At 36.2% G+C, this 139,766-nt stretch overlaps 4 protein-coding genes and 1 long non-coding RNA gene across 14 annotated transcripts; 3 read left to right on the forward strand and 2 right to left on the reverse strand.

The window, feature by feature from the left end:
* Window positions 1-24,373: 24,373 nt before the first annotated feature.
* Window positions 24,374-32,987, forward strand: LOC116266351 (metal transporter Nramp5-like). The gene is made up of 13 exons (XM_031647527.1): window positions 24,374-24,549; window positions 24,777-24,855; window positions 24,956-24,996; window positions 25,117-25,195; window positions 25,280-25,384; window positions 25,478-25,587; window positions 25,996-26,177; window positions 29,250-29,319; window positions 31,293-31,466; window positions 31,563-31,667; window positions 31,760-31,891; window positions 32,072-32,167; window positions 32,529-32,987. The coding sequence occupies exons 1-13, from the start codon at window positions 24,397-24,399 to the stop codon at window positions 32,862-32,864; spliced, it is 1,662 nt and encodes a 553-aa protein (XP_031503387.1). The 5' UTR covers window positions 24,374-24,396; the 3' UTR covers window positions 32,865-32,987.
* A 7,388-nt stretch (window positions 32,988-40,375) lies between these two features.
* On the forward strand, window positions 40,376-50,703 carry LOC116262631 (metal transporter Nramp5-like). 3 transcript variants are annotated; one of them, XM_031642119.2, is made up of 13 exons: window positions 40,376-40,551; window positions 40,775-40,853; window positions 41,000-41,040; window positions 41,161-41,239; window positions 41,312-41,416; window positions 41,510-41,619; window positions 42,150-42,331; window positions 45,422-45,491; window positions 48,576-48,749; window positions 48,845-48,949; window positions 49,042-49,173; window positions 49,703-49,810; window positions 50,178-50,703. In XM_031642119.2, exons 1-13 carry the CDS (start codon window positions 40,399-40,401, stop codon window positions 50,511-50,513), a joined length of 1,674 nt encoding a protein of 557 aa, XP_031497979.1. In that variant the 5' UTR covers window positions 40,376-40,398; the 3' UTR covers window positions 50,514-50,703. The 3 variants fall into 3 exon arrangements, with proteins under 3 accessions (XP_031497979.1, XP_031497984.1, XP_031497991.1); XM_031642124.2 differs by having other exon boundaries at window positions 49,715-49,810; XM_031642131.2 differs by lacking the exon at window positions 49,703-49,810.
* Window positions 50,704-73,088: 22,385 nt separating this feature from the next.
* LOC116249167 (uncharacterized) lies at window positions 73,089-76,781 on the reverse strand. The gene is made up of 4 exons (XR_004171102.2): window positions 76,544-76,781; window positions 75,686-76,002; window positions 75,540-75,592; window positions 73,089-74,218 (listed from the first exon to the last, which is right to left on the reverse strand). It is a non-coding gene; the product is annotated as an uncharacterized LOC116249167 (long non-coding RNA).
* Window positions 76,782-82,161: 5,380 nt separating this feature from the next.
* Window positions 82,162-88,641, forward strand: LOC116249410 (replication factor C subunit 2). Of its 2 annotated transcripts, none has more exons than XM_031622610.2 (12): window positions 82,162-82,294; window positions 82,523-82,601; window positions 82,723-82,802; window positions 83,529-83,651; window positions 83,728-83,797; window positions 83,876-83,949; window positions 84,026-84,146; window positions 84,242-84,304; window positions 85,078-85,137; window positions 87,702-87,827; window positions 87,913-87,996; window positions 88,312-88,641. In XM_031622610.2, exons 1-12 carry the CDS (start codon window positions 82,251-82,253, stop codon window positions 88,411-88,413), a joined length of 1,026 nt encoding a protein of 341 aa, XP_031478470.1. In that variant the 5' UTR covers window positions 82,162-82,250; the 3' UTR covers window positions 88,414-88,641. The 2 variants fall into 2 exon arrangements, with proteins under 2 accessions (XP_031478470.1, XP_031478471.1); XM_031622611.2 differs by having other exon boundaries at window positions 82,283-82,410.
* A 354-nt stretch (window positions 88,642-88,995) lies between these two features.
* LOC116260139 (uncharacterized) lies at window positions 88,996-102,473 on the reverse strand. 7 transcript variants are annotated; one of them, XM_031638279.2, is made up of 15 exons: window positions 102,126-102,473; window positions 101,316-101,470; window positions 100,601-100,692; window positions 100,090-100,203; window positions 99,101-99,431; window positions 96,958-97,137; window positions 95,452-95,532; window positions 94,568-94,786; window positions 93,338-93,480; window positions 92,347-92,513; window positions 91,956-92,176; window positions 91,741-91,833; window positions 90,063-90,348; window positions 89,689-89,865; window positions 88,996-89,420 (listed from the first exon to the last, which is right to left on the reverse strand). In XM_031638279.2, exons 1-13 carry the CDS (start codon window positions 102,340-102,342, stop codon window positions 90,163-90,165), a joined length of 2,199 nt encoding a protein of 732 aa, XP_031494139.1. In that variant the 5' UTR covers window positions 102,343-102,473; the 3' UTR covers window positions 88,996-89,420; window positions 89,689-89,865; window positions 90,063-90,162. The 7 variants fall into 7 exon arrangements, with proteins under 7 accessions (XP_031494139.1, XP_031494112.1, XP_031494120.1 ...); XM_031638252.2 differs by having other exon boundaries at window positions 89,689-89,936; XM_031638260.2 differs by having other exon boundaries at window positions 90,040-90,348.
* Between the last annotated feature and the right edge of the window lie 37,293 nt (window positions 102,474-139,766).

Genomic DNA, 139,766 nt, shown 5'->3' on the forward strand with positions numbered 1-139,766 from the left:
GGTTATTTTGCAATGACAATGGAGAATGATTATTTGGCTTTACTTGTCGGGCGGGTTATGGTCATATAACGAAGGCCGAACTTACTGCTATTCATTATGGTTTGAAATTACCTTGAAAAAGTGGCTTTCATAAAGTTATTGTTGAATCAGATTCCTTGTTAGTTGTGAATAAAGTTCTAAAAGAAGTGCAGCCTCGTGACCCTTTATTCTAGATAGTGAAGCAGTGTCAAGAATTGCTGAGAAGGGATTAAGAGTGTGTCTTATGTCATATGTATAAAGAAACTAACATGTGTTCAGATTTTTTTGCCTCATGGGCCTTTTAAGGATCCTTTGAAGTAACCATTCCTACCAATCAGCCTGGTCATTTGCATCGGTTGATTGATGAAGATCTGTTTGGTGTAGCTCAACCTCGTGCTATAGTTAGTTAATGCGGTTCTAAACCGCTCATATGTACCAAAAAAAAAAAAGATAGTGGGAAAACATAAAAAATCAAATCTCATTTCTTTTCAAAATACCAATAAATTGGTTCCATTATTGAAACCCAAATCGGGTTATCTTCACTTACTAGATACCTTACTTTTTTTTTTTAAAAAAAAAAAAGATTCTTCACAAATCATTCATGGGTGATGCCAACCCAATACCATGCAAATCTTCACATATTGCCATATTGATGAACATATATTATCCTTTTCTAGTGGTTCATAAATATCTTTCTTGGGTGATGTCAGTTTAATGAAAGTTTGGTAAGGTTTTCTCCCTTAATTTTTTAAGTAATAAAAGTTTGCCAATTGGGATGGAATCAAGTACTTAATTAACCTTCCAATTTTCCCTCAAATTCTTTTTAACATCGCAAAACTTATGTTAGCTTAAGTATGATCAATGCAACTAAACTAAGTAATGGAAACATACATTTTTACCCAAGAAAGTATCAAAATTGATATTTTGGTAGAGAGAGAGAGAAGCAAACTTTAATGTATAGTGGTTCAATGTTTAAAGCCTATGTCCTCTCTCTCATACATACACTCAATCGTGTGTATTATGATGTTCCACTACAATGTTTATGTGCATTGCATTACAACGATAAGCCCTCTGTTTGGCTTCACAAGTGTAGCATTTCTTTCTTTATTTTGTTTCTTTCTATTGTTACTATGCTTCTCTTCAAGTAAGCCATTGGTGGGATGGGTACAACATTTTGCCTTTTCAATATTACCTTTGTGGTCTGAGTTGCCTTCACTCGTCTGTCGCTTTTCATAACACTTGCCATGTGTATATCTTTATGTGTCTTACCATATGTCTCAACAGAAAGATGGTTTTACCTTTCAATCATGATTGTCGATATAAATAGAAGGGGAAACTAATTAAAGACATGGAGAAGTTCTATATGACGGTTTTCTCATAAAAAGAAAAAAATATAAAAAAGAAAACAGAGATGTGATCTGGATTTTAGAAACAAATCTAAGAATTACGTAAAAATGTTGCATAGGAAAAGTAAAATTTAACGTCCTACAAATGGTTGATTTAGAAACCATAAGAAGTTGTCAGTGCCTTTTGGGCAGATTCATATGACATTCATAGATGTCTCTGCTGCCAAATGACCCATGAATAGTCTTTCTTGGCATTTACAAACTACGAGGCATGCTCACCCATAGCTGGTGCTTTGAAATACTGGAGAAGTGATCACTTTGCTTGGCACAGAGTCCCTTAGTTTTCAGTCGTTGAAAACTGCAAAGAAGAATTGTCGACATGTGTGGACAAATTGTTTGCATACAAATTGTCACTGCAGCTATAATATATGCAAGAGAAAATGAACTATACTAAGTAAGTTAAGTAACTTTAGCAGTGAATCAATTTACAAGATCGCTAAGCAGAAAAATGCCTTTGTCAATGTAAAATAAGGAAAGGATTACACTGCGCTCAAAATTCGTTCCGTGCACATAAGCCACGTCAGAAATATGTTTTTGAGCTCCTTCACATTTTCTGTACGCTCCAACATGGTGAATTCACCTAAGCAAAGCAACAAAGCTTCAGGATGCACAAGAAAAGATGGCTCTCATGCATAGACCAACTGAAGAACTGCTGAAATGGTTTCCTCAATAGTGGCACAAACAGCAACAGCATTGCAGCTCTAGCGAAAATAAGTCTTCATCATGGTGGCACCACAACATGCAAGTCAAGTTTATACTACTTGAATGAGCATAGAAAAGTAAGTTCTGCATCAAAATTAGACTATATATATATATATATATATATATATATATATATATATATATATATATATATATATATATATATATATATATATATACACACACACACATCCACACATACATTTGGCCAACATCCATTGTTAGATGGGCTTATTTTTATTTGTGATGCTAAAAACTACCATAAAATGATACATATATAGCTAGAAACCATTGTCAATGATTTGACATTTTGGAATTTACTGTTCGTGAAAGATTTTAGTAACAAAAAATTTATTTTTTCCCATCCCGCGATGGACATCAATTCCTCCCATCTGGCAATGAATAGTTGTCAGATATTCAAAATTTTACAATTTTTTTGCTAAAACCAAATAAACCTTGCCACGGTTACATTCAATGCTATATGTGTTAGATGTTGCTAAATGGTTAAAATTTAAAAATTGATCGCCTACAAATAGTTGCTTAATTGCATTAACCCAAGTTTGTTCCTCATTTTAGGGTCAGCTTTTCTCAGAAATTTTAGTGAATCAGGTTTCACTTTCATTTTGTGAAAAGTAATAGGAACAAACTTGCAAAAAATGGCAACTACATTTTTCATTATTTTATTTCTTGCTACTTGATCACATTAAGTCAGAAATATTGCTGCTAGATTGTATGTTAGGTTCTTCAACCCAATTACGTTCCAATAATTTGGTGTTACTGATACAATTCTATTAAATCAGCGCCATGATTCATGCTTGTTAGATCGATATTTTCTTAAAGCTTAATTTATCCATAGTGTAGAAAAGTGGAAGCCAATCTAGAACTGGTGTTGATGAACTAATTGTTTGTGGTCCAATCAACCCATAAAGTTGTCCATCCACTAACTAGTCAGAACGTTAGCACTACCTTTTCGATATTTCTTGATCTCACTAATAATGTATTACTTCTTTTTTCATGTCGACATTTGTGTTGCTATCTCTCCGATGGGTGACCTCTCCCTTTTTCTCTCTCTCTCTCTCTCACACACACACATACACATATATGCATGACAACCAAAAATCTCTTTCTCTCTCACACACACACATACACATACACATATATGCATGACAACCAAAAAATTGCTGAAAATGCACCATGTAGAAATCATTGCTAAGAAACCATGAACAACTGCTATCACATAAGCAAGTGCTAAGGCTCCTATTGTAATTGTGTTTTAGTGACAAATTAATTTTTAGTCATCTTGCAACATCTGGTTTCTTTCTGTTAGGACTCGTCCCGATTAGGCCAGAATTTCCTAACCAAGACGCTCCTATTGCCAAGACCGACTTGAGTACTTCCTAAAAACCAAAAATCCTAAGTAAAATTAATACAAACAATCTACCCGGCCGGACAAACCCCGGCGCAAAAACCCTAGGACAAGGTACAAGAGGTTAAGTTCCCAAACCTAACTACGGAATAACCTACTACAGACCACTACAAGGGTTCCAGGCTAGTACAATCGCGAGCGATACAAGATTACTCTCAACTCACTCACAAACCATTCCAAACCATGCAAACCACTCTAACGGACAAACCACACCCAACAAAAACAAATGGGTAGGTCTGCTCCTTGCGACCGTGTCTCGGGCAATAGGGCCCTCGAGGTGCCACAGAGAGGAGCTTGGCCGAAGCCTTGGCTAAAACAGCAAATTAAACAAACTAGATGAAATCCTAATGCAAAAATAGAAATAACACCCTCCCCGAATCTACAAGGGCTGGAGAGAGTTACCGGCCAAGGCGCTGCCTTGACTGTGCCGAGAGACCACAGGGCAGAATGCCTAGGCCCCGGGTATTGCAGCTCACGGGGCGGCGTGAAGTGCGCGGCCTGGACAGCCTCCTGCTGTCGGGCGGACGTGGACAGAATGCGGCCGAGACAGCCGCCTGCTGTCGGGTGCGGACTGACTATACGCTGCCGAGAACAGCCGCCTGCTGTTAAGGCAGAGCCTGCGGACGAGCAGCCGAGACGGGGCCGGCTGTCGGGAGCGGACAGACAGGCAGAGCGTCAACGGGATGCGGCTTCTGTCTTCTGCAGTCGGACGGGCGGAGCGGCAGAGCGCTGGACGGGGCAGCCACCTGCTGCAGGGCGCCGAGCGGGGTTGCGCGACCTCCTGTCGCCTAAAGCGTCGGCTGGATGCCGCGGTGCTGATAGAGAAGGAGGCGACCGCCTGTCGCCTGTGTTGCGCCTGCGGGTTGCGGCGCGGCCGAGGGGGGCGAAAGCCTTGCGGCAGTGCCTACCTACCTGGCGCTTGAAGTGGCTCGGCCACGGGTGTCGGCAGATGATGCCGACGACGGCGCGGGTGGCCGAGGAGCTGGCCGACGACGGCTAGTGAGCGGCTAGCGTCTCCGGCTGTTCCTAGTCCCTAGCTAAGGTCGGGTTAGCTTGGATGGGCGGGGCTCTACGGGTAGGCTGGTTAGGTGAAGTGAGGTTAAGGGCTCGGGTAGGCTAGAGGAAGCATAGCTTAGGTGCGGAAGATAGGTTAACCTAGCTACTAGGTTGGCTAAGCCGAGAGATAGAAGAGGAAGCAAGGGAGGCTAAGATGAGACTCGGGTGTTGGGACTTAGCGAGCCGGCTGGAGAAGGAGAGAGATCACAAAGTGAGCTCGGGTGGGTCTGGTCAACGAGACACTCGAGGTAAGCTCGAGTCAACTAAGTTTAACCTAAGGTGGCTCGGGTTTGACCGAGTTACTACTGGGCAAGGTCAGGTTGGGTTTAGTCAACTTGGGTCAAGACCAAAAAGGGGTGACTAGGCTAGGTCTGGTCAAGGTCTAGCTGGGTTAGGTCTAAGTGGGTTTGGTCGAGTCGGTGTAGGGTTAGATGCGTGCCACTTGGCACGATGGACGGTTTCTTCCCTAAAGCTAAGGGGGATGAACCTAGACGAGATTACAAGAGAGGGGAGAGAGAGTTATGCGAGGTGGCTTAGTGGACTCTCGAAGAGGGGGAGATGGCGACACGTGGGCCGATCAAGGGTGGAGGTTGACTTCGGTTGGGCGAAGTGGAGAGTTGGCCAAAGGTTGTGCGAGTCCTAAGGTAACTTTTCCTAAAGATTAGGAAGAGGGAATGCGAGTTGGGGGAGTGGTGCGCCAAGTGGGGAAAAGGCAAGGGCGAGGTGGCAGGACACGAGGACTTCGTAAAAAGTAACCTCACGAGGTGGAGGGAAGGCTGGGTCGTGGTGCTTCAGATCACGACACGTGGCACGATGGACGGATAGGATTTCATGCGACTGGGTAATTGACTAAGGCAAAAAGCAAAAGGGCGAGGTGGCGTCAAGGGTCCTATAGTCAAGGGGGACGTGTTCCTAAAGCTACTCAACGTGGGACACTCCGAAAGTAACTGGTTTTCGGGCTGAGGGAGATGGCTCGGATGGAGGACACGTGGCAGGAGCAAGGGACGAGATTAGACTTACCTGGTTCAGCCGAAGTCGAGTGGGTTCGTACTTGGTGAAGTCGGTGGCGCGGTTTGAGTGACGCCTCCAAAATTGACCAAGGTGTCCTCGTCGTCTTCACTAGAGCTTTTGCCAGAGTAGGGGCAATTTCATCCTTTCACGCCTGGGATCACGAGCCAGCCGGAAAATGCAGGACTGACCGGAAAAATAGCAGAGTTCCGGCGAACGGCCGAACTCACTAACCCGCCGTCGGAATAGGCTCCCAATTGACAATATCGGAGCTCTTTCACCGGCGATTCTAATGAACTAAGCCAACTGTATATTCCACGGACGGAACTCAAGAAACAACAAATATCAACTTGCTGGACCGAGAGAACCAAGTGAAGCCGGCCGGAGTTCAGCAGAAATCCGACGAGGAGCCGAGACTTCTATTCAACCGTCCGATGATGCGAGGAATAGATTAACACGAAGCTTGGAGATTAGCGAATCCAGCAAGCCTTCGATTAATGATATATCCCGGGCAAATCTCACGATTGGGCAGAGTTGTCTCTGCTGTTCAGAAGTTTAGATGTGCAGGAACAGGCCACGAGTTCTGACATAAATCCATGGTCGTTTCTCCAAACCGAACAACTCTTAATTTGGCTAGGATAGAGCGCCAAAATCAATGCTTTCCCTAAGTGATTAGGACTTCGTCCAGAGAGTCTTCGCCTAAGAACTCTCGTTCTGCTCACGGGTAGGCCGAGAGAGAACAGAAACCTCAGAAGTATTCCCCCCTAGATCGGAATCCTAGAACGTAAGGAAAACACAAATTTAAGCTACTAACCTTTACGCCGTCGATACTGAATCCAAAAATGGATTCAATCTTCCCTGCTGCAAGGTCTGCCTCTCAACTTCACTGTGACGTGAGGAAGGTGCAGGACGCTGCTGATATGCTGTTTCGATGGGGAGGAAGCCGGGGACAAGGGAGGGACCTTCGCCGGTGAGGAAGAAGATCCGCCGCAAGCCTTCCAACTCGAGCGCTGGCTGGTTCACCGCCGGTGCTCCGAGATCTTCAAGGAGGAAGAAGACGCCACGGTAGAAGGGGGCGCGAGGGGATGAGAGGGCACACACTCGAACTCTCGGGCAGGAGTTGTGCTTTGAGAATAGTTTCAGAATTCCTCGAGATTGAGGAGGGAGAGTCAAGCCTCGCGAGGAGGAGAGAGAGCGCCTTGCGCAAAATGCCTTAATTTCCTTAATCTTTGATAGAATGTACATTGATCCAAAATTATTTATACTAATCCTATTTGAGCGAATCTACAATCCAGATCTCACTCTCTACCCAAGACCCAAATCCAAAATGCCAAGCACAACCCGCTAGGCTAGGTTCCTACCTCGAATCCTAATATTGACAAGCCTACAATTAACTTATTGACTCGATATTCATAAAGCAAATCGGGCCTAATGCCCACGCACAAAGAAAAAGGTTCGAGCCCCTGGATCTTTTGAACCCAGGGTGGGGACCTCGTGAGGGGACCCGCCCTCACTTCGGTTTGTTTGACTCAAGAGCTCGGTCAGGTTTGACCGAGCCGTTTACCTAAGACTTGGATCTTAGGACGTCTCAAGGGTCGCGTGAAGTGGACTCGTTTGGTTTGGACGCTTCTAGCTTGACGAGCCCTAGACTGGAATCTAAGCTACCCTGAGACTGAACCTGCTTGAGCACCGTTGATGACCTAGTTGCTCCTCCCACTCCTCCCGCTGCAACTATCTCTGGTGCTTCTTGACTCTTCCTGGGACTGGCCTTGATACATTGAAGAGAACGAGCTCCAATATCTGAAGCCTTGCGCTTCCTTCTGCTGGATTCGGCGGGCTCGGTCTCAACTGGGTCTGGACCGCTGGGTAGGTCCGTAACACTTTCTTTCTCTCCCTCTGAATATATATATATATATATATATATATATATATATATATATATATATGTGTGTGTGTGTGTGTGTGTGTGTGTCCTATCTACTAGGTCAAGGAAAAAAATCAGAGACGACAAATTGACAGCTCATATAAAAACTATCGTTAATGAAATTTAACTTTATGACCACAATATTAAGATTAACTTGACAAGAATACACTAAGTCAATCCTTTTCCAAGTTTCAGCCTGCTTTTCAATAAGAAAAAGATGACTGGCTTTTATAGCAATTTCATACAAATGGTTTGCATTAAAGCATGTTTTATTCTGAATTAGTATTCATGATCTTGTTTGCATGTACATATTTTTGTTTAAAGATCTTTTAGAAAGAACTTGAGTTCGCAAGATCTTAATTAAATTTCCAACATAATTATGTCGTCGGGATTCTCACATGCAACAGGACATAAAATCTTCTACTAATATGGTAATATACAATATAATTCATAATTGTGTTGTATAGTACTTTTTGGTTTCATAGCATCAAAATATTACTCCCACTCGAAGATTATTGCTTCCTTTGGGGTGAAGTTTGTTTCAAACCTTATTATGCATGAAGATATCATGACACTAACATAAGTTGTTAACTATCTAACATGCCTACTACAATATCGTCTCGTATCAGTTTTTCATCGATACGGACTCAATTGGACAACACACATTACCTTTTATCAGCATGGATCTGCTGTTATTTCTTTTTCGTAATAAAAAATGATGTAAAATATTTTAGTTCAATTAAAATAAAATGCATACCAGTTAGCACCTCATCAAATGAACCACACTTCTATCATTATATATTTTATTGGGTTCATGTCGACATTCCATTAGTCACCTATTCAATTAATAACCATATTATATAATTTAATTAAAAACCATATTGTATAATTTATTAACTTAACTTTCTAATTGTCTATATATATGTTGGTTGTGCAACTTCCTGTTGGCCGCGAGTTCCTGGTTTTTGCTGCAATTTAATGAGTTAACTCAGGACAAAGAAAACCAGGCTGATCCATAACACCGGCGACGTGGAGAGATTGAAGTTATATTGGCTCCAAAAGAGAAGAACATGAAAAATTATTTAGAAATGTGAAAGGCATTGTACAGTTTGCTGACTTGTTACGACGTAGGAATGACGTGAGATATGATCTTAGTCAGGTTTAGACTTCATACTTTTTCCAGTTAACCAATGAGGTGTGGCATGTTGTAACATTAAGGCTATTTGTTTTATTGCACAGTTGAGATCCGTGGTGATCTGAGATCAGTCAACTCCTATTGTTCCGTCTGGAGTGCCCACCCCTGGCCCCTCCACCCATTCGTTAAAACCGGCGGATTACTTGCAGCGATGATTTGCAGCCTAGGGGGCCCTTTGGTAATGTTACTGTCCTATTCAACTAATCCAAAAATTAATTGTAAATTTATTCAGCACTTTAAAAAGTATTATGCGAATCTGCCCCACTTTTTATGACAGATGCATGGAAAAGTAACATATCAAAGAGTCCTTAAAAGTATGCATTTGTTAACCAAGGGTCTGCAATCTTTAATTATTGAAGATGCCAAGGTCTACAATTCTATGTTTGACCGCTAATCCCATAGTTTTTAATTGCGACACATTGCTTTGATCTAATAATGCGCGTGCACATACGCGCATACATATATATATATATATAAATATAAATATAAAGACAGAAAAAGAGAGAGAGAAAGAAAGAAAGAGATTGAAATAAAAAAAAATGTTGCCAGATGACTAAATAATTGAAATACGTTAAGTCTTGAATAGTTTGGGATATTTTGTGGCAATGGTTTATAATGCTTTTTAATGGGAGATTTTAAATATTAAACTATGTGACCACATCTGGCGGCTGGTTGATTTCAATTTTTCTCACGTGTAACGTGTAGTGGATTCAAAACTGCTGCGCATGCCAAATTTTGTCAAATAGTTACGAATTTTTCCAGTCAAAGCAATATAAAGGATACTAGACCAAATTAATTAGGATGCATAGAAGGTGGTCAAGACTGGTTATCAAAAGTTGTGATGAGCGGAGATTGTGAAGGTTAGATCGAATTCAAGACAGGTGGATCGAGGAGTCCGAACCCATTGTGTTGTCCTTGTCACGCTTTCTGGTCAATGCTCACACTTGTCAAAAGGACATAAAGTGCGCCAATTTGATAAGATATTTTCAACTTTCCATTTGAAATATTATATACATATATATATATATATATATATATATATATATTTCTAAGAAGTTGATAAAAGCCTGACACTTAGATCAGGAATAAAAACCAGACCCATTGATTTTCTTATTCAAAAATTATTTTAATTACAATATAAACATCTTAGTATATTTCTAAAGACTATTTTGACATAAAACATGCTTTGGTTCAAGTTGATTTAATGAAAAATGTTAATATTTTTATTATCATGTCTTGAGGGCCGTTCAGTTTTTCTTAGCATAAAAACACCATTAATAAGGTTAGACTGTCAAAAAAAAAAACACTTTAAAAATCAATTTCAATGGGTGTAGCTTTCTAATTTTTGCCACTTACCAGACTACTTGGATAATGGATACAAACCAAACCCGTAAGTCTGTGTTAAAGTGTTTAAACAAACTATGAAACTTATGATGTGTTTATGAACACTAATTTAAGATGAATAATGTTTTTTTTCACATTATTTTTTATAAGAGGATGGATCATTTCTATTAACAAACTTTTGATGTTATAAGAGTGGTATCTTGTCAAATCAGTTTGACGATCATATTTATAAGGTCAGATTGCACTAAAAAAACCTCATGTCACACTTGATTGCTTGTCATGCTTAAATCGTGTTCTTCCTTGACTCAACAAAATCTTGGCCCGTCCCTAAACGAAATCCTGGCTCGCCTTTGTCCTTGAAACTTTCATATTAAATCGATCCTAAGTAAAAAATCAACCTCCCAATGTTGTGAATGATAACTAGAAATGAAAAGCCACTTAGATGGACATGACCTGTCTGATGAAGGTCATGGCCTCAGTAGCAAATTTTTCTGGTTGATGGGGAAGCTCTAGTCCATGGAGGTCGCATCCAACACACTAGAGTTGCTTAGTCGACGTATGCTTGTCCTCAACAGTTAGAGGTGGAGTTAGAAATTTTTCATGAACGAGATTGAATTAAAGTTTCTAAATTTTGACAAGAGCTGAAATACCATTTTTCAAAAATTTTATATAAGACAAGTGAAAATTTCTAAAACTTATATGTAAATTTTTTTATTGTTTTTTGAGGAGGGGCTAGAGCCCTTACAGCCCCCCCTTTGGCTCCACCCCAGCCACTACAAGATGCAAAGGAGAAAAGAGAGTGGGTTGGATAAAATGAAAAAGGAAAACTAGGTTTTATTACCCTGTCTGAGCCTTCAATGATGACAAGGATGTGTGTTATTAGATAGCACTTGACCAAACAGCACAAGACAGTTGATACCATTTATTTATATAAATTGGTAAAAACCAAACACTTAGACCATACATAAAAAACCAGATCCTTTAATATTTTGCTAAAAAATTATTTTAAATAAAATATAAACATCTTAACATATTTATAAAAATTATTTTGATATAAAACATGCTTTGAATCAAGTTAAATTTATGAAAAATGTTGATTTTTCTATTATCAAAATATTGATGCTATGAGAGCCTTTATAATTTATAAAACACTATTAAAACCCAAAAAATGATCAACTTAATATATGTTTTGGATCAATCTATCATTAAGATCATATTGGTACATAAGGTAAGATTAAAAAAAAAACACTTCAAATATGATATCTAAAATGTCTGGTTTTTGTCCCTAACCTATTGGTTTGTTATATATATGTATATATATGGTCAACTATACAACATGCCAAGTAAATATTGAAGAGCATAAAAAGCAGCAGGAAAGGAAGAGTGGACAAAAGATGACGAGGGAAAACCGCATCGCCAATCTTGAGGGAAAAGGCCAATGGGAAGACTTCCACTATGAAAAGATCGAAACAGCATAGTACAAGAACAGGGCCGGTTCACGTTATTTTCAATCTCTAATCCGACTATTTTGATGAGCACAAGCAGAAGGCAAATAAAAACAAAAAAGGAAATGAAGACACTTTAATATTGATCAAGATTTCTTTCTCTTCTTCCTCCATCAGGCTCTGCTTCTCTTTCTTCTATTCCTAACTCACCTCTCTTCTTCCTTCCAAGGGTGAAGCCAATTTTTTTTTTATGGGGCACCAATTATATAAAACTCATTCCGTTTTTGTTTTGAAGCATGTTGGGCCATGGGACAGTGACTACTCGGCCTTAGGGGTGAACACGAGCTTGAGTTCAGCCAGCTTGAGCTTGGCTGGACTAATGAAACCTCGAGCTCAAGCTCAGCTCGACCTTGAGAATAGCTCGATAGAAGCAGCTCGAGCTCGACTTGACAGTTACGCGTTGAGCTCGAGCTTGATTAAGGCTCGACAAACTCATTTGAATATATGGACTATTACTTTGCCATAGATTGAGTTTGACTCAATTGAGGCTTCACAAACTTGAATGAGCTTTTGTAAAAACATACATAATTATTTAATTTCAATATACTACCTTTTAATTAAAAAAATGAGTCACATACTTAAAAAATCGCTACACATCATTTTCGAGCCAAGTCGAGTTTTAACAGTTCGAGTTCAGTGAACTCGAACTCAACTCCATTATCTGAACGAGTTGACTCATAAACTTGAGCTTGACCCGTTAAGCAAATGATTCAGCTCGAACTCGTTCACGAGTCGATCTTTAACGAATTGAGCTCGACTCGTTGCTCACCCTTGCCCAGCCCTCATGGGGCTTCCCTATATAATTGAACCCAAAACCAACCATTGAATTAGTTATGCTTTCAGATTAGGCTCCATATGGAGCATAACGCCACAGACTTGCCACAGACTTCACGTATCTCCACCTCTGCTTCTCTCCTTTCTCCACCACGCTACTTACTTCTTAGGTGAAGTAGCAAAGGAGGTAGACAGCAGCGTGCGTTATGGCAAGCAGTGACCGAGCCATGTTGTGGCTGCTATGGGCAATGGCCCATACCAGCCTAGAGAATTTGCTTTATTTAAATGCAAATATTTCATCAATTTTTACTTTATATATATATATATATATATATAAGTGCTCCTTAGAGTTTGAAATTTGAAATATGATTGCCCTTAGCTAGAAAGGTCTTGCTCCCCCACTGATCACAAGTAGGGTGCCAACGAGACAAGTCAGCTCGGACTCGACCTGGCCCAAAAAAACTCGATCTATAGTTCGACTCAACTATAGAGTGTCTATAAGCTCGAGCTTTGACTTGCCTAACTCGTTTTTGTTGACTTGCCTCATTTATTTTAAATTGGTTTAACTCATTAACTTGTTTAAGTAATTCAACTATGATGAACCGGTTTACATAGTCGAGTTGAACTGAGTTTCAACGGGTTGAGTTCTTACACCTTCAACTTGAGTTACTTAATTCAAACTCTTATAATTGAGTGGAGTTCGAGCTAAGTTTTTTTGACCGAGTTCAAGTGAGCCTCTGGTTATGCAGCCCTCTTCAGAAAGCCTCTTTTCTCTCCCTCTCTCTACCGCTTCCATGGGGGTTTTCTCAAAACCCTCCGCGCCCGCCCCCTTCTAATAACTCAACCAAAAAAAAAAAAAGAACAAGGAAAATATGGGGGCATTGCGCTTTTGGGTGCTCTAATCACTCAGTAACGTACTCTTTGGCTTGCACCCTTACATCCATTATTCTTTGGATGAATCTTATGAAAAGATTGATCTACCGGGGAAGACTGACTCCACTATGCCAACCCTTTTTTTGATTCAAGCGATTGGGATTTTGCTAAATGAACTAACCATTGCAGACAATCCATTATTGGTCTTAAATAATTGGGTCTATTAAGTGCGAGAAATCGATTGAATAGTTATCTGAATGATTGCAGACAATGGATTGTTAATTCATTAATGAACTGATGTACTGAAGGAGAAAGATAGGGTTAATTGTCCAGTTAGGAGTGTCAAATGATCGCATTTGGATCAGATATCTGACTTATTGGTCAAAAGGTGAGATATATATGAAAAAGAATTAACATCTGATTAAGAAATCGGATCGGATTCAGATTTAGAAATTAAGATCTAATTGGGTTTAAATCTGGATTTAAATAAGTATTTGATCAGATATGTATACAACTTAATTTAAACAAAATGTCTCATTTCTTATTTTCATGTCGGTTACTAAAATATCATCATGTGTCTCGATTGGCTTGTGAATTAGAAGAACACGGATTCGGATAGGAAAACAAAAGTCATATTCAGATAACACTTGGATTGTGAATTTAAAAATCAGATCCAAGTTACAGATTACTTTTCTTTGTTTGTATTTGAATCCAAATTTGATTTCAAAGATAAATTGGACATGATAAAATATTCATCTAATTTGAACGAACCCAATCTATTGATATCCCTGTATCAAATCATATAAAAGACAAGGTTTGAACCAATTCCGATATGCACTCTATTTGTATCAGAAGACGACTTAGGTACCAATGAATGTCATCATTGACATCATGGTCATAATAATTTTCTTGTCTTGTCCCATGTGGATGATCATGGAGTCATATTTCTTTTCTAAGCTACTTAGTGGGACAGGTATCTATCTATTCTGAAAGTGTGTTGGCACGGAGGTATATGATTTGGCTGTCATGCTGTAGTCGTTGTCCAAATTTTCGGGCATGACAGCAAGCCATGCAAATAGGTTTATTGCTTGTCCGGAAGGGCTTTAGGGCTGGTTAAGATTGCCTGAAGGGGCGTAACATAGTTAGTCAAGCAGACAGTGGCTGAGTCAGGTGAAGCTGGCAGGGAACTTGACCCACTTCAATTCTTTTTTTAATTTACATGTAAATTAAAAATTTTTATTTATCCAATATAAAATTTTTGAAAAATTATATTTCTGCCCCTATTCAAATTTTGAAACTGTAAATCAGCCTCATTCATAAAAAAAATTCTAGCTTTGCCCATAGGCATGCATATAGAAAACACGTCATTTCTTCCATTCTTGTAGATGCCACATTCACGGACCAAAAGAGGGTAGGATAGCAACCCTAAAGTTGAAGGGTTTACCATACCCCACCTAGATCCCGATGCAGCACAGGACTTTAGAGGCAGGGGGAATGGGGAGAGCTTTAGATCTTTTCTGGGCCAGTAGGTTGTTAACCTCCAACCCATACAAAGGGCCCCAAAGATTACCGAAAAGTTAGGCTTACTTTTATTTTGCACCATAAATTGACCTTATTGTGAAATGCATAAATGGCCAAACCTCTTTCTTCATTCAGCACTAGTTCTCTCTACCCTTCCATTTTTTACACAAAGTCATCTTCTAATATTAAGAAAATTATCTGTCTTGAGATTCAATTAATAATAATAATAATTATTATTATTATTACTATTATTATTATTGTCCAAAACCATACACATCTTTTTGTTTTATCTAAAGCCATTCTAAAGAGCAGTTCAAAATTGGGATTCATATAACGTATAGTTTCCTCTCGCTCTTTTGACCTTAGATAACTTTAATTCATGTTTGCCACAGTCAAATCAGTGGTATAATTTAACCAGAAAAAGGATAAGAATGGCCTCAAGAACTTTAGTGGAAATTTTGAAGAACCTGAAAGCCCTTTTTTTCCTAAATAAACCTTCAAAAAGGACTGGAAAGACTAATAAGAACCCCAGAAAATTTATAAACTTTTAGCAAAAGAAAAACCTTAAAAGAACCATATGAAACTGTAAATGAGCCACCTATGGGAGACAACCAATTGGGGCAGAACTATGTGAAGATAATACACCAATGTCCTGCCCGTAGCATTTAAATTAACCAACATGCTAGCTGACTCCATCAATGTCATATCGGGAGAAGCATACTCATAAAAGTGATCAACCATAGTAGCATTAAGAACTTTGTTTTTCACTTCTATCTCAATATTAACTGAGGAAGATTTGATCTTCCCCTATAGAATACAAGTAGATACTTTCTCTTGGAAAGGGGGTGTGCCCTCTTTGTGGCATTCTTGATCAACGTATCACTGGTGTCAGTATCTGGTAGCATATGTTTATCTGAGAACCTTTCACAAGAAAAATCTCAGAACAATGCAGTGATTTTACCAACTATTCGAAAGTGTAAGTACTTCTACCGATAGTAAGAGAACAAATAAATAGTCTAGCCAATTCATATGTTAATTACTTTGTTTTCTTGTTTTGTAACGCAAGCTCTACAAATATATGCTATTGCTTGCTTGCTTCTGATCAACTCCTGCTATAACGGGTACATATGCAGGCCAACATCTTATGTAGGTTTAGCAAATTCTATAGGCTTTACTAATAATCTCTATTATATTTAGAAGATTAGTACTTTCAGCCGTTATTTCTTCATTAATTCATTGTTTATACTTGCTATATATGGTTTCAAGAATTATCTGTTTCAACTGTGTCAGCTATAATTTAAGATGGCAAATGTGACATGAAAATCTCATACCTTGGTATTGTTAATCCAGTTCTATTGATTAGCAAAACAGTAATTAATTATAAAATTAAAGTGCCATTACAGAAGCTATTTACATAAAAAATTAACAAAAAATATCAATCCTAACGTGAAGTTTGTTTTGGTTAATTTTCTGACGAACACACAATGAGTTTCTTTTTTAAGCTGGAAGCAAAAGCTAAATGCATTCAAGAAGATGTTAGAAACATTAGAGTATACTAAAACATTACCTGAAATTCATGTAGTATTTGGCTGCATCCGTATGTGTAAAGCACCAGCCCTACAAATTTGCTGGTTTATCATAACATTACATCCTCCATCATTAAAAATTTTTACATTCATCTTTACTGTGTTAAATCTTAGAGTTGAATGTGTTGTAAAATTAATCTTATGAACAATCCAACTGCAGATGATCAGTCTTTTGAGCTTCCATTTGCGCTCATACCACTTCTCAAGTTTAGCAGCAGCATGATAAAAGGTGGGTCTCAAAGGCCGAGACAAGGGGGGCAGGCGGAGGCCATGGCTCTCCCAAAGATTTTGAAAACAAAAAAACCTGTTATATTTGAATTTTTTTTTAAGTTAGCCTTTATAAAAGTTTTAAAAATTATCATTCGGCATATAAAACATTTGAAAATATACTCCTCCCCCTCCTCCAAGAAAAAATTTCTGGCCCTGCCCCTGGTGGGTCCCCATAAAAAATCCTTTTTTGTAAGTACGCTGGCATTTTTGTCTCTCTAATTCTCTGTGCTTTTATTCAAACTTATGTTAAAAACTATCCATATAGCTTTTATGTAACACGAACACTATTAACAACAACGGAGGAAGAAGAGAAAACAAAATTTTGGGTTTGTTAAAATCAAATCTTTGACATGTGGAAATGGAAGTTGAGAATCAAATATTTATATTCAAGAGTAGCCAGTGAATTTGGTAATTTCTCTAATTGCTTTTTGTGTTGAGATTGTCATTGTCAAATGGATATTTAGTATCCTTTTAATTGAAATCAACATATATTACCTCAGCACATGCTTTATTCATTCTTTTATTCACAATAACTAGCCCATGGTTGGGACTACTTCAATGGCATCATAGTGTTCCCTCTCATGGGAGTGCACGTTGCAGCTGTGGTGTACATTTTTTAATATTTGCTTAGGGAAACATCAGCTTCCAAGTAAAACCACCAAGGTCATACCTTTATGCCTCCAAGCTTTTCGTTTGATTTGGGGCTTGGGTGGGCCTATGGTACATTCTTAAACTCGAGAATTGTGCTTACCACCATTTACAGCCAAAGGAATAACACACCTGAGTGTGATACTGATCATGGGGTTCAAATCCTCAAACTTTTTGAGTGTACCCACTTTGCCCCTCAATTGCACTATGTCTCTTGAGGCTTCGCTGTGGTGTACTTGACTATAAGAAAGGGCATTGATTGATTCAATAGATGAAGTTGTGGGCATCCCTAATTCTCAACTTGGGCAAGCTTGGAGCACTATGAGCCCAGAATTAACAGAAGTATTTGTAGGACTGGATTATATATATATATATATATACAGAAGTATTTGTAGGACTGGATTATATATATATATATATATATATATATATACACACACAAAATAGTTCATATGAATTAGGGTCTTCACCTATCCTAGCAAAACTTTCTAAAAAATTGTATACATACATGCAAAAATAATATAATCAAGCACAAGATTGTTCATGATAGCAGGTATTCGCCCAATTGGGTTTCATCCAATTCATTAATAGACTCATCACTATCTTGCAGATCTTGATCATCAAATCTCATATATCTTCAAGTTAATTGGGAATCAATCAGAGTTTATTCTTAACATTGCAAAGAATTAATATCACTTTTCTTTTTCCGCCGTAGATCAAACTTAACTAAAGAAAATGCTGGAGAGAGGGATTTTGTACTTAAAAAGATACCAACAAACTATAAGATGGACTAACAAAGGACTCTTCAAGCTATACATTGGCAATAATACTAGAGAGAGAGAGAGAGAGAGAGAGAGAGAGAGGTTTGTTCTTAAAAAATATGCCAACAAAGTATAAGATAAACCAACAAAGGACTTTTCAATCTATACATTGACAATATGTAACCCATCCAAGAAAATCTTAAGTACTCAACACAAGCTAACTCCATTGGCTAAAGGGAAGGATCTCAAAGATCTCAATTTGGTTGAACAAGCAAACTAGCAGTCTAGGCATGCCCATCCCTCCAAGTGGTAAAACCTATGTTGGTTTTAATGTAAATAAGACATGATTTTAGATGGACATTTTGCAACATAAATTTAAGAGGAAAAGGTTGATGGTTTATCAAGCCTCTAGAAATTTTAGAGAGTTTGTTATTAAATTTAAATAAAATCTTAATTATCACTTCCTAAAGAACTATGTACTAGTCGCACATACTTGAATCTGATTTCTATGACCATGGCCATGAAGAAGGTTTTTATATAAGCATCTTTTATAAACATGTGAAATCTTTAACCAGAAATGAAAAGAGTGAAAATGTGAAAACAAAATCATACATCAACAATGATTGAGCATTATGAGAAATAAAAAGAGAAAAATTCACAGAAAATGACACCAGGATTGAGCATTATGACAAATAATAAGAGAAAAATTCACAGAAAGAAAATGACACCAGTGAATAACTGTGTTTGCATCCCAAAATTTCATTGGTTTTAGAGTGCTCCAAAAAAATGAGGTTTTGTTTTGAAATAAAAAAGAAAGGGACTTGCCCGTCAGTACGAGAATACCTGTGTTTGCATCCCAAAATTTCATTGGTTTAGGAGTGCTTCAGAAAAATGAGGTTTTGTTTTGAAATAGGAAAAAAATGGACTCACTCGTCGGTACGAGAATACATGTGTTTGCATCCAAAATTTCATTGGTTTTGGAATACTTCAGAAAAATAAGGTTTTCTTTTGAAATAGGAAAGAAAGGGACTCACCCATCGGTATGACGATCAACCGTTCTCAGTGTCTTTACTGGGGTAATCAACCTAAGGGCTATGTTTATCATTGATGCATTTTATTTTAACTTAAACATCTTTTGATTCTACATGCGGTGTATAAAAATATTGAATCAAACTTTTGAAAAGACTCTTGAGAGTTGCTTGAGAATGTGAAATATTTTGGGGAAAATTAAAATTGAAAAATGTCATTTGAAAAGCTTCAGAAATCATTTTGAAGTCATTTTAGTGATCTCTTGAGACTTTAAGTAGGTTTGAGATTTTGCTGCCTAGTTAGAGTTTCACTCATCTTGCTTAAGTTCTTTGTGATCATAAGTGATATTCAGTGAAGGTAAAAATATTGATGCATTCATCTTATATAATTGTAAGAATGTAAAACATTCCTACCACAACATTCATCTAAAGTCATTCCTACCACAACATACATCTAAGATTTTTGTTTTTATAATTATTATATATAAGAAAGAAATGTTTTTTTGAAAGAGGATTGAGATTGTAGACCATCAAGAATGATTCTAATATTGGGTCATTACTTTGTTTGTGGTCTTAATGAAGTTGGTAAATAAAAAAAATCATGAGAGGAGAATGTTAAAAAGAATACAAGAGATAAAACATTCTTATGAAAAGAAAAAAAAGAAATAGAAAAAGACATGTATATATGTGTACATACCATCACATATACACATATATGAATGCTTAAAGAAAAGATATATTGATTTGAAGAGAAAGAGAGGTTTTAGAGAAAGAAAACAAATTTATATACGTATATATGGGCATCTATAGAAAATTTTGTAAAGGAAGATATTTGTCTTGAAAAGAGGAATAAAATATTAGAAAGAGAGAAAATAGAGCACATGTACATACGCATTCATGCACATATGAAAATTTGTAAAATGAAAAATGAAAGCATAGAGAGGGAAAGATGGAGGGGATCATCATATGCGCATGAATGTATATAACATGTCTATACATACGTGTCTTCACAATATTAGAAATCAATGAATAACTTAAATTGCCAACATCAAGTTTAATGTGGGTCGGAGGGGAACTTGGACTCATGCAAGAGTCTAAGCTACGTCTCTAAGGCCGTATTAGAAGGTTTCTTTTGAAAATGTTTTGGAAAATATGATTTATATATAAACATAGAATGTTATTACTTAGTTTGCTACAAAGGATATATTTCTTCCACCGTTAGGTATGGAAAAAAAAACAAGCAAAATAACAAGGCACTCGTTAGGGTTTCTAATTAGGTAATTAGGAATGAAACTAGCATAAAATGTCATGCAAATGCATATTAACATGTACATTTTCGTGAGGGTTTTCCCCGAGTTGGACAAATCCCAACATCAAAAATTAATATGAAGACAAAAATAAAAAACCTCAAACCACACTCTCATTCCCACTATACATTCACATATAAATGGAAAACCAAACAACTATGTATAGATAATATATAGACAATATTCAAGGAAGGAAAGATAAAGAGAGAGAGAGAGAAAGAGAGATGGAAAGAGAAAGGTTCAACTACGAGGAGGGCATGATGTAACTATGAAATGATATATCATATCATTTTTCCATGCTCTCGATGCAATTGAGCATTGCCTCTTGATTTTAAAATAGAGATTCAGAGCTATCTCGTTTGAGCTTGGGGAAATGAGGATGATAAGAAAAAAAAAAAAAAGAAAGAGGTGAGATATTGATTACATACCTCTAGTGAGAATGATTTAGGGAGGATGAACACCTTATGTCCTAGACTTCTTTTAGTTGAAGCTCCAAAATGGTGAAGTCATGTCCTCTGAGAGAGTTGTGACTTGATGAAGCTTGCTCCCAAGTGTTGGAGAAGGAGAGAGGGAGTGAGAATGGAAGAGAGAGAGGGAAATGGAAAGAGAGTTCTAAAATTTTTATGTCCTCAAGTGAAGATTTGCTAAAACTTCTCTAAGGGCTAGCTCTTACACAAGAGGGGGAAAATGAGAGGTATTTATAGAGGATTTTGGAGCCAAAACCCAAAATTCAAATTGTTTGAAATTTTATAACATTTTCATCCGAATTTCAACTAATTTTGACTTATTTTCAATTTTTTGTAAAAGAAATAAGCTTCAAATTAATGGGATTGGTCATTAGGCCTGTAAAGAAAAAACACATTTTCTGATGTGGGTCGGGTTGTTGCCTTCTCAAAAAGACCAAAACCACCGTTTAGAGGACGTTTTTGTGTAAAAAGGAAGGGGGAAAGGGCATGCAACAGCGCTGGGCGTTGTCGCGCCCAATCGCGGCACGCGTGGTCGAGCACGATGCCGCGCGACCATGGCACGTGCGGTCGCTCGCGCCATTGCCCGACCGCGACACGCACGGTCGAGCTGGACGCCACGTGACTGCGACTGCGACACGCGCGGTCGCGCGCTTTGCCGTGGCAAGCGACGCGTGACCACGTGATTGCGACATCCATTCGTGCGTCCCACGTGTGAGCTTAAATTTTTTTCTTTTTAAATTAAATGTTGTTATATATAATATGTTTTTGATTTAAAAATAAAATTTTGCTAAAAAAATGGGCGCTCAACTCCATTTTGAGTTATTTTGAATTTTGTTTTAAATTAGATTTTAGATTTTAATTTTGAAACATTTTATTTGGATTTAATTAGAGGTTTTAGAGATTTTGGGCTTGAAAAAATTTGGGGTGATTGCCTGCTAGTTGTCTCATTCAAGTTCTTTGTTCTACCCGAGTCAACTTCTGACAGTTTGACTTCAGTTGTTGGGTATATGCTTAACTAACAATTAAAAATACAACACGTGTCTGGTGGAGCCGAAAATTTCTTGCTAAAGGACATTATTAATAAATTTTCAATTTTTATGGACCATTATTTCATAATGTAAATGAGAAATTTGGTTATGAGATGTCAATATAAAAAATAAGTGATTTCTGTGGGCTGCTTCTACCCCTGACACATACATATGATATCATCTTGTTGCAGTATGGTTTGCTAAAGTTAGGGGAATCAATTTGAGTTGAATCGAGGACTCCTTTTTTATTCTATATAGACTCTTGAATATAAAATTTGATATATTCGAGAAGATAGCGTCCAAAGCTGTGTTTGTGTCAAGGTTTAACTTTTTATTGCAATTCAACTTTTGCATCCCTTTCGTTGCATTTTATATAAGGGAAGAATCTAACGCCACTCAAATAAAGACTGGCAGCCTGTCAGCCATTGACGTGAGCCAGTTGCACTACACTCCTTAAGCATGTGATTTACTTGAGTTCTTTATTAAAAATGGTATGTGCAAACACATTATCGAAAAGAAACTTAAGATGATCTGTTCTTGGAGTACATGAAGCACATTCTTCCCTCCTCTCTTTTCAACTTTGGCTTATCTTTTAAAATTTTTGGCCCAAGGACACTTGGATCACTTTTGTTGACGAAAATATTGTTAAGATGATCAAGAAAATGAACTATAAAAATGCTCTATAGTTGATGCTCAGCATCAATATGATATCATCTTCATTAAGCAAGTGTTATCCTTTCCTATTGCATCATTCATGGAGTAATTAAGGTGGTAAGATAAACTTATTAATTACAGGAGCCCCAAGTAAGCATGAATAGGCTTCTCTTGTATTATATTGCTAGCATTTTTTTTTCTGCACTTTGAGGCGTCAGTGTTTTAAACTAAATTCGTTCTGGATCGGGAATTGTACTGGATCGGTGAATCCGCCGACTCATTAATTCAACCAGATCATTTGTGAATCGGCCAAAATATTAGAAAATTCATTTTCTAAAAGGAACAAAGTAATGTGTAAAAACTAAGTAAATAATGAAAAATCTTAAGATAATAATTTGAAAATGTTGTTGAAAGTGGACAGGTGGCACATTTGATTTGGTCAAAAATTAGACTTGAATCAGCCTTATCCCATTTTCTACAATGAGAGGGCTGGTATGGGCTATGACCACCTCTCAAGTGGCCCCCCTGTTTGCAACATAGAGAGTTAATGCTGCCTCTGCCATGTTTCAACTTACATATCAAGTGGCCCTACATAAAGAGTTAATGCCTTAAGGATTCAAAATGGGAACTAACAAAAAAATATTACCATATAAAGAATAAGTTAACTAAAATAATGAAAAAAAAACATTAAAATCATTTGAAGTAATGCAAATAAAACAGTATATAACACATCGCTTCCTTTACTCAGGGCATGAAACAAATAGATTTGCCGCTTGTTGTATTTCATTTTACGAATCTTTACCATAAGGGACGTGCAAAGGAATGAATTGAGGCATTTTTCTTTTCATTTCATGGCATTTTTCACTTTGTCAAGGGTAATTTCATCTTCCATGATTTTTTTTTGTTTCCCATTTTTTCCTTACAGGGAGGCTCTTTTATAGGCCGGTTCACTTTTTATAAACACTATGATCGAATGGATAAACACAAAACTTAAAATGGAAATTACATCTGTGCCCTTCAAAAATTTATACAAGTTGAGGTTTTATTTCAGTAAAACTTTAGGAGCACCAACATATATATATATATATATATATATATATATATATATATATAATTCTCATTCCAACAACACACTATTGGTCAAGAACAATTTAGCATACAGGCCATAGGTAAGAGTTGTATAGGATCAGCACCTGAATTTCATTCTTCTCTTGTTTTTCTCTTTGGGGAACAGAAAAGTTCCTCATGATAATAAAGAAAAAGCCTTTTGCGTTTTGGCCCTTTGTTAGTAGAGGTGTACAAAAGAGACCAGTCCAGCCAATGCTTGACTCGAACTTATCCGTGTAAGCAAAATGAGTCAATTTCGAACTTTAGTTAAACTCCAGTTATAGACGGGTTGAGTTTGGGCTACACGAGCTTCCCACATTTAAAATCAACTCGGTTCGTGTCTTTCCGATTTGTTAATCTTTAGGGGTGTTGGTATTTTTTGATGAATTTTGGTACCCTTTTTATGGTTTTCTTTTTCATTTAAAGAAAAAAAAAAATTGTATGAATGAAGGGATACGAGCTTAAGCTAGACGAACTCGACAAGTTCCACTAGATAAACCGAATCCGAGTTCGAAATGGATTTTCTCTTTGTACATTCCTGTCTTTGAGCCATATCCATTTCCCGTCATTCCTGTGTCTGCTCTGTGCTTAGTCACCTGGATGACAAAACCAGGGAATTGCCCATGAATTAACTTATGCCATAATCAGGGAGTGACATAGTTGAGACTTGAGAGAGGTGTTTTCCAGGTACAATATTTGTCTTCTTCCTTCAACCCTATAAATTATTGTAGCTAAATGGTATGTGCAGCAAAAGGTTAGCGGCAGAACAGGAGAAAAAATTCCCTTGGATGGCTGCTGACCAAGAGGGTAAGGAAGTGGTGGGGAGAGATCCTTCATGGAGAGGAAGCAATCGCATAGCTTCTTTGAATGATGTTGAAAACCAACCTGCTTTTTGCGCTTCATATCGTGATGATGAACATCAAGTCATGCATGAAACAGAGGTACCTTCATGACATCATCATCGTCATCGCCTTCATTTATGAGCACTCAATTAGTAGAGAATGGCAGCAGGGATAATCCACTTTAGTGATCATCTTTTCATTCTTATTGTAGTGATGGGAGTGTGCCCATTCAATACTGCATGCATTCCTTATTGTGAACAAGCATCTAACTATGATATATCCTGAGTTTACTGATTACAAGTCAACTTCTTCATGAATATAAGCAGAAGCCAGGATGGAAGAAATTCATGGCATACATAGGACCAGGCTTTCTTGTTTCCATGGCATACATTGACCCTGGCAACAGTACCTTCTCTCCCTCTTTCACTCTGTCTGATATATATACATTAATAGACGGACATGCGGTTGATCCTTATACTTTTTCCTTTCATATGAAAATGAACAGTGGAAACCGATTTACAGGCAGGATCTAACCATAAATACGGGGTATGTTCAACCATGCTTCCTTTTTCTTCTCCCTATCTATATTGCTGTCATATTGTGGCTGAGACATTCCCAGCTTTAACTCTTGTGTTGTCTGGTTAATACTGAAAAAACCTATTGCAGCTCTTATGGATAGTCCTTATTGGGATGATCTTTGCTTTCATTATTCAGTCACTCTCTGCAAGGTTGGGAGTTACCACAGGTACTTTCTTCTCTCATTCCGTCTGAAATAGTGAAGAAGAATTAAAAAGTTAGTTTCCTCGTCTTATTTGTATTTTCTGTAAAGGGAAGCATCTATCCGAGCACTGCAAGACTGAATATCCCAAGTTCGTGAATTACTGCTTATGGTTGCTTGCTGAAATTGCTGTTATTGCTGCTGATATACCAGAAGGTACATAACAATTAAAAGACGAACTAAGTTATAGTCTGTGTGGATATTAATCTGCAGATGTCATATTTATATGCTTGCTTTTATCATTACCAGTTGTTGGAACGGCATTCGCTCTCAACATATTGTTTCACATACCAGTGTGGACAGGAGTCCTCATCACGGGCTTGAGCACTATGCTTCTTCTCGGCCTGCAAAAATACGGGGTAAAGTGAATATTCTGCCTCATCCTTCTATCTATCAACCTGCTTACAAGAAGTTGGATGAGCTCTTTCTCTCTCTCTCTCTCCTCCGTTCTCTCTCTGTGTTTTGTTTTCTTGCCTCTTCTGTCGCCATATTTTTTAATGAGGATCATGGTGCTAGCTAGTTGTGATAAATTCCATCATAGTGTATGACGATTGGTATTGGTGGCTTCATATATTTTATGATCTTCAATGGCATTCAAACACCAACCACTTTGTTTTCTCATCAAAAACTGTTTGCCATCAGTTTTTAAATAAAATAATTCCAAACATGATCATCATCGCCTCCCTCTCTCTCTCTTTCTCCTTCTCTCCCTCTCTCTCTCTCTCTCTTTCTCTGTGAATTGATCTATTTGGAAACATGTTGTGCAGGTGAGGAAGCTGGAAGCGCTGATAACGTTTCTGGTGTTCATAATGGCAGCCTGCTACTTTGCGGAGTTGGCATACGTCAAGCCCAAGGCATCGGAAGTTCTTCAAGGGCTCTTCGTCCCTAAGTTGAAGGGAGAAGGTGCCACAGGCGATGCCATTGCTCTCTTGGGTGCTCTTATCATGCCGTAAGTACCTTTAGCTGCTCCTTTTTTTATATAGAAGATTCACGGAATGGCCAGCTGTAGGATCCACACACTCCCACAAACACGCATATATACGCATATATAAGAGAACTCTATGCTGCAGTGATTGGTGCATGGAACATATATACCAAAACCGAAGAAGGGAGAGTTGGGGTGTCTTGGGGATTTTTCAAAAAAGAAAAACTCTTTTTAGACTTTAACTCTTTCACTATGATGTTTTGTCCTTGCATGGAGATCCCCTTTTACTGGCCAAAGTATTCTCGTCATTACCCGCTTCTACGCATAAATCTGTTGCTAACTGTGCCACCAATTAAAATGCATCAAAAAACAATATTACTGATAGTAATGTACAACTAGTGGAGCCAACTCGAGCTTAACTCGAACTCACCCATATAAGCTCGACTCATTTAATAAAGGAATCGAACTTGAGCTTTAGTTAGAACTTGAATCGAACTTGAGCTTTAGTTAGAACTTGAGTCATAAACGAGTTGAACTTGAGTTACACGAGCTCGACTCGTTTAAAGTCTCCTCGACTCATGTCTTCCCTGTTTGTTAATTCTCATGGGCATACAAGTAATTTTTTATGAGTTTTAATGTCATGTTGTAGTTATCATTTTTATTTAAAAAAAATGTATACATGAATCAAGTGACATGAACTTAAATGAGTTGAGCTTGAGCTTACCTCAAGTTGCTTCAAGTTTCATCTCAAGATCAAGCTCTAGTTGAGCAATATGTGACTGTCGTTGTACATTTGTAATTGTTGCACCATAAACCATTCCTAATAGTCATGCAATGGTGGTTTTCTATTAATATTTTTTTTTTATTTTTAGTTATCTAGCAACATACAGCCAAAATCACCCAAGAGTTGACATTGAGTATCATTTTCACGTTGAACTTCTATGTCCATTATTTTACTTCAAGTTGATTACGATGTTTTGTTTTTTCCCTGGCTATTTCTTTTCACAAAAGTCCCTAGCTTATTGGTTATATTTCAAATTGGTTGATCATTTTTAGGGTTTTTTTGGATTCATCATTCACTTTTACTAGTCAAGGTCCATCCTTAGGGTTATGGTTGTTAAGGTAGCCAAGTCCAATATAACAAAGTGAGGATGATATAAAAGAAAAGGGAGGGATGATTTTATAAGGAAGTGAATTAGAGAAGAAATTATATGACTGTTTCTTATAAAACAGACTACACAGATGTTTACTTTATATTGGAAATCTTACAATAAAAGGAAAATCATGTTCTTCCGATGCATACATAAGATTTTATGGCAGAGTTTGAACAACTCCTACACTTTTCAGCTGGAAAAATCCTAAGCACTTATAGAAAAGGGTAATTTTTATATCCATTTATTAGGATTTTGAGGAACAAAATAACATATATATATATATATATATATATATATATATATATATATATATATATTATGTCATTGTTTTCTTAAAAAACGGCTATAAATACTAAAATGTTAGGTTTTGTAAAACGGCAATACACTGAAGGAGGGAAAGATAAATTTGGGAAAGTAGAAAAGGAAATGATGAATCTAGAGAATGGCTAATAAAATGAAGACTATTACCCAAAAAATCACTTTTTCTTTTTCCTTTCTCTTCTAAAGCAAACATAAGTTCCTATAACATTACTCCTTTGCTGGGTGAGCAGCACGAATATTTTCATCTTACTGCCCAACAAAAAGGCACAAACTCTCATTCTTTCCCCCATCCCATCAAGGTAAGAAGTATGCTTTGAGTGCCTCAGGATAAAATATTTCTCTATTCGCTTCAGGTTGCGCAGACATAACTGAAACTCATGAAAAGAACTATGCTTCATAATAAAGAGTTAACCGTGATTATGCACCAAACAGGTAAGACTAACTCCACCATGGCATGCCATCCCTTTTTGGTTTAAGCGAATACAGAATGGCCTTAAAGCTAGTGACAATATTATTGGGCTCAGTCATTATTAACAAGTGCCCATTATTGAACTCAAAAAATTCAGCCCATTCATGACCGAGAGAATTAAATAAATTCAATAGTTATTTGAGTTAATATTAATGTTTCATGAACATCATAGTGTCAACTCATTGACGAACTAATTCACACAACTGAATCGATTCAATGAAGAGAAAGATAGACTTAATTCTCCATATTGTCATAGCAGTGTGTATATATATATATATATATATATATATATATATTACGTATGTTTAGTCATATCAACGGTAAGTCAAGGTCGGACTAATTCGATACACACTTAGATCGGGGTACAACTTGTGTACCGAGGAATGTCATCATCGACATCATCATGAATATTATATATAATCTGATAATTAATTATCATGTCTTGTCCCATCAATGTGTAGATCATTACTTATTTCTAATATTTTAATACCTTGTAAGTGCTGGCTGGCATAGTGGAATAGGTCACGATGGTGTGAAGTAGGTAGATCTACAAGCCGTGTTACAAGAGTAAAACTTCTAGCTAATAGCTAATAAGTAATATGGTATTGTTACAAGAGAAAAACTTCTAGCTAATAGCTAATAAGTAATAAGGTATACCCATCGAGTTTTATTTCTCTTCGATAGTTGGCAAACTCGATGAGTTGACTCGAGAAGTAATCACCCCAATTGACTCAGGTTGTTCATATATAATTGGGTCGCGAACCGAAACCCTATGGAATTTTATTTCTTTCCTATAGTTGGCAAACTCCGTGAGTTGATTCAAGGAACAACCCACTTGACTCGGGTTGTCCAATACTGGGTGATGAAACAAGACTGGCTCATGAGCTCATCTATAGACTGAGATCTGAAAGAAATAGACCCGGATCGTCCGCTTGGCTCGGGATTGCCTGAGTCAAGCACAAATCGGTTCGTGATAACTCCCCAATTTGTTGATTTTTCTGTCTCGAGAGGGGTCGGGCATGGCTAAGACTACCTTTAAATTTGCTCAAGAAAACACATACCTGTATATATATATATATATATATATATATATATATATATATATATATATATATATATAGCACAGTGCATTGATCTTCTCATGAAATACAGGCACAATCTCTTTCTTCATTCAGCACTGGTTCTTTCAAGGAAGGTGCCAGAATCTGTGCATGGAATCCAAGTAAGGTTTTATAGTTCACTTTGTGGCCTTAATTTGTTGTATGATCTTATTTTTCAGATTCGCTTTTAAGACTATCCACACACACTCACTCTCTCTCTCCCCAAATCATCTTGTCTTTTCATTTGAATGCAAATCAGTACAAGATTTTAATTATGCTATTATTATTGTTAAAGTCAGTATTATTGTTGTTGATGTTGTTCAAATCCATTTCCACATCTGAATTCGTAGAAAGGCAAAAATCAACATTCATATACACGTTTTACAATTTTTTACTGGCACTTGAATTCAACGTTTGTTAACATTTAAGAATTGTTAAACATAGACAATTTGAAGGGAAGGATTGGTTTGTCAAATGGTAAAAGGAGCGAATGTTACCAGAAATTACAGGGTTATAAGTTGAAAATCATAATAAATGCATATATGATATCTTTGACTTATTATGCAGATATTAACCATCTAGAGGTGTGCATCCCATATATTCTATGCTCCCATAGGATTCACGTGATCAACAGGTTGTTTGCTTGTCATACCAATCAAAGATTGTTAGTCCTCAAACCCCACAAGTCATTGGATTTGTTTGTCTTTTGGGTGGAAAATGGGGGATTAGGAAACAGGGATATGTACATGCCCTTAGACATGACTGTTTGTGACTCCCGATAAGTAAGTTATGCGTAATGCACTAATTAGAGAGGCAAGGTGGGTGTTTGGACCCCAACGCCAGTCCCATATGAGGGGTATTCCAGTCTTTTGCACAAAACATTTCCCTCTTTCTATGGTGGCCTTTAATGAGAGGGCATTTTCTTCACATATAAGGGTATTTTGGTCATTTTGTGCACCAAATACATACTCCCGAGTTCGGGGGCCAAACATATAACCTTGTCTCCTAGTGGAGCTAAGTATAAGTCCAAGTTGCCAAGTACCTTATCATACAATTAAAACACAGTAATTTTCTGATGAAAGGTCTACTTGGGGAGGGCAAATCTGCGTTAGTTTTTGACATGTCGCACTATCTGCTTGAACTTGTTTTGATTACAAATGTCAATGTTTTGAGGCGGCTAACACCTTACATCATGCACATAATCTTTGCTTATAAAGCAGGACTTTCTAAAATTTTACCAACTATGCCAAAGTTGTTCATTGAATAGATAAATGTGTGTCGCTTGTGTATATTGAAATAACACTTGATTGCGTCAAACAATCGAAATATGTGATTTCACGTTGTTCTTTTCCAAGGACTTTAAGCGTCTATAGCTTCAAGGCTTTCCTTACATTATGTCAACATCCATGGAAGGGATTTCTCTTTCTTATGGGCAGTACTGTTCTATGCATATCTTTTTTACCAATATGCCATACGTGAATTGTGTTCAAGCTGAGCTAGGGCTGCTTGGACTCAAATCAAGTTGCATGAGTATGCTTGGCTATTCAAAGGAAGTTTTTTTGTGGGTAACAGAGATGTATCCTTTTGCCCATGCCAGGCTGAGGTTTTAGAAAAAGGTCACAGATTTTCAACAGAAGAACAAAGAAAAAGGCCTCAAGAACTTTATTAGAATGTTTGAAGAACCAGAAATGCTATTGTTCTATTAATGAGAAGACCTAAATAATCCTCTAAAAGGAGCTGGGAGGACTTAAAAATTGCAAAGAAAGCTCACAAGCTTTTAGAAATAGAAGAAAATCTTAAAAGGCCACAAGCAATGCATATTGGCCGCCATCTAGGGAAATACTCAAGAGAGAAACTTGTACATGAGAACTACAGCAGCAAGGTGAAACACCAATATACTGCATGTAGCAAATAAATTAACCAACATGGTACCTTATAAATTATATCAATGTCATATCAAGAAAAGTTGTATGTATACATAAACATGGTTCATTGTAGTAGCATTAACTGCTTCATCTTTTACTTCTACTACAATTCTATCTGTGGCAGATCAACGTATTTTCATCTTCTAATGTATTTTCATCCTCTTCTATAGAGTGCATGCAGATACTTTTTATTTGAAAGTGGGTTTGCCCTCTTTGTAGCCTTCATGATTAATGTGTCACTAGTAGCAGTATATGGTAGCATATGTTCATCTGAGAACCTTTCAGAAGAAAGTTCAAGACACTGCAGTGATCTTACCATCAACAATGCACATTTTCTGCTAAAGGTATGTCCATTTGCCAAGAACGCTAAGTTCTTCCAATAGTTTTTTTTTATTTTATTTTTTAATGACTGGATAATCTTTTCTTTTCTTGTTTGGTAGAATGTTCTTGGAAAATCAAGCTCTACAATATATGCTATTTCCTTGCTTGCTTCTGGCCAGAGTTCCACAATAACGGGTACATATGCAGGCCAATACATTATGCAGGTATAGAAAGAACGAGTTCGAAAGAGCATAACTTAAATCTGCTAACAAGAATTAGATAAGAGCTTATTGTAACTAATATAATTACTTTGCAGGGCTTCTTAGATATGAAAATGAAGAAGTGGTTACGGAATTTTATCACTCGATGCATTGCAATCACTCCAAGCTTGGTGGTCTCCATCATTAATGGATCTGCTGGTGCTGGGAAACTGATCATCATTGCTTCGGTAATAAGCAAATTCTATAACCTTTTAACTAATAATCTGCATATTGTTGAGAGCAATAGTACTTCCCATTACTTCCTCCTCAATTACATTTGTCGCCATCAAAAAATTGCCTTTTCATCTTTATTATTTAGTTCTTAAAGTGGGATGTGTTCTAATATTTTATGAATCAAACTACTGCAGATGATCCTGTCTTTTGAGCTCCCATTTGCTCTTATACCACTTCTCAAGTTTAGTAGCAGTGAGACAAAGATGGGTCCCCAAAAAAATTCCATCTATGTAAGTACCAATGCCTCAAAACTCATATTTGCACTTATTATAATAACCATTTAAATAAGAGCCATTTTGCATTAGGAACAAGGTCTGAACATTTCATAAATATACCTCAAAATTGGAGTAGATTCATGGAATGCTTGAAGAAGTGTCTTGTGAATCTACTCCAATTTTGAAGTGGTTTTATGGTACACTCACATGTTGTTCCTAATGCCAAATGACCCATTTATGTTTCACTACCACATGAATGACAACCAAAAGAAGAAATAGAAAACAATGTGGAATGAGAGTTGAGATTAAAATATTTATATTCAAGAATAGCAAATTAAGTTAGTAATTTCTATAATGTTTTTAATTTGTGCTGCAGATTGTCATTGTCTCATGGATACTAGGTCTCCTTATAATTGGAATCAATGTATATTACCTCAGCACAGGGTTTGTTGATTGGTTAGTTCATAATAACTTGCCCAAGGTTGGGAATATCTTCATTGGTATCATTGTGTTCCCTCTCATGGGGCTGTATGTTGGAGCGGTGGCATACTTGACCATGCGAAAGGACAGGGTAGTGACATATGTTGATAGAGCCAAAGTTGAGCAGTTTGAGAATCATGTCCAATCAGAGAAAGAGTTGCAAGTTACTAAAGCTATGGATGATGAGATTCCTTATAGAGAAGATCTTGCTGATATCCCATTCCCTGAGTAGATGAGAAACTCTCTTTCTCTCTCCCTCTCTCTCTCTCTCTCCCCCTCCCCCCTTTTACCCTCTTGCTCTTGTACATACCATGGTTGTACCACATTTTGCTTTTTGTACTTTTGCTCTTTCTCTCTGTCCTTACTTTCTAAGATAGTAATTTGTTTAAGCAAAACGAGTTAAGCAGTTAAAGTTGGGCAATTAGAAATATGATGACTACATAACTACTTTTGCTTTGTCTAGCAATAATGGCTTGTGAATAATAATGCACTTCACCAAGTACCTACCATGACAAACGGCCTAACATTTTAAATTGGAACAAGAACCATTATGTATCAACATGAAAAATTTCTCCTTTCGCCAAAAAGCCTAGAAACAAAACTGCTCTAGAATGCATATCCACACACGTACATTCCTTCGTACATGCCAGATCATGTTCAAGTACCAAATGGGACGATTGATTGAACAGAAGAAATTGACTTTTGAACCCCTAATCCTCGACCTGGACAAACTTGGGTGCCATGGGGCTGCATGCTGAAAGCACTTGCTCTGTGTAACACACAGTGTACCTATTTTGGAAAAATCAATTATAAGATCATATTGATAAAGTTATGTGAGTAAAAAAAAAGCAAAACTCTATATATATATATGCACACACACACAAAAATTTGGCAGGTTAAGAAATTTCTTGCTTGACATTTCACAAATTGAAAAGGTCGACAACTGATATATATATATATATATACAAAAAATTGGTAGGAAAAGAAATTTTTTGCTTGACATTTCACAAAATGAAAAAGTCAACAACTGATGAAGAGATTATGGAAAATATCTACTGGTTAAACCATGTGTTTTGCTATGTGAAAAAATTTCAAACAAATTTGAAACAATCTAGAATGTTGATATAATTCAATGCAAACATTAAAAAAACTATACCATCCTATCTTTATATATATCTATATAATATATAGTGATACTACCATCTAATCAGCGCTATCCATCTAAAGCAAATGGATGGTTGAGAGAAAAACAATGAGAAAAAGTTGTGCACTAATATTAGATGACAAAAAATACCCACCACTTTTTTCTCGTTATTTTTAGATGGCTGGGTGACTTTGAAATGCCAAATTCACCGTTCAATTTTTTTATATGTGTTTGTACGCAGTTAGCAAATATAAGAACTATATAACATAGTTATGGGTCACTTGATTGGATATAATAAGTACATGAAGTGTCATGCCTGTATTTTTTATTAAAAACAACTATTACATTGACTTTCACAATATAGACTTGTGTGTGGCACTTTAGGCACCATTAACCAATTTCATTATATATATATATATATATATATATATATATATATATATATATAAAGAGAGAGAGAGAGAGAGTTGTAAACTTTGTGTTGTCTGTAAACTTATAATCGGTGTTTCACTTGTCTAGATTTCAAAAGAAACAATAACCTTTGCATCTACGGATTGTTCATTCCAATTCTTGGACTATGAGTTCAAGGATCTCTATTTATTAATGTGAAACATCTTTGAACAAGCAACTGAAAGTCCTTCTTAAGGTATCATCTCAATGAGTGAGTGAATTAATCACCAAAGCATCTTATCCTTCCCAGAATTTTGGGTCAAGCAAAACCTGGTAACGACCTTTAGAAGGCATTTGATTACCTTAGATATGAGATCCAACATCAGATCTAACACAGGTCCACTTTCAATCTATGATTGTAGTGCACAATAGATTTGAAAAATATTTGTGGATTTAAAATCTCTATTATTACCTGAATTTATGGAGGTGGCTACCCAAATCTCTAAGATTTGATGATTCTATATACTGTCAATCTCTTGCAAATCTTGATGGTCGAATAAACAAACAAATATATAAGCATAAGACACTAAAATTTCTTTTTTTTTTTCTTTGCTAACTACACTACAATGACAAGCATATTCCAACACTGATTGCTTCGAGAAAGAGCTCTCCCCGTAGATTCAAATAAACATTCATATTTTATCTCAAAATTTTTTATCAAATGTAGACTTTCAAGTTAAATGTGCAGCTAGAGTTTATTCTTAACAATGAAAAAAACTAATACCACTTTTTTTTCACAGCTACTGATCAAACTTTACTAAAGAAAATGCTGGAGAGAGAGATTTGGTTCTTAAAAAATACCAACAAGTATAAGATAAAACAACAAAGGACTCTTCAAGCTAAACATTAGCAATAATACTGGAGAGAGAGAATTGTTTTCAAAAAATATATAAACAAAGTATAGGTAAACTGACAAAGGACTCTTCAAGACGTACATTAGCAATATCTAACCCATCCAAGAAAATCTCAAGGACTCGACACAAACTCCATTAGCTAAGGGGAAGGATCTCAAAGATCTCGATTTGATCAATCTAGCAAAAAAGGCCAAAGTCCAGACATGCCCATCCCTCTAAGTGGTAAAAGCAAAGTTTGTTTTAATATAAGCACGCCATGATTTAGACGAAGATAATTTTGCAACATAAATTTAAAAGCAAAAAACTAACGGTTTTATAATCCTTAGAAATGCAACTATAGTTTGTTACAAAAGAAAGTTAAGAAAGTTTAGCATTAAATTTCCATAAAATCTCAATTATCAACTCCTAAAGAACAGTTAATGGAATATACTGTAACATGATTTCTATAAGCAAGGTCTTGAAGATTGTTTTTCTATAAGCATCTTTTAAAAACATAAAAGATTTAACCAAAAAGGAAAATTGTGAAAATGTGAAAACAGAATTTCACATACAGACAACAATGTTTTCAAGAACAACAGTGATCGAGTATTTTCGCCAAAATATACACATCAAAACGTCGCCTGATCACACAGAGAAAAAAGAGAAAATTTCACAAAAAAAAGCGAATAACAATTAAAAATACCACGATACCAGGGGCGAAGCCAGAAATTTCTAGCTAAGAGCAATAGTAATAAATTTTAAATTTTTAAGGGGCATCAGCATGTAAATGAAAAAAAATTGTTTTGAGGTGTCAATATAAAAAATAAGTACTTTTATCGGTCTACGTGGGCAATTTCTCACATGTTACCCACACATGCTTCCGCCCTAGACACATATATATGATATCATTTTCTTGCATTAAATTCTAGAAAGACATCCACGGCAGTATTAGTGCTGCTAAAATTAGGGTAATCAATGGATCTGAATCAAAACAAGGACTTTTTTGGTTCTATATGGTCTTGAATGTAAATTCTAATATATTCGAGCAGGTACGGTCAAGAACTGTGTTTGTGTCATGGTTAGACCTTGCATTGCACTTCGGCTTGTACATGTCCTTCTTTTCTTTTCATATAAGAGAAGAATCTTATGCCACTCAAATAAAGACTTGGCCGCCTGTCCGCCATTTGACCTAAGCCAGTTGCACCACGTCCCCTGAGGCATGTGTTTCATAAGCTAAGTTCTTTATTAAAATGGCATGGCCAAGCATAATCAGAAAAGGAAGTTAAGATGACTTGTTCTTCGATACGTTCTTCCCTCCTCACTTTGTCAACCTTGACTAGCGTACCATTTTGTATAGTTAAGTTCTACACATGGTCACTGTTGCTGCATCAATTCTTACTAAGTTGGAGGAAGTAACAGTTCTCTTCGATTATTAAAAATAAGGGTTATGGATTCTCTCTCTCTCTCTCTCTCTCTCTCTATATATATATATATATATATATATATATATATATATATATATATATATATATATAGAGAGAGAGAGAGAGAGAGAGAGAGAGAAAGTAAGAAAAATTGGTAGGTGCATGACCCATAAGGAATCATCTTGTACGTTTATTTTTGTAAGATAAAAGATTGAGAGAAAATAATGGAGAAAAAATGAGATATGATATTTTAGTAATTTAGCATTAATCAACAACTTTGTCGCAGCTTTTAACAGCCAATTGATGCATGCGTTAGATTGCCATAGCCAAATTGGTAGATATTGACTAAGGGATAAAAATGGACCTATTAAATTCATGTTAAAAAAAGTTTTAATGCAAAATGTGAACCTTTTAATATGTTTATAAACATTAATTTGATATAAATCATGCCTAACTTAATATATGTTTCTCACCTACTCACTCTTAAGATCATATTTATAAGGTTTGATTCTAATATTTTAAGAATTAATTTTAATAGGTTTTGTTTTTGTCTCTTATCTCAGTGGTCTGGTTTTTACCAACTCATATATGTGTATATATATATATAGCTAGAGAGAGAGAGAGAGAGATTGGTAAATAGGCAACCTTTAGGTGCAGGACTCATAGGTAATCATCCTAGCTGTTGATTTTTTCAAGATAGAAGGTTGAAAGGAAAATAAAGAGAACAAGTTAATTGATGTTAGATAACTAAAATATATTATTTCTTTTTTTCCTTGATTTTCGTTCAATACCTGCCGACTCTCTCTCTCTCTCTCTCTCTCTCTCTCTCTATATATATATATATATATATATATATATATATATATATATATATATATATATATATATATATATATATATATATATATATATGCATTAAAAAATTTAAAATTTTTTAATTGTGTCGTGTATTGTTTGGATTCGAGTTTAGTTTGATCCCAATCGGATCTAGAGGTTGGACTGTTTGGTCCACCCTTAAAAAAAATCCATGCTCCAACCAAAAGAAGCATGTTGTGTTGGTGGCTTAGATTTCATACTCCAACTTGTAAATAGGTTCCATTCTCTTAGGTTTTGGAACATAGCCCCTCGTGAATGGAACCAGAGATGTGCCATATAACGATTGCCACGTTCACCCATTTGAATTATTCCCCGCAGGACAATAACATTAAAAGCTATTAGAATTGAAAAAAAAAATGGTATAATCAAATAGAGGCACAAAAAAAGAAGAAGAAGAAGAAGCTGGTGTCTCAAGTTCAAGTTTATTATACAAAGAGAAATGGGCACCCAGTTTGTAGTCATCCAGTCAGTTCCGGTTAAGAAATTTGGATCCAATTGCTAGTCAGAGTTAGATGCAGTTTGAAATTTCATAATATAAAGTAAATCTGAGTCAGATATCCGAGATCTGAACCAGATGACATACAAAAATGGATCTTATGCTCGTCATATGGATTTGGTTTTAGAAAATAGAGTTCAAAGCGGGGACTTAGATTTCATCCATGGCTGTATGTAGGCACCAAACGAAGCATGCTGAGGACACTTTGTTGGTGGATTGGTGGATCATAAAAAATATGCCTGGCAGTGTTGAAAACGTACCGAACTTTTAAACCAACCGGAATTTAAGCTGGCGAATGTGATCAATTGACTGAAATACCCTAAAAAAAAACATCTTTGGTGGGCATCGGCCGGGCTGGTAAGGGTCGAGCTGGGCCGGTAAGGTAAGGGCCGGCCCTATCCGGCCCGTCCGGCCAGTGAGCTCGGCCTATTTAAAATTAAAAAATAATTTTTTTAATATAAAATATATTTATTAATAATAAATATCTATTTTTAAAACAAAAAAATTTAAAAAAATATTTTTTTTATTCTTAACATGCTAAACGGGCACCCACCCTTACTTCTGTGCTCATTAGTTTATACTGATGTGCAATTAAGTATATGGAAACTTGTTGCACTATGCTCAAGTCGGTCTGTCTTTTTTCTTGTTAATATATAAATTTAGCTAGCTGAATTCCCTATTTCTACTAATACTAAAAAGTTACTGGTCAATTGAATCACTTTTTCCTTTTAGTGCCTCAACTACTTTTTGTGAACGTTGTTTCATTTATAGTACTAAAAGAATTACCAAGAGACCCTTGGGTGCATCCACAAAGATAAGCATATGTTCCATATATATTACTTTCTAAATGGAAAAAATAATAGTGAAATATGGGACTTTTTCAAATTCATAAATAATATTAAAGAAGTTCAACCTTGTATTTTACTGATTAAATACTAACCATGTTTTTTGAAAATTTTCGCTCTCATTTAAACTGCACAAGAAAAGTTTCCGGCACCCTCACTAACGAAAACCTTGATAAGATGAGTATTTATAAAAAAGATTTATGGTTGACGATAGGCATCGATCTGATATCATCTTCGCTGAGCAAGGGTTATCCGCTCCGATTGCATCAATTGTGGAGTAATGAAGTTTGTAAGATAAACTTATTAATTACAAGAGCCCAAGTAAGCATGATCATGTCTGCTTCCCTTGTAATATTACACTTTCATGAAGTAATGGAGGGTGGCCCCAGTATGGGCTGCCGAATCAGTGAATCGGCCGATTCATCAATTCAACTGGATCAATTATTAATTGGCCACATAATATTTGATTTGGCCCCAATTCAATTTGAATCAGCCAATTTAGCGCATGCTTTTCAATGCCTAGCAGCGTGCGAGCCAGAACGGCTAGCAGGGTCTCAAGTTTTGGACAATTAAATTTTACATTTTGAAATTTTAAAAAATATATCATTTTATCCCATATAAAACTTTTGAAAAATAGGAGTTGCCCCATCGAACCAAATTTCAAATATTTTATTTAATAAATTGCAGGATTACCCACCCTTAAAAAGACAAAAAAATTCTGGCTCCATCCCTGATGCCAGGTGGCAGGGGCGGAAGGGGGGCACCTAGGCCATAGCCCCACCCTAATTAATTAAAAAAAAAATGTGTTGGAAAAATTAAAAAAATTTAATTGTGTAATATATTTTTTAGATTCAAGTTTAGTTTGGTTTTATTCCGACAGTTTGGCTTCTCTCCTCCCTACCAAGGTGGAGTTGTTCCTAAAAAACCCGCCTTTTTTTCAAAATTCAATTTCCCTTCTAGGGATTTATTCATATTACAACATATCTGCTCCCGTAATGTAAACGTCAAAAAGAACACTTTAACTGACAGCTTATAGGTAAGTTGTACAGTATCAGAACCTGATTTTCATTCTTCTTCGGTTTATCTTTGAGCATCGATGTACAGTGATTCGAGCCAACTCACTTAAGAAGTAGAGTTAAAATTAGAGTTACAAACGAGTGGAACGCTACAAACGGGTGGAGTTCAAGTGACACAAGCTTCATGCATTTAAACTCGACTCGCCTAGTCTCTTCTCTATTTGTTAATTTTCAAGGCGATGTTGGCATTCTTTTATGAATTTTAATACCCTTTTTGTGGTTTTCTTTTTTATTTAAAGAAAATAATATATATGAATAGAGTGACACGAGCTTTACCAGGTCGAGATTGAACTCGCCTCATAAAGCTCGACTCGAGCTCCAGTCAAGCTCGATTCGGGCAATATATGACTTGGGTTGAGCTTTAGCTGGAGCTCGGCTTGCTCATTATAAATTCTCATGTTTGAGTCATCCATTCAACTTCATTCCTGTGCCTGCTTTGTGCTTAGCTCACCAAATGACAAAATCAAAGGTGCTCTCATAAATTAATTTATGCTTTAATCAGGGAGTGAGATAGTTGGGAGAGGTGTTTTCCTGGTACAGTACTTGTCTTCTTCCTTCAAGTCTATAAATTCTTGTAGCTCTATGGTATCTGCAGCAGAAGAGGAGAAAGAATTCCCTTGAGATGGCTGCCGATCAAGCGGGTAAAGAAGTGGTGGGGAAAGATCCTTCATGGAAAGGAAGCAATCGTATAGCTTCTTTAAATGATGTTGAACACCAACCAGCGTTTTGTGCTCCACATCATGATGATAAGCATGAACTCATGCATGAAAAAGAGGTAACATATCACATCGCCCTCATTCATGTGGACTGAATCAGTAGAGAATGGCAGCAGGGATAATCCACTTGATTGATAATCTTTTCATTGTTACAAGAGTGATTGGAGTGCTTCTACTCAGTACTGCATGCTTTTCTTATTGTTAGAAACTAATGTGAATATGCATCTAACTATCATATAACTATCCTGAGTTTGCTGAATACAAGTCTATGAATAAAAGCAGAAGCCAGGATGGAAGAAGTTCATGGGGTACATAGGACCTGGCTTTCTTGTTTCCATGGCCTACCTTGACCCGGGAAACAGTAATCTCTCTCTCTCTTTTTCTCAAATATATATATATATATATATATATATATATATATATATATATATATATATATATATATATATGGATGTATGGACATGCTGTTGATTCTTCTATTTTTTCCTTTCATATGAAAATGAACAGTGGAAACCGATTTACAGGCAGGAGCTAACCATAAATATGAGGTATGTTGAACCATGCTTCCCTGTCTTTCTCCACATCTAGATTGCCGTCATATTGTGGTTTAGACATGCCCTTTTAACTCTGGTGATATTGTTTGGTTAATAATGAAAAATCTATTGCAGCTCTTATGGATAGTCCTTATTGGGATGGTCTTTGCTTTCATTATTCAGTCACTCTCTGCAAAGTTGGGAGTTGCCACAGGTACTATCTTCTAGTATAGTGGAGAAGAATTAAAAAGTTAGTTTTCTCATCTTGTTTCTATTTTATGTGAAGGGAAGCATCTATCTGAACACTGCAAGACTGAATATCCCAAGTATGTGAATTACTGCTTATGGTTGCTTGCTGAAATTGCTGTTATTGCTGCTGATATACCAGAAGGTACATAACAATTAAAAGGCGAACTAAGTTATAGTTTGTGTGGATATTAATCTGCAGATATCATAGTTATATGCTTGCTTTTATCATTACCAGTTGTTGGAACGGCATTCGCTCTCAATATATTGTTTCACATACCAGTGTGGACAGGAGTTCTCATAACAGGCTTAAGCACTATGCTTCTTCTCGGCCTCCAAAAATACGGGGTAAAGTGAATAACTATAATCTGCCTCACCCTTTTATTTATCAACCTCCTCACAAAAAGTTGGATGAGCTCTCTCTTTCTCTCTCTGTGTTTTATTTTCTTGACTCTTCTGCCGCCATATTTTTTTAATGAGGATTGTGATGCTAGCTAGTTGTAATCAATTCCATCATATATATACTGTATACCAATTGGTTCTGGTGCTTTATGATCTTCAATGTTATTCAAATATCAACCACTTCTTTTCTCATCTAAAGCTCTTCACCGTTAGTTTTTAAATAAAATCATTTCAGACATCATCATTGTAATTGATTCCATCATAGTATCATAAGAATTGGTATTGGTGGGATCATATATTTTATGATCTTCAATGTCATTCAAACACCAACCACTTTGTTTTCTCATTAAAAACTGTTCGCCCTTAGTTTTTAAATAAAATAATTTCAAACATCATCATCATCTCTCTCTCTCTCTCTCCCTCTCTATCTATCTCTCTTTCTGTGGGTTGATCTATTTGGTTACATGTGGGTGCAGGTGAGGAAGCTGGAAGCCCTGATAACGTTTCTGGTCTTCATAATGGCAGCCTGCTACTTTGCAGAGTTGGCGTACGTCAAGCCCAAGGCATCGGAAGTTCTTCAAGGGCTCTTCGTCCCTAAGTTGAAAGGAGACGGTGCCACTGGCGATGCCATCGCCCTCTTGGGTGCTCTTATCATGCCGTGAGAACCTTTAGCTCTCTCCCTCCCCCTCTCTCTCTCTCTCTCTCTCTAAATTTGCTATATATATATATATATATATATATATATATATATATATATGAAAGGAATGAGATGGGGTGTTTTGGAGATTTAAAAAATTAGCCCTTTGGACTTTTAACTTTTTAGCTATCGGTTTTTGTGCTTGTATGGGACTCTCTTTTTACCAGCCAAGGGTATTCTGGTAGGTACCTGTTAGCTAAACATTAAAATTCTGGGGTGTTTTGGAGATTTAAAAAATTAGCCCTTTGGACTTTTAACTTTTTAGCTATCGGTTTTTGTGCTTGTATGGGACTCTCTTTTTACCAGCCAAGGGTATTCTGGCAGGTACCTGGTAGCTAAACATTAAAATTCTGCCGCTAGCAGTAGCACCAATCATAGCTAAAATGCACCAACAACCAATATTACTGCTAGAGATTTACAAAGAGTCGTGCCAATTCGACCTCGTTTCGAACTTGCGGATATAAGGGCTGAACTAAAGCTTTAGTTCAAATTCAAGTTATAAACCAGTTGACCTCGAGTTACACGAGTTTCTGGAGCATGTATGTAGTTTTTGATGAATTCTAATTATATACATATATATATATATATATATATATATATATATATATATATGTGTATGTATGTATCAAGTGAGCTTAAACGAGTTGAGTTCGATCTGGTCTCAAAAATCTGGACTCAAGCTCGAGTCGAGCTGAGCAATGTGTGACTTTTGTTGTACATACATAATTGTTGTATCATAAACCATTACTAATGGTCAAGCAATAATTATTGTTCATTGACAGACTTTTAATTTTTAGTCCACTAACAAACATTATACAGTATGTAGACATACCCACGTAACACCCCCCACCACCCCACCAGACAAAATCACGCAAGAGTTGACATTGAGTGTCATTTTCAGGTTGAATTTGTATCCATTATTTTACTTCAACATGATTACGATTTGCTATTTTTTTCATAATAGTTCCGCTTATTGGCTATGTTTCAAATTGGTTTATCATTCTTTTTTCTGTTTTTTGAATTCATGCCTCACTTTTACTTGACTAGGGCAGGTCCATACCCTAGATTCGCTATGGTGACAAAGTCAAATATAACAAAGTGAGGATGATATAAAAAGAAAGGGAGGGATGTGTTATAAGAGAACTAGAAAAAAAATTATATGAGTGTTTCGTTTCAAACAAACTACACAGGTGTTTTCTTTATATTAAAAATCTTACAAAAAAAAATCATATTCTTCCGATCCATATATAAGATTTTAATGCAAAACTTCAACTAATTCCCACACCTTTCAACTGAAAAAAATCTCAAATTTACTTATAGAAAAAGGATAACTTTTACATCCTTTGTTAGGCTTTTGAGGAACAAAATAACACAATATACCTCACTAGTTTCTTGAAAAATTGTTATAAATACTAAAATGTTAGGTTTTTCAACGGAAATACACATTATACACTGAAGGAGGAAATAATGAATCTGGAAAATAAGAAAAGAAAATGTTGAATTCAGAGAATGGCTAATAAAATGAGGACTATTACGGAAAAAACTTTTTTTTCTTTAAAGCAAGTATAAACTCCTAAAATATTTCTTTTTTACTGGGTGAGCAATACGAGTATTTCATTCTACCACCCTACCATCCAACAAGAAGGTTGAAACCCCCGCTCTTTTCTTCGTCCCGTCAAGGTATAGGATCTGCTTTTAGTACCACAAGATAGATAAAATATTTCTCTCTTCCCTTTAGGTTGTGGACACTTAACTGAAAAGAATGATGCTTCATAATAAAGAGTTAACGGTGATTATGAACCCAACAGGGAAGACTAACTCCACCATGCATGCCAACCCTTTTTGGTTTAAACCAAAACAGAAGGGTCTTAAAGCTAGCGACAATATTATTGAGCTCAGCCATTATTAACAAGTGCCCATTATTGAACTAGCTCAAAAAATTCAGTCCATTCAGCAAGAGAATTAGCCCAATTCAATAGTTGTTTGAGTTAATATTAACGACATAATTTACAAAACTGGGCTATTCAATGAAGAGAAAGATATACTGAATTCTTTCAGATTGTCTAATATATATATGTGTATATATGGGAGACAATATGAAAGAATTCAACATATTGTCTTTCCTATATATATATACACCTATGTCTAGTCACATCAATGATAAGTCAAGATCGGACTAATTCGATACACACTGATATCTGCATTAATTCGACCAGGGAACAACTTATGTTACATCATCATGATTATTATATATAATCTGATAATTATCATGTCTTGTCCCGTGGTGGCCGGGATGGTGGAATGGGTCATGACTGCCAAGCATGTAGTCATGGTTCGAATTTGAGGGGCATTACTGCTTCTACAAACTGTGACATGCATGCAAGACCTCGAGCTATAAGGTATTAACCTTCGAGTTTTGTTACTGGGTTATGAACCTCGAGTTAATAAGGTATTAACGATACGGAGTTTTATTTGTTTCTCATAGTTGCCAAAGTCGGTTAGTTGACTCGCCAGTAGCCCCACTTGACTCGGATTGTCCGTATACTGGGTCATGACCCAAGACTCGAGAGTCGCTCACAAATTGTTCACTTGACTCGGGTTGTCCATTTACTGAGTCATGAACCAAGACTCGAGAATTGCTCCACTATAGCCAGACTTTTATTTCTTTCTTGTAGTTGGCAAACTCGGTGAGTTAACCGAGGTTGCCCCACTTGACTCGGGGTGTTTATGTACTGGGTCATGAACCAAGAGTCAATAATTGCACCACTTGACTCGGGCTGTCTATATACTGGGTCGTGAACCAAGACCCGGGAATCACTTCACTTGGCTCGGGTTGTCCACAAACCAAGGCCCAGCTTATCCATAGCACCGAGATTTAAAAGAATCAGATCTGGATCATCAACTTGGCTCGGGATTGCTTGAGTCAGGCATAAGTGGGTTCGAGCCCGCTTGGGCCCGGCTAAGATTATCTTTAAACTTGCTTGAGAAAAAACATATCTACTTTTATATATATTATATTGCACCATGCATTGATTTTCTCTTGAAATACAGGCACAACCTCTTTCTTCATTCAGCACTGGTTCTTTCAAGGAAGGTGCCGCAATCTGTACATGGAATCCAAGTATGTTTTTATAATTCATTGTGTGGCCTTAATTTGTTGTACTTGTGTGATCTTATTTTTCAGATTCCTCCAATGTCTCTGGCTCTCTCCAAATAAAAAAAAAAAATCATCTTGTCTTTTCATTTTAATGCAAATTAGTCCAAGACTTTAATAATGTTTTTATTGTTATTATTAATGATAGCTAATATTATTGTTATTGATGTTGTTCAAAACCGTTTCTTCCTTTTGTGTTTTATCAAATTAATATTCATATGCATGTCAACTGATTGGATATATCCTTAACCATATTTGCTCTTTCGAATATTGACATGTTTGGATTCAAGCATGAATAAAGAAAAGTCATATCCAAATCTGAATCCAAAATCTGATTTTACAATCTGAATCCAATCTGAATCTGATTTTTATGTTCATATCCAAATCCGAATTTTGAACCAAATTTTGTGAATATTCAAAATGCAATAGCATTGGATATAGAATATTTGTCTAAAAATAAATCCGATCTAAATCTGTATCTAAATCCAATCGGATATTTATATATATCTGAATATGATCGGATGTCATTTCTTAAATCTGAATCCAATCCAAGTTCTTAATCAGATATATATTTTTTTTTTCATATCTGATTTTTTCTACGTTTGATAACTTTTGAGGACCTTATAGTTGTTAAACGTAGACAATTTCAAGGGAAAGATTGGTTTGTCAAATTGTAAAAGGAGAGAAGGTACATGCTTATAAGTTGAGAATCATTATAAAACTAGAATGATACATTTGACTTATTATGCAGATATTAACCATCTAGCGGTACGCAAAGTTCCCATACATTCTAGGCGCCGATAGGATTGACCGTGATTAAGAGGGTGTTTGCATGTCACACCAATCAACGATTTAACCCTCAAAACAGCCCAAGTCATTGGATTTGTTGTCCTCCGGTGGAAAATGGGGTATTAGGAAGCAGGGATCAATACACGCCTTTAGACTCCCGATAAGGTCAGATATATATAATGCACCAATTAAGGGGGAAAGGTGGGTGTTTGGGCCTCTGCACCCCTCCTATATGAGGGGCATTTTGGTCTTTAATTTGTTCAAAGCCTTTTCTTTATTTCCTGCCCCAAACATGTACTCCAGAGTTCAGGGGCCAAACATGTAACCTTCTCTCTCTTAATGAAGCTGAGTATAAGACCAAGTCGTCAAGTACCTTATCATCTAATTACAACAAGTAATCTAATTACAACAAATAATTTGTTGATGAAAGGTTTATTTAGGGAGGATAAGGGGTTGGGTGGGGGCTTCAGCCTTTTTTTGGACCGTGGAAAACACTACCCACCAGAAAAGGTATACTTGGGAAGGGCAAATTTGTGCATCTGCCAAAACATTAAATGTCCCTCAGCACTCATTGTCAGTTAGACTTTCTTATAACAGGAACAATTCCCACTAAAAGGATAAAAAATTAGTGCCATATATAGTGGCAAATGTTTATCATTAAAACCAATGGGAAACACTGCTCACCAAGAAAGGTATATTTGGGAAGGGCAAATTTGTGCATCTGCCAAAACATCAAATGTCCCTCAACACTCATTGTCAGTTAGACTTTCTCATAACCTGCATGTTTTAACAGGAACAGTTCCCACTAAAAAGATAAAAAAATTAGTGCTATATATAGTGGCAAATGTTTATCATTAAAACCAATGTTCATAATCTATATCTATTTCAAGTTGTGATTTGACTTAAGTCATATGGGTATGGAGATTTTAGAAAAGTTGGGACCGGATACGGTACAAAATATATGTAAATGTATACATTATATATAATAATAACCTACAATAATTCTCACAATTAAAGAAAAATGAGGGGAAAATACAGAATCTTGGTAGGAGGGAAGTAAAAAAGAAAAGAAATCAAAGAAAGAAAAAATTAAGTCCCAAAATATAATTTTAAAATTTTAAAATACAGTTTTACCCATGTACTAGTGTCCTAGTACCCCGCATACGGATACAAGTATATGAGAAGATCACACGTACCCATGTGACTTAAGATTTGACATGTTGCACTATCTGCTTGAACTTGTTTTGGAGTACAAATACCAAAAAGTTTGAGGCAGCTAACACCTTACATGCACATTGTGTTTGCCTATAAAGCAGGAATTTCCAAAATTTCACAAATTGATGACTAACTATTCATTGAACAGAAAAGTGTGTGTCGCTTGTGTATTATTGAAATAACACTTGATTGCATCAGGCAACAATCGGAGTACGTGATTTCACTTTGTTATTTTTCAATGGATTATACAGCTTCTACGTTTCCCATACATTATGTCAAAACATGCATGGATGGGATTTCTCTTTCTTATGGGCAGTGTTCTATGCATATCTTTTTCACCAATCGAGTTCGAGCTGAACTAGGATGGGTCGGACTCAGATCAAGTTACATGAGTATGCTTGGCTCCAGCCTCATCGAAACTGAGTTGAGATCAAGTCTTACAGCTCAAAATTAACAAATCTCCAACTTGGCCTTGCTAATCTCAAGGCAAACTTCATGGACATGTCGTCGGCAAACTATTCAAAGGAAGTTTTTGTGGGTAAAAGAGATGTGCCTTTTCGCCCATGCCAGCTTGAGGTTTTAGAAAAAGGTCATAGACTTTCAACAGAAGAATAGAGAAAAATGCCTCATGAATGCTTGAAGAATCTGAAATGTTATTGTCCTACTAATGAAGAGACCTAAATAAACTCCAAAAGGAACTAGGAAGCCTGAAAAATCGCAAAAAACACAAGCTTTTAGAAATTGAGAACCTTAAAAAACCACAGGAAATGCAAATTAGTTGCCATCTCAGGAAAAAGCAAAAAAGAAAAACATATAGGAGAGAAAAACTGGGACAGCAGTGTGTGAAGGCGATACACCAATGTCCTGCATGCATGTAGCATATTAATAAACCAACATGGTAACTTGTGAATTATATCAATGTCATATCAAGAAAAGGTATATATACACATAAGTATGGTTCACAATAGTAGCATTAACTACTTCATCTTTTGCTTCTATTACAACATTATCTGTGGGAGACTAATGTATCTTCATCTTCTTCTGTAGAGTGCATGCAAATACTTTTTCTTGGAAAGTGGGTTTGCCCTCTTTATAGCCTTCCTGATTAATCTGTCACTAGTAGCAGTATCTGGTAGCATATGCTCATCTGAGAACCTTTCAAAAGAAAATTCAGAACACTGCAGTGATCTTACCCTCAACAATGCACATTTTCTGCTAAAGGTATAGTTCATTTTGCCAAGAAGGCTAAGTTCTTCCAATAGTAAAAGAGTGAAAACAGACTAGCTAATCTTTTATTTTCTTTTCCTGTTTGGTAGAATGTTCTAGGTAAATCAAGCTCTACAATATATGCTATTTCCTTGCTTGCTTCTGGTCAGAGTTCCACAATAACTGGCACATATGCAGGCCAATACATTATGCAGGTATAGCAAAAAAGAGTTGACAAGAACATGACATAAAGCTGCTAACATGAATAGGATTTGAGCTTATTGTAACTCATAAAATTTCCCTGCAGGGTTTCCTAGATATGAAAATGAAGAAGTGGTTACGGAATTTTGTCACTCGATGCATCGCAATCACTCCAAGCTTGGTGGTCTCCATTATTGGTGGACCTGCGGGTGCAGGAAAACTGATCATCGTCGCTTCGGTAACACATAAATTCTATAGCCTTTAACTAATAATCTGCATATTAATTTGAGTAATGGTACTCCCCTTTACTTCCTCCTCAATATGTTGTTATACTTACCATGGTTTCATATATTAGCTGTTTCAACTGTAAACTAAATAGTGAAGCCCACAATGGTGATAAAAGAAATCAACCACGTCCTTGGTACTACTGTAATTACATAAAATAACTTAATCATACAGAAGTAAAAATATCAATCCTAACATGAAGTAAGCTAGTTGATTTTCCAAAGATTGCAAATGAAATCCTTTTTGAAAAAAAAAAGTGAGGCAATTAAGCTGTGCGAGAAGCTTTAAACGCTTTCAGGATGAATGTTTAGAATCCTTAAATATACCCTTAGGATGCCTCGTATGTGCAAAAGCATCACCTCATGAAAGGCTGCAACCCAATGTATTAGACAACAGCCCTTAAAATTTGCCGATATGTCATGTGTTACATCCATCGTCATCGAAAAATTGCTTTTTCATCTTTATTATTTTAGTTCTTATAGTTGAATGTGCAGATGATCCTATCGTTTGAGCTCCCATTTTCTCTTATACCACTTCTCAAGTTTAGCAGCAGTGAGACAAAGATGGGCCCCCACAAAAATTCCATCTTTGTAAGTACTAGTCAGAAAATTCTTATTCAAGCATGCTATAACAACCATTCATATTGGCTTTTAGGAGTTGTTTGGCATAATTAGGAATAAGGTGTGAAGGTTTCATGAATCAGCCCCAAAATTGGGGTAGATTCATGAAACGGTTGAACAAGTTTCCCATGAATCTACTCCAAATTTGAGGTGGATTCATGGAACACTCACATGTTTTTCCTAATGCCAACAGCCCCTTATATGTCACTAACACTACGAATGACAACCAAATGAAGAAATAGAAAAAAAATGTAGAAATGGAAGTTGAGATTCAAGTATTTATATTTAAGAGTAGTCAATTAGGTTAGTAACTTCTCTCATTTATTTTATGTTGCAGATTGTCATTGTCTCATGGATCCTAGGCCTTCTTATAATTGGAATAAATGTATATTACCTTAGCACCGGCTTTGTTAATTGGTTGCTTCACAATAACTTGCCCAAGGTTGGGAGTATCTTCATCGGCATCATAGTGTTCCCTCTCATGGCAATGTATGTTGCAGCAGTGGTATACTTGACTATACGAAAGGACAGGGTAGTTACGTATGTAGATAGATCAAAAGTTGATCAGTTTGGGAACCATGCCCAATCAGATAAAGAGTTGCAAGCTAGTGAAGCTATGGATGATGAGGTTCCTTATAGAGAAGACCTTGCTGATATCCCATTCCCAGAGTAGATGAAACTTCTCACTCACTTACTATCTCTCTCTTACAAGCCCCTCACCCTATGTATGCTCTTGTACACAACCATGGTTGTACCACACTTTGCTTTTTGAACTTTTTGCTCTTTTTCTCTCTCCTTACTCTTTAGGATAATAATTTGTTTAAGCCAAAAGTGTTCAATAGTTAAAGTTGGGAAATTAGAAATATGACAGGAGCTAAGTTTCTTTTGCCTTCATCTTTTCTAGCAGCTGTGGTTTGGGAATAATAATGCAATCCACCATGTATACGATGGCAAAAGGCCCAATATTTTAAATAGGAACAGGAACGATTATGTATCAACATGAAAAGTTTCTCCTTTTTCTAAAAATCCTATACACACGAGAAAACAAGCAAAACCATATATAGATATCTATAGTCACTCAACCATGATTTAAGATTATGCCATCTGGAAACATGAAACGAGGGTCCTTCATTTTTTGATGGAGGATTCTGATTTGATCACTATTTTAAAGATATTTTTCGCTTTTTATTAATATTTATCTTTTGTGATCCTGGAAGAGGAGGAGAATTATCTTCTCTGCTGGCCGACGGCATCGGCCGGGAGGGGGAGAAGCCCTCTCCCCTTTCTCGAACTCTGACGGCACTGGTGCCGCCATCGGCTGGTGGGAGGAGTAGACACCCCTCCAACTTTCTCACATCAGAGGAAGGAGGAAAGTGGTTTTTCCTCCCTCCAGACACAGGGAGATTATTCTCTCCCCTCCTCCTTCCTTCTTTGTCTTCCCCACCTCCATTCCACAATCCCCAAAAACTAAAAATAAGAAAGTACATGTGAGAGCCCTTCATCAAACTGACGATGAGCTTTCATTTGAGGTCTCCAGATGTCACAGCTCAATGACTATATATAACAAATGTTTGTCAAATGACAGTTGATTAGGGCTGTCTGATCTAAAAATCGAATGGCTCTCAATTTGTCCCCTTCTTTTGTTTCTTAATTTTTTTTCCAGTTCTTCTCTCTCCCCGACCCCTCCCTCCCTCCCTTCCTTTCATAGCTCCCCCATCCCACCATTCCAACGGAGCCGTCGGTCTCTCTTCCCTAGCCTCCCTTTTAATCCTAATCGATGGGTGGAAAACTCCACCCATCTTTGCCGCCACCGTCCGACGTCTCACCGGCGGGCACGCCATGACTCAACTCTTAAAAAAGGGGAGGAAACTAAGGAGTCGGGGAAGGGAAGATCGACCGCCAGCGCCGCTCCCTAATGCCAGCAAGGCCGTTGGGCCTCCACTAACCCAACCGAAGCCTGGTGGGACTGCCGACATCGGGGGATGTCACCCGAGGCTGTCGGTGGTGGTGGATGTACTTGGGAAGGGAGGAAAAGAGCTGGGGAAAGGACAAAAGTTGAGAGAGGAAGGAGCCGGGAGAGAGAACGTCTGAAAAAAAAAAGGGGGCAGCTTAACAAAATCGGACGGCTCTGATAAGCTGTCCATTTGGGCAAACATTTTTACAGTCATGGTTCACTTCCTCTATAATATATATATTTGTTGATTAATACTTCACAAATTGCAAAGATCAACAACTAAAGAAAACATTACTGAAAAAACATACTGGGTAAACCATGTGTTTGGCTATGTGAAAACATGTTAGACAAGTTTGAAACAATCCAAAATGTTGATATATTTGAATGGAAACATTAAAAACACTATACAATGAAATATATATATATAGTGAGTGAATGATGACTCTCTCTATGAGAATCACACAACAATATAACCAGAATCATTCATCTACTTTAGAGGATGATTCAAAGGAAAACAATAAGAAAAAGGTGTGTGTTAATACTAGATGACAAAATACCCACCACCTTTTTGTCATTATTTCTATTAACCATTGAATGAAATGGTCATAGTTAAATGGCTGGGTAACTCAGAAAGACCAAATTCACAATTCAATTTAACTATATGTGTGTGTGCATTGAACAAATATAAAAACTATATAAATTAATTGTGAGTCACTTGATTGCATATGATAAGTGCATGAAGTGCCATTCTTGGATTTTTTTTTTTTTATGAGGAAAACAACTAATTAAATAGACTTTCACAAGAAAGCCTTGCATGTGGTACTTTAGTCACCATTAACCAAATTCATTAAATGGCTTATATTTGCATATTTAGTGAACATATATATATATATATATATATATATATATATATATATATATATATATATATATATATATATATATAAACTTTGTGCCATTTGTAAATTTAAAATTGGTGTTTCACTATCTAAATTTTAATAGAATCAGTAACCTTTGCATCGACAAATTGTACATTCCAATTGATGGACTGAGAGTTCAAGGATCTTTGTTACACTCATGTGAAATATTCTTGAATAAATGACTCAAACTCTCAAAGTCCTTTTTTAGGTCTCGTCTTAATGAGTGAGTGCTTTCATCACCAAAGTTTCTTATCCTTGCAAGCATTTTGGGTAAAACATGGTAAAGTTCTTTAGAAGGCGTTTGATTACCTTCGATATGAGATCTCACATCATTTCTAATAGAGGTTCAGTTTGAATTTATGTTTATGGCACATAGTAGATTTGAAATCTTTATTATTACCTGAATTTATGGAGGCACCTAACCAAATCCCTAAGATTTTATGAGTCTATATATCATCAATTTCATGCAAATCTTGATCATTGAATAAACAAATAAATATATAATCATAAGGCACTAAAATTTCATACTTTTTGTGCTGACTACACACCAATAATGAACGTATTCCAACAATAAAATGTCATATTTTATCTCAAAATTTTTTTATCAAATGTCATAGATCTTCAAGTTAATTGTGCAACCACAATTTATTCTTAATATTGCAAAAAAATTAATACTAAGTGAGTGCTTGTGATAATAAGTGATACTAAATTAGTAGAATACATGAATGCAATGATCTTATATGATTAGAAGAGAATAAAGCATTTCTACTGTAACATTCATCTAAAAGCATTCCTACTATATAACATTCATCTGAAAGCATTCCTAACATAACAGACATTTAAGATTTTTATTTTTATGATTATCACATATAAGAGGGAAAAGTTTTTGAAAATAGATTGGAGTTGTAGACCATCAAGCATGAATCTAATATTGAGTCATTACTTGATTTTTTGTCTTAGTGAAGTCGATAGATAAAAGGATCATAAGAAGAAGATGTTAAAAAGAATGAAAAAGATGAAATACTCTCATGAAAAGAAAGAGAGAGAGGAATACTTTAAACTAGCTTAGAAACAGAACCAAGATGACAGGATCCGTATTCAGTCTGTTGTGTCCTGGATAAATGTTCATCATGCAACAAGCATCTCATCCCCATGTAAATTTTCAAATTTCAACTCAGTTGAACCAGAATTTAGTACCAACATTTAGAACCATGTCAAACCTGTCCTCACCTGAATCTGAAATAAGTAGATTGGACATGGTATAGCCTGAGTTGAATTACCAGTCTAAGCCGTTCATATTCCCAAGATTCAGTCAGTCTGGACTTGGATTTTACTCCACTTATATTAGGTAAGGACCCAGGTCCATTGAGACCTAACAATTGAGGCATCCTCACTCAGTTAAACGCCATGTAGATCAAAATTAGCTTTCACATTTACATCAAATAAATATGTACTTAAATGTATCAAGATTTCTTCGTTTGCTACTCTATTTATTTTCCGTCTGTGATAATGGACTTCCTATTAACTGATAAACAAGGGATTGTAAAAATCCAAACTTGGATGTTGTAATTAAACTAGCAAATGTAAAATCCAAACCTGGATGTTGTGATTAAACTAGCAGATGTAACGATATAAGCACCTTGAAGTCCTGTGGTCAAAGATGAACCCGGGCCGGAAGTGAATATAAATGGGGCATTTCTCCTCCACTGCATTTTGTGCCATAGACCTTTCATACCAAAAATCATATCAGGTGGGGCGACAGAAGGGGAGTACCTTGAAAGAGCCATAGATTCCCCACTGAACACTAGTGGAGGACTACATGTAAGCTGGCCTCACAAACCAATGTAATTCACAGCCCCCAAAATGGACAGAGTTCACCTAAAAGCTATTTTGGGAACTAGCTACTAGACAAGTGAACAAACAAACTATGACCACCAAAACAAGAAAAATAGACACCTCAAGAATACATAAATCATTAACAGCTCAAGAAGACAGATCATTAACTGTTGCCTCTGAAGGACAACAAGATTCTCAGCAGGATGACAGTACAAAACACAATAGTGAAGGTAAAACAGTTCAATTAAGCCCAAAACAATGACCCCCCCCCCCCCCCCAAAAAAAAAAAAAAAATCTTGTCAGGCAAAACCTAGAGGAAAACCAGGTTGGTGCACAGTCAAACATCCTGAAAACGATGTTTCAAAGGTTGTTTTGCCTTTGAAACCCATTTTCCGAGCGGGTAGCCAAACAACCCCTAAGTGTTTTCTGGATATATGGAACTAGATGATTTCAAAAAACAAAAACAAAAAATCAGAATTTTTTGAACAATTTTGGTATTTATTTAGGATTTTTTCAATTAAACATAGTTTTTATAGAAAATTAGAACAAAAATTGCACACCTCAAAAACAATTTCTCTTAATGACCATATCAGCAGGTGAAACAACCAGCAAACCCATGAACTTTTCAGATTTTATTTATCAAGAAATCGAGTAAAGACATTGAAAATTGAAAAACCAATCAACTAAGTCAACAAGGCTCCTAAACAACCCATGCCACAATGAAAATGAAAACTAAACACGACAAGCACTATGTTCAAAAATCACTAAAGCAGAAAAAAAAAAGAGAAAAAGAAAAAGAATGAACTACTATAAAATCTAACCAACAATTGCCCAACTCGACAAAACTAAAAAAGGTCTAAATAACCAGAATATGATCCTATTGAAAACAAATCAATCCAATAACCTTTACCTATGCTGGACACATAAAATACCTAACTAAGAAACAAGACTAGTCAACTTTTCAAAAAACGTCAGCGTTCAAATCAACCAATGCTTTTGAAAAAAAATACCCTAAGTCTAGGTTATGTAGATTGAAGACACTCATCAAGAAGGAATAATAGGTCAAGCTTCATATCTGGTCCCAAATGGTCTACCTCTCTTGAGAGTTGAGACAAAGGAAACAATGGAGAATTTGTCACACTCAACATGACGGACTAGCTTTGATGGGTTTCATCTATTCCACGTATGAACTAGCAGTTTGGTAATGAAATGGCCAAATATCTTTCAAGACCAAAGGGAGCTTGGTTAAATCCTTATATCCCTAGAAAGCCTGGAAACATGATAAGAAATGTCAAGTTTTTATTTTGAAATAGTTCAAAAATGATCAATTTAACTCATAAGCTTGAGTGCTTGTATTGTGCAAATAATATGGCCTTCATTTACACATAGTACCGTACAAGCATCGGCTTTCATTTCACATCAATGTTGTCGATGCTCTAGAAGGGATGCCCTTCCATTTTTGAAATATGAACATAAAGGAATCATCCTCAACCTCTTAGATAATAAAAAAAAAAGAGCTGATATTGAACTCAGAGTCACACAACCACGAAAGATTGTCACATTCAATCTTTAAGCGTTCAACCTTCATATCTTTCATCTCTTGACATGCACCTTTTACTTTTTTTTTCTTGTTTTTTCTTTTCTTTATTTCTTTCTTTTGCATTTTGATTTTTTCTTTTTTTTGCCTTCGATTTTTTTCAGACCGACCTTCATCTTTGAGGGAATACCTCACCACCCAAAGGTTGTGTAGCTTTGTCACGTCTCCAACTCGCTTCACCTTACGGGTTTTCAACATGCTAAAGGTTTATAAGTCGTCATCTTCGTGGAATAGACATAAATCACCTATATGTCTACCCGGTACTCTTGATTACTGACTCAGAGGAACGACTACACAAGCCCGAGCCCTTCTCTCAACTCTCATTTTACTACCTGCCAAGATCTTATAAAGCATTATGACTTCTCTCTTAAGATATTTTCATGTTAAATCCTTTTAGATGCTTAATCATCAGAGTCAATAGCATTTCCTAATATTAATTTTCTCGGCTTGATAAGATTTTTCCTTACTGCTTATATCCAAAAGTGTTTCATTTTTCCTCTTCTATTGATGGACAACAGAAACTTGAAATTTGCCTTTTACTCGAGAAGGTAGTACAAGTACGAATAAAGCAAAGGCATTATCATTGTGTGAGAAAACACTTTTAAACTGTTTTTAAACAGAATTGAAGATTTTCTTTTTTATCAGAGTTCGTAACATCAAATTCTTTATCACCAGGAGGAAGGAACTTTACTCCCTCAAGAAAAGGCTGAATCTTGAACTTTTGTGGGTGATACTAGAGAAACTTCAGACCAAAAATCAGATCCAAATTCAGATTCTAATCCACAAACAGAAAGTAAAGCTGATTTGCTCTAAAACAAGGGCAGAATTTTCCAGTTCTGATAGGTTCACAAACCCGGGTTAAAAAGACATTACACTGTAAAGATATGATACCAAAACTAAGCGCTAGTTAACTCTATAGAAAAATAGAAGATTTCAGTCAGGAGACCAAAATTTACAATTTTTTAACAATCCTAGAAAAAAAAGTAGAAAAAATAGAAGTTCTCAAAGACAACTTTTCCTATTGACAAGAAGGTATGTAAAAATCACATCAAACTATAATGCAAGAAGATCAAAAACATAAAACATTTCTACTTCACTATGCTTGCAACCAAGATGAACATACAACACAAGCACACATTGCAGGAATAACATAAATAACAAGGAAAACAAATTTAAAGTATGTTGATAAAGAAAACATAGAACAATAATTTGGATACAAGTATCTTATAAAGTGCTTCCCATGCCAAAGTTTACAGCTAATAGGTGAAAAGTCAAGGTTTTAATATTGATTTGTATATTGCTGTAAGAAAACACAGAATAATAACTTGGATATAAGTACCTAAAGTTATCAAGGGGGCACCATTCTAAATGAAAACTGAGCAATTTTCACCTGCAAAAAGAGAAAATCTCTATCAGTCTGACAATTACAGTATGGAGCCATTATATATATATATATATATATATATATATATATATATATATATATATATATATATAGGTACACACATGAAAGATTTGTCAAAAGATGCATAAGAGCTGTCTACAAGGTTATCCTTTGTCGAGCATTGAAGTGGTCTTCTCACTTCCAGAAGCCCACTAACAAGATGCTCTTAACAAACATCAATTACAACTCCGATCACACTGAGTGAAAATTGTACCTGAATGTCAAGGTGAAGTTTCAGAACATGAGCACGTAATGCTCCTGTTAGTCAGACCCTCATTTTAGCCTCAAAACTATTTCAAAAAAAGCTTATTCTGAAGCTAAAACCAAACAATAATTTGGATACAAGCATCTTATAAAATGCTTCCCATGCCAAAGTTTACAGCTACAGTTGTAAAATCAAGGTTTTGATACTGATTTGTATATTGCTGTAAGAAAACACAGAAGAATAACTTGGATATAAGTACCTAAAGTTATCAAGGGTGCACCATTCTAAATGAAAACTGAACAATTTTCACCTGCGAAAAGAGAAAATCTCTATCAGTCTCACAATTACAGTATGGAGCTATATATATATATATATACACACACACATACACACACACACATGAAAGATCTGTCAAAAGATGCATAAGAGCATTAAGTGGTCCTCTCACTTGCAGCAACCCACTAACAAGATGCTCTTAACAAGCATCAGTTACAACTCCGATCACACTGAAGTGAAAATTGCACCTGAAACTACTATCAAGGTGAAGTTTCAAGACATTAGCATGTAATGCTCATGTTAGTCAGACCCTCATTTAAGCATCAAAACTATTTCAAAAAACGCTTATTCTGAAGCTAGAATCTGGTGTATTTTAGTTTCATGTCAGCAAAAAAAACAAAAAATGTCCAAAAGCTGAAATTCTAAACCCATTTCACTAATGACCGTGAGAACTTAAAACAGAGCTTGAACAGGAAAACGTTTAAAGTGTGCTGCCAAGCTCCTAATCGCACATTCAAAGCAAAGATTTCGGAAAAATTAATCAATTTCACCATAATACAGCGTGCGTTCTGCTGCCAAATTCTCTTAAAACAAAACCTTGTGGGGTTTCATTCCCCGAACAGAGTGTAAGCCTGAAAACGGTCGCCAGAAAACGAAAACACCCTTTTCCAGTCACAAAAAATAAAAAACCTTAAAAACACAACGATGCAAAACAAAAAACAGAAGAAATCCGAGAATCACAACCTCGCGAAACAGAAAACTGGATGCCTGAGGATTAAAATTACAAGCAACTAGAGGCAGGAAATCTGAAGCAATCAGGGAATCTTCTTCATCGCAGAGGGAAGAGAGAGAAACCTGCAGTCGGTGGAAATCTCAGAGCTTTTCATTGATGTAAATACGAAGAGAGGGACGAAGAGCTCCAATGCCTTCTTAACCAGTCCATTTTAAAGCAGGCTTGGGGATGAGCTTTGACGACCTTCACCGCGGCTGGAACACTAAGCAGATGTCGCCACAAGATAACTGTTCGTCGCCGAGGTCGTCCTCTCACCCAGGAAGCTGCAGGATTAGAGGAGGAAGCTGCGATGAGGGAAACGTCAGCCTGCAGGACAAGGAGGGGGGCGGCTTCGGCGGAAACGATGCACGTAATGGTTTAGCCATGGAACGTAATCGAAAAACGAAAATACAAAGGAAGTGAATAAGGGCAACGGTCGATTCTCTTGCCCGATTTAAGTGCTTCAATAATAAGACAGATTTGAGAATAAATACTCTATTTATTAAAAAAAACTATTTAAAAATATACATTGCTTTTTCAGTATCTCTAACTAACTTTTCACGAGAAACTTGTAATGAAATTGAACATTTCAAATTTTGTAAAATCGTAGAAACTTATCTGAACAAGCAAAAGCGCTTATCTAAACATGTAGCTTTAAACTTTGAAGATTACTTATGTAACATTCTTATATATAAATTTTCAAAATGTACATTAAGTTGATGATTAGAAAGAAAATTGCCGAAAGGTAGTTACTGCATTAGGTTGGTATACTCCGTCTATTTGGTGCCAGGGACGTAGGCGGCAATTGTTCACACCGATCCCAAACAAACTTCTCATTTTTATATGAATATTTCAGAGCAATTTTCATAATCTATATATTAATAACTCCTAACCATTTAAAATTTTATACCCAGTTTCTGGTTCTACCCGCTTTGGTGAATGGATTTTTTTTTTTTTTCGAGAGTGAGATTTAATCCGTAGATTCTCATTTAAAACCAGCTTAATACCAATTGCAGCTATGGACGAGGATACAAGGGGACATTAAATTAATGGATCAGGTATATGATGGGATCCAGAAGAGTACTACAAGATCCAACAAGGTCCAGGCGTGGTGCACAGAATGGAAAGCATAATTAGGAGTTTAGAATTGGACAGTTCTGATAAAAAGGCTGAAAGTTTATAAGATGAGTTCAAGATACATCTTATTTTAGCTCGTTATCATTTAATGAAACAAAAAACCACTAATGGTCCATGAAATGATTTTCATCAAGAACCAGCAGATTAAGGAGCCACACCTACTGTGTTTGCACCTCGCCTTCCGGTTTACATCCCTGATTTCCATGTACACTAGGGCCTTTGTTGTCCTTTCCATCTTTGGTTTCATCATCTGTAACACCTCTTTCAGTTAACGGAGCCTAACATAGTCAGCCTTCCTAGAGTTGTCCTTTGAATTGTGAATCTCTGCCAAATATTGTGTTTCCCCATTGAACACTTGTGAACATCCTTGAACCCGCTGGTTTTTTGCATCTCATGTATATGCTTCCTCCTAGAAACAGTTCTGCTTTCTTGTTATAAGGAGTTCTTTTGCTCCTCTATTGCATGGTTAGTGGCCTCAAATATAAATTAAACCTGGAGGAATGTCAAGAATGACTTCCATATAGTTCAAGAGACGGTTATCCTTTCCAGTATTAAGGGGTTTAGCCAAGTCTATTCGAGAGACCGTTCCATATAGCGGAATTAAGACTTGTAGAGGAGGCCCTCAATTCCATTGGAGATGGCATCTGGTGGGCATAACCTCCTCCTACTTTTCTATGTTCCCAAGTTCAAAAAACCTATTCCCGGAGGTCCAATTCTTTGCTTCTTTCATATTCCTTGCTGCATTCCTGTGCCTCTTCCTGGTGGAAACTTCCATCCAAAGTTCCAAACCTTTAGAATAGCAACCTTGTGCTTTTGAGTAGCATCAAACTTCATCAATTATGGGCATTTTTTCGGTAGATGGCCATTGCTGTTGCACTTAGGGTAAATCTGTATTATACCTTCATAATCAATCACCTGCTATAGAATGTCACCATTATCTAGATGTATTTCTGCCTCTAGAATTGGCTGGAAATATATATAAACTTCTATACAAATTCTGGCATAACCAGCTCTGATCAACTCATGAGTGCATTGGTCTATCTTGCCATCTGCTATTACTCAAAACATATCCGTCCTTGAGGTGGCAGATCCTTGAGAACCGGTTGTGTTAATCCCTTACGAATCAATACGAAGAAGCATGTGCCTATCACTCCAGCAATGGCACCAAAGCCTGTTCTTCTCTTACTCAACTTACCAGAAGCCTGCCCTTTTTTGTGTAACTTTACATACAAAACTCACCTTTGTGCCCCCTCCACTTCCCGGCTCAAGCAAGACCCACGGTTTTACTGGAACTGCAACCACCTTAAGAAGTCAAGCAAGCAATTTGAATAAGGATTATGAGGAGAAAGAATTAGAACACTGAAGCATTCGTCAAGCCTTGCTTTGTGGGAGGTGAAACAGCGGTGGAAGCGGACAAAATAAATGACAGCATAGAACACTTTCATAGTCGTCGAGCTGCATTCCGAAAAAGGTGGCCTACTTGAAAGAAAGGGTGGGCACTCTTGGTTTGGAGGTAGGCACTTTTGTGAGTGCTTTGTTGATTTGCTTTGCGAGCGCTTTCTAAAAAAATGGAACTTGTCAAGCTTTGACTGAATCAAGGCACGGTGGATGATTAGTGCTTACCAAATGTTTCATTGAATGCCATTATTCAGACAAAATGATATTAACTATTTTTTTCACTTTTTCGGGAAGGGAACTCATAAATGAAGCCATAACATGACGTTGGAGCGGATTTCAAAACCGACGGCGATTCTCACCTAAAGAAAAGGGAAGAGTAGGAGAAGTCATTCTTGTCAAACCATCCATTATCAGCTTGGTCTACCTTGCGATTCCATAACAAAGAAGAGTCTTGAGAGTTGTGACCATATTGAGAACTTGAAGGAAGATTCTACCGAGAGAATTCATCCATTGTGTGGCTACAAGGAACTTCCCTACAACTCTCTACATCATTTGTTTTAGAACTTCCTCTGGCAAATCGAGTGAGGAATCCACCTTTGCCCAAGCAGTGAACTTGGGTATATTTGTTACCCTGCGAAGTTTCTTTAGGCCTTCTGTTGCAAACTTAACATCGATAGTAACCCTCCCTACACCATAGAGGAAACACTCAATAATGGACCACTAAAGGGGACTTTTCATCTTCTCAAAAGTTTCTTTTAGAATAATTATCTGTCGTCCATCTCCCATTCGGATCACTTCAAGTTCCTCAATGTCTTCAATCTTTATTGCAGTCTTCAACCACTCTAGCCCAAAACTGGTTCAAAGTTTTTGGCTTTGGTGAAAGCCCTTTCATGCTCATTCCAAGCCGCAGCTCTATGGATTGGGGCCAAAGCCTCATTGTTGATCTCTGTCTTCCATTGTGTTCTCTCCAATCTTGCTCCATGAGAGGTAAGTCGAGCATCTTATCCACCATGCCTGTGTCTGACACAACAGGTTTCCCTCCATCCTTTATATCTGGATGACTTTCTTCACTATCTTTGCAGACTTTTATCATCATATCCGAGCCACCAAAACCCTCAGATTTCCCCTCTACTGCCTACCGGCCATGGCCCTCCTCTAACGAAACCTTTGAACCAGCTTACCTCCTCAAACTTTGTTTCTCTTCCAGCACCTCAATTTATGGCATAGTCTTCTTCTAAATTATATATCCTTTCCAAATAACCTCATTTGCTACATTGAGTATTAGATTCATTTGGTTTTGGCCAATTTCCAGTCAATGCATGATTCACCCGAAGTCCCCACATCCTTGAGGATTTTGTGACCATCAACATGCATTAGTAATAATCAATAAACATGAACTCCTTTTTCTTTTGCTCATAGCTAAGTTATTTTCTTTTGCAAGTCATCTTTTTTAAGGTGTGTCTGATAGCTTAGATCTCATATTTGAGACTAAAATGTGGCACGTAACATCCCCTATCAAAACAAACAAAGGATCTCACTAGTTCAATTCACATTACATGCAAAAAAAAAAACCATGGGTTTGAGGTTGGATGTTTTTTTTTCTTTTTTTTTCTTTGTTTTTGGGTGGGTTGGGCGGGGGGGGCGGGTGGGGGAGAAGAGGGATGGTTGCCAGCGATCATACATTCCCGTGGATCTCAGATATGTGGTAAAAAAATGCACTACCTTAAGGTTTTTTTTTTTAATTCTTTAGCTTCCTCAGTGTGAGGGACTGCATCAATAGATTTGTTTCATATTCCAATGCAGGTAAAAAGCCTAGACATCCAAAAACCATTCCCAAGTCTTTTACTAGGAAGGCTTGGAGCTATAGGATCCAACATGTTGTGAATAATTGGTCATCAACTCATATTTACCCCTCATTACAAAAAAAGGCTGACTGAAGGTCTTCTGACTTAAGTTGATCTGAGGCTTCTATTGGTTGACACCTCATATCAACTCATATGCAAAGAAACTATCACAAATGGTTTGTTTTCATTTTTTAATTTAAATATGACTCACTCATATGAAACATCAACTGCATTTGCCCACTATAAATTGTATTATTTGAAAAAGGATTGGGGTTTGAAATAATAGCACCTTATAGTTTTGCTTACACAAAAAAGACTTGCATAAAAATACACAGGTAGGCCACAAACAAAGGGATAACTTGTATCTCTTAAAGTAGGTTGAAGAATGATAAGATAGTATAAATACCCATTTTATAACTGTTTGGCCTAAAGCCAACCGAGACCCAACTGGTAACTTCCAAGCAACAATGGTGTTTATCAGTGCTTAGCTGGTCTTGAATGGTGTTGAAGACAACATCTTTTTATGGATCTCATAATTATTAGTTCAAGCTCGAATAACAACCTTTTTTAGTTATTTTCTCCATGATGCTTATATCTATAGCATCCACATTCTTTTTCCCTGTAATTGTGCCTGATCTGCATTTGTTGATGTGCTTGTGCTCTTATAATGCAGATGCTCGCTATCTAAGGAAATGCCCAAGAGAGACTAGAAGGTGAGTGGCTTAAAACTTTGAACCATGTATGTCAACCATCAATTTATCTGTGCGTTAAACACATGTTGTTCTCACAAATTGATCTCCTTTGCTTTTTCAAATTATGTGCGCCCTTTTTTCCAATAAAATATTGTAGTTACCTACTAATTTATTAAGAATCTTAATATTAAAGGGAGATGATATTAAAGGGAGATGGGAGAGAAAGGTCAACATTTGAGTTGTCTAGTTGGTTGAAAGTCCTAAAATAATGCAAGTCTACTAACTTTCCTTTTATTTTCTTTTTCCTACCACCTTAATAAAAGAATTAACTTTTACACAAATCATACAGATCAATTTGGGTATAGTGTAACGCTGGTCCTTTTTTTCTACATTTTCCTCATTTATCAGTCTAGAGTAAATTAATTGCTAATGTCTCTATCAATTTTATATACTCTTATCTTATGGACATTGATTGTATACTGTTGATATATATATATATATATATATATATATATATATATACACTTTGTTAGTTGCTTTATTTCATTGTATGTTGATGTTAGGCCATTTATATGTGTAGAGAAAGAGAAAGAAAGTATTTTTGTGGCTTTTTACGTTTTTTTACATATTTTATTAGACATTTTTTTTATTGGTTGTGGATTTTAGGTTATTTATGGATTTAGGTCGTTTTATTTGTAGAGAGAGATAGAGAGAGAGAGAGTGAATATTTTTATTTATTTGTATTTTTAATATGTTTTTCGAAATATTTCCTTTGTCATATGTGAATTTTTTATTGAGAGAAAAAAATGGCATTTTTATTAGTTCATAAACAGTTGTCCTTGCAACCAAAAGGTATTTAAGAGGTCTAACGTGGGCTTCATCGCCTCTCCTGAAGAAGGGATTAGTCACATGCTTGGTTCAACAATGTTTCATAATTAAGGCTCCAATTAGGCTAAAATCTTAACTTCTCTTGAGAGTGTTCTCTTCATTAAACATCTCTTAAAATTAAAAGCTGGCCAACAAAAGAGACCCAGTGTGAGAACTCACCATACCCACTTGTCAGGCCTGTCATTTCTCAACAAATCCTTGTCCCTTCTAACATAACAGTCAATTAAACAATCAAACTAAAAAATCAAACACACGTAGACTATTCAATTCTATCCCACCTGTCTAATTGCACCTTCCTTGCATGTTGAACTCAATAGTTAGAGAATTCAAGCAAAAAAAGAAGCAATTTAAAATGAACAAGAACAGAAACACACCAAGAAAATGAAGAAGTGAACTTATATTTACTAAGTTGAACAGTTGCTTACTAACTACAAGATATATATACACACACAGAGACTAAAAAAAGAAAAAGAAAAACCAAAAGTACAAACCTTTCCACCAGTGCCCTAAAATATTCCAAATTCTAAAAAGAGAATTAAGAACAATAAACAATGTTGCAAATCCTACCTAAGAGGCACCAGAAGTTACTTTTGGTATACATTCGTGGTTCCCAGCCAATGGCAACAAAAATGTGGTGTGATTTTTAGGTCAAATCTCTTCAAAATGATATTACCATACACTAAATTTTAAATTTATTACCAGAACCCAACAAGTGGCAGATCCAGATCGAATAAAAGGAGCAAAAAGATAAATAATTCCTAAACTGTGGTTGCTTCAAACCACTAAACTGTCAATTTAGTATTTTGATTTGCACTCCAACTCCTCCGAATCTGCCTTTAATTTCTCCAAAAGCAATTACCAACTTGGAGAAAAATGAGAACAAAGAAAAACAAGGGCGTTAACCTAGAGCTTAGACCTGCTCACGAGTAAGAACTTAACTCTATGTTAGACTAATAAACCCTTTAATATCTCTAAACTTGAAACAGAAAATAACCCCCGGTGACCATGATGTGTTTGAAAAGTGCGACCTTACCCGCCAGTGTTAGATATGGCCCAGGGTGCCGCATGTTGAGAACAGACCCTCTGCCATTTCGCGGACATGACATTCGGTCCTACCCATTTCATGGCCAGGCATGGGGGTGTGCCGACCTCAGTGCTGATGCCAGTTTAGCTTGGCTCATTGACAGGCAGATCGGCGACCCTAGTGTTGTGGGTCTGGCGAGAGGAAGAGTTCGGCAAGTTGACCATGTGAAATCTGTGCTTTCTAAACTAGAAGGCAACTGAAAATAAACAAATTTGAAAATTTGTGAAAGAGGAGAAACCACTCTTGATTTAAGGTGTCCAATGCATGCACTAGCAGATATCAAACCTAAAATCCTCAGTTCAACTAATAGCTAGAATAATTAATTGCTGGAAACTTGTCTGGTTGCTGCAAGTAATATAATTTCTTCTCATATACATATTTTCTCAGAAATTTATAGAAAAAATATTCTATGACTCTGTGTTCAACATGAATTTTGCAACCACTGGATCAAATCAGATTCCCTACAGTAAAATTAAGTTAGGGACAAAGGGTAACAAATCTTGGGAAGCCAAACAAATCAATTATTCAAGTAAGGTCACCCAAAAATCCATAGTTTTGGAATCTGTTCCTGCAGGTCAGGTCAGGAGATTTCAGTGTAGCTTCTTCCTACCAATGCTAACAAACAGAAGGTACAAACAAACAAAGACACTACTTGCCTATCTTTGTGCAAGTCCTTGCCTACCTAATGCCTACTGCAAAGACAACTTTTGCAGCCAGCATTATTCAGCCAAGATTTACGTCAATTCACACAAATCGATTTGGATACCATAACATTGTGACGAACACTAATAAAAACTTGATTTGGCAGTAGAAAATTATATCAAACTACTGTGCGCAAGGAAAGTAAAGCCTTTTGAATTGGCTGTTCCAAAACCAACGAACATCCACAAGAACACTCATCAAACTGTTCCCTAAGCAAACCTTAAAAGGAAATAATAAGAATATTGTCTTGCCTTCCTAAGAAAACAAGTTGAGATAAATTGGAAACCACAAGACAACAAAGTATTCTACACTACTTTGAAAAATTAAAAATAGGACGAGCCTTTAGGTTGCATCTATCCGTAGACCAGCTAGATTTTCAACTGCATCGACTACAGCTAGGACCACCAACAAGTCGGACCTGCAGCCAGTCCAGTAAGGATGTCAATGGTCTGTTTTCACTCACTGATCTGAGTCCTGGCTTTTTTAGAAACAGAATCAAGATGACATGATCTGTATTCAGTTTGTTGTGTCCCGGATACATGTTCATGATGCAACAAGCATCTCATCCCCATCTAAATTTTCAAATTTCGACCCAGTTGAATCTGAATTTATTACCAAAATTTAGAGCCATGTCCTCACCTGAATCTGAAAAATAGATTGGACATGGTAAAGCCTGAGTTAAATACCAGTCTAACCCATTCATATCCTCAGAATTCAGTCCGCCTAGACGTGGCTTTTACTCCATTTATATTAGGTAAGGACCCAGGTCCACTGAGACCTAACAATTGAAGCATCCTCACTCAGTTAAAGGCCATGTAGATCAAAATTAGCTTTCACATTTACATCAAACAAATCTGCACTTAAAAGTATCAATCCTGGTTTGCAACTCTATTTATTCCCTTTTTCATGTGTGATAGTGGACTTCCTATTAACTGCTAAACATGGGATTGTAAAATCCAAACCTGGATGTTGTGATTAAACTAGCAGATGTAAGAATGTAAATACCTTGAAGTCTTGTGGTCAAAGATGAACCCCAAGATGAACCTGGGCCAGAAGTGCATATAAATGGAGAATTTCTCCTCTGCATTTTGTGTCATAGAGCTTTCATACCAAAAATTATAATAAATGGGGCAATAGAAGGGGAGTACCTTGAAAGAGCCATAGATTCCCCACTGGACATTAATGCCCCAATCATGATAACATGCAGTGAAAGACTGCACGTACGCAGACCCCAGGAACCAATGTAGTTCACAGCCCACAAGATGGACAGAGTTTACTTAAGAGCTATTTTGGCAACTAGCTAATAGATAAGTGAACAAATGATGAACACCAAAACGAGGAAAATAGACAGCTCAAGAAGACATAAATCATTAACAGCTCAAGAAGACATAAATCATTAATTGTTGCCTCTGAAGAAGGACAACAAGATTATCAGCAGAATGAGAAATAATAGTGCAAAACACAACAACGAAGCTACAACAGTTCAATCACACACAAAACAACGACACCCCTCCCCCCCAAGTTCCCAACCCTTGTCAGGTTATGCAAAACCTAAAGGAAAACCAGGTTGGTGCATAGTCAAACATCCTGAAAACGATGTTTTGAAGGTTTTTTTCCTTTGAAACCCGGTTTTCGAGCGGGTCGCCAAACACCCCCTAAGTGTTTTCTGGATATATGCAAATAGATTATTTTAAAAAACATAAAATCAGAATTTGTTGAACAAATTTTGGTATTTATTTAGGATTTTTCATTGCACAGTTTCTAAAAGTAGAACAAAAATAGCACACCTCAAAAACAATTTTTCCTAATGACCATATCAGCGACACAACCAGCAGTCCCACGAACTTTTTCAGATTTTATTTATCAAAAATTGAGTGAAGATATTGAAAAATGAAAACCAAGCATCTAAGTCAACAAGGCTCCTAAACAAATCCATGCCACAATTAAAGTGAGAACTAAATACGATAAGCACTATAATAAATAACCACTAAAGCAGAAAAAAAGAAAAAGAAAAAGAATGAACTACTATAAAATCTAAGCAACAATTGCCGAGCTCAACAAAACTAAAAAAAGTCTAACTAAACCAGAATATGATCCTACTGAAAACAAATCAAACCAAAAACCTTTACCTATGCTGGACATGTAGAATACCTAACTAAGAAACATGACTAGTCAACTTTTCAAAAAACGTCAGTGTTCAAATCGACCGGTGCTTTCGAAAAAAGGTACCCTAAGTCTAGGTTATGCAAGTTGAAGACATTAATATGGAATAATAGGTCAAGTTTAATATCTTGTCCCAAATTGTCTACCTCTCCTGAGACAAAGGAAACAATGGAGAACTTGTCACACCCAACACGGACTAGGTTTGACGGGTTTCATCTATTCCACGTATGGATGAGCAGTTTGGTAATGAAATGGCCAAGTATCTCTCAAGAACAAAGGGGGATTGGTTAAATCCTCCTATCCTTAGGAAGCCTGGAATTATGATGTCAACTTTTTACTTTGAAATAGTTCAAAAATGATTAAATTTAACTCATAAGTTTGAGTGTTTGTGTTGTAATATGGCCTTGATTTACACATACTACCGTACAAGCTTTAGGTTTCTTTTCGCATCAATGTTGTCGATGCTCTAGAAATGATGCCTTTCAATTTTCAAAGTAAAGATAATAAAAAAGGAGCAAATATTGAACCCAGACACACACATCCATGAAAGATTGTCACATTCAATTCTTAAGAGTTCAGCCTTCATGTCTTTCATTCTCATTTTATTTCACCCCATCGTTCTCCTCTACTCTGCGGCTCTGCGAGAGCAGCGAGACTGGTTTTTGACGGCCTTCTTCGATACTCCCTAGACACACATCCACGAAAGATTGTCACATTCAATTCTTAAGAGTTCAGCCTTCATGTCTTTCATTCCCATTTTATTTCACCCCATCGTTCTCCTCTACTCTGCGGCTCTGTGAGTGCAGCGAGACTGGTTTTTGACAGCCTTCTTCGATACTCCCTGTTGGGAGTTGGCCATCGGCCATCAGCTCTGCGACTACAGACTGCCACATTGCCGTCACCGACTCACCGCGGCGCCATCACCGCCGAAGGTTGGTTTTTCAACCGCATATTGACGTTCCATGTTCTATCTCTCCTTCTTGCTATCACTCATAGTAACATAGTGTATATTAGTTGTAGGTATCTCTCGAGTCTCTCTGGATTGGCGGCCGCCGGCCCCTCTCTCTACATCTCTGATCTCTCTCCGTCTAGCATCGGCTGAAGGAAAAGAGAGAAGAAGACCGTTTTCTGTGAGGTTTTCCCCAAATTCACAGCATGTGGGTTTCTATGAGGTTCTCTAAATGTAACCGTGCTGTTTTTGTACCAGTTTACTAGTGGTAGATTTTTGTCAGTTTACATGTGGTTTCATCATTTCATATTGCTCTTTGTAGTTTGTCTCCTGCAGTTTGGCTCACTATGTCGTTGGTCAGTTGCATTTTTTGTTTCATGTGGATCTCCTATTAGTGTATTCTTTCAGATCATTTAGGAACTTTGAGAGTTCTGAATTCAAACCAGAATCCAACATGTGCTTTTATGGGTGTTCAATTTTGATGAATTTATGAGGATTCTCTCACTAATCCCTTCATTGATAGTCGTATAGCATTTTCGTATATCTATTGAAACTCAAATCTTCTCATTGTTGTTTGTCTTGATACCTGTGGGTGTTTGCGGACTTATTTAGAAACCTGGGGGGATCTTGCGATGGGAGGGTTATCTTGCGATGAAGAAGGATACGATGATCCACTTTCTGTCTTTTGGATAGCTCGTGCTTCAGAGGCCCCCGTTTGTTTGCATTGAGGGTTCATGAATGTTTTTCATGGTGTAAGGTGGACTATCCAAGTGATTGATCACAGGAGGTCGATGCACAACTCACAATGTTTAGAACCGTGTGGAATAAACTTGTAAGTGTCATGGTTTTTGGATAAATTCTTTCTTTTAAAATTTGGTGGACAACTTGTCGGACCACATTGTGCCCAGAATGCAGCAGCAAGTCCTTCGATCTTTTGGGAGACATTGACATCATTGGACCATCTTTTTCCTTGTGTTGTTTGAGGGTATCTCCATTCTTCCAAAATCTACATAGTCTGGATTCTGCGTAGTCACACATACCTCGTCTTTGCATCTTAGTTTTTTTTCTTCTTCCTGGTCTTTTTCCTTCCTTTTCTTCCCCCCTTCCAACTGCATTTGTTAACTCAGTCATATGAACTTGCACAATTGGACTGTCAAAAATAATGCATATGGTTAAGAAACCTTGTCTGATCATGTTACATCTTTAGGTGATCTTCATTTCATTAACCTTGGTCTAGCCTCTGCCTTATGTAAGATTTATTTAATGCATATGGTTAAGAAACCTTGTGTGATCATGTTACATCTTTAGGTGATCTTCATTTCTTTAACCTTGGTCTAGCCTCTGCCTTATGTAAGATTTATTTATCATTGTCATTTTACTGTATGTCAATTGAACATATTCCTGCAATCATTCTTTCGATGGCCAACTTGTGAGCTCTATTTCTCATGGACGTTTTGTTTTTGTCTGAGAGCTATACGAAGCTCATCGCAAAATTTAATGATAAGCATGCATGTGACAACTATTGGGGGCTGAGTCCAAGATAATTGTAATGCTAGATTCCACCACAAGGTTTATGTGTGACAACTGACAATGTTATGCATCCACTTTGCTTCTTAAGTTTCATTGAACTATTAAAGAGAGCCATTTGCAGGAATACATGCATTCTATATTTTACTATGAAATGAACAATGGTACTTTATTGAGTTATGTTGGCTAACAAAGTGTTTCAACTATTTGTTTGATAGATGGTTTGAGTATTTTAGACGACTGATTAATTAACCTCTCTCTATTTTGGTATGTTTGTTTCTTTCAATAAGTTGCAACTTATTCTGTCCTAGTTATTGACTTATTGTTCATCAACATTTTCAATAAGTCTATTGTGCATTTTATTGTTCTTTTTTATTGTCTTGGTTTTATCTATATGTGTCATTTCAACTTATGTGAGTTATGTCGCCTAGTTATTTTGATAAATAATATTGTCCAACTCCTATTATGAAAGCAATCGAATCATACTCATTTACCAAGAGAGAAGTTGTCTCCAAGAAAAAAAGGACTTCAAAAGTATAGATTGATTTTACATTGCTTAAATATAAGGAAAAAGAGTTTGTCAAATACAAACGTTGTGGAAAACGTTTGAAATGATGCACTGCTAATGGAACTAGTCATTTAAGTCGACATATAAACTTTTGTTTAAATAGGCAAATCAAGAAAGAAAAACAAAGAATTTTATTACTTGCAGTTAGTGACTTTAGTGCAATTTTACTATATATACAAAAATTTGACATGGAGTCTATAAGAAAGTCGATGTCAAAGTGTGCAATAGCATATGATCTTTCGTTCAATTTGACATAATATAAATATCATAACAACCTTCTTCAAGTTTGGAAAACAATGTTTGTTCCATTTTATAAAAGAACGTTAAAAAGAGAAATTATGTTAATGTTGAGAAAAACCCGATTTGAAGGATTTATAAATGATTCTACGAGCGAGTTTCGTTGACATTTGATATGCAGACTACACATCGAAGATTGAGTTATCTATGCGTGACAAGACAATATATTGATAGATATTAAAAATTGCATGCTCATATCTCATATGTTCAATTTTGTACATGTACCTCCACCACATATATAATGCAAATAGTTTGTAGAAGTTTTAGCAGAATGCATCTCTAAATGGAACATTTTGTCAAAGTTATTTTCTATTACTGCTGACCATTGTTCGACGAATAATAGTGCAATAACTACATTGAAAAGGAACTTAGGAAGAAGAAACCTTATTTAGTAAAAGGGCAACATTTGTATATTCGATGTTGTGCACATATTCTAAATCTTATGGTTTCAAAAATTCGTGAAAATGTTAAATATATAAAGAGATAAACAAAGTGATTATATTCTTTTAAGAATTGTATAAGAACAATGGACTTGAATGTCACAAGAAAATTAACCTATGACGTTCCAACTCGATGGAACTTTACATATATTTGGTTAAGAAATGCATGATTCTAAAATGCATTTCAACATTTGGCTTATGTAAATCCCAATCATATAAATTTGTCTTCTGATGATGAATGATCTTATGCAACTTCCTTGTGCCCACTTTTAAAGTTATGCTATAATGTTACAAATATCTTCTTTACCATTGGAAACATAACACCGAATGTGGTTTTTGAAGAAATATAAAAGGTATGCAACCATTTGCGTATACATCATGTGGCAGGCAATGATTATATAAGGTCATTAACATACAAAATGCAAGAAAATTTTGACAAATATCGAAAAAATTACTACAATGTGCCATTTGAAATTGCATTTGTCTTAGATTCTCGATCTAAATTTGAATATTTAAAATATGTGATTGACAATTTAAATGAAGTTGATGCAATGATACAATATGAAAGAGTAGAGAGCAGTCTTCATGAATTGTATGCTGAGTACAAAAATGTATATGGTTCAAACGATGAATAAAATAAAAATGCAAATAATGCCATTATAGAATTTGAAGAGAGAGCTTTTTCGAGACATATTACATGAGTTCCGCATCTCCTCAAGTACTTCGCACAGATCTGAACGCATATTTAACTGATCCAATGGAACGTCATCGGCCTAATGAAGACTTCAATATATCACCTTGGTGAAAGACAAATGAAAGTAAATATAGAGTTTTATCCAAAATAGCTCAAGATATATTGACAATCCATATATCTATGGTCGCATCTGAGTCTGCATTCAGTACAGCTAGAAGAATCATTAATGATTATCGATATTCAACCACTTCTGAAACTGTTGAAGCACTAGTTTGTACACAGAGTTGGATTCGTGATGAACATCTTACGTTTCGCTTGAATTGTCTTTATCACGAATCCAACTCTGTGTACAAACTAGTGCTTCAACAGTTTCAGGAGTGGTTGAACATCGATAATCATTAGATTCTTCCAACTATACTGAATGCAGACTCAGATGCAACCATAGATATAGGGATTGTCAATATATCTCAAGCCATTTTGGATAAAACTTTATATTTACTTTCATTTGCCTTCCACCAAGATGATATATTGAAGACTTCATTAGGCCGATGACGTTCCATTGGATCAGTTAAATATACTTCCAGTTTTATTCCTTTTTTTCCCTCTTATCATCGAGATTAATCTGCACTTTACTTTATCCATCAGTCAGGATACGTGTTTAGTACTTTCAATCTACATTTCTGTGCTTCATAAGCAACCTGCTACCAAGAAAGGGTGCAATCAGGAATCCATCAGGATCATCCATTAGAATACATTATTATGATGCTCCTGAGTGAGACAACTGAAAAAGAACCCAGAATCCCATGTGTAGAACAGCTCCAATTTGATCTGTTTGCAGATTCATGCAGTCTAGCAAAATCAGCTCACCAAGATGAGTTCAGCTCAGAAAGATTAGTACATGGAATTGTGTATATACTGCCTAAATTTTAAGAATAGAATAACTTGTTGATGCAACTCGGCAACAAATATGTTCTTCTTGTCTGCAACTTCTCTACAAGAAAAAGTTTCCAAAATAAGCCATTTGTTGTGTAATTACAAAGCACTGCTTGAGTTATTTGAGAACAAGGACTGAGCAAACAGGCATGATCCTGCCAAGAAAAATAAATATATAAAATATATAGGTTGATGTTGGAAATTCCTTCCTTTAGCATCACGAAGTTAACTAGCCCAACAAATTGCATAGCATTAGAAATGCAAGACCTACCAATAAAAAACAAGCTATCTGAAGCAATAGACAAGCAAATGGACCAAGCCGTCGACCAAAAAAGGTGCATTTCAGGGATACGCAGGGTATTTTTACAAAATAATTAAAATATGCAGGGGGTTATAGACTTTTAATGATACAAATATGAAATTAATCATGCTCCATCATTTTGATGCTCACTTGCTCTTCCAAATAACCACTAAGAATAATGAAATCCCATAGTAACATAATGAAAATGAGACTCTATATACCTCTTTAGACTAGAGATCCTGTGCCTTGATCTTAATCATTTCAGACTCCCACAAAAATTCTGGAAAAGGGATTTTCTTCACTTGAAGGCATTGTCGAAGAAATGCTTTTTGACAAAGTAGGTAAAATTCCTATAGTTCACAGAAGCCTTCCAATGATCTACCAGATGAACCAACTTAGACGCCCAGATCTTATCAACAAGAACCATCTAGGTAATATACAGTGGCTAAGAACATGATCATGTTTCTCCTAGTAAAACAAATATTCAAATGTTCACTTTGAGCCATAAGATGGCTACTGAAACATCTTAAATTCTCTATGACAGTTGATCACTTGATCATAGAATTCCTACTATAAAACTTTTCTAGGAAGCTGCTTAATACACCTTTAGTTTTTATTTTGGTCATTATGAGTAACCTTGGATATCATGATATGTATGACGAGGAAAAATGAAACTTAAAAAACGTGGTCATGTTTCTACTAGTATTATTACATGGAAATGGTGGTAACATTTTCCAGCAGATTACACATTTACTGGATAAGAGAATGCTTGGATAGGGGAATGCTTAAAATTCCCCAAATAGGTATCAAGTGTCCTTGAATGTCATGATCTCAGCTTCTGGCAATCAAAATACATTTCAGACAATTAAAATTTGGTCAAACACATGATTAAGAAATCACTTATTTAACTCTTTCTTAATAATAGAATCTCAAGATAGTTGAAGAGAATGGGTCATCATATTTAACACCAGCAGCGACTTAATTTAAGCCATCCAATGGTTCAAACAGTATATTTGAAAGTAGAACAGAAATGACATATATTCTAAAAATTATAGGAAATAACACAATGATATCATACCAGTTGGTGCTTCCAAATTTTTGCAAGATATGCTTTAGAAAAATGTCCCAGATCTACAGGGAACAATTGCAAAGATGAGTCTCAAGCCAGAAGATTAATTAAACAAATAAAATAGTTTTGAGAAGGGGACTCCAGGCAATGTTTACCTTTGTTGTTGCCCTAAATCTCTACAAATTGCTTCTTTACAACCAAAGGCACTGGGAAATAATGAGATGTGGTAAGGGAGCAGCTAGCATATAATGCCCAATTTGATTTGAAGGAGAATGCAGGCATAGGAGGAAGGAAAGCCTTCGGTTGTTCAAAGCAAAGTGATGATCTTCCACAGATGAGCAGTAATGTGCGAGTGACGCCTCTTATGGTAGGATACAGATGGTGACCAATCGATCAAATGAACAATGAAGCAGGGACCAAAAGATGACCAATCTGGTTTAGCGGAAGCATCGGCTGCAAAAGGGGGAAATCTCTGGCATAGACAATTGGAATCCAATTCAAATGAAAAAAAGACAAATCTGATAAAGCAGCAGATGGGTCCAGAACTTAACGCCAAAGCGTTCTCTTTCTATCATGTGGAGAGCTTGCGATGATGCTAAGTTGCTAACCAGTGGGAAAAGAAAAACAGATGTTCAATGCATTCAAGGGAAACGGGTGAAAATTTTTCCGTTCCTCATGACCAATTTTGCCATTGAAAGAGAGAAGAAGTCGAATCGAAAACAGTCGATCAGAATCGCAAGGCAAATGGGCGCTTTGCCCTCATTCCATTTCTTTAGCATCAAATAGAAAAAAAGGAACTATTCAAATATAAGAAAAAACACAAGTTTTTCCACATCCAAGGGAGAAATCCGGAATTGTGCACAGTAGTTGGAATACTGGTAGGAGTGAAGAAAAATGGCAGAGAGAGAGAAAGGCGAAACAAGAAGAGAGAGACAGAGATGACAGGCTGCAATGGACGGTGGGAAAATGGCGGAGGAAGAGCTTGAGAGAGAGAGAGAGAGAGAGAGAAATACCTTTCACCGCTGCTAGACGCTGCGCTGGTGAGGAGATGCCCAAATCAAGCCGCTGGTGAGAACGCTGTGCAGGAGGAAGAATGCGCTGTGCAGGAGGAAGAACGCTGGCGACGGATGCATCTGGGCAGCAGCAGCGAGAGAAGGGGAAAGGCGTGACGAAGGCAGGTTGGATGAAAAACAAGACGCGAGGGTTTCGAGTGAGAGATTAAGAGGGTTTTGAGCGAGGCTCGTTTGAGAGGCTGGAGGCGAGGAGAAGCCCAACCGGTAAAAAAATATTTCTCCAAATTTTTTACCTTTCAGGCGGAAAAAAAAATCCGAAAAAAAAATTCCGGAAATGGTTTCGTCACTTTTTTTTCTTTGGAGCACGGGTTTAGGTTCGGCCCCTGGTTTTTTGATGGGAAGAAATTTTTTTAAAAAATTTGAATTTCTTTTTCTGAGTGAATTTCCACTGCATCAAACGTAACATGATCATAATGTTTAAGCAATGGAACGTAATCGAAAAACGAAAATAGAAAGGAAGTGAATAGGGGCAACGGTCGATTCTTTTGCTCGGTTTAAGCGCTTCATTTAGACAGATTTGTGAAAAATATTTATTTAAAAAAATCTTATAAACATTGATTTTCCAGTATCTCTAACTAATAATTCACGAGAAACTTGGTATGAAATTAAACATTTCAAATTTTGTAAAATCGTAGAAACTTATCTAAACAACCAAAAGCGCTTATCTAAACATGTAGCTTTAAACTTTGAAGACTATTACGTTGCATTCTTTCAAAATGCACATTAAGATGATGATTAGAAAGAAAATTGCTGAACAAGTGTTACCGCATTATGTCGATATACTGTGGGTTCCAAACAAGCTTCTCATTTCATATGAAACAAAAAACCACTAAATGCATTTACAAGATGCTTTTAGCTCTTGCTTGACATTATCTTTACATATGAAACCATATATTAGTTTTAAGTTAAATGTAGGTAAATAATTGCTGTTTCTTTAATTAACATTATCTTTACATGTGAAACCATATATTAGTTTTAAGTTAAATGAAGCATTGACGAAAAATCTGAATGGTGGTAACGATTATGTCATATTTGGAACAAAAAGTTTCAAAGCGTTCAATATTCGTAGCCTAATTTCAAATGATGGTAGCTTTTTGGAATTTTTTAACCCTATGATATGTCCTGCATAATTTTTATAAAATTGCAGAACAAATAAATTAAAAATTTCTCCTAAAACTATTTTCTAGACGGTTTTCTTACTTCCAACCATAGATAAATATTTATCGGTGGATTCATTTTAAAGGAAAACAAAAACTAGACAAGAAAACTTGGCGGAAAACAAACAAAAAGAAAATTCGACCCAATTTTGGGGAAATGGGTGCTTGGCTTTGATTCAGTTATGGTGCATACAAGTAAAACTTTAGAAATTAATGTCCCGCAAATAACATTTTACATAAAAATCTTCTTTGATGGAAACCCTCCACCCGCCGGGGGCTAGGTTTTGCACAGTAACTTTATATGAGTCCAGCTGAGTTCGAGTTTATTAGCGACCAGATTTAAAATCTACTTCTCTCAACTCAACTAAACCACTTGACTTGATTATTTGTTTTGTTAAAGTCAATAAATTTTTCCTTTTCTATTTTGTTTTTTCTCCTACCAGTTCACTTTTCCCAAGGTAGCCTCCTTTGATGGCTGAAAATATGTTTTCAGAAAAAAGTTTTGAGAATGAAAAATAAATTTTCTTATTTTTAAAACCAGGTTGTTGTGTTTATTAACTTGAAATTATTTTTCTGAAAACAAATTTCATCGTTTCTTAAATTTGAATTAAATTTCTGAAAACAAATTTCCTCCTCCTATATAGTTTTCTAACATTTGAATCAATAGGAGATCTACAAATTTAAACTTAGTTGCCGACTGGATCCAAATTTTCTTACAAAAATTCAGCTGCTTGTAGCAAAATCGGATAAAAGATTGAATTTACATGCTTGCTTCCTATTCAAGTATTTTACATTAATTACCAATCAATTAAAGGATGAAGGAATCACAAACACATTGCCATTAATACATCAAGGTTTAGATCCTTATTGCCAAAAAATTCCATCCATAAGGAATTAATTAAACACCTATCCAATCTACATTTCACATGTCATGCCAGCCTATTGCTAGATCAAGTGAAAACATATTTAGGATATTCTACACATGATCACAAATTACAAATAGCGTTTTAGAGTTTTAAACAGCGATGATTTTCTTGGGCTTGGTGCGTTTGGATCTGGTTTCAGGTGGGAACCAGATCCAAACTGTATTATAACTAAAAAGTAAAAAGAAAATGACTTGATCTTTTATTTGTTTTTTGTTTTTTTTACTTGCATAATTATTAACATAAGAAGCCTCATTAACCAAGATGAAACCTTGATAATTTATTCATTAGCAGCCTCTTTTTGTTGGCATTTTAAGCTTTTTATCAAAATGAAAATGAACATTTTTGTCAATTTTTTTGAATTAATTATATATAATAGTTTTTTTGTCAATTTTTTTGAATTAATTATATATAATAGTCATCGTACCCGTACCAGGATTTACGAAAACACCGTATCAATATCCGTACCCCCGTACCCGCACTCGTACCATTGTGACATAGTTTCTCATGCATAATACGACAAACTTAAAAAAAGAAAAATATGATAAATTTTAAAAAAAATTTAAAAAAATAAAATAAGTGAGCAACTAATAACACAAACATCAAAAGATAAATAGATTTGAAAAAAAAAATTGTTTGGCATTAAACCAAAAAATCCGACCATAAGAGGCGTCGTCAATGTGAGGAACTGGATCATTAAATTTGTTTCGTATTCGAATGCAGTAAAAAGCCTAAAATGGACACCAACTTTTGGCCAGCCTGACCCAGACTTCAAATCGGGCTAGGTTGGGCCTATGCCCAACCCTAGTCGTAAAGTATTTACCCTAGTTGCAAAGTATTTACGCATAACTGTCAGGCTATTAAAACAAAAAACAAACAATTATCATTACACACATTATATGTCCTGCAAACTATGATTCTTTAGCTAGCTATGATGACCATATACTACCCAAATCTTGTTGAAGAAAATAGTCTTTTTGTTGCTTCACATATCAGTGGATATAATATGGCACCAAAGGATGCGTGCCAAAATTTCAATAAGATATGCAGGATAAGGTGAAATAAATTTGGTTTACTAAGGAAATTTTTTGCTTTTTTCATAAATGAAAGTTAGTGTTTGGCAGCTTATTTATGTATAATAGTAACCTTTTGTAAGGAGGCATATGAATGTTGCATTTATCAATGAAAATGACCTACATGAAAACATATTTTGTACTAAGTCATGCACCATTATCAAATTGATCAACAAGACAAATTTTGATATAGAATTATTGATGCATGTAGTAATAGGTTATTGAAACTGCATGGTCTCTATCTTATAGACTATACTTTTTACAGAAGAATTGCCGTTTTGATATAGAATTATTGATGCATAGATGTCACCCTTATTTATATCATCACAGTTAATAATCCCTTCACATTTGAAAACAGCTGGCATTAGCAGAATTTAGCAAAAATATATATTAATATACGCTTACCAAATAATCGCAATCTAGGTCTCAAAACAGCTTTAGACTGTAGAAGGAAAAAGGGCTTTAAGGTATTTCTCACCAAATAACCAATTTGAGAGGATGCAAACCAATGACCACACTTGTAGTTAAGATCATAGCCACAAAAAACGTGTTATTTTTGAAATAAACTAGAGAAAATGAAATGCCATTTAAAACAAAAAAATGTGTTTTTTTTGGAAAAAAAAATGTTAAAAACAAAAAAACACGCTTTTAACACAATTTTTTATTTTTTAATGCCAGATAATTTTTTTTTATTTTTTATTTTCTATTTATTGCAAATCTATTTATCTTTTGATGTTTGTGTTATTATTTTCTCATTTATTTTTTTTAATTAAAAAAAATGCAAATTTTTTCCATATTTTTCAAGCCCGCCATATTATACCAGAAAAAAACCTCATCATTTAAAATTTTGAGACATTATTCGTGACTATAATTAAGATAGATATAGAATCACGTTTATAATTAAGATAGATATTGAATCACGTTTATGATAATTTTGATTTAATAATTTGCAAGAAGATTCCACCTCTTCAGAATGGAAAGGCTCCAGTCCCCACGCCCCGACTCCACCCCAGGGCTGCCTCAGCATGGCATTGATGCATCATTAATGAAATATCAACACAGGGAATGGTAGGGTCGGTGTTGGCACGTATCAGGGAATAACGGGGATATGAAACGCATATGTTAAATAAAAGATCAAACACAACAAACGAGGAGGATAGAAAATACATACAAGGAATGATAAGTTTGAGGGGATCTAACATTGTCATGTAATGTAAATCTTTTTGTAACCATACTGTTATACTTAGTGAAAACTCACCAACCTTTTATGGATGTGTTTTCAGGTGAGAATTATGGACACAGGTAAACCACCATCAAAACTGATCCATATTCCAATTGGATGTATTCTTCACCATATCTGATGACATATTAGGTGCTCACATATTCAAATTCGAATATGAACGAACAAAAATCTAATCATGTATCGACATCTGTATTTGAATTCATAATCTAAATCCAGCTTTTAGTTCACGACCAAATCATAATCCGACTTTTAAGATCAAATCCGAACCACAATATAATCTACTAAGAACCGACTTTCAAAAGGATATAGGATATTGGTTTAAATATAAATGTCATCTGAATCTCTACATCCAAATCCAATTGTTTTTATTTTTAAATAAAATGTAACTCAAAGGCCATAGTAGCAGAAAGTACGTTTTTTTTCTTCGAAAAAATGCAAAAAATTGTGATAAATTAAATGATCGTTTAAAATTTAATAAAAATACATTTTTTGAAAAAAATGTTAAAAACAAAAAATACGTTTTTTCACTTTTCAGTTTTTAAATTCCAAACAGTTTTTTTTTTTTTCATTTTTCATTTTTTATTTGTTGCAAATCTACTTTATTTTGATGTTTGTGCTATTAGTTTCTCACTTATTTTATTTTTCTTATACTTTTAATTTTAAAAACTTTTAAAAACTTACCATATTTTTTTCGTATTTTTTCAAGCTGACCGTATTACACTGATCGATACGTTATGTTTCACTATGCTTAAAACTACGTAAAAGATACTTTACAGGCCACTAGAATGCTAACATTCAATGCTAAAACCATTAAGAGAACAAGATTACTAAGCCACTAATTTTTTATAACCTTTTCATACACAACCAGGTGATTTCTTGGCATGGAGTTGCTAATTATGCGCATCTTTAACAGAACTAAAATGGCTGATGCCCTCTTCTTGCATCTCTAGCTGATCTCACTCTTCAATTATCAAATGAACTGCTGGGATTTGCCTCATATCATACAAGTCCTCACAAAGTTTATTTATTGCTCCGCATTTTTCAAACTAAAATGGATCCTTAAATGAGAACGCACTAGATCGTCGGGCCAAGTTAAATTCGGATCGGGGCTAAACGTAGTCATATACAGTACAGATCCGACCCGTTGACGCAGCGACCGGCGCTGGAGGTGAGGCGGGAAAATGAGTCGCCTGCGGAGTGTGGGGAGGGAGGGAAGGGGAGAGAGGGAGAGAGAGAGAGAGAGAGAGAGAGATGGCTCCGGTAGCACAGAGCACTCAACCGTGGGTGGAGAAATAGTAAATCCCCTTCTCCATCTTTGATTAATACCGCTAACATCCACCACCATCATTCCCTCCTTTCCTTTCTTCAGTATTATCGCCACCGCCTTCTTTCTCCTCCTTGTCTCGCCATCGTGAGCACCATCTCCACATCCATCACCATCACCATCACTAGAATCATCTTTATTTCTTCGGATTTCATTATTACAATCATCACATTTGTTATTTTCTTCACTGTGATTGCAGTAGGCCCAAGCAAGTGAAGGATGTCGCCCATCAGGATGAAGTTGTCAGGGTTCTCACGAACACCCTGGAGACCACCAATGTAAATATTTTCTCTTACCAGTTTTCTTTTCTGGAGAGAATTCTCGTCGTAGTTAAAGCCTTGAGGGGTTTGTTTTCTCTGATTGAATTCGTCATTTTCTTTTGGGGTTTTGAATGGTCAGTGCCCTCACATGCTCTTCTATGGCCCTCCCGGGACGGGGAAGACGACGACCGCACTTGCAATCGCCAATCAGCTATTTGGGTATCATCGGAAACCCGACTGGCACCTCTTTTTCCTTCTCATTTGGAGATTGTGTCATGGGCGTACCTCCCTTTTCACTGTATTCTTTTTATATCATGTTCGTAGTTTCCTTGCTGTCTTCTCTTCGCATTTTGTGCTTATTTTCTTGGCTTTATGAACGGAATAATGTTGTTTTAGGTTTTTTACGTCGCCGTTGTACGTGTCATTCTTAACTTGCTAGACTGAAGCATGAATTCATAAACTTGAAATGCTAGAAACTTGGATGTTGGAAGTTATTTAACCAGTTGTTCTCAAGCTTCTAGAATGCCCTCCCCTTCTACTTATTGGAGAGTGCCTATGTTTAACTTATTACTATATTAGTGGGACCTGAATTTGCAGGGAAACATTTTCCGCTTACTGGTGTGGTGTCCAGTGGACACGTTCGAGGACCCCCTAGCCCATGAACTAAGTTATCCACTTGTCCACTTTTCTGTATGAGTAGTGAGATCTGGTTAGGCATCCTGTGAAACTCATCGGGGATCATTCTCCTATGAGTGCTTTCATCACTATTGAAGCACTTATTACATCATTCAAGGAAGAGGTCCTTTCAAGAAATGCATGGTTAATGCTCGCACATTAACCTACCGAATCTGTTCATTACTCTATCTCTTTCCTACTAGAGCATGTCTTGATCTGTTCTTGTGTCAATGACTCCTGCGGATTGGTTGCCCGAATAATCTCTTGCAGGCCTGAGCTGTACAAATCAAGAGTCCTTGAACTAAATGCGAGTGATGATCGTGGGATCAATGTAGTGAGGACCAAAATCAAGGATTTTGCAGCAGTTGCGGTAAGCTCTGGAAGCCGCAAAGGGTAAGCTCTCTTTCCACTTAAAAGTCCGTTTTCTGTCATAAGAGGTATTTTGATTTCTTCTTCTTCGAAACACCAGTGGATATCCTTGCCCACCTTATAAGATCATTATCCTAGATGAAGCTGACTCAATGACAGAAGATGCCCAGGTACGTAACATATTTTGAATGACAGTTTAGGTTTAATTGTTACTATTTTTTTTTCCCTTTATACATTTCTTTATGCAGAATGCCCTGAGGCGGACCATGGAAACTTACTCTAAGGTTACACGGTTTTTTTTCATTTGCAACTATATTAGCAGGTACTCACTTGTATTTGCACAGGACAATGAGACCAATTCGATCCTTATGTACATCTCTGATTGCATGTCTGTGCAGGATCATAGAACCACTTGCTTCTAGATGTGCAAAATTTAGGTTTAAGCCCTTGTCGCAAGAAATTATGAGCAGTCGTATACAGTATATATGCCAAGAAGAAGGTCTTATCCTGGATCCAGATGTACTAACGCAACACCTGATGGACTAGTTTTGTGGATCTTTATTTTTGGCACCACTTTTCTATAGATTGCTGACACAACATATAACTAAATGCAGGCACTCTCAACTTTAAGTTCCATATCTCAAGGTGATCTACGTCGAGCTATAACATACTTGCAGGTAGCTTTCTAAATAAACTTCATCATCTATCCTTTTCCATAGATGTGTATGCATATGCGTCCATTATGTAAGGGTAGTAGAATATGTGTACTCATGGTTCATGAATGTGAGAGACCACGATAACGACTTTGAGCATTTTGATCAATCAGTTTGGATAGCTTACAGTCTGATACATGAATAACAAGCTGTTGGAAATTTACTTTTGATGTGGCAGGTTGTAAATCATTCTTTCAGTTTGACTGGATGACTCAGTTATTCTCGTATTTTCTTATTTTCATATGCTATTAGACCTATATCTGTACATTTGTATGCTCCATGCTTGCATGTGCATACGTGTGTTTTTGTTGAGGCGAGGTGGTGTTGCGTGCTGTTGAATGTGTGTGTGTAGTGGTCTAAAAGAACTATCCTTCAAACTTTGTAAATCATTCTTAAGTCTTGACATCATTTATTCTCTACTTTTATGTGCTTAAGTATTTATGTGGAGTCCCAAAACTATTTCTATCTTGTGTTCATGATTTGAAAGTGCTTAATTATTTAACTTTATAAACAATGAATCTCTTTTTTATTGAGATTACCGAGCTGCAAAAACAGTAAGTGGTTCACTGTAATCACACATGTGCAGTCGGTATGACCAATTGGTGCCTAAATCCTGTATTTTCTGTAACTGCAGCTAGATTCCACAGTACTGAGCTGTGTTCCTTTGGAAGTGAAAATTCAATTGAAGTTCATTTTTAAATTACTGTTAGGACTGATCTTCATATTTGACTGTCTAGGGGGCTGCTCGGTTGTTTGGATCATCTATTTCCTCTGCTGACTTGATCAGTGTTTCAGGGGTACACTTATTTCTTCTTTACTCTTGTTTTTACTGTTAAGGGCTCTGTGCATTCTTTTAGTCGGGAATAATTGTCTGTTATTATGTGCGTGCTTATAATATCTTCATGCAATATTTCCTTTTTTCTGTTTAAGTGCTCTTGAATCTTGTGTCAAATCAGTCAATAATAAGTTGGATGTTATTAAGTGTCCAACCTTCTATCATTGAGAGGAAGTTTGCCTTTTGGCACTTTGTACAAGTATTATAAGTAAAATTCAGTGATGGACACAATATATGATGGATGTCAAGAAACATGGTAAATGCATTTTTATCTAATGTTCTACTTTTGGACACAACTGACAATCTGACATGTTTGGAACCCAGAAAGTTTTGGTTGAATTGTCTCTTGGCCTTCTTTTACCTTGTGCTGCATATGGAAGAGGAAGGTTTATCTTTGGTAGCTTTCTTTGACCTTTGTCACCCACATTTACTTTCTGTTCTTCCGAGATAAGTTCAAACTACCTGTTCTTACATGGTTTTTCTTCTTCTTTTCCTTGATCTGAAAATGGCATAAATGAGTTGGATTTTCATGTTCAAAAACATGAAGATGTCAGAAGTTACCTCAATGTCTCAAAAAATGAAATAAGTTTATTGTGATTTATGTATTGTCTCGCCTTACTGTTACGTTGAAACCTTGTTGGTCCTTATCTTCTAGAGAACGTTCCAGCCTGATGATATCAGTTCACTTTCAGAAATACATAAGGCCATGTTTTTAGTTTTCTTGGTTAAACACACTTTAAACTTTAAAGTCCTGCTAAGTTTTGCGACTTTTATGAATTTTTGTTTGTGCAGCACTTTGGTTGGGATTTTCCTGGTTATAGGGGAGCTATGATTTTTAGTGGTTCTGCCATGATAAGAATCTGCACTGCAGCATGTCCTAGTATCTTTTTGGTTATTAGCAAGCAATTTGACATGCCATGAGTGATGCAACTCTATGATATTGATAATCAAGCTTATGCTAATATCAAATGGTTTGCCAAGTATACTTCAAACTTTGAAGTCTCATATTTATTACTTACATGTGCCATAATAATGAACACTTTCAATATTTCATCAACTTAGTGTTGTTCCTAGATTTTTTTTTTAATTTTAAGGAAATATGATGCTTGACATAACTGTGAGGAAATACATTATATTATATCCCTGTAACTAGTTTCAGAGGTGTAACGTATTTATATCACACCATAATCCACATTGTATGATATGGCATGAAGTCCATTTCGAGTGATATCTTGTCAATAGGAACTTGAGGGGGCCTGAATCCTTTTATTATTTTGGTCTAAAAACACTTCACATGACTTTTAATGGGGTGTGTGGGGGAGCTCTTACATTTTCAAGAAGAAAACATCCAGATCTGATGCCATTGTGCATAAGAGGTAGATTTTGCATTGAAGAAAGAGGGTTTTTGTTCATTTTATGTATGAGAACCTATTTCACTTTGAAAGGTATAGGGGAATGTGCATTTTTACAATAAATTTTTGGTTTTTCTTAAAGATACTTAAATTTTTAACGTAGTTTTACTCGGAATATTGTAATTATTTTTCCTTTAGTTAATTTTTTATTTAAATTTTAGAATGGCTTGGTTGCTGATCTTGTACATCAATACTATCGGTTGGACATGTTTAAGAGAATTGTAACATGCTTTTAAACATCTATAAGGTGGACTCTTATTGGTCTAACTTGTGTGGGATTGGTTGACAAGGTGGTGATTCCTTTTTTGTGCCATCATGCATTTACATGACAATGCATCTTGATTAGTGATGTGTGTGAATGAATCATAGAGGAGTCCATAGTATTCACTCAAAGAAGTGCGAGGTTGCAGGACAACCCAGATCCACATCATCAAGATGTTGTCCTTGGCTTTAATTATACACTAGGCACACAATCTGAGACTAGTAGTCCTCAATTCTAAAGATGAGAATGTTGCACCAGCAGTATCAGCAATATGACCAACACATCAAGATGAACTTAGTAGAGTAGGAGAACTTGGTGAAATAGGAGAGTAGCAGCGAAAGAACGTAGTGAACCCAAGTCTTTGTTTTTCATGTCTATATATATATATATATAGTTTATTTAATGAATGCACACTGTTTAAGTGAAATGTGAATCTTTCTTTACTATATTCCTGTTAAATTGTTTTTTTATATTTTTTATATAATTTCTGCTTATGCAATTCGTGTTTTTTGGCATGGGATATTTTTCTTATTTTTTGTAATTTTTCATGACTTTTTATATTAAAAAATATTTTGTTATGTTATGTTACATATCTACCTTCTAGAACAACGAGGGAAGTTCCCTTGCTCCTGCTATGCACAGGACCAGTGCACGTTACTTTGTGCACGTTAAATATTACATTGATCTTCTCCTTGATGCTTCACATCACTGTCATCATGCTGATTTAAAGCATATTATCGGAATCCATGTATAAACCTAACTAGTTAAAAGTAGTTATATCTTTTAGGTGTTTGTGATACAAGATATTTGAACGTCAGCACCTCCACTATCTTAACCTTTTCACTTTTGCAGGTTATCCCACAAGACATTGTCCGATCACTTTACCAGTCTTGCAAAAGTGGTCAATTTGAATTGGCAAATAAGGAAGTTGAGTACATAATTGCAGAAGGTTATCCAGTTTCACAAATGCTTTCTCAGGTTTTCTGCTAATATGATCCTTGTACTTTCATGACATTGTTCTCTTTTCTTCATGACATGATGCTAATGAAATGTGATGTTACAGTTATTTGATTTAATAGTTGAAGCTGAGGATGCATCTGATGAACAGAAGGCAAAGATTTGTAAGAGAATTGCTGAGGCAGATAAGGTCACTATGAAACTAAGACTGTCCACTATTGAACTTCTAATCATAAAAAACTTTTGCCCCTACTAGGATATGTTACTCCATGTTCTTATTTTCTTTTTGCTGCAAAAGTTTCTTGCTATTAGTATATTTGTGCTTGACGAGAACTGCAATCTCACTGTGGTGCATCCATTACAGATAATAGTTGGCATTCAGCTGAAGTTTACAGGATAGATGCTAAATTTATAGTCTTCCTGTTTTTTTAAGTTGTTGCAGTTAAGTGATCTATGTTTTATTTGAATGTCCTTCAGCATCTTACTGACGTTCTAATATGTGCAGCGTCTGATTGATGGAGCAGATGAATACTTGCAGCTGATGGATGTGGCGAGCAACACCATGCGTGCTTTGTGCAACATGACTCAAGAGTTCTCGTATGATTAGCAAACTCCAAGGAGTCCTCCCGTTGGCATTCCTTTGTTCACATGGGTCAAGTTCGATTATGGCCCTAATCTTGTGAATTTAATACAGCGACCTGAGTTCCTTGAACTGAAATGGATATTGATGAATAGAACTCCAACCTTTTGTTGCTAAGTGACAAACTATGTACAAAATCTTCTTTAATCAGTTGACTTTAGAACCCGCAATGCAGCGATAAGCCACTTTCTTTTTCCTGTTTGACTTTTTTTCTGAATCCGAAATCCTAACATACTTTTGAAAATACAAATACTCCCCTATAAACGAAAGGTACTTTTGAAGGATCAGAGATGGAATAATGTTCGGAATCATGGGAATGCAGTGGTGACTGAATGTGGGCGAGACGAATGAGTTTCCTACAAAAGAGGAGGGCCTTCTCACCTCCAGAAAGCAAAACGTACAATGTCATCGCTAGAGGCAAGTTTGAAGTTTGCATGGTTTTAATTGTTTACGCGAACAGTTTATGCATAAAATATATGTTTATATGAACAAGGCATACAAAGATCACAAAGCACTTTCAAAATTTCGGATAATTCAGTCTTCCACACGTTACTGAAATTTGCACCTTAACAACCAAGGTGGCTGTCAATGGTTGAATTCATTGGTTATTAAACTTTAGATGTTATACATAGAAGACGGTGATTGAGAATGAGCCTGTTGCCATGTCACACTTACAAGTCATGCCGCTTCCTGTAACACACCGTGTCAGAAAATAATATAAAAATAGAACGTTTGTCTATGCTTGACGGTCCACATGATTTGGCTCAAAAGGAATGATTCAAGAACACACAGTCTCTGCCGCTCCTTACAATGCAAACAAACATGGTCATTCCAGACTAGCATAGATGTACAGGTGCATGCGTGATTTTCTTTCGGTGCATAGACGACATGCGCCGGAATAACATGCCTCCGTGGTTCTACTCCTTGCTTCGACTCTCTTTTGCCGAGCGTTGCAGATCCAATCTGACCTGCCACTTTATTACAGATGCAGAATAAACATCAGGCATGAATTCCTCTATGATTAAGTCATGTAACCACAAGTACGTTAATAATAGAAAAATTAATGAATTGATCTCATTAGTTGATTATCCAACCGTCCCAATACCACTTTCCATTCAAGTTATGACAGCTTCAGGTCTCTAAAAAAAAAAAATCAAATCTGAACAAAATTTGAATCCAATGCGCTTGGAAAACGTACAACTATTAGCGTAGCTGATCAATTACTTTTAGTGCAAAAAATACCTGAGCCAGTCTGACCAGTTCACATTATACATTTGTACTTAGTTGCGCATGCAACTGTACAGTTCACCTCTTTTATGCAAGCGTTCACTTCTTCCCTACTGATAGCGTAGTCAACTAGTCATGGATGTCCACCTCTATACCAGAATACAATCTCCATCTCCCTTCCTTCCCCCTTTCCTAAAATTTATTTTTCGGAACCAGTAAAAAGAATTACAAAGGCATGAGACGTACAAGAAGAAAACTTTCACCTGAAACAGTAAAACAAGATCATGAGGTAAAATTTATTTCCTACGTTCTTACTTGCAATTAGAAAATTTAGGCAACATAGATAGATGACACAAAGAACTCTACCAGTATCATATGGTGTTGCAAACCTGCCAAGGTATCACTCTTGAGAAATCAGTGAGAAATGTTATGCAAGGCAACTGCTCAGTCCATTTTCATTGATCTGTTGCAAGAGTGCACAATCCATTTTCATTGATTTGTCGCAAGAGCAGGATCTGATTGATCGGCTGCTGCCATGACTGAGGTTAGCATTTCTAGCCGTTTTCTTTCTTGTGCTTTCCTTCTATTGCTTTCAAGCCAAATAAGAAGGGCAGAAATGTCGGCAGGACTCACACCTCCCACTCTTGTTGCTTGACCAATTGTCTGTGGCCGTACCTGCACAAAGAAAAATGGTAGATATCAATGCATGACTTTCCATGCATGGGGCATTTTAATGTCGAGATGTGCAAATGCAGAGTCTTGCAGTTGGCAGGCACCATTAGACATCAGCATTTAACCAAAAAAACATAAAGACTAGTAAAAAGAAAGGAAACGGAAGGTGAAACTGAAAGTAGACAATTGCCTTGTTTTCCCTTTGTTTAGTTCTTTTTGAATAAATGCTTGTGTTTCCACTTGTTGGGATTTGAATAGAATTGAACATATTCAATGATATCCATAAAATACAGCTGACAGCATCTTATGAATTCAAAGAAGATATGGTGCATTACCTTCCCATGTTAAAGCTGATAAATCCCATTTTAACTCTTTATAGGCTTATACCATTACTTAAAACTTATGTACAGAAATGTCATAACATCTTTATACCTTTTAGGAAGAAAATTAACATGGTGCAGTATTAATTGACATATAAAAGACATGCTTAAAGTTACATACGCATGACAGAGAGCATCAGAATGACCGAAGCGTGAACTGTTATGTGAAATCTATTTGTTCATTTTTTCTCAAAATGGCCCATCACAAGCTTAGCACTCTTCCTTCCACCTTAGAATGTCCCACTAGTAAACTATAAATCTGAAGACCAGAATAGTAATGTGCACATAGTTTGTACAAATCAAACAGTCTCAGTATCAGTTACACGAGGATTCAGAGTTGATTTAATAGCTCGGGCTATTAGAAACCCATCACTATGTGAAGTAGCACTTTTTACTTTTAACTGTTCGCAATAATATTTGCCTGTTCCAGGTTGGGGTAAACCTTTTATACTTGTAGTATGTACATCATATACGCATGCAATTGCCCTACATGTTTCATGACTACTTCTCTACAAATATGAAGGTACACCACCAATAGAATTAAATAGCTTTTACATGCTACCCCTTGCCTATTTTACTCAATTACCTTTCTGTAGTTTAGGAAGGAAAGCTTTTTGAAGTCAAGGAACCAGTCATGTCAGTTGACAAGGCACATCACCTTCCCAACCCTAGGATTAATTACTAGCGTCAAAATGGCACTGTTGTTTAAGTAGGATCACAGAAGAACTGCTTCTTTCACTTGATGAACACCCAAATTCTTAGAGAAGCATTAAAGGATTGGGTCTTAAATGATTAAGTTGCCGACAACAAACTGGAAGTTCATTTATTTGTATCAATGGAATGTTTCTTTCGGACACAATAATTTTTTGCCTTTGTCAAGTATTAAACAAACCTCATGCAAATACAAAAGAAAATGTGTAATGTATCCCCTTGGAGTACGTAGAAAAAAATTCATTATTCCATAACCGAGTAAAAGAGCTTTCTTATCCATGAAAAAAAGTTGAATGGACCTCACCTTGGAAAGTTTTTCACGTGCTTCCAAAGATAATGTTGTCACAGCATAATAATCTATATCCTCTGGAAGTAGTTTGTGATGCTGTTGCACTATCTGGCAAAGACAATGTAGTTGTTAACCCAAGCAACTATTATGTAGAGACGTAGAGTCAATTTCTGCATTGACAAGAAAAACAGACTTCTGAATTAAAGGGTAAAAGAGAAAGCTCCACTGACCTGTTTAAGTTGGCTCTGCTGCCGAACAATGAATCCTTCGTATGTGATATCTACCTCTATACATTCTTTTTCTTCTTTGGAAAGAAGTGGGTTTCCATAACCGTGTTTGTCAAGAAGCTTATACTGAATATGTGGCTTCTTCAAGATGGATTCAAGGGACGCACCATCTTTGACAAGCTGACCAGACAACTGATTGGCCTCAGCTGCGAATTCTCCACTACCTGTAAAATGTAACTTGAGCATATTTAAAATATTTTAAGAAATTCTAGAACAATTCACAGTTATTACCAAGGTTTCTTACTGCAAATCTCAAGAAGTATAAAGTAACGATATGGGCAAACAGGGAGAGAGAGAGAGACAGAGAGAGATGTGGCACATGGGCATTATAAACCTGAAACGCGGACTGATTTGATTCGCTTTTTCTCCTCCAATATCCGCTGCTGTTTGTCCTGGTAGATTTTCCATCTTCTGGCATCTATGAGACCAATCTCCCGACCCAAAGGTGTCAGACGGCTGTCCGCATTATCTGCCCGTAGGAGCAAACGGTGTTCTGAGCGGCTAAAAGCAAAGATGTAATATCAGCCAGAGATCAATTTCAGCTTCAGATGCGTAACAATGTATAGATGAAGCACATGCAGAAGAAAGCATATAGTGAGTTCACTAATGACCTTACAAGTCAAGCCCAATAATAAGGACTTCCACTAAGCCTTTTTAAGGAATGAGCTAGAAAGTAGAAATCATCTCTTATTTGTGCAACACAAAAATATCAGGAGTGCAGAACCTGATAAACTCAGTAATATGCTAAGACAAAAGAAATTCTCCAAAAGAATTATGCAAGTGCAAGTCCAAAAGGATTGGTAGAGGTGGAAATGGTGCACATTTTGAAATATGGCTGGTACAAACTCCAGCAGAACATTTCCTATGACCCAAGCCACTATTGACGTGACTGGTAGAAGAACTTTCCACATGTTGAATTAGATTGATAATTAGCTTTTGCAGGAGAAAAGCACATCATGAACCACCATCAATAAGTATCGTATCACCTTGAACAAGCAGGAATCAAGTAAGACACCATAAGCAGATCCACCTAAGATCACGAAAGCATTCCAATAGTTCCATTGAGATGATGGAACAGAAGAATGTTATCATACAAAAATCACAGAGTAAGAGAAAGGGTGTTCCATACTATCGGATTGTAAAAACAATGTGAATCAACTTCCTCAGATATAAAGGTAACCCTTCTCAAATGATAATCTGATTTAAGGCACATTAAGAAGGCAGTTGGTACTGTATTCTTTTAATTTAACTGGTTTAAGAATGAATGTTAGTTCCAAAAAAGCAAGCATCGGAATGCCATCTATGTAATAATCCACACATGATACCTTGTTAACATACGATAAGGTTCTCGAAGATCTTTTGTAATGAGATCATCTATTAATGTTCCAATATAACTGCTTTCTCTCTCTAGCACAATCAATGACTTCCCTTGAGAATGCCTTGCTGCATTAATTCCAGATATGAGGCCCTGCATAAATGAAGATGTTGATCTATGAGCCAGTATTGGGGGATAAAAGTCAGAGTAGACATATACCCTATGTCACACAAGGACGTGGGTCTTGCCCACATACCTGTACCGGTACGGCAGTACGCCAATTCAAGTACTATGGTACACCTTGGTACGCTTTGGATTGGTTCTGAGTCGAATCAATCCAAACCACTTTAAATAAACCCATTTTCGCCCGATGCCTCTTCCTCATTCCTTACCTTCATACAACATATCTCCGGCAATAGATGCAGTGGAGAGCTTTACTGGTTGGCGGTGACCAGCGACGGATGTCGGTCGGCGGCGATCGGCGACAGACGTGTTGGAGGTAAGTGTTTTTTACATTCTCTTCTTAGGGTTTTTTTGATTTCCCCCCCCCCCCCTTTGTTGTTTGTTACTCTATTTTCATGTTTCTTCTGTCATTGTTAGAGAGTTGGATAAATCTTTGTTTAGATTTTTGGCTTGCTCCACAAGTGAACGTGTTCATCTGTTTCCCGTGCACTCTGATTTGAAATCAATCCCACACCGTGTCATCTGTTTCTTATATTTGTGCTACTTTTTTTGCTAATTTCATGTTTATGTTTGAACTGCCGTGTTTTAAAGACTTCATTTATATTCACCTGTTTCGCTGGTTTCAATTATATTTCACTGGCTTCATTTATATTCACCTGTTATGATTGGGTACGTTTGGAATGGTTCCGGGTCAAAACCGATCCAAACCACAAAAAAAACATTGTTTTAGTCTATTTATGTTTCTTTTATGAGATTATATGGAGGAACTGTGAAAGGAACATTGTCTTAATGATGTGATGATATCAATTTGTTTTTGGAATTAAAAATATATAATTATCGCCGTACCGCCATACTAAGATTGGTAAAAATGTTGTAACCATACCCGCTTCCCCGTACCCGCACCAACACCCGTACCTGTACCTATGTGACATAGAATATACCAGTACAAATCTTTCCCATTTTGATAGCCAAATAGATAAAATTGAACACAAGCAAGAAACAGGAGGACTGAATAAATGAAAGTACAAAACAAAAACATGGCAGATATATAGAAAACCTGAGCGGCAGCTTCTTCATAGCCTGTGGTTCCATTTATCTGGCCTGAAAAGAAAAGCCCTTCAACCTTTTTAGTCATGAGGGATCTAGAACATTGATAAGCAGGCAAAAAATCATATTCCACCGCATAAGCAGGCCTTAGCATTGAACAGTTCTCAAGTCCAGGCAATGTCCTAAGGAGAGCGAGTTGTAGGTTCTCTGGTAGACCAGTAGAGAAACCCTGCACAAAAAGGAATTTGCTTATAAAATTAGTCAACAGAATAAGACAAACAATGGTGATGGCTCAGTCACTATCTTTTTTAAGAGTCATAAAGAAATTTCTGAAGCATTTTTAATGAAAATTCCATCTCCTTACAAGTTGATCCATGACAAGTCAATGCAATCATTCATATAAACAATTAGACAGCAGGTCAGTTTGAAGTACCATAGGTAGTGGACTGGCTTAACACAGTCACAGATTTTTCATAAAACTAGCAAGAAATATAAACCACTGTCACACGTATTGGCATTATTTTTCAAAAAAGCACAAAAAAATGGGGAAAATAGAGGAAAACAAAAAGTAATACTAAAAAAATCAAGAAATGAAAAAAATTTGTAGGATCATTTTTTTCCATTTTTTCAGAAACAGAATGAATTTTAATAACTTTATTTGAGGTTTATTCAAACAAATTATTAAGCATTTTAATTTTTTTATTGATGTTTTCTAGAAAATTAATAGAAAACTCAAAATTTCATACTTCTTATTTTTTAATTTTTTGAGCTTTTGAGATTTTCAAAAACCAAACTTCCCAACTAACACCTGAGAAAAACCTTGCCGATACAAACCTGAAATTGATATTTGTGACAATGATAGAAACAAATTTAGTTGATCATAAGCTTGCAGACCTGAACATATAATTCTGGTACATTTCTTCCTTCGGGTTCAAGAAAAATTTGATGAGATTCTTTATCATGAAACCTCACTATCTGAAAGAAACAAACAAAAATGTACCAGTTCAGATCACAATTGGATAAATCGTAGATAGATTTCTCCATACTACATGCAAAACTGAATAACAAATGTAGTTTCCTTGAAGCATGAATTCACAACATGTTCCAAACACATCACAGGCACAATCTAAATCTTTAATGTCCAAGATTACTCTTCAGATCAGAGCCTCAAACTGGAGACTTGTACATGCGTCCAAAGACAGTAAAAGAGTACTGGATGTCTTTGTTCAGCAAGCTGAATTAACAGTGAGCTATGTCACATGGGCACGTGACATTTGCCCAAGTACCTGTGTCGGTACATGGGTACAGCGACATGGATACATGGGTATGGCTGTATTTTAAAACTAAAAAATTTATCTTTTTAAACTTTATTTGTTATTTTTTCCTTCTTTTTTCTATTTCCCTTCCACCTAGATTTATATTTCCTCCCACTTTTCTTTAATTTTGAAAATTTTCAATATATATATATATTCTGCCGTACCCGTGTACCCATAATTTTCAAAAATGGTGTGCCTGTACCCACACTGCCATACCCGTATCACACCCATGTGACATAGACAGTGAGATATTAGTACACTATTCCTTTGAGCTGCAAACAGTAACAAGTGCCACACTCGAGTTGAAAAGTGTACTATAGGACCACGCAAGCCCGAAGCAAGCTAGAACCTTAGAGGCATATAGCGTACGGTCTTGGAGGTTTTACGCCAAAGGCGGTTTCCTCTAAGTAAACATTAATAATTGATAGTGAAATGTTATAAATTCACTTAACTTCAGTCCAAACGAGTTATCATGCTACTTGTCCTTATATACTCATGAGTCACGACACGACATCCCTCTTCCCGTAGTGGTATGTTTCCCTCCTCCCCCCCCCCCCCCCCACCCCCCCCAAACAAAAAGAACAAAACTTGATGTGAGGAGGTTATATTGCTAAATCTTAGACTTGTTGGCTTAAGTAAATGGGTCACCACATTCTCATACTCTAACATTATCACTTTGCCCTGCAGGAGGCTCAATGTTCTCCAGCAAAAGAGTACAATAAATGCACAAGGTTACATATACACCAATAGAAATGTGATACCTAGCACCTTTTAAGGCATATCTCAAATATGCAAAAAATAAAGTTGCTTCTTGTCTTTTTTTTGCACTGATGGAAGAGTTCCTTTCTGTTGATGCATGTGAAAAGTCTCTCATCATGAATCCCATCATGAGCGATCAAATGATTAACTTGAAAACCGGGCAAAAAGGAAAAAGCATGGTCGTAAAAACATGTCACAAGATATGTTTCAATAGTGAGTAGAACAGGAAAAGACTCATCTCCATGTAATGATTCTGATGCCAAAAAAAAAATCCCCAGAAACAACCAATATGCATAAAAAAACGCGAGATGTAATAAAACCATACCTTATCTTCAATAGAAGGGCAATATCTAGGACCCTTAGCTTCAACCCAGCCCCCATAAGTTGGAGTTTGATGCAGATTATCTCTGATAAGTTTGTGAGTGCTTGGTGAGGTGCGTGTCAAATAACAGTACATCTGTTCTCTTTCAATATGAACATCAGGATCAAAACTGAACCAGCCAACCTGTTGATCAAAATTAAAAGAGGAACTCTTAGTTGAAGAAAAAAGCATGTGGGCATGGCTATATATGTGCAATCGCGGTACTAATTTCTCCTACATGATTCTCTTCATACACCATGGTCACCCTTGTGTTCAGTGAAATTATACATCATTTTTAGGGTAGAAATTGGACTTGACTTATTTGTTATCTTCAAATTGCTTATGTTTGCAACAGTATTCCCCAATTTCTGACTAATGTCCAACTGTGCCTTTCTGCATCACCTTGCCCCTGCAGCCATTCTTGTCCTCATGTGCTTATGTAACATCATACTGCAATCTTATCATCCCTTTGCTACACTTCATTGTGCCCCAGGCACATGGTTTAAAGGTTTCCAAAATAATAGAATGTTTAGATGTTGGCACTTGTTAGCACAAGGGAAAATGAATGATGAGTTCTTATAGTATTAGCAGCTTGCAGACAACTTATACAAATTCAGACACAACAAAAATGCACTTAAATATGGTCTTGTCCTAGATCCAAGGTCCCCAAAAGGCAGAGTAACTAGTAGTTCCCAGACATACAAATGCAGACACCTCAAGAAATATACTTAAATATGGTGTCTTCTTAATCCAAACATGCAGATGCCTCATTGTTTGTTTTTTATGAACAATCCTTGGTCAAATTGGTTTCATAAAAAGTATAAATATTTTAACCATCAATTTTACAACCATTATTTTTTATTCCTCAAAAGAACATCTACACATGTAAAATGTCTAAATATATTTCTCCTTCTAAGACAATCATAGGATTGAATCTACAAGGGTGTCCTCATGTGCTTATGTAACATCATACTGCAATCTTATCATCCCTTTGCTACACTTCATTGTGCCCCAGGCACATGGTTTAAAGGTTTCCAAAAGAATAGAATGTTTAGATGTTGGCACTTGTTAGCACAAGGGAAAATGAATGATGAGTTCTTATAGTATTAGCAGCTTGCAGACAACTTATACAAATTCAGACACAACAAAAATGCACTTAAATATGGTCTTGTCCTAGATCCAAGGTCCCCAAAAGGAAGAGTAACTAGTAGTTCCCAGACATACAAATGCAGACACCTCAAGAAATATACTTAAATATGGTGTCTTCTTAATCCAAACATGCAGATGCTTCATTGTTTGTTTTTTATGAACAATCCTTGGTCAAATTGGTTTCATAAAAAGTATAAATATTTTAACCATCAATTTTACAACCATTATTTTTTATTCCTCAAAAGAACATCTACACATGTAAAATGTCTAAATATATTTCTCCTTCTAAGACAATCATAGGATTGAATCTACAAGGTCAGATTGTTCAAAAGTAGACATGGAACTACTTGTTTCCAATTTAGAGGTGCCTCAATTTGTTACGAACATAAGCCATCTAGGATTCCATTGCCGATTTCCATTTATTTATATATATATATATATATATATATATATATATATAGATAGATAGATAGAGAGAGAGAGAGAGAGAGAGAGAGAGACCCACACATTTGTTTGTTTCTTTATTTATTTCTGTATATAAAATTCAGTTGAAATTTACAATCTAAGTTGCTTGAGTCAATCTGATGGTAAATGTGTTCATCATGAATTGGAACCTATAAATTGACTTTTCACTTGTGCTTTTCTGCTAAAAAACATTCTTTTGAGCCTATAAAATTTAGTGCATTTTCAGCCCTTGAATTTGGGCCACCCAAAGTACTGTAATACACATATAGTTTTGTTGATCGAAAGTCTACATGAGGATAAGGAAGAAGGGCTTGGGAGTTTTGCAAACCTCAAGAAATTCACTACCAAATTTTACATCCTCAAATATAGTCATTACATCCTCAAATATAGTCATCTATGAGAGGTAACGAGCAGTTATGGAGAAGAGGAACTTAGAAGCTCTATCTGTAAAAAAAATTAGAGAAGAACGAAAAATGTCTCTACTGAAAATCACCTCTTCATCGCCACACTGTCGTTCCAATCCAGAGAAGTTGACGCTGCGGCAGTCTACTCGTGGAGGAGTTCCAGTCTTCAACCTACCAGTCTCAAAGCCCATATTTTGCAGACATTCTGTCAATCCTATTGAAGCTGACTCACCAGCCCTTCCTGCAGACATGGATGCTCTTCCAACCCAAATTTTTCCACTCATAAATGTGCCTGTTGTGAGCACAATTGCAGGGGCATAAAAGTTGACACCAAAGAATGTCCGGACCCCTTCTACCTTGTCATTTTTCCCAACAAGTACTTCAGTGACCATAGCTTCCCTGATGCAAAGATTGGGAGTGCTGAAAACATGAAAATAAAGCAGTAGTCTTAGACTACCTCACAAGGGAATGAAACTAACTGCAAACAAGAAGAAAAACAAAGGGTAGAGCGGCAACCTATTTACTTTTTTTAAACCACTGTCTATTAAAGCTCCTTAGTGCATATCCAAGACTTGCATTGATTATATACAGAAGTTTGATTGCCTACATGGACTGAAAGGAAGGCAAAAATCCTTGACATGATCACCTTAAGTTTTATTAACTACTTATGCCTTTATAATGATGATCTCCACTTGATCTATGGAAGCTCATAATGTGAAGAACAAAAGAAAGCGTTAAAGTAGTAGAAAATAGCATTCATACAGCGCCCAGAATGGTCACAGGCATGAGCTATAGAGGTGTAAATGGCCTGGGGGGTATAGGCTTCCTCCATATTGGCTGCACGAAATTGTAACTTGCATTTGTTGTCCTATGTACTATACAAATACATAGTATCTGGCAGGTAAGTGCACACATACAGTAATAGTATTGTGTATACCATATGTATACTTCCACATACACTACATACGCATATATATATACACATGCACTATATGGCACACACAATTGACTTGTATTTAGATTCTCTCTAGGATCTAAATAAAGTACATTCACTTAGCCAGTTTATAATGCATCTTGCCTTTCAACAACCCTCTTCATTTCCAGGGCATACTCCCTCTTATCTGTCTGTGCACGCAATGCTCGAACAGCTGGTCCCTTTGAAATATTGAGCACACGTTTCTGCAAGTAACACCTGCATCATGAAGATGAACAATATTCAGTGACAATTTGCATCCAAGTTGCATACAAGAAGCACAATTGACTATTAAACAGAATGCAGAGAAAGACCATAACAACCATGTTCATTTTTCTTGTGGAAGCTAGACTCAGGTTTCCTATATATAACTCAGGTTTCCTATCTATACAGGAATGACTACATCCCGTCAGGGATAAATTGGTTATGTAAACCAGCGGTATTTACATAACACTGGTTTACATTACTAATTTACCATACAATATGTTAGTCAAAGTATTTTCACGTAAAGTATTAAATTTTATTACCATAATTTTAGTGTTCTAGGAGCCACTAACTTGATTATAAAAATAACGCATTTAAAACAAAAAAATGGTTCGTGCTGGCATTTGGATACCTGTCAGCAATTTTCCCAATTTCACCACCAAGTGCGTCCACTTCATGCACCAGCTGAGATTTTGCAGGGCCACCAACAGCAGGATTACAGGGCTGAAAAATAAAAACAGTTACTAACTCAAAAATATAAAAAGAAAAACTAATAGGAGCTTTCATCACTTATTTATCGAAACATGTATTAGATACCAAAAATATTGAGAAAGAAAGGAAAAGGATCTTGTCACCAGAATTTAACTCTTTCAAGTTATCAGAAAATGTCCTATCTCTATGAAGTAGCAACTGCCCCAGCCTTCTTTGGGAAAGAATAATGATACAGCATGTTAAATAGATCCGGTTATCTAGTTATGCAAACATTATGGAGCAATTTTAGGAAACATAAAGAAGGCTTAACCTGTCATGTCTTTCTAAAAATAAAGCTTAGAACGTGACAAAACTCAGAGAAGTTGCCAGAACTCTACAAGACATTGCCCAAATAGCTAGAAGCTTGTCGCCATTTTATTGTCTCCAGAACATAAGGACATTTTCCTTTTCAAAAATAAGGAACCACCAATTATTTCTTCCTTTCAGTAAGCTTCAAGTAATAATTTTCTATCTTGCACTCTTCTTATCAACATTTGATACCGAACAAAATTCTTAAGTTCAATTGTCTAGGTTATTAAAACATACAATACCAATGAACAACATAGTTGCCAGCACATATAAATAGCATAATATACCTGCCATGCAATACGATCAAGATTGAGTGTAAGCAAGAGCGTTTTGGCACCAAGACGAGCAGATGCAAGCGCTGCTTCACACCCTGCGTGCCCTCCCCCTACTACAATCACATCATACCTTTCTTCAGTTGCTGGATCCTGTGTGGACCAACCTGCTGAAATCCACAAATGAGCCAACCTGTGTGTCCATGACTCTAGGGAAAGCAAAACCAATCTCCCATAAACCCTATTATCGCAACTTGAAAGAAGAAAAGGCCTACTTGGGAATTGGTATTTCCTAAATGTGTAATTTCCTCTGTACCAAAAACGTAGAGCATTTAGAAGGGGAAGAGAATATCAAAAGGCATGAGACTAAACTATTATCTACAAAAGAAACTGAAGTTGTAATACATGCCATAATTCAGAAATGTACTGGACAATATCGAAAGGATAACACAAGAGCATCCATTAACATGTTTTAGTCACACCAAACGTTTTTCAAGACCAAGGAACTTTTTCATGCGATAGGTTTCGATTTAGAGCTTCATTACGGCTACTTTTCGCACTTTGTACATTACGCTTTTGCCAAATTCGTCGGCTTAGCCTCGCAGGAAGACCAACAAGAGACTCGTTCAGTCGTTTTAGAAAACAGATGCTATAAAAGCCACAAGATAAATCAAACTCTTCTTGATTGAGACCAAAAAACGTCGACGAAAAACAAAGAAATGGGTTTAACTAAAAATTGTCAAAAAATGTCAACGATAAAGAACTCGTCGTGCTTTAAGATAAAAAACGTATAAAGTGTCGACCAGAAGAGAAAGGAAGCGCCACCGTTGGTAGGAGAGCTCGAAGTAGATGCAACAACGCGAAAACGTCTACGACAATTCAGTGAACTCCAACAGAGTTTAGGAGCAAAACCATCGGCGACACCATGGTTCCCGGACTTCCGGGGACGGAGCGTCCCGAACAGACGGGATGAGAGAGGGGGAGGGGTGAAGTAGGAGGAGGTACAGAGCCTCAGAAGATGGTGGGATACAAGAGAAGCCATTGGAGAACGTTTGGTCTATCTAAGGTTAGGCCATTGAGAGGTAAAATGGGGAGCGTGAATTTGGGAGAGAGAAAGGCCGAGGGAAGGAGAGAGGCCCTTCCCGCCTGCGGAGAGTGTGTGGGGGGAATTAGGCCGCCGGTGTCCCAAAAAAAAAAAAAAGCGGCTCCGATAATGGTACGAACATTAATTTCATAATCGATTTGTATCTGAATAAAATAGTCCGCTTTCTAAAATAAAAAGGATTTTTCCTTTTTACCTGACTCTTTAATTGTTACTTATAATTTAAAAAATTGCTTATGAAAATCATCTCTCTTGCAAATTTCTAATATCATATTTTTCATAAAAGATTCAAGGAACTAAAAAAATAATATTAGTTAAAATAATAAAATTATATAGCTTAGAAGGTAATATTAAAAACAAAAGAATGGAAATTAGCCGGCTGTCAAATGTTATGTGATGACTAAATGTTTATAAACTGTCGCGACAAGAGTTTACTGACTATTAATGGTGTTTTTAACGATCCTCCATTAAAAGCAAGGGGCAAATTAACAAACGCTCCCTTCAAGTCTTTGTTATAAAGTTCTCATGAAAAGGGAGATTTTTTTTTAACGCATTGCTGAAAGTAGTTTCTCAAGTAACCTCAAAAACAGAAATTTTCTTGCAACAAATTTCATATCAAATCAGTAACCAAATTCAATATATATATATATATATATATATATATATATATATATATATATATATATATATATAATATGGCATAAATTTGCTGTTAGTAAAATAAGATACATATCTGATTATGAAAGGCGTCTCAACCTTATTTGGTATTTTATTTTTTCATATTTAAATATAATACAGTCGAACTAGGTTTCGTTAAAATGTTATACCCAATGATTCCAAACCAAATCCTGAAGCACCTCATGAATTTTAAAATATCATATTACTATATTTCTAATCCAACTTTAGTATACACATGCCATTCCTATAGTTGGTTCGATAAGAATCAAACTATAAATTCCAAAATTTGATATTTATATAGAGATGAATCAACATTTGAAAAAAAAAATCAAGGAAACGCCACAGTTTAGTGGCTAAAATGAGCAATTTTCACGTGAAGATTCTTATCTAAACAACCATGTGAATTACATTTTTTTTATCCAACTTGATTAAACACATACCTGCCACTTGTACGGTTGATTCGATAAGAACACTCAACCTGTAAATTCCGAATTATAATATCTATATAGAGCTGAACTAACTTTTAGAAAATCAAACTTCAAGAAAATGCCACAGTTTTAGCTGATAAATAAACGATTTTTCACGTTAACATTCTAGTTATATTTGCAAGGTCACATCTGGCTAAAGCAGCCCCAAAACATTGCAGTTCAAAATTCAATTTTAATCTAATTTTGAATATATAAGCTTTTACTGGTGGTGTATTGTAGGCTATGTGAAGATGATACATGGATATATATTTGGTGTAGGTTTTTTTATTACAATTAATTATATTTATATATAATATGATATTTTTTATATCATATATATAATAATCCGGCCGGGCCAAGCACGGGCTGGAGCCTGCAACAAGCACGGGCAGCGGCCCCACCCTAGCTTGATTTCTTATCGAGCCAGGTAGACCCAATGCCCTGCCCTTTTATATCTTCTTTTATTGCACATAAGGCCTCCTCCCTTGCATGTTACATAGCTTGGGTGAACATGTAAAGAAAACAGAGTGATGGCGAACATAGGAGTTTGCATTAGCACTTAAGGTTATGTTCAAGGAGGTCCACATGTTTTTATAGGTGGAGTCAATATATAATTTTTAAAATTGTTGATAGGATCAAAGCAAAATTTTTAGAAATTTTGTATAGCAAAATTTCATTTTTAAAAGCGCAAGGAGGGCCATGGCCCCTGCCAAAATGCCCTAATTAACCCCAGTGAGGTTCAAGATGGGCTGGCTTAACTTGAGCTCGACTCATTTATGTACTCTTCATTTCTCAACTCAAACTCAACTTGTTTGATAAACGAGTTGAGCTGATATCAAGTTTATCGAGCAAGTTCGAGTTGAACTCGAGTTAGCACGACTTGTTGAACAGCCCTACGAACTTTTGATAAGTTCAAACATTAGAGGGTATTTTGTTTAAGTAACACACTATTTGAAGGACATTTTGTTCATGGAAACATGTCGTTTCTACCCTGAACTTCCCACTACCTATGGACGAAGTGCATGAAATAGCAAAATTTCGGTTTTTGTTGGAAATAGATTTTTAAGAAAAAGAAACCTGCCCATAACAGGAGGGTCAACCATTTTGCCACCATTAACAGGGGTAATCGATCCAAGCTCTAAGTTTTCTAAATTTTTGACAAGTTATTTTTCCTACATACACTTACATGGATTGGATTTTGGATTTTGGAGTTGATTTTGAACAAAACTTGAATTTGATTTGAGAAATTGGGATTTTAATTTAATCCTGGATTTGAACTTTGATTTGGTCCAAATTTGGCATTTTGGAAATTGAGAATTTGGATTTTGTATGAAATTGAGGATTGTTAAATTTTGAATAGAATTGAGAATTGAAATTGGATTTTTGAATAGGATTGGGAGTGAAATTGAATTTTTGAAATTGAGATTAGACATTGAAAATTTGAGGTTTGGGTCAGATTTTAGATTTTGACTTAAAAATTCTTGAATTTGGAACTTGTTTTTGGAACAGAATGTTGGTTTTGGAATTTTTGAAATTTCTAGGCTTGTAATGGTCAGAAATCGACCAATATTTTTGGATCTTGAACTTGCTTTTTTGAAAGTCTTGGGAAAACTTGATAACATTTGATTGGTAAGATTGAAAAGTTGGATTTTAGGATTCTAAGTCTAGTTCTCAAGAATTGTCTTGTTTTTAAGAAACTTGATTTTGGGAGTTCTTACCAAGATCATAAAAATTTACTTGATTTGAGTTTGATTTTGTCTTGGTTTTGAGGAAAATCCAATCATGGTTTTGAAATTGATTTTGGAAATGTAGGTTTTACAACCGAAATAAGTGATGTGCTCAAGTTTTTGTCCAAATATGACTTGGTGATGGTAGCGACTCTGACTTGACTCACTTAGATTTTGCAAAAGTGAGTGGGAGGTCTTGTGACGTGAGTGCATACATGCATTTATAAACTACATGCACATTCATGTTTCACTCTCTTTCACTCCGTGTGTAGTTTTAATTGATCTTCACATGGATGTAAGTCCACCTTATAGGTGGAAAATGTATGATGTCCTCGAAGCCTAGTCTTGATGTCAACAAAAGCATTTGGAGTTAATGGTCCATGGGCTTAAGTTTTGGTTTTGAAAATGAGATTTCAAAAACAAATTTTGGTTAGAGCATAGGAGAAGACAAGTTTGAGTAATCAAGACCCGTCGCTTGGAAAATTGGAGATTTTGAGAAAAACTTTCTCTTTGAAGGAGGAAGTTCTCATTTGTGAGTTCTTCTAGAATTTTGGTTTTTGAATTTGATTTGAAAATAAGTTTTAATTTTACAAGTTGATTTCTATTGGTTTCCTAGATCAAGAACCCATCATTTGAAAGTTATATGAATTGGATTTAGAGAAATTCTCCAAGTTTCTCTAGATTGATGTTTTTGGAAAACCAATTTTGAGTTGGAACTAGATATAAAAATAGCTTGATTTGAGAAATAACTAGTGGCTTGTATTGGTTTTGGAAAGGATTGACTATTTGGAAATGCATATTTCCAAACTAATTTGGTGAGAATCTAATTTCTCTAGTGGTTTTAGATTTGGCCAAAACACTTGTTTTGTATCTAGGGATTTCTTTTGAAACCCTACTAGATGAATTTGTTAATGGTTGATCTTCAAAATTATTGAGATTTCTGGAAATTTCAGAAATGAGATTAGATGAAGTGATTCCATCTTACTTGATTTGTTTCATTTTAAAATGGATCATACTCATGGATCGAGTAGATCCAATCCTTGGTGGAACGGTTTTGGCAAGGTTGTGAGATCCAAATCTATTTCGCATTCAAGAGATCATCCATGCTTCCTTCCTCTCTTTCTTTCTTTGCATTCATTCATTCAATCACATAGATGAATGGATGACATTTTTGCGCAAACCATGGTGGTATTCCTCCAATGTTACACGAGTGGGATCTCTCTAAGTCAGGTTTTGAGAAATATCATTTTCTAATTTTTGTTTTGAAAACAAAATGTTAGCTCAAATGGGTTTGGATGATCAAGGAAATGCATGTAGATATGCATTAGCTTGTATACTTTCTTCGTACGACTCAGCAAGACATCATCCCAGCTTTTTTGAAATATAAGAAATCCCAACCCAAACCCACGATTTGTTTGTCATTTCCATTCATCATTCATTCATCATTCACGTGAAGATGCACGTCCACCATTTCCAGCAAGTTAACATTTTAAGAAAATGCCACAGATCATGAAGATTAGAATGATCAAATGAGGCATAAAAGTTGCTGTTTTAGAACAGCAAAAGAGATGTCATTTTGCGTTAGGTAGCTTGGCAAATACCCCAAGCCACAACACTGGTTAAGGTCTAGACCATGGTGACGAGTCACCAATATTTGGAAAGCTAAAAATTAACTAAAACCCATTGGTTTGGGTGCTAGGGAGTCAAAAAAACAAGGGCCTTTGAACCCTGGTTTTCATCTTGCTGGATAGAGGAATCGGCCTCACCAAGGCTGCTGCAAAGTAGGCCATAGTGGAGTCGGTCTGACCACTCTAGCAGCCAGCCGCTTTATAGCTACTAAAGTAGGTCCAATGCTCTTTTTTTTTTTGAGAAAATTGAGACATGCATGACAATATAATTCATTAACATGCAAGTTGGAGAGGTAGCTGACCTTAATTGCCGGAAAAACTGAGGTGATAACGAGCTAAAATGCTGTCGGAAACATGACAGAACAAGGGTAACAAGCTGGACTTGATGTTAAGACTGAAATTGACTTGAGCAAGCTGTTGAGAATCTCCTCGGCGTCCTCCATGCCACTGAAAAGATCCTCGCTGCTCCGTTGCATTCGTCACCCATCGATCATTCAACGTGTTGATCATCGTGTTTTTTCTTCTTGCGTCATTACTTGCATTTGCTTGTCGTGATTGTTGGTAAGAGTGCAAAAGAGAAGCCTGCAAGGTAAAATCTGCACACAATTTGTTCGACAAAATTTTTGTAGAAAATTTTTTGTTCATTATGGCTAATGGCATGACCACTTCGAATATTTTTCAATTGCTCATACCTGTATTTAATGGTGATAATTATGGATTTTGGAGCATAAAAATAAAGAATTTCTTTTTGTCACAACATCTTAGGGATCTAGTTGAAAATGACTATATAGAAAGTGGAGAGAGCTCCGAACAAGGAGAAAAGACAGTTGAATCAAGAGAGCAACGAAAGAAGGATTCAAAAGCCTTACTTGTTCTTTTACAAGCTGTAAGTGAGATTATCTTTTCTCGAATTGCTAGTGCTACTAGTTCAAATGAAGCTTAGACTATTCTCAAGCAAGAATATCACAGTGATAAGAACGTAACGACAGTGAAACTCCAAACCCTTCGTAAAGAGTTTGAAACATTGTTTATGAAAAACAATGAATCAGTCCAAGATTTTTTTTCAAGAGCTTTCATAATTATAAATGAGATGAAAACCTTTGGAGAGGTTGTCAATAACCAGACAATTGTAGAAAAAATATTGAGTTTACCGCTTAAATTTGATCATGTGGTTACAACTATAGAAGAGTCTAAGGATTTGACTGCATATTCTGCTAATGAATTATTAGGTTCTCTTAGCCCATGAACAAAGAATGAATAGGTCAGTTGAGAAAAGTGTAAAACAAGCATTCCAAGCCCAAGTCAAGTTGGATGACTTTAGCAAAGAGAGAAAGGGAGCAGCTGTACTAAAGAATGCATGTCGCGGGCGAGGTAGAGGTAACTACCGTGGACGTAGACGAGGAAGATTTGAGGCAGGAAGAAAAAAGTTAGAAGGAGGTGACACAAACAATAAAAAACACGGCCACAAAAATAGGTATTGTGTTTTCTGTAGAAGAAATGGTCATATTGAAGCATACTATTGGGATAAAACAAAACAACAAGCTAATGTAGTGGAAGAGAAAGCAGAAGATGGTAATTTGTTTTTTACTCATACAGAGTCAAAAGAAAATATTGATCATGTATGGTTTTTAGATAGTGAGTGCAGTAATCATATGATAGGAAAGAGAGACTTGTTTCGTGACATTGATGAATCGGTGAAGCAACAAGTTCGACTTGGAGACAACAAAAAGGTGCAAATTGATGGTAAAGGCACAATTGATATACCAATTAAAGATGATACTAAAAGGTTGATACATGATGTTTACTATATACTTGGATTAGCATATAACTTGCGAAGTGTTGGACAGTTAGCATAAAAAAGATATTTGATTTCATTTTATGATGATGTATGTGAAATAAAAAAGAAATGTTCTAACATGTCATCTATAGTAGTGCACATGACAAAGAACAAAATGTTTCCAATCAAGCTTTCACACTTTGATGCATATGCCTTAGTTACAGACATGAATAAAGTGTCTAAGTTGTGACACTTAAGATATAGACACTTGCACTACAATGGACTAAAGTTATTGGGGCATAAAAAATTAGTTGTTGGTTTACCTTGTCTTATCAATAATGAAGATATTTGTGAAAGATGTGTGTATGGAAAACAACATCGTCTTCCATTTCTAGTTGGAAAAGCATGTAGAGCGAAAGCTCCTTTAGAATTAGTGCATGCTGACATTTGTGGATCACGCATGAGTTGAGTGTTTTTTCTTGTTGAAAAATCTGAAGCCATTGAAAAATTCAAGGGATTTAAAGTTTTTTGCAGAAAAAGAACGTAGGTGACCTATAAAAATATTTTGTACTGATAGAGGGGATGAATTTCTGTCAAATGATTTCAAAATTTTTTGCAAATTACATCGTATACATAGATAGTTGACAGTAAGAAAAACTCCCCAGCAAAATGGAGTTGCTGAAAGGAAAAATCGCACAGTTGTAGAAATCGCTCGTAGCATGTTGAATGAGAAACATCTTCCAAATGAGTTTTGTTCTAAAGCAGTGGCTACAGCTGTGTATCTTTTCAACACATCCCCAACCAAAACAGTCCGCAATATGACTCCATATGAAGCATGGTGGGAGAAAAAACCTGATGTAAGTAATTTAAAATTTTTTGGATGCATCGCCTACTCTTTGCTTGATTCTAATAGTCGAGACAAAATTGACAAAAAGAGTGAGAAATGCATTTTTGTGGGTTATAGTAATAATTCAAAAGGTTATAGACTATACAATCCGATAATAAAGTCTTTAATCATTCAACGTGATATCATTTTTGATGAGAATAGATCATGGGAGTTGACAACAATAGAATACAAACATATTCCATTTGTTAAATCAACTTCTCACTCAAATGCATCATCGTCAAGTGCTACTCTTTCAAAAGAGACCAATTCAGATAATGAAGATGTCGAAATAACTACAACAAGAAAGGTACGATCTCTACATGACATATATGCTTCTTGTTTATTTGCTTTTATGGTAACTGAACCATCATGTTATGAGGAAGCATGTGGTAAAGAAGAATGAGAAAAAATAATGCAAAAAGAGATTGATACTATTAAGAGAAATGATATATGGCAACTGGTAGATTTGTCACAGGAAAAAGAACCTATAAGTGTGAAATGAGTTTACAAATTGAAGTATAATGTCGATGGAGATGTGCAAAAATACAAGGCTAGACTAGTCGTCAGAGGGTATGTACAAAAATATGACATTGATTATTTTGAAACTTTTTCTCCTGTTGCTCGTTTTGAGACTATTACACTAGTATTGACACTAGGAAGTCACTTAAAATGGAAGGTATTTCAATTTGATGTCAAGTCTATTTTTTTGAATGGTGCTTTAGAAAAAGATGTATACGTACATCAACCACAGGGCTTTGTGTCATAAGTAGACTGGAGAAGAAAGTGTATAAGTTGAAGAAAGCCATTTATGGCCTCAAGCAAACATCAAGAGCATGGTATGGGAGACTTGACACATATCTTCACAGAAATGAGTTTCAACATTGTGAGAATGAATCCACATTATACTTGAAAAATGAAGGTATTGACATGCTTGTGGTATGTGTTTATGTAGATGACATTATCTACATGAGATCAAGTGATGTGCTCATTCAAAAATTCAAGGACAGTATGATAAGTGAGTTCGAAATGTCAGATTTGAGTTTATTGCATTTCTTTCTTGGTCTTCAAGTTGTCCAAACAAATAATGACATTTTTATCTCTTAAGAAAAATATGCATTAAGCATACTTAAGAGGTATAAAATGTTAGATTGCAAGTCGTGTTCTATTCTAATGAACGTACGTGAAAAATTGACTTTGTCTAATGGGACTACTAAAGCCAATGAAACAATGTTTAGAGGTCCAGTTGGTAGCTTGTTATATTTGACTCATACATGATCAGATAGTTTATTTGCTGTTAGCTTGATATCCAGGTTCATGCACAATCTATCATTACACCATCTGGAGGCAGCAAAACATGTTCTACGTTACATCCGTGAAACTACTGAATATGGAATTTGGTATAAATCAGATGTTTGTTTTAACTTACTTGGTTACACTGATAGTGACTGGGCAGGAGCTGTAGATGATCGAAGGAGCACAAGCGCTTATGTTTTTACACTTGGATCAGGTGCTATATCATGGTGTTCAAAGAAGCAAAGTACGACGACATTATCAACTTCTGAAGCAGAGTATATTGCTGCATCTGCAGCTACTTGTCAGGCAATTTGGATGCATCGAGTTTTGGAAGATCTTGGTCAAAGTCAAACTGAAAGAACACCAATCCATTGTAACAACAAGGCAACTATAGCAATGACAAGAAATCCGATTTACCATGGATGGACAAAACATAATGAACTTCGTCATCATTCCATTCATGAGATTGTTGGTAAAGGTCAAATCGTGTTGAAGTATTGCTCAACCAATGAGGAAGTTGCGGATGAGTTTACTAAGGCACTTTCATATGCAAAATTTGTGAAGTTTTGGTCTCACCTTCGTGCTTCAAACTTTGCATTAAGGGGGAGAAATGAAAGTTAATGCAAAAAAAGTTAAAAACATGAGCATGTCTTTATGAAGAAGGTGAAGGGTTCAACTTTTGGGTTCCCCAAAAGTTCCATTGTGTGTTCAAAGATTTCTTGTTGTGTGCTTAATCCTTGCTGCCTTGTGTCATGCCTAGGTGACCACTTGAAGAAACAAGTGGTGGATTAGTTGTTGTGTTGCTCTTGTGTTATATTCGTGTCATTTACAGGAGCACAAGAAGAAGACGTGCAGGCCGATCATTCCTTTAGGTAACACCCTTGCCTCATGAAAATCAAACTCACCCCTGCGCATCTATATTTCAACCTTCGTATTTTGCTTGATGCCATAGATCATCTCCTGATCAAATCTATGCATCTTTGCCTCTCCACCATAGGTAACCATCACTCTCTCCCTCTCTCATCGTTGTTTGTCTGCTGTGAAGAGAAGCCTTGCAAAGCAGCCATCGTTTTGTGTAGGTTTGTGAAGGTGGAGGAGTGATCCTGGAAGAGTGAAGGCCTTTTGTGCAGGCTTGTGAGAGAATGAGAGGCAGTTCTCTTTTTTGGTCATAGTCAACTATTTCAACATAAGGGTTTTCAAGCTCTATTAATGGTGAAGGTGAGCTTTTGGCCCTTTCCCTCCCCGTTTTCTTGTTTAGGATATGATATTCATCAACGAAAATTCGTTTATTCTTATCTGCTAAAACTTTTTCCTCATCATTGCCACCATGTCAGTTTCTGTATTCAGATAAACCCTATTTTTTCCATTTTGTGCCTGTACTCTGTACACCTGGGTCTTTTATGTTTGCCTTCTTTCTCCCACACTGTCCTCCTCTTTCTTGGATCAAGCAGTTCCAGATTTTCCATCTCGATCTGAGAATTTTCGGGAGGGATTTCTAGCCATTGGTTGGATCGTACCTAGCTCATTCCCCCTTTCCCGTTTTTCTGGAACCGTTTGATCCAAGAAAGAGGAGGGCAATGTGAGAGAAAGAAAGCAAGTTTTTATGTACTGAGTACATGCAAAAAATGGAGAAATTAATGTTTACTTGATTACAAAAACTGATGATGGTGACGATGATGAGGGAAAACTTGTAGCAGAGGACATTTTATTTTGAGGCTGCGTTCTAGGGGTTGGGGCATTTCTAGGAAGGATGACCTTTTGTTCTTCTTGGACAGAATGATGCTTTGTCCTCAATTGTCTTCTAGCGAGACACATGTTTTCAGAAACAAAATCTCATTGAAACAGTGTTTTAATCAAACCAGATGCCCTCTTAGGAAGACAACAAACAATTAGAAGGAGATGCGACATAGATAGCTATGGGAATTAAGCCTAGAAAATGGCTTCCTCTTCACCAAGTAGCTTTAGGCACGTCTAGGGGATGGAAGGTGACTCCCTTCATTGTCAAAGGCTCAAACAAGGGCCAGCATCACACAGTGTCTATTTTGGTGAGGACAATCAGAGCAATTTTGAAGATAAAGCATTGAAGCAGGTTACCTGAGAAGCCAACAACTGTAGGGAATGTGGACTTCTATTTATAGATAAGAACAAACATTGGTTGAATGGGGTGAAAGGAGTGTTAGAAGCTTGCTGCCATAGCCAATAGATCATATAGAGTTCAGATTTCTAATGTTAACTCTGCTCTTGGCACGACTACTCTTTTGGCCAACAACCTGTAAGGTTTCTGCAGTGTATTATTTATTGATGTATTTGTGTATGCTATTCAGCTCCTTCTTGGGTTTCCATTTTGATGTTAGTGGTAACCAAGTTTTTGTTGTGCATACAATCTTTGATTAAGAAGGTATGGTGGCCATTTGCCCCCACAGATTCCTCGCAGAAAGGAGGATCAGATCATCAATGGCCATAGTGGGGAGACAGAATGACTTGTTGTCATTCGTAGTGTTCTCTCCTTCGGTATTCAAGCCCTCCTTCTCTTTGTGTGCATGTGTTTGTCTATTTGATAAGAGCGCCCCTGCCGACAACATTTGGGAGAGAGAAGGGCATGTCCTCTGCTTTCCGTTCTCTTTCTTCTTTCTTTGTATATATTTTTTTCCATTCCCTTTCCTTTGTACTTTTTCTCTTATTCTCCCTCCCTCTCTCTTCCTTCTTGAACACCTCCCGCTCTCTTCCTTCTTGTTGTTCAAGGGGATAATAAGCAATGGCATCATAGAAAACACCTCATATTAAGCATGTTGTTGAGGCCCACCTTAAAATCATTTTTCTCTTTTTCAGCTCCCCTTTTTCTCTATTTCTTTTTGGCTATTTCATTATTCCCTCTATCACTAACACACATGATATATGTACATAGTGAGAGAGAAATTGGTATATGGAATACAAAAAGAAATAGAAAAGGTGGCTCAAAAAGATAGGTCATAAGGTGGTCACTACAGCATGCATAGCATGAGGTCCATATGACACCATTGCTCATTATCTGCTTAAGCAAGGAGAGAGAAGAAAGAGAGAGAGAGAGAGAGAGGGTGAGAAAGGAATTAGAGAAAAAATACGAAGGAAAGAGAACACAAAAAATATGAAGAATGAAAAGCAGAAGAATGAGAACAAAAAGAAGAGGACGTGCCCTTCTCTCTCAACTGCTGCCAACAAGTGGCGCTCTTCTCACACAAATGCATATAAACAGAAACAGGAGGAGGGCCAAAGTACTGGGGGAGAGAATAGTGCGAATGCTGAGAAATCATCCTCTTTCCTTGTTGTGGCTGTTGATGATCTGGCAATCCTTCTCTCTGGGTACCCACTTCCACCTCCTCATGTCTTTTTCTCACTCTGTGTCACTCTCCTTAGAGAAAAAATGGGGTTATTGGGGAGTTTCATTCAAAGAACGCCTATTGTTCTCCTTCGACAAAGTTGCAATAAGCCTTGTTTTCAACCCGTTTTCGAGTTGTTTGATCCTTCAATGTTTTGAAAATCTGTTAGTAATTAGAGTAGAGTGTTTTTAATTTTGTTTTCAGTTTTTTTCTACAGAAATTGTTGTGACATCATATCCCTAAGGGAGTTGGCACAATGGAAGGGTTGGAGGTTGGTAGGAAGTCCATTTATTGCTCATGGGGCATCTTGAAAATAGGATATACTGATATGCAACATGAAACAGACGTGTACGTGCATTACAAACAGGTTTGGTACCTTGGGGAGATGGTGGTTCGGCTCTCCTGTTATGCGGCATGATAAACTACTCCTCCTACTACTCAACAAATTATTGTGAAGTTTTACTATGCCCAAGGCAGTTGCTCTCTTTCCATTGGTTAAACCCATACCACGTGCACCACATCATTCTGAGCTCCCTTCAACATAACCTTAATAAGTGATGCAAACTCTTATCTCGACCAACACCGTGCCTTCTTAATTAACATGTTCGCCACATGCAAGATAGTAGGCCTTAAGCATATGAGAAATCATAAAGCAAACTTAAGGGAAGAAGATGTAAGGATTGCAGAAAATTTTAAATAGGATGCTCATGACCTTATAGATTCGTTTCTAGTAGAGTGGTGTAATGTGTGTGCATCTTGTTTGATTGGTGAACTGCATCATGGAAGAGAAAGCTGAGGAGTGTGGTTAGAAAGAAACAACTCAAGGGTCAACTACTTTGATAAAATTGGAGATGTGTAAAGTGGGGTTTTAGGTTATCGAGGCATATCTAATATATAATATTATATTGTTCTATTGCATAGCATAGTATGTATCATATAGTTAATTTGAACATAAATAAATGTAATGATTTCCTTAAATAAATTCATGTAAGTTATACATAAAAATTCATGTAGTAAGCAAGATATATACTCAAATCTAATAGAAAGAAAGTATATAGCTACAATCACAAGAAAAAAAAAAACACATCAAGCAAAAGCCATGAGTCATATAAAATAAAATTCTTTAAGAAAACAAGTGAAAAAGTAACTTCATCATCTGGCACACATTCACAAGCGTGTGATTCATAGATCTTAAGAATACCTTCAGCAAGCTGAGTAGGCTACTAGGATTCATCCTCCAACAATCAAATTTAAAGAAAAAACTATCTATAAGCAGGAAAGACATTGAAACTTAACCTTTTAGGCAACAGTGCATGTATAAGTAAAAAAGCTCAAGTCTCAATGTAGTGATAACAAAGATGGCAATTTTAGATTCTTATATTATTATTGATGTTGGATGTTGCCTAATACTTAGCACTACCAACTGTACATTCCAAAGTTCGATAATTCATATCTAAGTTTTACAAACTTATGCTTTTGCCATATTTGAGTGAATGTATAGGGTTGGCCAGAAGACCTCATATTCACCATGGTTTCATAACTTGGATGTCATAAACTTATAAAGTGGTAAATATAGTGGCAGCACTACGGTGACAAATGATTCAAGTTTGGAAGTTATACATATGAGTAAAAAAGACTCATGCATTGAAGTATTCAATAATAAAGATGGAAATTTTAGGTTTTAATATTAATCATAGCTTGAACGCCACCTAAATTATCACTAACAATTGTACCTTCCAAAGTCCAAGCAATTGTATTCAAGTTTTACAAATTTGTTTTACTTTAGAGAGTATAGTTAGTGGAAAGACCCATAATCTCTAACATTATTTGAAAACTTGGATTAAAAAAGAGAGATGTTGTTTGCATCCCAAAATTTATTTCTGTTTTGGAGTGGTTCAGAAATATAAAATTATATTTTTGAAATGAGAGAGAATAGGGGCTCACCTGTCGGTACGAGGATTGGTCATTTTCGAGGCCTTTACGAGGGGTAACTAACCCAAAGGGTATGCTTATTCTTGATGCACTTCATTTTTAATTAAACATTTTATCCATTCTAAATGTGTGTGGTAAATAGAAATAATGTTGAAGATTTAATGTTTCAAACTTTTGGATGAGAAAATTTTGAAAGATCATTTGAGAATACAAGCCACTTTGATTTGAGAGATTTTTGAATAAAGAAACCTTTGCAAATATCATTTGAAAATCTTTGAAAGATAATATGAGTATTTTGAAGATCGCTTTGCGAAATCAATTTAGTGTTCTTTTAAGAATTTAAGTAAGTTTAAGATTTTGCTCTAATTTAGCTACTACCTAGCTAAAGTTCCATCTCATCTTTTTTAAGTTCTTTTAGAAAGACTCTTGTGATTATTCGTCAATTCCACAAGTGAATGTGAATGCATGAATGCATTAGTTTTATATGATTGAAAACAAATTATTCATTCATATCATATCATTCACCTAAGGATATCCTTATCATCACGTTCATCGAAATTTATTTACATACTTATCCTAAATATTTTCATGATGAGGAAAAAAAAAAATGAAAGTAAAATATGGTTGCAAACTATAAAAAATAATTTCAATATTGAGTTATTACTTGAGTTTTGGTCTTAGTGAAGTCAATAAATGAAATTTAAAATTTAGATCTTAAGAAAGAGATATTTGAAACAATGAAAAAAAAGAAAAAAAAGGAAAACATTTTAAGTCAAGAGGAATAACAAGAAAGAGAGAGATTTTGAAAAGAAAAAAAGAAAAATTTTAAAGAGAGAGAGAAGAGGATGAACATGTGTGTGTGTGTGTGTAAAGTTGTATATATACGCGTATATGAAAGTTTATAAAAGGAAGATCTTAAATTTAAGAGGATATATATATATATATATATATATATATATATATAAGTTTGTAAAAAGAAGGTGTTAACTCAAAGAGAGAGACATATAGATTCTAGAGAGAGAAAGTGGGATACACACACAGACATTAAAGAGCGTTCTTATTTTTGAATTTCATTTAAAAACATGATTCCAAATATTTTCATATAAGCATAAAACAATAATCATTTCATCTACTAAAAGAAAATTTATTTCTCCCACCATTAGATATGGAAGAAAATCAAGCACACACGAAATGAAAAGTTAATAACATAAGAAAACACTCATTGAGATCCCTAATCGGGTGATTAAAAGAAATGTTAAACGTAAGGATGCCATGAAGACACATTTGTAAGGGGTTTTTTGGATTGGACAAATTCCAATATAAAAAATCAAAATAATAACAAAGAAATCTCAATCCAAGCACTCATTGTTATCATTCGTTCGCATATTAATTAAGGAATCAATAAACTTTGTATGAACCTTTAAAAGCAAAGTATACATTTAAGAGAAGAGAGAAGCATATTTCAATCCTAGATGAAATTTCGTTTCACCTTGCTCATGTTTTCGGTTCACTCAAGAATAGCTCTTGACTCTAGAGAGGAGATTTGAGAGTTATCTAACATGGCCATGGAAAGATGAAAAAGGAAGAAAAAAAGAAAAGGAAAAGGATTGGGATATTGACTACATCTAATGAGAATGATTTTAGAAAATTAGTCTCTTTATCCGGATAATCCTAAAGCTTCCTCGAATGAAGCTCCAAGGTGTTGAAAATGTCTCTCCGAGAGGCCTCCTCATGCTTCCTTGTAGAGTGGAAGTTGGTGAAGCTTTCTCCCAAAGTTGGAGAAGAAGAAGATAAAAGGAGAGAAATAGAGAGAAAGTTAGGGGAAAGACTCTAAGTCTTCAAATGAGAAAGTATTATAGGTTTTCCAAGAGTTAGCTCACGCACAAGAGAGAAGATTTTGAAGACATTGATAGAGATTTTTGGAGTCAAAACTCAAAATTTGAATTTAACAATATTTTCATGCAAATTTCAAGTATTTTTGAATTTATTTAAAATTTTATTTTCAATAGGTTTTGACCAAATGAGATTGGCTCTCAGACCTGCAAACACCCCTTTGGGAGTGTGGGCAGGGCTAGTGATCACTTAGCAGATCAAAGCAGTCCTCAAGGGGTGTTTTTTAGCCAAAAAAGGGCTGCGCGGTCGTAATTAGGCGCACGTGTGCCGTGGCCAGCAACTGCATCTGGCGTGACAGTGCCAGGTCGCTGTCCCGGTCGCATCACTCGTGGCAGTGCGTGGCACGGCTGTGCGCCTTGGTCAGAGCGTATGGCCTGGCCATGTCGGCCAGGACGTTTGGAGTGTGCAGGCATGCCTACTTATTGGTTTGCTTTGGACCAATAAGGGGTGGCTTTTGCCCCTGGCTTCCAAGGTGGTCCCACACATAAAACAACATAAAAATGATTTTTAAAACACACATTTTAAAGGGAAAAATGATCTTTTGTTACAGACAGCACCAACTACATTTTGCGTGGTTTCGAGCTCATTTTAGATCTAGATCGGGTTCGCTTGGTCGCCAATGTGTTCTAGTCGATGCATGAGGATTGGACCAAGGATTAGATGAGTGGTTTAGGCTCAAAACATATTTTTAAAGTTTTTTTTTTGGCACGAGATTGAGACGCAAAACGAAAGCATGGTATGTGCATGCGCACATGTCGCTCAATAGTATCAAAATTTGTTATTTTGGCCTCGACTTTGGATTTTGAGTTGGAATTCTTGATTTGAATCCAAACTTCGGTTTTGGATCTAATTTGGATATAAGAGCAGCTTTATGAGTCCGTTTTCCTAGTTTAGACTTAAGTCATTTGTTGGCTCAATTACAGACTTTGGCTTCGTATTTCGTATCAAGGTATGTATTTTAGATCTAGGACTTGGATTTGGATCCAAATATTCATCTAAAGTTGAATTTTGGAATTAAATCTTACATTTGGATTCAAATATGGGTCCAGAGATTTGGATCGAGTGATCGAGGATTGGACTTGGATATGGCTATAGAAGTTTGTCTTGGATCCAGGATCGAAATTTGAACTTGGATACAAATTTAGAAGTCTGTTTTGGGTTGAGCTTGGACTCGGGGTCCAAAATTAAACCCAAATCACTGTAAAGATGGTTGAAATAACCGAGAATCTTGTTTGAATGAAATACAGTCTTCTGAAAAAAATTTGGGGTGATAATAGATGTAGTACTAAAACAACTGTAATTAAATAAACTTTGGGATCTCCAGGTATAGATAAAAGAAAAAAACATATCTTGATGTATTCTGGAACGTGGATGTCAATTTTTAGTGTTATTATTGACATTGTATGTTGCTTAACATTTAGTACTACCAGTTGTACATTCAAGAGTTCAGAGTCTTTGGATCTAACTTTCCTACCTATGCTTGTACTTTATTTGAGACAATAAAGTAGGAAAAAAGACCTCTCAATGCATCATTGTTCAAAAGCTTTCATGCTGTAGATGCATATATAAAATGGGAGATATAGTGCCAACACTAGGGCAACAAATGATTTAAATTTGAGAGTTATAGTTGAAAAAGCTCATGTGTCAATGCATTCAATAACAAGGACGAGAATTTTATGTTTTAATATTGCAATCATTGAATCCCACCTAAATGTAGCATTAACAATTGTATGTTCCAAAGTCATGAGATCCTTTATATTCAAGTTTTTTCCTAATTTAAACTTGTGATTTACTTGAGAGAGTATAGTTGGTGGAAAGACACCTCATATCCACAATTGTCTAAAACTTACATATAAAGTAGGAGATATGGTGCAAAAGCTACTCACAATTGATTCAAATTTAGGAGTCATATGTACAAGTAAAAATGCTTGTCTCCTAATGTATTCAATAACAAGGATGGGAATTTTAGATTTAATGTTCATGTCGTCACTGGATGCTGCCTAAATTTAATGCTAGCATTTATACTTTTGAATGTGTGAGTCTCAGTATTTAAATTTCTAATTTAAGCTTATGTTTTATTTGGGAGAGTATAGTTGATGGAATTAAAGACCCCTCATGGCTTCAAGGCCTCATCGGCTTTGCCTTGCATGCCTTCATGGCTTCAAAGCATGGTCAGGTCTTTGTATTTCAAAACAAGGCAGGATTGAAATCTAGGCGGATCATAAGAGATGACAAGAGCCACAAGTTGGTTTAGGGTTTAGGGTTTAGGGTTTAGGGTTTAGGGTTAGGGTTTAGGGTTTAGGGTTAGGGTTTAGGGTTTAGGGTTTAGGGTTTAGGGTTTAGGGTTAGGGTTTAGGGTTAGGGTTTAGGGTTTAGGGTTAGGGTTTAGGGTTTAGGGTTTAGGGTTTGAATGAGAAAGTATTATAGGTTTCCCAAAAGTTAGCTCATGCACAAGAGAGAAGATTTTGAAGATATTTATGGAGAGTTTTGGAGTCAAAACTCAAAATTTGAATTTAACAATATTTTCATGCGAATTTCAAGTATTTTTGAATTTATTTAAAATTTTATTTTCAATAGGTCTTGACCAAATGAGGTTGGCTCTCAGACCTGCAAACACCCCATTGGGAGTGTGGGCAGGGCTCGTGCCCACCTAGCAGACCAAAACGGCCCTTAAGGGGTGGGTCGCGGTCACATCACTCGTGGCAGTGCGTGGCGCGGCTGTGCGCCTTGGTCAGAGCGTATGGCCTGGCCATGTGCTGCTCGGCCAGGGCGTTTGGAGTGTGCAGGCATGCCCTCTTATTGGTTTGCTTTGGACCAATAAGGGGTGGCTTTTGCCCCTGGCTTCCAAGGTGGTCCCACACATAAAACAACATAAAAATTATTTTTAAAACACACATTTTAAAGGGCAAAAAGATCTTTTGTTACAGAGGCACCAACTTCATTTTGCGTGGACGAATAAGGGGTGGCTTGTACTTTATTTGAGACAATAAAGTAGGAAAAAATACCTCTCATATGCATCATTGTTCAAAAGCTTTCATGCTGTCGATGTATATATAAAATGGGAGATATATTGCCAAAACTAGGGCAACAAATGATTTAAATTTGAGAGTTATGGGTGAAAAAGCTCATGTGTCAATGCATTCAAATAACAAGGACGAGAATTTTATGTTTTAAAATTGCATTCATTGAATCCCGCCTAAATGTAGCATTAACAATTGTATGTTCCAAAGTCATGAGAACCTTTATATTCAAGTTTTTTCCTAATTTAAACTTGTGATTTACTTGAGAGAGTATAGTTGGTGGAAAGACCCCACATATCCACAATTCTCTAAACTTACATATAAAGTAGGAGATATGGTGCAAAAGCTACTCACAATTGATTCAAATTTAGGAGTCATATGTACAAGTAAAAATGCTCGTCTCCTAATGTATTCAATAACAAGGATGGGAATTTTAGATTTAATGTTAATGTTGTCACTGGATGCTGCCTAAATTTAATGCTAGCATTTATACTTTTGAAAGTGTGAGTCTTAGTATTTAAATTTCTAATTTAAGCTTATGTTTTATTTGGGAGAGTATAGTTGATGGAATTAAAGACCCCTCATGGCTTCATGGCCTCATCGGCTTTGCCTTGCATGCCTTCATGGCTTCAAGGCATGGTCAGGTCTTTGTATTTCAAAACAAGGCAGGATTGAAATCTAGGCGGATCATATGAGATGACAAGAGCCACAAGTTGGCTTTCCGAGAGCAAGCAGTTATATGTGGTGGGCTTCATTGTAACAAAATTCTGAAAGCTTGTCGGAGCTGGCACAAAGGACAGCAATGCTAAGCTAATTTCCTACTTTGTTTCCCTGCTCATCACCTTCTTGGTTTACCTTGCTTATGTCTATGCTTGTTTCCCTTTCTAGTTCATCAGTCTCCCTGACACACTCGTACGAACTTGACTTGCTGCTTGTACCAATACAACTCTTCTTTACTATTAGGGTTGTACATGAGCTGAGTCAAGCTCGAGCTTGGTCAGCTCGACACTAGTCAACACATACTTAATTTGCTTGCCTGGACCTTGAGCAGTGAGTCAAGTTGTATAAGGTCAGGTGGAGCTGGACTTGATAGACTGGGTCCCAGCTAGAGCTGGGCTTGTTTAAGCTCGTTTACCAACTGACAACTGTCATTTGACTTGATCTGTTTCCTTTGTTTTACGAGTTTATGTAGTTTGAATTTGACTCATTAAAAAGCTGAGTTTACTGAGTGAGTTCAAGTCAAGCTCGAGTTGGCTCGACTCATTATATATCATGACTCAATGCCAATGATACGTGTGGGAACAATGTGAAATCAACCGAATATCTGAATGATATTCAGCTCCTCGACAATGGAAACAGAGTTTCTCTGGTTGAGAATGTCTACTGGAGAATGTCACCCATCAATTCAGTTAGGAGATTTCTTTACAAGCTAGAAGGTAGTTCCTATTCCAATTCATCATCAAACATAGAGAAAAATACTCATTTTCCTTAATTTACATAACCTTACTTCCATTGAGTATTGTTTCAAGACATGGAACCAATGCCCTTTACAAAAACTATTTATCCTCGTTGGCACAAAGGCAGTAACAAAAGAAAGCCTAGATTTTAGGGCGCTGATTATGTAACAAATTAATTTACGTAGGGGAACCACTATGCAAATAAAATAAATTGTGTGGTTCTAGATGGGCACACCACACCCAGCTCTGCCATTAAGCTAATTGCTAATAAGTTGGTGCACATCATAATATATTACACTTAACTTTATGGATTTATAGAAGAACGTAAGACTTAGTTGTTAAAGTATACATACTCAACAGGAAGGTTATTCGGATTATCTCACATTTGCTTCAGTAGCCAAATTAATTAAATATTGGGAAATATTTTCTCTCTATTGAAGGAACTAAGAGTTGGTGACTTCAAATGGATATTCACAATGTCTTTCTTCATAACGTATCTTCAGTGAGGTAGAGATTGATATGCAAATTGAATAGCCTGTTGTACGGACTTAAATAATGTCCTTGGAATTGTTGGGTGAGCAACAAGAATATAATATCATACAGCGGCAAACAAGAGAAACGAAACCCCCACCCTTCACCCATCCCCCAGGTACCAGGTCTGCTTGAGTGCTTTCGGTGGTGAATTAATACACAATTTAGTGATGCTTAGAAGGTAATATTAAGAACAGTATAATTACCTAGTTAAGAAGTGTTCACCTCAAGTATTTATTCAACAATTTTCATGAAAAGAGTGACCCTTATTAATATTTCCCTTCTTAAGTTATAAACAAAAAGTAACCCCAGAAAAACAGAAAATTTGTTCTAACGATTTTCATATATAATTAAAGTAATAACCATATTTATTCAAGTATGTGTGGATCATGATATAGATTCTCTTATCCAAATCCGATTCAATAGCATTTATGTTCTACAGCACCTCATGAATTTGAAAATCTCATATTCTCGAGTTGTTCCAGTCCAACTTGGTTATAAATATGTAATTCATATTGTTAATTCGATGAGAATCAATCCACAAATTCTGAAATATGAGATCATTATAAAGCTAAAAAATATTAAATAAGACGTTTTCTCAATGCAAAAAGGAAAATTAAGTATTTCAAGTGTAGATTTTAAATCGAATCTAAAATAGATTCTTTCAAGAACTATGGATTTTACCGGGATCTTTTGCTATAGCCTATTGTTTACTTGGCGAGGCTAGTTTTATGCCTATGTAACTTTTGCCCAGATTTTCAGGCAGACCCCTAAACGTGTGACTAAAATAAAAAAAACTGTTCAGTTCCGTTTTAAAAAGAGTGACCATGTAGGAAAAGAATAACCTTCATAGAATCAAACAACAAGACAGTAAATGTCATTTTTTGTGAATAATTAGCAAAACTTATTTTACATCAAAAAATAGAAATAAAAATGTTCTATTTTTATCAAACGAAGCTTATAATTAATCATATTTAAATTTGATAAAATAACTTAAAGTTCAAAGGTAAAAAAGTAGTTGCACTTTAGATTTAGTTATCTAATTTATCTCCTGGAGGTAACATATGACATTAGCAAGGACACAATTCCGAGTATTGCAAATGGGCCAAATCAGGGTCACGAGCTATTTGAGACCACCATACATAAACCAACATAATCAGATCTAGATCTGGTATGGAAACTATCTGAGGATTCAGATCTAATACCTCTTTAGCACGAACACGCAACCCATTTGGCTGGTCAATGGTCACCCTCATAAAGTCTCAAAAGTAGGGATATAAACGGGCCAGACATATCAGATTATCAAACAAATACCGAATCCATGGACGTGGTAAAAAAAATTAGATCCATTCAAATTTAAATTCAAATACGGTTTGCTGTTTCACCACTAAACATAAATTAGAATAAAATACCCACCAGTATCTGATAAAGATCCTATCTACATAATGGAGCTGGATCTTACATTAGTCGGATCTGAATTCAGTTTTCCAGAAAATCAGCTCCAGATTCAAATTGGAATTATTCAAATATGATTAGTTAAATTGGTTAAAAATTAAACCCAACACGAAACCAAAACTATATTGCAACCTAAAAGTCAAGACACAAGACAACTGGTGTAGAATTTTTCTGTTTTAAATTATTTCTCTTTGTTTAATTAGAAGAAACATACTCTTTTTAAGTATGTCTTGACATTTTTGATTCACAATTTTTTCGTAAACTTATGTGCAAATTTTCAAATATTAGTCAGTCTTTTGTGACAGACCAAAGTTGAGCAGTTAGCTGTAAAGGCCTCACACATAAATGAAAGAATTAGATCAATAATAAACAAATAAATGGATCACTTGATTTACTAGGCAAAGGTCTAAGCATAATGTTCTTAGACTTCTGAGCAAATAGTGCATGCTTTACAAATAGGTTAAAAAGTTTTCAAAAGGGTTTTGGACGGGCAAATGATCATGCAAATGTTGAGCTTGGGCATTTCGTTTTAACTTGCACTGGTCTTTCCTCTTACATTAACAAGTAGGCACTGCCGTAAAGCTATGTCATCCTTATGACCACTTATGACCACACACGAGCTCAAATACTTCGACCATCTTGAGTTCCATCCAACCACGGCTACCCAATGGTTCGGATAAATGTGATTAAATGCACCATCTGATGCAAGCCGGAGGATTGCTCCATCTAAACCCGGATGGAGAAATCCACAAGTCCATCATGAGCATGTCGTTGCTTAAAGATTTCCACTGTGTTGTATACAAAGTATGTACTTGTTGTCTACCTACCTGTAAACTTCATCATGAAAGTTCCACAGTCAAAAAATTCGAGAGCAAGTTATAAAAACATTACAGCATCAACAGAATAAATTTTTTGATATATATTTTTCCATAGATGCTGCTATATTTTTTGAAGTAAGAAGACATAACTTTAGTCTCTAAGCAGTGGCATGTTCAAGAGGATGGCATAACTTTATCAGCTGCAATTCCTACATGTTAATGTGAGAGGAAAGACTCAAAGACCAGAGCAAGTTAAAACGAAATGACCCACAACATTGGCATGCTCGTCCAAAACCTTTTTGAAAACTTTTTAACCTATTTGTAAAGCATTGTAAATGGGCCAATCGTATTAGCTTCAATAATGACACATTCCATCTACTTCGTGGGAGAGAGAAAGGCATCTCCTCTGCTTTCCATTCTGTTTCTTCTTTCTGCATATATATATATATATATATATATATATATATATATATATATATATATATATATATATATATATATTTCCGTTCTCTTTCATCCGTATTTTTTTCTCTTATTCATTTCTCTCTCTCTCTCCCCCTCTCTCTCTTCTCTCTAGTTCTTCAAGGGGATAAAGAGAAATGGTGCCATAAGAAACACCTCAAATTAAGCATGGGAGGAGGACCACCTTAAAACTTTTATTTTCTTTTTGATCCCCTTTCTCTATTTATTTTCTTCTATTTCATTATTCTGTTTCTCTCTCCCTCTTTCACACACACACACAGATTCTCTATCTATCTCTCACACACACTTTATATATATATATATATATATATATATATATATATATATTGAGAGATAGAGATGTGTAAGGAATAAGAAAAGAAATAGAAAAGGTGGCCAATAAAGAGAGAAAAGGCCTTAGGGTTGTCATTTGCACCATTCATAACATGTGTCCCTATGACACCATTGCTCATTGTCTCCTTAAGCAAGGAGAGAGAAGAGGGAGAAGGTGAGAAAGGAATTAAAGATGAAATATGAAGGAAAAAAGAACGAGAAAAATATATATAAAAAAGAAAAATAGAAGAAAGAGAACAGAAAGCATAGGACGTTCCCTTCTCTCTCAACTGTGGCCAGCAAAGGGTGCTCTTATCACACAAATGTACAAGCACACAAAGAGGAGGAGGGCCAAAGCACCAGGGGAGAGAATAGCAGAAATGCTGAGGAGTCATTCTCTCTCCTTGCTGTTGCAGTTGATGATCTGGTGCTACTTTTCTCCAGTTATCCACTCCACCTCCTCCTTCTCTCTCTCTCTCACTGTGTGCCTCTCTCATTAGGAAAAAACTGGAGTTATTGGGAAGTTCCATTCAGAGAACGTGTATTTTTTTCTTTGATGAAGTTGCAATGGTTGGTCCTTCAAGAAAATCTACTATTAATTAGAACAAAGTGTTTTGAACTTGGTGTTGAGTTTTCTTTTATGGAAATTATTATGACGTCCTATCCTTGGGGATTGGGTCATGAGCTTCTTTTGCTTTAAAAGGAGAAACACAGATGTACAAGTTGAAACACAATAGGGCTTTGCAGTAAAATCATGTCCGGTACCCTGAGAAGATGATGCTTTCAAGTATCTTGTTGGGTGACATGATAAAAGCCTCCACCAACTCTTTGAACAAATCACAGTGACGTTTCATTATGCCAGAGGCAGTTGCTTTCTTTCCATTGGTTGAACACATAACATGTGCACCACATCATTTTCAGTTTCGTTAAATATAACCTTAATTAATAGGTTCACCACTCTGTGTAACATGCAAAACCAAAGGCCTTATGCATAACATAAATCATGGAGCAAACTTTATGAAAGAAGGTATCAGGATCGCAGAAAATATGGATGTTGCCTAACATTTAGATTCTAATATTGTTATTGACATTGGATGTTGCCTAACATTTAGCAATACCAACTGTACATTCCAAAGTTCGATTATTCATATCTAAGTTTTACAAACTTTTTGCTCTATTTGAGAGAATAGGGTTGGTAGGAAGACCTCATATCTACCGTCGTTTTAGAACTTGGACGTCATAAACTTATGAAATGGAAAATATAGTAATTGCCTTAGACATAGTAATTCTTTATAATGTCAAAGTAATTTTCATAAAAAAACACAAAACCAATTCGAAACGCTCTGGTCTGGTTAGAAAGAGACGTTTGAGGACAAAAACATCTGCGAAATAGTTACAATACAGTTGTGGCAGTTTTGTTTTCTTTTTGGATACGTAACATTTTGGAGAGAATAATATTAGTTGCACTTCCAATCGTATCATAAACACTATTTGGCTAAAGTTTAGATCCGAAAGCAGTTAACAGAACGTCCGTTTTCCACATTAAATTCCTGGCAATCTCAAGCAACAAATTCCTTTGGACAATTCATTAAAAGGATTGTTGTGCCTAAAACTTGTATTCGTGGTCGACCCCCACTTTCCCCTTTTGCTTTCATCACCATACAAGGTTCGCTGTATGATGAAAAGATGAACCTCTTAGGTTCAGTGCATTTTCTATCTAGTTCCGAGAAGAAAATTAACTGAGTCATGTCAGTTTTGTCCAGCCTACCTAGCAGCCTCCTAAGCTAGGAGACTTTAATTTAAGTTATATATTTTGATTCGTTGATGGTGTATATATACAAGCAGTTACATATATATCGTACGACATTCTAGAGTATATCTCCAGACTTGGTAATAGATTAATAAAGAAGAGAATCAATTGGTTACAAGATAACTTACAAGAAAAGCGTTATTAACAGGCCCCTTCTTCACTCCTTGCCATATTGAATGATATATCTCAAAATATGGATCTGGCAGACATAAATGAAGAAGAGAATGATCGATTGGTTATAGCAGTTAGTGAGAGAAATTACAAGAAAAGTAATATCAACCGGATCTGGCTGCAGAGATTATAAATAAAGAAGAGAACGATCTATTGGTTATAGCCGTTACTGAAGAGAAATTACAAGAAAAGCAATATCAACCTTATTCACTCGTTGCTATATTGAACGATATCTCAATATGGAGAGAATATCTCAACACCTTCCTTTTTCTGCTAATTCGATTTTTTAGATGAATGAGGATCAGCTAAAATTTGATGTGGTAGAGGTGTAGGGGTGTTGCCGAAATCCATTGGGGCGTTTGACAGTCATATATCGGCCTTGAGTTATGGAAGCCCATTCTTGCGATCAGATCAAGAAACTTGAATCTGGTCGACGCGAGTATATATATAGGTATCCACCTTCAAAGTTTCCAACACTTTTCGTGGAAAAAAAGATGATATGAACATAAAAGGAAACTAGGTCCTAAAACTAATCGAATACACAAGACGAGCAAGAAATGAGAGTTGGAACACGAAATGCTATATTCTTCAATTAGAATACAATTGCTAAGGACACAAGTTAGAAAAGATGATTCCAAAACTTTATCAAGCCTTCTTCAATCCTCCATTTAACGCTATTGGCAATTCCTTTCTAGCTATTGGAGAGGCATTTAAGGAACCATAACCAAGAGGAGTTCTTGAATATGTCATGAGACCAGAAAGTGTCATTTCAGAGGTAATTCTTAAGAACAAATTTGGCCTGGGCTTAATTTGAAGCAAACCTGCAAAGCAAGAAAAGCAATTTGATTTTGACTAATTTCACAAACATAATTAATGTCTGCCCTACCTTCCTTAATCAAATGACTGATCACATTCCAAGAAATGAGATGTCTGAATCCAGTCTGAGAAGAGGAGTCCCAAAGGAAGGAAGATATGGGAGATTAGATTTCTTTAATGACCCCTCACAAGAAGACGGAATACTACTGCCCAATATTGAATAATGTAAATTATTACATGATTTATAAGGCACAACCTGCCAAAAAACAAGACGAGCCTTCACTTCCAACTGGCATGCTGCTTGTTAACTTTGAGAATTATGCACTCACACCATTCCTCACGCAACCGGTCATGGAACAGTGAGACTCGAAGGTAACAAATAGAAAAACTCCTGACCAACCAATCTTGCACAGAGCTAATCCAGAGGACCATCAAATCCTCCACATGAAATGGACATACTGACTGGAGTTAATCCTAAGCCCCACGCAATTGGACAACTTCTCCAACATAGATTCCCCCATTTTCAAGGGATTGACCTTTGCCCAAAAAAATAGCAGCACAACACACATGAAGGAGACTATCACTGAACACTTACCCTCACGGGGTGTGCGAAAAAAACTCTTATCTCTAGCATATTCATTGACAAGCCTAAAGAAGGCCTCTATGACAATAATAAAAAGATAAGGGGAAAATGGTCACCCAGCCTCATACCTCGTTTGAGGTTAAAAAACTTACCTGGGCTACCATTCGCCAAAACTTCTGCCAAAGCAATAGAGATATTGGTGAAAACTCTATTTCAACATTCTTAATTAAACTATACATGTAATAGGGTAGATATAAGGAACAACCAATTCACCCTGTCATAAGACTGAGAGATCAAGTTTGAAATAAACCATTTGTTTCTTATCCTTCTTCATGCTATGAATGATCTCATGTGCAAGGATGATGTTGTCATGTATTTTTTTTAGCGGAAAAAACTGCTTGGTCATCTAATACAATCCTTTTGAGAACATTCTTCATTTTGTTGACCATAATTTTTATGATCAATTTATACATACTGTTAAATAAAGGAATGGGTTGGAAATTTTGAAGAGCTGGTACACCTTCCGTCTTAGGAATAAGGGTGATTTGTGTGTGATTGACCTTTTGAACAAGCCTTCTTATTAAAAGAACAACTGTACCACTTTACTTACATCCGCACCTACAATATGCCATTTGGCCTACAATATCCCAAAAGGATCGAAAGACTATACACTTGTGCTCCTCCAATGTGACGAGCTGGTTCCGCTCCTCATTTTCACTGCAAGAGACACATGGACATCCACTGAGCATGTTCCCTTCACCTTTTTCGATTCCAAGGAGCTGTTGGAAGTACCCTGAGCAAGCTGTTAGGATGGCACGTTGATCCCTAATTATGGAGCCTTCCACCTCCAGCTCAGTGATGGAACTTCTTTTTCTCCTACTTCTGGTAGTAGTCTGGAAATAAGTGGTATTACGATCACCTTCTGACATCCATCTCACCCTAGCCGATGTCACCAACTGCTCTTTTCCTCATCGGGGCACTTCCTTATTGATCCCTCAGAATCCTCTCTTCATTTGCATCAACCTACCCTCCTAGATCATGAATCATTTGCGACATATTTAATTAGAGCTTTATGGCTTTGATCATAAGTTCAACTGGTTCAAGCAAGCTGACCCTTCCTTCAATGAGCTAGAGGCATGTGGGTTGCTTTAAGCTTTCCCAAAAACTTGAGCATGGGGCATCCAAAAATGTTCTGCCCCATTTCTGAGTGATCACAAGCTGGCATTCCTTCCTCTGCTGCAAACATCTAAAGTAATGAAGTATTTGATGCCTAAAAATGTCTCTTTTGTTGGGTTAGGTCCAACCTCAAATGAGGACCCACCAAACCCACCCGCTCACTTGAGTGAGCGGACAAGGAAAAGAAGAAGGGCACTTGACGGTGCCCTATTTACCACTGTTTTGAAAATGAGAAAAGGGGGAAACAAGCCTCCTTGTTCAAGGCTCACCAGACCAGCAAGAAGGGCAGGGTGAGTGCATGCCAGCGGTGAAGAAGGGAGAAGGAAAGATGAAGAAAAACATAGTTGTGTGTTTGTGCTACTGTGTGGGTACATGTGCAGAGAGAGTGATGAAAAGAAGGGAAAAAAGTATGAACACATGGTGATTCCTTTTCTTATAGTTTTCTTATGCATTCATTCTTTAGGCTGATTTAAGCTATTCTCTGCAAGAAGAACAACACAAATTGATGTTGTTATATTGCCTCTTTGAAATAAATAAATAAATTATATATATATATATATATATATATATATATATATATATATATATATATATATATATATATATATATATATATATATATATACCTCTCTTGCCTGTGGTTTTTTAACACATTATTGGGGTTTTTTTCATGTATATTAGTGTCTCTTGTATTTGCATTATGTAACATATATTTTTGATATCTTACTGCAACATTGGTGTTGGGAACTCAACCTTGTGCTAGCAGCCGGGTGATTTTGTTTTTCAGCAGTTTTAGTGCAGTCCCTCTTATAAAATCATCATTTTTTTTGGACTGCTATGTTGATGCTAAAGGCTGTTGTTAGTTGTTTAATTATTGGATATATGTATTCTTGGAGCTTGTGAGGGGGGAGGGGGGGTTTGTGACAGCATTTAGTGTTGATATTGACTGGTTGTTGTCTTAAGTATTTCATTGAAGGGGCAATCTATTTTACAAGAACTATACCATATTGTGAGTTCTTTTACAAGATTGAAACAAGGTTTACTAGAAAAAACAACCATAATAAAGTGGTATTAGACGTTAGGTTTGTAGTTTTTATTCTTATTGAAATATGGAGTCGACCCCCACTAGAATGATCTCTCTAAATTATGCGACCATTGAGAACAAGAAGACAACGAATATGGCAGATTATAAGTGAAAGCTATTAGATAGGAAAACCATTGGTACCATTAGACAATAGTTTGATGACTGTGTCTTTCATTTGGTATATGCAAAGACAACCGCAAAGTTATTATGACAGAAGTTGCATGGTCTTTATGAGAAGAAAACAGTTGGAGACAAAACTTTCTTGTTCACGCAATTGGTAAATCTCAAACTTAGAGGAAGGGGAGTCTTGTGTCAAAGCATTTGAATAAAGTACATATCATAGTTAATCAGTTGTCAGCCATGAAAATGATGTTAGATAATGAGTTACAGACACTTTCATTGCTAAGTTCTCTTCCAAATAGTTAGGAGATTCTAGTTGTTTCTTTGGGCAACGCCACTCCAGATAGTATGCTAACAGTGAAGCATGTAACCAACAACATTTTAAATGAAGATACAAGAAGAAAAACTGTCGGTACTACTAGCTCATAAGTACTAGTGATGAAAGATAGAGGCAGACAAAAAAACCACAATAAATGACATGACAAATCAAAATATATGCCCAAATGAAAGCTCAAGATGATAGGTAAATGCTTTCACTGTGGTATGTCAGGTCACAGAAAGAAGAAAAAGAATAGAAAAAAAAAAAAGTCAAGAGAGTGTGAAACCAAAAGAATACATTGTAGTTGCTTTAGATGATAAGGTAGAATTACTTTTATCTTATATGAGAAAAATGATTGTCTTATAGTTGAGAATGGTGATTCTACATGGATATTAGATACTGGGGCATCTTATCATACCACATAATGTCAAGATTTGTTCTCATCCTATAAAGCGGGTGATCTTGCAGTAGTTCACATGGACAACAGTGGCACTTCTAAGATTATTGAGGTAGGGGATGTTTGCATTGAAACAAGCACATGATGTAAATTGACTTTACAAGATGTGAAACATGTTCCAGATCTTAGAGTGAATCTGATTTCTGTTGGAAAACTAAGTGAAGATGGGTATTGTATATCTTTTAGTTAGGTTGGTTTGAAACTAACAAAGGGGACATTAGATTTGGCTTTTTGTATGGTATGAAGTCTCGAATCTATAGTAGTGAGGTAATGCAATTACTAATAGTACTTTGTCAGATTTGTGTTATAGAAGGTTAGGTTACATGAGTCAAAGATGAATCAACTTGCTTGCTGGTAAAAATTTATTACCAAAGGCAGATGGTGTATAATTATCTCCTTGTGATAATTGCTTCGTTGAAAAGTTGTAGATAATCTCTTTTTAGAAAAAGCACTCTTAAAAAAAACTAAAGATATATTAGATTTAGTTTATTCAGATGTGTGTAGTCCTATAAATATGACATCTAGTGGTGGAACATCTTATTTTGTCATATTTATTGATGAGGCATCAAGAAAGATGTGGGCCTTTTACAATGAAAATAAAAGTGAAGTACTTCATGGAGATTTATGCAGTAGTTGAGCGTGAGATAGGTAAGAAAATGAAGAGATTGTATACAAATAACGGTGGTGAGTACATAGTTTCTTCTCTGCAAGAATATAAACATGGTATTATACATGAAAAGGTAGTTCCCTATACTCCACAATAGAACCAAATAATTTTCTATCTTGCTTTATGTAGACTAAGCAATTTTAAGGAGTGGTAATGCAATACTGCAATTTATTTGATCAACAAATCTTCTTCAGTGCCTTTAGATGGAGATATTTTACAAAGGGTTTGGTCAGATAAAGACATAAAGTGTGACCACCTCAGAGTTTTTTTTGCAATGCTTTTATGCATGTACCTAAAGAACATCAAACCAAACTAGATGATAAAGCTATTCTTTTAATATTTCTTGGTTATACAGATGATGAGTTTGGTTACATGTTATGGGATCCAATGAATGACAAGATCTATAGGGTAGTGATGTTATCTTTAGAGAAGATCAGACAATTGAAAATGTCATTGAAGGCAAACAGTTAGATGTGAAGCTAGTGGTGTTCATGAGTCAACCTATGCAAAACCTGAAGAACTTTCATCTGAGCATGGTGAGACTCATGAAAATGTAGAAGAGGAAATAGAGGCAAAGGAGCAGTATACAAATGACAGTTCTATGGAAACTCAAACTGATTATGAACATAAGTTGGAAGAGGAACTTCCTCATTCAAAGCCAATTGAAGAGCAATTTAGGAGAGGTAAAAGAGCACGTATTCCATCTACTAGATATTTTACTAATGAATATACTATGTTTGCAGATAGTGAAGAGGTAGAATCTTATGTAGAGATGTTAGATGATGTGCATAAAGATGAATGAATTCAAGCAATACCGGAAGAAATGTATTCTTTATATAAGAATCACAGTTTTGATTTGGTAGACCTTCTAAAAGGTAAGAAAGTATTGCAAAATAAGTAGATCTACAAGCATAAAAATGAAGGCCAAGACAAGTTGAGGTACAAAGCCTAATTAGTGGTGAAAGGTTTCAAGCAGGAAAGATGTATTGATTTTGATAAAATTTTCTCTCCTGTGGTTCAAATGTCATCTATCTGGGTAATACTTGGTTTGGTGGCATATCTAGACTTGAAGTTGGAATAGTTATACATAAAAACTGCTTTTCTTCACGGAGATCTAAAAGAAAAAATCTACATGACACAAACAAAAGGTTTTGTAGCTGACAGGAAGAAACAAATGACTCGCACGTTAAGGAAGAACATTTACAAATTTAAACAAGCACCTAAGCAATGGTACAAGAAATTTGATGCATTTATGATAAATCAAAAATATTGTAGGTCAACTGTAGATCATTGTGTCTAAATCAAAGAGTTGTCATCAGGTAACTTCATTATCCTGGTGTTAAATGTAGATAACATGCTTATTGTTGGACAAGATTGTGAACTGATTAGCCAATTAAAGAAGGACATGAGCAAGTATGGGGTCTAGGATTGGGTTCAGGATCCAAAGATTAAATTTGAATATAGTGTTTTTGAAAAAAATTGCGGTGATCACAAACATGCTTTTAATTTTTTTTTTTGCACAAGATTGAGATGCGAAATCAAAGGCAAGGCCTATTCATGCATGCACGTCGCTCAATAGTATCAAAATTTGTTATTTTGTTCTCGACTTTGGATTTTGAATTAAAATTCTCGCTTTACATCTAGACTTTGGTTTTGGAACTAATTTAGATCCGAGAGAGGCTTTATGGGTCTGTGTTGCTAGTTTGGACTTAATTTCGTTTGTTGGGCTCAATTATGGTCGTTGGGCTCAATTATGGACTTTGGCTTCATATTTTGGATCATGGTCTGTATTTTAGATACAGGACTTTGATTTGGATCCACATCTTAATCTAAAGTTGAATTTTGGAATTAAATCATACATTTGTATTCAGATATGGGTCTAGAAGTTCGTTTTGGATCGAGTGGTCGAGAATTGGATTTGGATATGGCTATAGAAGTTTGCCTTGGATCTAGGGTTGAAATTTGAATTTGGATACTAATTTAGAAGTCTACTTTGGGTTGAGCTTGGACTCAGGGTTCAAAATTAGACCCAAATCACTATAATGATTGTTGAAATAACCGATAATCTTGTTTGAATGAAATACAGTCCTTTAAAAAAAATTGGGGTGATAACGGATGTAGTAGTAAAATAGCTGTAAATGAATCAACTTTCAGATCTCTATGTATAGATGAAAAAAAACTATATCTTGATGTATTATGTAACATGGATGTCGATTTTTAGTGTTATGATTGACATTGTATGTTGCTTAATATTTATTACTATCGATTGTGCATTCAAGAGTTTAGAGTCTTTGTATTTATGTTTCCTACTGTGCGTGTACTTTATTTGAGACAATAAAGTAGGAAAAAAGACCACTCATATTCATTATTGTTCAAAAGCTTTCATGCCAAAGATGTATATATAAAATGGGAGATATAGTGCCAACACAAAGGCAACAAATGATTTAAATTTGAGAGTTACAGTTGAAAAAGCTCATATGTTATTGCATTCAATAACAAGGACGAGAAATTTATGTTTTAATATTAATGCAATCATTGAATCCTGCCTAAATGTAGCATTAACAATTGTATGTTCCAAAATCTTAGGAGGCTTTATATTCAAGTTTTTTCCTAATTTAAACTTGTGGTTTACTTGAGAGAGTATAGTTGGTGGAAAGACCCCTCATATCCATAATTGTTTTAAACCATAAAGAACTTTCTTAAGTCATAAAGCTTTGTCTTGAGGCAAGTCAAGTCCAAGAAGGGCGCTCATGAAAACAACTTTATTTAAGTTGTTGTTTAGAAAAATATTTTCAACATCTACTTGAAAAATAGGGCATTGTTTAGTAGAAGCAGCTGCAATAAGAGTTCTAATAGAGGTCATACGAGCAACTAGAACAAAAGTTTCTTCATAGTCAATCCCATATTCTTGAGCATTGCTCTTAGCGACAAATCTAGCCTTATACCTTTCTAATTTGCCTCCACCTCTAGTTTTGACCTTATAGATCCACCTATATCCTAGGGTCGTTTTCCTTGTAGGTAAAGAAACAATTTCCCAAGTCTCATTACTTTAGAGAGCTTTAAGCTCAAGATTCACGGCTTCAATCCAATTTGGATATTCTTTAGTCTCACAATAAGATGAAGGCTGATAAAAATAATGATGTGCCATAAGACAAGCTCGGTATTTATGAGAAAAGCATTCATATGCAATAAATCTTTGGGATGGTCTAACATGCTTTTGAGACCTTCTAGGATGTGATTGATTAGTTTCTTGAGTTGCATGACTCCTTCCCCTATAAACAATAATATCCCCAAAGGATCATCATTTGTAGAACTTTCTTTTCCAATTTCATCAACTTGATCCTCATCATTAGAATCATCATCATCACCAAAATCAGTCCATACAAAAAACATAATCCTCTAGTTGCTTGGATTCATTCTTAATGCCATCTTCATCTTCCAAAAATATCACATTTCTAATAACATAAACTTTGTCCTTCTCAATATCATAGCATCTATAACCATTTTGTGTTTTTGAGTAACTAATGAACACACAATTGATGGCTTTAGAGGAAACTTTATCATTTTTGTCACTGAAAACATAACATTACAGCAAAAGCCTTAAGTCTATTATAATTTGGCTTAATATTGTATAATCTTTCAAATGGAGAAATATGTTTCAAGATTATCGTAGACATTCTATTAATCGACTAGGATGATTTAGAACAGTTTCAGCCCAAAAATTTTGTAGGAACATTTTTGGATAAGAGAAGTGCTCTTACAGTTTGAATAATGTGTCTATGCTTTCGTTCAGCCACTCCATTTTGTTGTGGAGTCTTTGGACAAGATTTTTGATGTAAGATGCCTTTGCCTTTTAGAAATTGTTCAAATTCATTAGAAATAAACTCACCTCCTGAATCATTTCTCAACTCATCATACAATTGTATAAATCAAACTTCTTAGGCTTGTCAGAATGTGCCTTCTTCGTCAAAGCTGTTTTTTCCCACCTTAAGGAGCACTTATACATGACACTATTTCCAATTCTGTGTTCTTTTATCTTTCCATACAAGTTATAGTTCTTTTCATGTAGTTATAGCTTTCCACCACATAAAAATAATTTTGTATTTTTGTTCATTTTCATGAGCCATCCACACTTCAATTTCTACTACCAGCTAGATATTCCCATGTGAACAAGGGTTTTCGACTTTTCTCTAACATTTTTGCCCTTTTAACACGGATTAGGCTATCTTGAAGATTTCTTTCTTCTATGAGAATAGAAGTTTTCTTGCATGTTGAAGTTTCCTCACCAAATTGGACATATAATTCTCTCTTGTCCTTAGTGAACATAAGAGTACCATATTAAAAGACGCCTGACTTCTACAAGCTCAACAACAGGGACATCATAGAACAGTATGATGGAGCTTAGGCCAGCTTTGCCAGAACATCAGTAAGAGCAAAGATAGTCTAAAATTAGTATTTCTCTACTTCTGTCAAGCTCTTTATCTTGACTGCATGATCAAGCTGACCAACAAAAGAAGTGATCATCAGAATCCTCAAAATAAACCAGACACATGTTTTCAAGAACACATGTGTTGCTGATGACAAAAAAATGTGTCCTTCCTAGAAATGCCCCAGCTCATGGAATCTGAGCCTCAAAATACAATGTTTGAACCCTCAGTACCCATGCTTGATGAAAATCAACTCACCCCTGTTCATCCCCATTTCAATCCTTGTATTTTGCTTGACGCCATAGATCCTCTCCTCGTCAAATCTTTGCATATTTGTCCCTCCACCATAGGTAACCATTGCTCTCTCCCTCTCTCATCAGTGTTTGTCTGCTGTGAAGAGAGGCCTTGCAAAGCAGCCATATTTTTGTGTATGTTTGTGAAGGTGGAGTAGTGATTCTGGAAGAGTGAAGGCTTTTTGTGCAGGCCTGTGAGAGAAGGAGAGGTGGTTCTCTTTGTTGGTCACAGAACTATTTCAACATAAGGGTTTTGAAGCTCTAGTAATGGTGAAGGTGAGATTTAGGCCCTTTTCCTCCTCGTTTTCTTGTTTAGGATATGATTCATCAAGGAAAATTCCTTTATTCTTATCTGCTAAAAGTTCTTCCTCATCATCGTCACCATCGTCAGTTGCTGTATTCAGGTACACCCTAATTTTTCTACTTTGTGCTTGCACTCTGTGTAGCTGGGTCTTTTATGATTGCCTTCATTCTCTCACACTGCCCTTCCCTTTCTTGGATCAAACAGTTCCAGATTTTCCATCTCGATCTGAGAATTGTCGGGAGGGATTTCTAGCCGTTGGTTGGATCGTACCCAGCTCATTCCCCTTTTCCTGTTTTCCTGGCACCGTTTGATCCAAGAAAGAGGAGGGAAATGTGAGAGGAAGAAAGCAAGTAGAAAACCCATATGTACTGAGTACAGGCAAAAAATGGAGAAATTAAGGTTTACTTGATTACAAAAACTGACGATGGTGACGATGATGAGGGAAAACTTGTAGCAGAGAAGGACATTTTCTTTTGAGGCTCGCGTTCCAGGGGTTGGAGCTTTTCCAGGAAGGTTGACTTTTGTTCTTCTTGGACAGAATGATGCTTTGTTGTCATTTTTTTTCTAGGCAGACGTGTTTAATTGTTAAAGATGTGAAAGTAATTTCCATCAGAAAATGAAAAAAGAGCAATTGCCTCAGACATTCTAATTGTTAAAGATCTGAAAGTAATTTCCATCAAAAAATGCAAAACCAAATTAAAAACTGCTCTGTTCTGATTAGCAGAAGGCTTTCAAAGACATTTGAGGACCAAACATCTTGTAAATGTATACAAAACAAGGCTTAGCGCAACTTCGTCAAAGAAAAACAATGCACAATCTTTAAATGAAACTTCCCAATAACCCAAGTTTTACCCTAATGTGTCTATGGGAGATGTGTGTGTGTGTGTGAGAGAGAGAGAGAGAGAGAGAAATGAGGTGGAGTGGCCACCGCGAGAGAAGGAGCGTCAGATCATCAATGGCCACGGTGGGGAGACATTGAAAGTAGAGGTCAGAGCAATATTCATGACAATTCTGAATAGGTGGAAAGCGCAAACTGTCTTTCTGTATTCAATAATTTGAGAAGAGAAACGTTACTAGAAAAGAAAATGCAAGAGCGTGGGATAAACACAACATTGAAAGTACATGTCATTGCTACGACTGATTTCGCAAGAACTTTTTAAAACTGGTGCTCACTTCCAAGCTTGTCAGGATGTGAATACCCTGTCAAAACGGTTTTTCCCCACGTTAAGGAGCACTTATACGTGACACTTTTCAATTCTGTGTTTATTTTTTCAGACAAGTAATAGTTCTTTTCATATAGTTATAGCTTGCCACTACATGAAAATAATTTTGCATTTTTGTTCCTTTTGATGAGTCATCCATACCTCAATTTCTACTTCTAGCTAGATATTTCCATATGAACAAGGGTTTTCGACTTTTCACTA

This window comes from Nymphaea colorata, chromosome 1, assembly GCF_008831285.2.
Source record: "Nymphaea colorata isolate Beijing-Zhang1983 chromosome 1, ASM883128v2, whole genome shotgun sequence".
NCBI classification, from domain to species: domain Eukaryota; kingdom Viridiplantae; phylum Streptophyta; class Magnoliopsida; order Nymphaeales; family Nymphaeaceae; genus Nymphaea; species Nymphaea colorata.

What these genes read in the sequence shown, in the direction of transcription:
- LOC116266351 (XM_031647527.1), top strand. Translation starts at nt 24,397, where the DNA reads ATGGCTGCTGACCAAGAGGGTAAGGAAGTGGTGGGGAGAGATCCTTCA. An exon ending in GATCTAACCATAAATACGGG is followed by an intron (nt 24,997 to 25,116) that starts GTATGTTCAACC and finishes AACCTATTGCAG; the next exon opens with CTCTTATGGATAGTCCTTAT. An exon ending in TCGGCCTGCAAAAATACGGG is followed by an intron (nt 25,588 to 25,995) that starts GTAAAGTGAATA and finishes CATGTTGTGCAG; the next exon opens with GTGAGGAAGCTGGAAGCGCT.
- LOC116262631 (XM_031642119.2), top strand. Translation starts at nt 40,399, where the DNA reads ATGGCTGCCGATCAAGCGGGTAAAGAAGTGGTGGGGAAAGATCCTTCA. An exon ending in GAGCTAACCATAAATATGAG is followed by an intron (nt 41,041 to 41,160) that starts GTATGTTGAACC and finishes AATCTATTGCAG; the next exon opens with CTCTTATGGATAGTCCTTAT. An exon ending in ATGCACATTTTCTGCTAAAG is followed by an intron (nt 48,750 to 48,844) that starts GTATAGTTCATT and finishes CCTGTTTGGTAG; the next exon opens with AATGTTCTAGGTAAATCAAG.
- LOC116249410 (XM_031622610.2), top strand. Translation starts at nt 82,251, where the DNA reads ATGGCTCCGGTAGCACAGAGCACTCAACCGTGGGTGGAGAAATA. An exon ending in ACACCCTGGAGACCACCAAT is followed by an intron (nt 82,602 to 82,722) that starts GTAAATATTTTC and finishes TTGAATGGTCAG; the next exon opens with TGCCCTCACATGCTCTTCTA. An exon ending in AGCTCTGGAAGCCGCAAAGG is followed by an intron (nt 83,652 to 83,727) that starts GTAAGCTCTCTT and finishes TCGAAACACCAG; the next exon opens with TGGATATCCTTGCCCACCTT.
- LOC116260139 (XM_050079583.1), bottom strand. Translation starts at nt 102,342, where the DNA reads ATGGCTTCTCTTGTATCCCACCATCTTCTGAGGCTCTGTACCTCCTCC. An exon ending in TTGATCGTATTGCATGGCAG is followed by an intron (nt 100,693 to 101,315) that starts GTATATTATGCT and finishes TTTATTTTTCAG; the next exon opens with CCCTGTAATCCTGCTGTTGG. An exon ending in GACAGTGTGGCGATGAAGAG is followed by an intron (nt 97,138 to 99,100) that starts GTGATTTTCAGT and finishes TTTGATCAACAG; the next exon opens with GTTGGCTGGTTCAGTTTTGA.